Raw genomic sequence first — 144,179 nt, 5'->3', positions numbered from 1 at the left:
CCAGCCTCCAACCACTACCATCCTCCCTCCACTATCATCCTCCCTCCACTACCATCCTCCCTCAACTACAATACTTCCCCCACTACCATCCACCCTCCACTTCCATCCCCTATCCACTACCATCTTCCATCAACTACCATCCTCCATGCACTACCGTTCTCTCTCCACTACCAATCTCCATCCACTACGATCACCCATCCAATACTATACTCCCTCGACTCTTCTCCTCCCTCACCTACCATCCTCCATCCACTACCATCCTCCCTCCACTACTATTCTCCATCCACTACCATCCCCCATCCACTTCCATCCGCCCTCAAGTAACATCCTCCCTCCACTACCATCTCCTGCCACTACCATCCTGCCTCCACTACCATCCTCCATCCACTGCTATCCTCATTCCACTACCATCCTCCAACTACTACAATCCCCCATCTACTACCATTCACACTCCACTACCATCCTCCCTCCACTACCATCCTCCCTCCACTACCATCCTCCATCCACTAACATCCTCCCTCCACTACCATCCTTCCTCCACTACCATCCTCCATCCACTTCCATCCCCATTCACAACCATCCTCCCTCCACTACCAACCTCCCTCCACTACGAGCCTCCAACCACTAACATCCTCCCTTCAATACCATACACCCTCCACTACCATCACCCCTCACCTGCCATCCTCCCTCCACTACCATCACCACTCCACGACCATCCTCCAACCAATACCTTCCCCCATCCAATACCATCACCCATCCACTCCCATTCCCCATCCACTAACATCCTCCTTCCACTACCATCCTCGCTCCACTACCATCCTTCCACCAGTACCATCCTCCCTCCTCTACCATCCCCCATCCACTACAATCCTGCCTCCACTACTATCCTCCCTCCACTACCATCCTCCCTCCACTACCATCCTCAATCCACTACCATCCTCCCTCCACTAACAACCTCCCTCCACTACGAGCCTCCAATGACTAACATCCTCCCTCCACTAGCATCCTCCCTCCACTACCATCACCCCTCACCTACCATCCTCCCTCCACTACCATCACGCCTCCACTACCATCCTCCCACCAATACCTTCCCCCATCCACTACCATCACCCATCCACTACCATTCCCCATCCACTAACATCCTCCTTCCACTACCATCCTCGCTCCACTACCATCCTTCCAGCAGTAATATCCTCCCTCCACTAAAATCCCCGTTCCACTACCATTCCCCCTCCACTATCATCCCCCATCTACTACCATCCTCACTCCACTACCATCACCCATCCACTACAATCCTTCTTCCACTACCCTCCTCCCTCCCCTACCATTCTCTATCCACTAACATCCTCCCTCCACTACCATCCTCCATCCGCTACCATCACCCATCCACTTCCATCCTCCTTCCACTACCCCATCCTCCCTCCACTACCATCCCCCATCCACTACCATTCTCCCTGCATGACCATCCTCCCTCCACTACCTTCCCACATCCACTACCATCCTCCCTCCACTACCATCCTCCCTCCACTACCATCCTCCCTCCACTACCCTCCACCCTCCACTACAATCCCCCATCCACTGCCATTCTCCCTCCACTGCCATCCTCCCTCCACTACCATTCTTCCTCCACTACCATCCTCCATCCCCTACCATCCTCCTTCCACATCCATCGTCCCTCCACTACCATCCTCCCTCCACTACCATCCTCCCTCCACTACCATCCTCCATCCAATACCATCCTCCCTCCACTACCATCCTCCATCCACTACCATCCCCCATCCACTACCATCCTCCCCCTCTACCTTCCTCCCTCCACTACCATCCTCCATCCACTAGCATCCTCCCTCCACTACCATCCTCCCACCACTACCATCCCCCATTCGCTACCATCCTCCCTCCACTTCCATTCTGCATCCACTACCATCCTCCATCCACTACCATCCCCCATCCATTACCATCCTCCTTCCACTACCATCCTCCCTCCACTACTATCCCCCTTCCACTACCATCCTCCCTCCACTGCCTTCCTCTCTCCAACAACCATCCTCCCTCCTCTACCATCCCCCATCCACTATCATACTCCCTCCACTACTATCCTAACTCCACTACCATCTTCCCTCCACTACCATTCTCAATCCACTACCACTCTCCCTCCACTACCATCCTCCATCCACTACCATCCACAGTCCACTACTATACTCCATCCACTTCCTTCCCTCATCCACTACTAACCTCCCTCCACTACCATCCTTCCTCCACTACCATCCTCCATCCTGTACCAGCCTCCCTCCACTACCATCCTCCTTCCACTACCATCCTCCCTCCACTACCATTCCCCGTCCACTAGCATCCTACCTCAAATACCATCCTCCTTCCACTACTAATATCCCTCCACTACGATTCTCCCTCCACTATCATCCCCCATCCAGCGCCATTCTCCCTCCACTATCATCCCCGATCCAATACCATCCATCCTCCACTACCATCACCCATGCACCTCCATCCCCCATCCACTACCATCCTCCCTCCACTACGTTCCCCCATCCACTACCATCCAACTTCCACTACCATCCTCCATCCACTACCATCCTCCATCCACTACCATCCTCCCTCCACTACTATCCTCCCTCCACTACCATCCTCCCTCCACTACCAGCCTCCAACCACTACCATCCTCCCTCCACTATCATCCTCCCTCCACTACCATCCTCCCTCAACTACAATACTTCCCCCACTACCATCCACCCTCCACTTCCATCCCCCATCCACTACCATCTTCCATCAACTACCATCCTCCATGCACTACCGTTCTCTCTCCACTACCAATCTCCAACCACTACGATCACCCATCCAATACTATACTCCCTCGACTCTTCTCCTCCCTCACCTACCATCCTCCATCCACTACCATCCTCCCTCCACTACTATTCTCCATCCACTACCATCCCCCATCCACTTCCATCCGCCCTCAAGTAACATCCTCCCTCCACTACCATCTCCTGCCACTACCATCCTGCCTCCACTACCATCCTCCATCCACTGCTATCCTCATTCCACTACCATCCTCCAACTACTACAATCCCCCATCTACTACCATTCACACTCCACTACCATCCTCCCTCCACTACCATCCTCCCTCCACTACCATCCTCCATCCACTACCATCCTCCCTCCACTACCTTCCTTCCTCCACTACCATCCTCCATCCACTATCATCCCCCATCTACTACCATCCTCACTCCGCTACTTTCACCCATACACTACAATCCTCTTTCCACTACCCTCCTCCCTCACCTACCATTCTCCATCCACTAACATCCTCCCTCAACTACCATCCTCCATACAATACCATCACCCATCCACTTCCATCCTCCTTCCACTACCATCCCCATCCACTACCGTCCTCCCTCCACTACAATCCTCCCTCCTCTACAATCCTCCATCCACTACCATCCCAAATCCACTACCATTCTCCCTCCACGACCATCCTCCCTCCACTACCATCCCACATCCACTACCATCCTCTCTCCACTACCATCCTCCCTCCACTACCCTCCACCCTCCACTACAATCCCCCATCCACTGCCATTCTCCCTCCACTGCCATCCTCCCTCCACTACCATCCTTCCTCCACTACCATCGTCCATCCCCTACCATCCTCCATCTACAACCATCGTCCCTCCACTACCATCCTCCCTCCACTACCATCCCCCATCCATTACCATCCTCCTTCCACTACCATCCTCCCTCCACTACCATCCCCCATCCACTACCATCCTCCCTCCACTGCCATCCTCTCTCCAACAACCATCCTCCCTCCTCTACCATCCCCCATTCACTACCATCCTGCCTCCACTACTATCCTCCCTCCACTACCATCCTCCCTCCACTACCATCCTCAATCCACTACCAACCTCCCTCCACTACCAACCTCCCTCCACTACGAGCCTCCAACCACTAACATCCTCCCTCCACTAGCATCCTCCCTCCACTACCATCACCCCTCACCTACCATCCTCCCTCCACTACCATCACCCCTCCACAACCATACTCCCACCAATACCTTCCCACATCCACTACCATCACCCATCCACTACCATTCCCCATTCACTAACATCCTCCTTCCACTACCATCCTCGCTCCACTACCATCCTTCCACCAGTACCATCCTACCACCACTGCCATCCTCCCTCCACTACTATCCTCCATCCAATAACATCCTCCCTCCACTACCATCCTCCCTCCACTACAATCCTCCATCCACTACCATCCCACATCCACTACAATTCTTCCTCCATGACCATCCTCCCTCCACTACCTTCCCACATCCACTACCATCACCCATCCACTGCAATCCTCCTTCCACTACCCTCCTCCCTCCCCTACCATTCCCCATCCACTAACATCCTCCCTCCACTACCATCCTCCATCCACTACCATCACCCATCCACTTCCATCCTACTTCCACTACCCCATCCTCCCTCCACTAACATCCCCCATCCACTACCATCCTCCCTCCACTACAATCCTCCCTCCACTACTATCCTCCATCCACTACCATCCCCCATCCACTACCATTCTCCCTCCATGACCATCCTCCCTCCACTACCTTCCCACATCCACTACCATCCTCCCTCCACTACCATCCTCCCTCCACTACCCTCCACCCTCCACTACAATCCCCCATCCACTTCCAGTCTCCCTCCACTGCCATCCTCCCTCCACTACCATCGTTCCTCCACTACCATCCTCCATCCCCTAACATCCTCCTTCTACATCCATCGTCCCTTCACTACCATCCTCCCTCCTCTACCATCCTCCCTCCACTACCATCCTCCATCCACTACCATCCTCCCTCCACTACCATCCTCCATCCACTACCATCCCCCATCCACTACCATCCTCCCCCTCTACCATCCTCCCTCCACTACCATCCTCCATCCACTACCATCCCCCATCCACTACCCTCCTCCCCCCTCTACCATCCTCCCTCCACTACCATCACCCTCAACTACCAGCCTCTCTCCACTACCATCCCCCATCCACTACCATCCTCCCTCCACTGCCATCTTCTCTCCAACAACCATCCTCCATCCACTACCATCCCCCATCCACTACCATCCTCCCTCCATTACAATCCTCCCTCCACTACCATCCCCCATCCATTACCATCCTCCCTCCACTACCATCCTCCCTCGACGACCTTCCTTCGCCCACTACCATCCTCCCTCCCATCCCCCATCCACTACCATCCTCCATCAACTACCATCCCCCATGCACTACCGTTCTCTCTCCACTACCAATCTCCATCCACTTCGATCACCCATCCAATACTATCCTCCCTCGACTCTTCTCCTCCCTCACCTACCATCCTCCATCCACTACCATCCTCCCTCCACTACTATTCTCCATCCACAACCATCCCCCATCCACTTCCATTCTCCCTCCAGTAACATCCTCCCTCCACTACCATCTCCAGCCACTACCATACTGCCTCCACTACCATCCTCCATCCACTGCTATCCTCATTCCACTACCATCCTCCAACTACTACCATTGCCCATCTACAACCATTCACACTCCACTACCCTCCTCCCTCCACTACCATCCTTCCTCCACTACTATCCTCCATCCACTACCATCCTCCCTCCACTACCATCCTTCCTCCACTTCCATCCTCCCTCCACTACCACCCCCATCACCATCCTCCATCCACTACTATCCTCACTCCACTACTATCCTCCATCCACTCCCACCCTTCATCCACTACCATCCTCCATCTACTACCATCCCACATCATCTACCATTCTCATTCCACTACCATCCACCCTCCACTACCATCCTCCCTCCACTACCATCCTCCATCCACTACCATCCACCCTCCACTACAATCCTTCCTCCACTACCATCCTCCATCCACTACCATCCCCCATTCACTACCATCCTCCCTCCACTACCATCCTACCTCCACTACCATCCTCCAACCACTACCATCCTCCCTCCACTACGATCCTCCCTCCACTACCATCCTCCCTCAACTACCATCCTCCCTCCACTACCATCACCCCTCCAGAACCATCCTCCCACCAATACGTTTCCCCATCCACTACCATCACCCATCCACTACCATTCCCCATCCACTAACATCCTCCCTCCCCTACAATCCTCGCTCCACTACCATCATTCCACCAGTACCATCCCCCCTCCACTTCCATCCCCCATCCACTACCATCCTCCCTCCACTACCATCCTCCATCCACAAACATCCTCCCTCCATTACCATCCTCCATCCACTATAATCCCCCATCCAATACCATTCTCCCTCAACTACCGTCATCCCTCCCCGACCATCCTCCATCCACTACGATCCAGCATCCACTACCATCCCCCATCCACTACCATATTCGCTCCACTACCCACCTCCCTCCCCTACAATCCTCCATCCACTAGCAGCCTCCCTCCACTACCATCACCTTCTACTAACATCCTCCCTCCACTACCATCCTCCCTCAACTACGATCATCCATCCACTACCATTCCCCATCCACTACCATTCTCCCTCCACTACCATCCGCCCTCCACTACCATCAGCCATCCACTACCATCCTCCATCCACTACCATCCACCCTCCACTAACATCCCTCATCCACTGCCATCTTCCCTCCACTATGATCCTCCCTCCACTACCATCCTCCCTGCACTACCATCCCCCATCCTCTACCATCCTTCCTCCACTACCATCCTCCATCCACCGCCATCCTCTTCCACTACCATTCGCCCTCCACTACCATCCACTCTCCACTACCATACACCATCCACTACCATCCTCCCTTCACTACCATCCTCCCTCTACTACCATCCTCCCTCCACTGCCATCCTCCCTCCACTACCAACCTCCCTCCACTACGAGCCTCCAACCACTAACATCCTCCCTCCACTACCATCCTCCCTCCACTACCATCACCCCTCACCTACCATCCTCCCTCCACTACCATCACCCCTCCACTACCATACTCCCACCAATAACTTCCCCCATCCACTACCATCACCCATCCACTACCATTCCCCATCCACTAACATCCTCCTTCCACTACCATCCTCGCTCCACTACCATCCTTCCACCAGTACCATCCTACCACCACTACCATCCTCCCTCCACTACTATCCTCCATCCAATAACATCCTCTCTCCACTACCATCCTCCCACCACTACAATCCTCCATCCACTACCATCCCACATCCACTACCATTCTCCCTCCATGACCATCCTCCCTCCACTACCTTCCCACATCCACTACCAACACCCATCCACTACAATCCTCCTTCCACTACCCTCCTCCCTCCCCTAACATTCTCCATCCACTAACATCCTCACTCCACTACCATCCTCCATCCACTACCATCACCCATCCACTTCCATCCTCCTTCCAGTACCCCATCCTCCCTCCAATACCATCCCCCATCCACTACCATCCTCCCGCCACTACAATCCTCCCTCCACTACTATCCTCCGTCCAATAACATCCACCCTCCACTACCATCATCCCTCCACTACAATCCTCCATCCACTAACATCTTCCATCCACTACCATTCTCCCTCCATGACCATCCACCCTCCACTACCTTCCCACATCCACGACCATCCTCCCTCCACTACCATTCTCCCTCCACTACCCTACACCCTCCACTACAATCCCCCATCCACTGCCATTCTCCCTCCACTGCCATCCTCCCTCCACTACCATCCTTCCTCCACTACCATCCTCCCTCCACTACCATCCTCCATCCACTACCATCCCCCATCCACTACCATCCTCACCCTGTATCATCCTCCCTCCACTACCATACTCCATCCACTACCATCGCCCATCCACTACCCTCCTCCCCCCTCTACCATCCTCCCTCCACTACCATCCTCCATCCACTAGCATCCTCCCTCCACTACCATCCTCCCTCCACTACCATCCCCCATTCGCTACCATCCTCCCTCCACTTCCATTCTGCATCCACTACCATCCTCCATCCACTACCATCCCCCATCCATTACCATCCTCCATCCACTACCATCCTCCCTCGACTACCATCCTTCACCCACTACCATCCTCCCTCCACTTCCATCCCCCATCCACTACCATCCTCCATCAACTACCATCTCCATGCACTACCGTTCTCTCTCCACTACCAATCTCCATCCACTACGATCACCCATCCAATACTATCCTCCCTCGACTCTTCTCCTCCCTCACCTACCATCCTCCATCCACTACCATCCTCCATCCACTACTATTCTCCATCCACTACCATCCCCCATCCACTTCCATCCGCCCTCCAGTAACATCCTCCCTCCACTACCATCTCCAGCCACTACCATCCTGCCTCCACTACCATCCTCCATCCACTGCTATCCTCATTCCACTACCATCCTCCAACTACTACCATCCCCCATCTACTACCATTCACACTCCACTACCATCCTCCCTCCACTACCATCCTCCCTCCACTACCATCCTCCATCCACTACCATCCTCCCTCCACTACCATCCTTCCTCCACTACCATCCTCCATCCACTACCATCCCCCATTCTCTACCATCCTCCCTCCACTACCAACCTCCCTCCACTACCAGCCTCCAACCACTAACATCCTCCCTCCACTACCATCCTCCCTCCACTACCATCACCCCTCAACTACCATCCTCCCTCCACTACCATCACCCCTCCACTACCATCCCTTCCCGCATCCACTACCATCACCCATCCACTACCATTCCCCATCCACTAACATCCTCCTTCCACTACCATCCTCGCTCCACTACCATCCTTCCACCAGTACCATCCTCTCTCCACTACCATCCCCGTTGCACTATCATTCTCCCTCCACTATCATCCCCCATCTACTACCATCCTCACTCCACTACCATCACCCATCCACTACAATCCTCTTTCCACTACCCTCCTCCCTCCCCTACCATTCTCCATCCACTACCATCCTCCCTCCACTACCATCCTCAATCCACTACCATCCTCCCTCCACTACCAACCTCCCTCCACTACGAGCCTCCAACCACTAACATCCTCCCTCCACTACCATCCTCCCTCCACTACCATCAGCCCTCACCTAACATCCTCCCTCCACTACCATCACCCCTCCACTACCATCCTCCCACCCATACCTTCCCCCATCCACTACCATCACCCATCCACTACCATTCCCCATCCACTAACATCCTCCTTCGTCTACCATACTCGCTCCACTACCATCCTTCCACCAGTACCATCCTACGACCACTACCATCCTCCCTCCACTACTATCCTCCATCCAATAACATCCTCCCTCCACTACCATCCTCCCTCCACTACAATCCTCCATCCACTACCATCTCACATCCACTACCATTCTCCCTCCATGACCATCCTCCCTCCACTACCTTCCCACATCCACTACTATCACCCATCCACTACAATCGTCCTTCCACTACCCTCCTCCCTCCCCTACCATTCTCCATCCACTAACATCCTCACTCCACTACCATCCTCCATCCACTACCATCACCCATCCACTTCCATCCTCCTTCCACTACCCCATCCTCCCTCCACTACCATCCCCCATCCACTACCATCCTCACTCCACTACAATCCTCCCTCCACTACTATCCTCCATCCAATAAGATCCTCCTTCCACTACCATCATCCCTCCACTACAATCCTCCATCCACTACCATCCCCCATCCACTACCATTCTCCCTCCATGACCATCTGCCCTCCACTACCTTCCCACATCCACTACCATCCTTCCTCCACTACCATCCTCCCTCCACTACCCTCCACCCTCCACTACAATCCCCCATCCACTGCCATTCTCCCTCCACTGCCATCCTCCCTCCACTACCATCCTTCCTCCACTACAATCCTCCATTGTCTAACATCCTCCTTCTACATCCATCGTCCCTCCACTACCATCCTCCCTCCACTACCATCCTCCCTCCACTACCATCCTCCATCCACTACCATCCTCCCTCCACTACCATCCTCCATCCACTAACATCCCCCATCCAGTACCATCCTCACACTCTACCATCCTCCCTCCACTACCATACTCCATCCACTACCATCGCCCATCCACTACCCTCCTCCCCTCTCTACCATCCTCCCTCCACTACCATCCTCCCTCCACTACCATCCCCCATTCGCTACCATCCTCCCTCCACTTCCATTCTGCATCCACTACCATCCTCCATCCACTACCATCCCCCATCCATTACCATCCTCCCTCCACTACCATCCTCCATCCACTGCTATCCTCATTCTACTATCATCCTCCAACTACTACCATCCCCCATTTACTACCATTCACACTCCACTACCATCCTCCCTCCACTACCATCCTCCATCAACTACCATCCTCCATGCACTACCGTTCTCTCTCCACTACCAATCTCCATCCACTACGATCACCCATCCAATATTATCCTCCCTCGACTCTTCTCCTCCCTCACCTACCATCCTCCATCCACTACCATCCTCCCTCCACTACTATTCTCTTTCCACTACCATCCCCCATCCACTTCCATCCTCCCTCCAGTAACATCCTCCCTCCACTACCATCTCCAGCCACTGCCATCCTGCCTCCACTACCATCCTCCATCCACTGCTATCCTCATTCTACTATCATCCTCCAACTACTACCATCCCACATTTACTACCATTCACACTCCACTACCATCCTCCCTCCACTACCATCCTCCCTCCACTACCATCCCCCATTCGCTACCATCCTCCCTCCACTTCCATTCTGCATCCACTACCATCCTCCATCCACTACCATCCCCCATCCATTACCATCCTCCCTCCACTACCATCCTCCATCCACTGCTATCCTCATTCTACTATCATCCTCCAACTACTACCATCCCCCATTTACTACCATTCACACTCCACTACCATCCTCCCTCCACTACCATCCTCCATCAACTACCATCCTCCATGCACTACCGTTCTCTCTCCACTACCAATCTCCATCCACTACGATCACCCATCCAATATTATCCTCCCTCGACTCTTCTCCTCCCTCACCTACCATCCTCCAGCCACTACCATCCTCCCTCCACTACTATTCTCTTTCCACTACCATCCCCCATCCACTTCCATCCTCCCTCCAGTAACATCCTCCCTCCACTACCATCTCCAGCCACTGCCATCCTGCCTCCACTACCATCCTCCATCCACTGCTATCCTCATTCTACTATCATCCTCCAACTACTACCATCCCCCATTTACTACCATTCACACTCCACTACCATCCTCCCTCCACTACCATCCTCCCTCCACTACCATCCTCCATCCACTACCATCCTCCCTCCACTACTTTCCTTCCTCCACTACCATCCTCCATCCACTACCATCCCCCATTCACTACCATCCTCCCTCCACTACCATCCTCCCACCACTACCCTCCACCCTCCACTACATTCCCCCATCCACTGCCATTCTCCCTCCACTGCCATCCTCCCTCAACTACCATCCTTCCTCCACACCATCCTCCATCCCCTACCATCCTCCATCTACAACCATCGTCCCTCCACTACCATCCTCCCACCACTACCATCCTCCCTCCACTACCATCCTCCAGCCACTACCATCCTCCCTCCACTACCATCCCTTATCCATTACCATCCTCCTTCCACTACCATCCTCCCTCCACTACCATCCCCCATCCACTACCATCCTCCCTCCACTGCCATCCTCTCTCCAACAACCAAGCTCCCTCCTCTACCATCCCCCATCCACTACCATCCTGCCTCCACTACTATCCTCCCCCCACTACCATCCTCCCTCCACTTCCATCCTCAATCCACTACCACTCTCCCTCCACTACCATCCTCCATCCACTAACATCCAACGTCCACTACCATCCTCCATCCACAACCATTCCCCAGCCACTACCATCATCCATTCACTTCCTTCCCCCATCCACTACTAACCTCCCTCCACTACCATCCTCTCTCCACTACTTTCCTCCATCCTCTACCAGCCTCCCTCCACTACCATCCTCCTTCCACTACTATCCTCCCTCCACTACCATTCCCCTTCCACTAGCATCCTACCTCAACCACCATCCTGCTTCCACTACTAACATCCCTCCACTACGATTCTCCCTCCACTATCAACCCCCATCCAGTGCCATTCTACCTCCACTATCATCCACCATCCACTTTCATCCAACCTCCACTACCATCAGCCATCCACTTCCATCCCACATCCACTACCATCCTCCCTCCACTACCATTCCCCATCCACTACCATCCAGCCTCCACTACCATCCCCCATCCACGACCATCCCCCATCCACTACCATCCCCCATCCATTACCATCGACCCTCCACTACCATCCTCCTTCCACTACCATCCTCCATCCACTACCATCCTCCCTCCACTACTATCCTCACTCCACTACCATCCTCCCCCACTATCAGCCTCCAACCACTACCATCCTCACTCCACTAACATCCTCCCTCCACTACCATCACCCTCAGCTACCATCCTCTCTCCACTACCATCCCCCATCCACTACCATCCTCCCTCCACTGCCATCCTCTCTCCAACAACCATCCTCCATCCACTACCATCCCCCATCCACTACCTTCCTCCCTCCATTACAATCCTCCCTCCACTACCATCCTCCCTCACTACCATCCTCAATCCACTACCACCATCCCTCCACTACCATCCTCCATCCACTACAATCCACCGTCCACTACCATCCTCCATCCACTACAATCCTCCCTCCACAACCATCCTCCATTCAATACGCTCCTCCATCCACAACCATTCCCCATCCTCTACCATCCTCCATCCATTACCATCCCCAATCCACTACTAACCGCCCTCCACTACCATCCTCCCTCCACTACCATCCTCCATCCTGTACCAGCCACCCTCCACTACAATCATCCCTCCACTACCATCCTCCCTCCACTACCATTCCCCAACCACTAGCATCCTCCCTCAACTACCATCCTCCATCCACTACTAACCTCCCTCCACTACGATTCTCCCTCCACTATCATCCTCCATCCAGTGCCATGCACCCTCCACTATCATCCCCCATCCATTACAATCCAAACTCCGCTACCATCCCCCATCCACTTCCATCCCACATCCACTTCCATCCTCCCTCCACCACCATCCCCATCCACTACTATCGTCCATCCACTACCATCCGCAATCCACTACCATCCTCCAACCACTACCATCCTCCTTCCACTACTATCCCCCCTCCACTGCCATCCTCCATCCACGACCAACCCCCATCCTTTACTATCCCCCATCCACTACCATTCTCCCTCCACTATCATCGCCCGTCCAGTACCATCCTCCCTCCACTATCATCCCCCATCCACTACCACCCTCCCTCCACTACCATCACCCATCCACTTCCATCCCGCATCCACTAACATCCTCCCTCCACTACCATCCCCTATCCAATACCATCCTCCCTCCACTACCATCCCCCATCCACTTCCATCCCACATCCACTAACATCCTCTTTCCACTAGCATCCCCAATCCACTACCATCCTCCATCCACTACCATCCCCAACCACTACCATCCTCCCTCCACTACCAACACCCCTCCACTAACATCCTCCCTCCACTACAATCCTCCCTCGGCTACCATCCTTCCTCCACTTCCATCCTCCCTCCACTACCATCCCCCATTCACTACCATCCTCCCTCCACTACCATCCTCCCTCCACTTCCATCCTCCATCCACTACCATCCTCCCTCCACTACCACTCTCCCTCCACTACCATCCTCCATCCACTAACATCCAACGTCCACTACCATCCTCCATCCACAACCATTCCCCAGCCACTACCATCATCCATTCACTTCCTTCCCCCATCCACTACTAACCTCCCTCCACTACCATCCTCTCTCCACTACTTTCCTCCATCCTCTACCAGCCTCCCTCCACTACCATCCTCCTTCCACTACTATCCTCCCTCCACTACCATTCCCCTTCCACTAGCATCCTACCTCAACCACCATCCTGCTTCCACTACTAACATCCCTCCACTACGATTCTCCCTCCACTATCAACCCCATCCAGTGCCATTCTACCTCCACTATCATCCACCATCCACTTTCATCCAACCTCCACTACCATCAGCCATCCACTTCCATCCCACATCCACTACCATCCTCCCTCCACTACCATTCCCCATCCACTACCATCCAGCCTCCACTACCATCCCCCATCCACGACCATCCCCCATCCACTACCATCCCCCATCCATTACCATCGACCCTCCACTACCATCCTCCTTCCACTACCATCCTCCATCCACTACCATCCCCCATCCATTACCATCCTCCCTCCACTACCATCCTCCATCCACTGCTATCCTCATTCTACTATCATCCTCCAACTACTACCATCCCCCATTTACTACCATTCACACTCCACTACCATCCTCCCTCCACTACCATCCTCCATCAACTACCATCCTCCATGCACTACCGTTCTCTCTCCACTACCAATCTCCATCCACTACGATCACCCATCCAATATTATCCTCCCTCGACTCTTCTCCTCCCTCACCTACCATCCTCCATCCACTACCATCCTCCCTCCACTACTATTCTCTTTCCACTACCATCCCCCATCCACTTCCATCCTCCCTCCAGTAACATCCTCCCTCCACTACCATCTCCAGCCACTGCCATCCTGCCTCCACTACCATCCTCCATCCACTGCTATCCTCATTCTACTATCATCCTCCAACTACTACCATCCCACATTTACTACCATTCACACTCCACTACCATCCTCCCTCCACTACCATCCTCCCTCCACTACCATCCCCCATTCGCTACCATCCTCCCTCCACTTCCATTCTGCATCCACTACCATCCTCCATCCACTACCATCCCCCATCCATTACCATCCTCCCTCCACTACCATCCTCCATCCACTGCTATCCTCATTCTACTATCATCCTCCAACTACTACCATCCCCCATTTACTACCATTCACACTCCACTACCATCCTCCCTCCACTACCATCCTCCATCAACTACCATCCTCCATGCACTACCGTTCTCTCTCCACTACCAATCTCCATCCACTACGATCACCCATCCAATATTATCCTCCCTCGACTCTTCTCCTCCCTCACCTACCATCCTCCAGCCACTACCATCCTCCCTCCACTACTATTCTCTTTCCACTACCATCCCCCATCCACTTCCATCCTCCCTCCAGTAACATCCTCCCTCCACTACCATCTCCAGCCACTGCCATCCTGCCTCCACTACCATCCTCCATCCACTGCTATCCTCATTCTACTATCATCCTCCAACTACTACCATCCCCCATTTACTACCATTCACACTCCACTACCATCCTCCCTCCACTACCATCCTCCCTCCACTACCATCCTCCATCCACTACCATCCTCCCTCCACTACTTTCCTTCCTCCACTACCATCCTCCATCCACTACCATCCCCCATTCACTACCATCCTCCCTCCACTACCATCCTCCCACCACTACCCTCCACCCTCCACTACATTCCCCCATCCACTGCCATTCTCCCTCCACTGCCATCCTCCCTCAACTACCATCCTTCCTCCACACCATCCTCCATCCCCTACCATCCTCCATCTACAACCATCGTCCCTCCACTACCATCCTCCCACCACTACCATCCTCCCTCCACTACCATCCTCCAGCCACTACCATCCTCCCTCCACTACCATCCCTTATCCATTACCATCCTCCTTCCACTACCATCCTCCCTCCACTACCATCCCCCATCCACTACCATCCTCCCTCCACTGCCATCCTCTCTCCAACAACCAAGCTCCCTCCTCTACCATCCCCCATCCACTACCATCCTGCCTCCACTACTATCCTCCCCCCACTACCATCCTCCCTCCACTTCCATCCTCAATCCACTACCACTCTCCCTCCACTACCATCCTCCATCCACTAACATCCAACGTCCACTACCATCCTCCATCCACAACCATTCCCCAGCCACTACCATCATCCATTCACTTCCTTCCCCCATCCACTACTAACCTCCCTCCACTACCATCCTCTCTCCACTACTTTCCTCCATCCTCTACCAGCCTCCCTCCACTACCATCCTCCTTCCACTACTATCCTCCCTCCACTACCATACCCCTTCCACTAGCATCCTACCTCAACAACCATCCTGCTTCCACTACTAACATCCCACCACTACGATTCTCCCTCCACTATCAACCCCCATCCAGTGCCATTCTACCTCCACTATCATCCACCATCCACTTTCATCCAACCTCCACTACCAACAGCCATCCACTTCCATCCCACATCCACTACCATCCTCCCTCCACTACCATTCCCCATCCACTACCATCCAGCCTCCACTACCATCCCCCATCCACGACCATCCCCCATCCACTACCATCCCCCATCCATTACCATCGACCCTCCACTACCATCCTCCTTCCACTACCATCCTCCATCCACTACCATCCTCCCTCTACTACTATCCTCACTCCACTACCATCCTCCCCCACTATCAGCCTCCAACCACTACCATCCTCACTCCACTAACATCCTCCCTCCACTACCATCACCCTCAGCTACCATCCTCTCTCCACTACCATCCCCCATCCACTACCATCCTCCCTCCACTGCCATCCTCTCTCCAACAACCATCCTCCATCCACTACCATCCCCCATCCACTACCTTCCTCCCTCCATTACAATCCTCCCTCCACTACCATCCTCCCTCACTACCATCCTCAATCCACTACCACCATCCCTCCACTACCATCCTCCATCCACTACAATCCACCGTCCACTACCATCCTCCATCACTACAATCCTCCCTCCACAACCATCCTCCATTCAATACGCTCCTCCATCCACAACCATTCCCCATCCTCTACCATCCTCCATCCATTACCATCCCCAATCCACTACTAACCGCCCTCCACTACCATCCTCCCTCCACTACCATCCTCCATCCTGTACCAGCCACCCTCCACTACAATCATCCCTCCACTACCATCCTCCCTCCACTACCATTCCCCAACCACTAGCATCCTCCCTCAACTACCATCCTCCATCCACTACTAACCTCCCTCCACTACGATTCTCCCTCCACTATCATCCTCCATCCAGTGCCATGCACCCTCCACTATCATCCCCCATCCATTACAATCCAAACTCCGCTACCATCCCCCATCCACTTCCATCCCACATCCACTTCCATCCTCCCTCCACCACCATCCCCATCCACTACTATCGTCCATCCACTACCATCCGCAATCCACTACCATCCTCCAACCACTACCATCCTCCTTCCACTACTATCCCCCCTCCACTGCCATCCTCCATCCACGACCAACCCCCATCCTTTACTATCCCCCATCCACTACCATTCTCCCTCCACTATCATCGCCCGTCCAGTACCATCCTCCCTCCACTATCATCCCCCATCCACTACCACCCTCCCTCCACTACCATCACCCATCCACTTCCATCCCGCATCCACTAACATCCTCCCTCCACTACCATCCCCTATCCAATACCATCCTCCCTCCACTACCATCCCCCATCCACTTCCATCCCACATCCACTAACATCCTCTTTCCACTAGCATCCCCAATCCACTACCATCCTCCATCCACTACCATCCCCAACCACTACCATCCTCCCTCCACTACCAACACCCCTCCACTAACATCCTCCCTCCACTACAATCCTCCCTCGGCTACCATCCTTCCTCCACTTCCATCCTCCCTCCACTACCATCCCCCATTCACTACCATCCTCCCTCCACTACCATCCTCCCTCCACTTCCATCCTCCATCCACTACCATCCTCCCTCCACTACCACTCTCCCTCCACTACCATCCTCCATCCACTAACATCCAACGTCCACTACCATCCTCCATCCACAACCATTCCCCAGCCACTACCATCATCCATTCACTTCCTTCCCCCATCCACTACTAACCTCCCTCCACTACCATCCTCTCTCCACTACTTTCCTCCATCCTCTACCAGCCTCCCTCCACTACCATCCTCCTTCCACTACTATCCTCCCTCCACTACCATTCCCCTTCCACTAGCATCCTACCTCAACCACCATCCTGCTTCCACTACTAACATCCCTCCACTACGATTCTCCCTCCACTATCAACCCCCATCCAGTGCCATTCTACCTCCACTATCATCCACCATCCACTTTCATCCAACCTCCACTACCATCAGCCATCCACTTCCATCCCACATCCACTACCATCCTCCCTCCACTACCATTCCCCATCCACTACCATCCAGCCTCCACTACCATCCCCCATCCACGACCATCCCCCATCCACTACCATCCCCCATCCATTACCATCGACCCTCCACTACCATCCTCCTTCCACTACCATCCTCCATCCACTACCATCCTCCCTCCACTACTATCCTCACTCCACTACCATCCTCCCCCACTATCAGCCTCCAACCACTACCATCCTCACTCCACTAACATCCTCCCTCCACTACCATCACCCTCAGCTACCATCCTCTCTCCACTACCATCCCCCATCCACTACCATCCTCCCTCCACTGCCATCCTCTCTCCAACAACCATCCTCCATCCACTACCATCCCCCATCCACTACCTTCCTCCCTCCATTACAATCCTCCCTCCACTACCATCCTCCCTCACTACCATCCTCAATCCACTACCACCATCCCTCCACTACCATCCTCCATCCACTACAATCCACCGTCCACTACCATCCTCCATCCACTACAATCCTCCCTCCACAACCATCCTCCATTCAATACGCTCCTCCATCCACAACCATTCCCCATCCTCTACCATCCTCCATCCATTACCATCCCCAATCCACTACTAACCGCCCTCCACTACCATCCTCCCTCCACTACCATCCTCCATCCTGTACCAGCCACCCTCCACTACAATCATCCCTCCACTACCATCCTCCCTCCACTACCATTCCCCAACCACTAGCATCCTCCCTCAACTACCATCCTCCATCCACTACTAACCTCCCTCCACTACGATTCTCCCTCCACTATCATCCTCCATCCAGTGCCATGCACCCTCCACTATCATCCCCCATCCATTACAATCCAAACTCCGCTACCATCCCCCATCCACTTCCATCCCACATCCACTTCCATCCTCCCTCCACCACCATCCCCATCCACTACTATCGTCCATCCACTACCATCCGCAATCCACTACCATCCTCCAACCACTACCATCCTCCTTCCACTACTATCCCCCCTCCACTGCCATCCTCCATCCACGACCAACCCCCATCCTTTACTATCCCCCATCCACTACCATTCTCCCTCCACTATCATCGCCCGTCCAGTACCATCCTCCCTCCACTATCATCCCCCATCCACTACCACCCTCCCTCCACTACCATCACCCATCCACTTCCATCCCGCATCCACTAACATCCTCCCTCCACTACCATCCCCTATCCAATACCATCCTCCCTCCACTACCATCCCCCATCCACTTCCATCCCACATCCACTAACATCCTCTTTCCACTAGCATCCCCAATCCACTACCATCCTCCATCCACTACCATCCCCAACCACTACCATCCTCCCTCCACTACCAACACCCCTCCACTAACATCCTCCCTCCACTACAATCCTCCCTCGGCTACCATCCTTCCTCCACTTCCATCCTCCCTCCACTACCATCCCCCATTCACTACCATCCTCCCTCCACTACCATCCTCCCTCCACTTCCATCCTCCATCCACTACCATCCTCCCTCCACTACCATCATCCATCCACTACCATCACCCATCCACTACCATTCTCCCTCCACTACCATCTGCCATCCACTACCATCCTCCATCCACTACCATCCACCCTCCACTAACATCCCTCATCCACTGCCATCTTCCCTCCACTATGATCCTCCCTCCACTACCATCATCCCTGCACTACCATCCCCCATCCTCTACCATCCTTCCTCAACTACCATCCTCCATCCACTGCCATCCTCTTCCACTACCATCCTCCCTCCACTACCATCCACTCTCCACTACCATACTCCATCCACTACCATCCTCCCTTCACTACCATCCTCCCTCCACTACCATCCTCCATCCACTACCCTCCCCCATCCATACCATCCTCCCTCCACTACCATCCACCCTCTACTACCAGCCTCCAACTACAACCATCCTACCTCCACTAACATCCTCCCTCCACTACCATTCTCCCTCCAATGCCATCCTCCCTCCAGTACCATCCTCCATCCACTACCATCCTCCCTCCAATAGCACCATTCCTCCACTACCAACCTCCATCCACTACCATCCCCCATGCACTACCATCCTCCCTCCACTAACATCCTCCCTCCACTACCATCCTCCCTCCACTACATTCCCCCCTCCACTAACATCATCCCTCCACTACCATCCCCCATCCATTACCATCCCACATCCACTACCATTCTCCCTCCACTATCATCCACCATCCATTACCATTCTCCCTCCACTATCATCCCCCATTCACTACCATCCTCCCTCCACTACCATCCCCCATCCTCTTCCATCCCCCTTCAACTACCAACCTAACTCCACTACCATCCCCATCCACTACGATCCTGCCTCCACTACCATCCCCCATCCAATACCATCCCCCATCAAGTACCATCCCCATCCACTACCATCCTCTCTCCACTACCAACAGCCCTCCACTAACATCCTCCCTCCACTACCATGCTACCTCGACTACCATCCTTCCCCCACTAACATCCTCCCTCCACTTCCATCCCCCATCCACTACCATCCTCCATCAACTACCATCCTCCATGCACTACCCGTTCTCTCTCCACTACCAATCTCCATCCACTACGATCACCCATCCAATACTATCCTCCCTCCACTCTTCTCCTCCCTCACCTACCATCCTCCATCCACTACCATCCTCCCTCCACTACTATTCTCCATCCACTACCATCCCCCATCCACTTCCATCCTCCCTCCAGTAACATCCTCCCTCCACTACCATCTCCAGCGACTACCATCCTCCCTCCACTACCATCCTCCATCCACTGCTATCCTCATTCCACTACCATCCTCCATCCACTCCCACCCTTCATCCACTACCATCCTCCAACTACTACCATCCCCCATCTACTACCATACACACTCCACTAACATCCTCCCTCCACTACCATCCTCCCTCCACTACCATCCTCCATCCACTACCATCCTCCCTCCATTACCATCCTTCCTCCACTACCATCCTCCATCCACTACCATCCCCCATTCACTACCATCCTCCCTCCACTACCAACCTCGCTCCACTGCCAGCCTCCAACCACTAACATCCTCACTCCACTACCATCCTCCCTCCACTACCATCACCCCTCATCTACCATCCTCTATCCACTACCATCACCCCTCCACTACCATCCTCCCACCAATACCTTCCCCCATCCACTACCATCACCCATCCACTACCATTCCCCATCCACTAACATCCTCCTTCCATTACCATCCTCGCTCCACTACCATCCTTCCACCAGTACCATCCTCCCTCCACTACCATCCCCATTCCACTACCATTCTCCCTCCACTATCATCCCCCATCTACTACCATCCTCACTCCACTACCATCACCCATCCACTACAATCCTCTTTCCACTACTCTCCTCCCTCCCCTACCATTCTCCATCCACTAACATCCTCCCTCCACTACCATCCTCCATCCACTACCATCACCCATCCACTTCCATCCTCCTTCCACTACCCCATCCTCCTTCCACTGCCATCCCCCATCCACTACCGTCCTCCCTCCACTACAATCCTCCCCCCTCTACAATCCTCCATCCACTACCATCCCACATCCACTACCATTCTCCCTCCACGACCATCCTCCCTCCACTACCATCCCACATCCACTACCATTCTCCCTCCACTACCGTCCTCCCTCCACTACCCTCCACCCTCCACCACAATCCCCCATCCACTGCCATTCTCCCTCCACTGCCATCCTCCTTCCACTACCTTCCTTCCTCCACTACCATCCTCCATCCCCTACCATCCTCCATCTACAACCATCGTCCCTCCACTACCATCCTCCCTCCACTACCATCCTCCATCCACTACCATCCTCCCTCCACTACCATCCCCCATCCATTACCATCCTCCTTCCACTACCATCCTCCCTCCACTACCATCCCCCATCCACTATCATCCTGCCTCCACTACTATCCTCCCTCCACTACCATCCTCCCTCCACTACCATCCTCAATCCACTAACACTCTCCCTCCACTACCATCCTCCATCCACTACCATCCACCATCCACTACCATCCTCCATCCACAACCATTCCCCATCCACTACCATCCTCCATCCACTTCCTTCCCCCATCCACTACTATCCTCCCTCCACTACCATCCTCCCTCCACTACCATCCTCCATCCTGTACCAGCCTCCCTCCACTACCATCCTCCTTCCACTACCATCCTCCCTCCACTACCATTCCCCATCCACTAGCATCCTACCTCAACTACCATCCTGCTTCCACTACTAACATCCCTCCACTATGATTCTCCCTCCACTATCATCCCCCATCCAGTGCCATTCTCCCTCCACTATCATCCCCCGTCCACTACCATCCATCCTCCACTACAATCACCCATCCACTACCTTCGACCATCCACTACCATCCTCCATCCACTACCATCCTCCAACCACTACCATCGTCCCTCCACTACTATCCTCCCTCCACTACCATCCTCCCTCCACTACCAGCCTCCAACCACTACCATCCTCCCTCCACTAACATCCTCCCTCCACTACCATCACCCTCCACTACCATCCTCTCTCCACTACCATCCCCCATCCACTACCATCCTCCCTCCACTGCCATCCTCTCTCCAACAACCAAACTCCATCCACTACCATCCCCAATCCACTTCCATCCTCCCTCCATTACAATCCTCCCTCCACTACCATCCTCCCTCACTACCATCCTCAATACACTACCACCATCCCTCCACTACCATCCTCCATCCACTACTATCCACCGTCCACTACCATCCTCCATCCACTACCATCCTCCCTCCACAACCATCCTCCATCCAATACGCTCCTCCATCCACAACCATTCCCCATCCTCTACCATCCTCCATCCACTACCATCCCCAATCCACTACTAACCTCCCTCCACTGCCATCCTCCCTCCACTACCATCCTCCATCCTGTACCAGCCACCCTCCACTACCATCCTCCCTCCACTACCTTCCTCCCTCCACTACCATTCCCCAACCACTAGCATCCTCCCTCAACTACCATCCTCCATCCACTACTAACCGCCCTCCACTACGATTTTCCCTCCACTATCATCCCCCATCCAGTGCCATGCACCCTCCACTATCATCCCCCATCCATTACAATCCATCCTCCACTGCCATCCCCCATCCACTTCCATCCCACATCCACTTCCATCCTCCCTCCACTACCATTCCCCATCCACGACAATCCTCCCTCCACTACCATCTGCAAACCACTACCATCCCCCATCCACCACCATCCCCCATCCACTACCATCGTCCCTCCACTACCATCCTCAATCCACTACCATCCTCCAACCACTACCATCCTCCTTCCACTACTATCCTCCCTCCACTACCATCCTCCCTCCACTAACATCCTCCCTCCACTATCATCCCCCCTCCACTGCCATCCTCCCTCCACTACCAACCCCCATCCTTTACCATCCCCCATCCACTACCATCGTCCCTCCACTACCATCCTCAATCCACTACCATCCTCCAACCACTACCATCCTCCTTCCACTACTATCCTCCCTCCACTACCATCCTCCCTCCACTAACAGCCTCCAACCACTACCATCCTCCCTCCACTATCATCCTCCCTGCACTACCATCCCCCATCCACTACCATCCCCCATCCACTACCATTCTCCCTTCACTATCATCCTCCATCCAGTACCATCCTCCCTCTAATATCATCACCCATCCTCTACCATCCTCCCTCCACTACTATCCCCCAACCACTTCCATCACCCATCCACTATCATCCTCCCTCCAAAACCATCCCGCATCCACTACCATCCCCATCCACTATCCGCCTCCCTCCCCTACCATTCTACATCAACTACCATCCTCCCTCCACTGCCATCCTCCATCCACTACCATCCCCCATCAACTTCAATCCTCCCTCCACTACCATTCTCCCTCCACTACCATCCCCCATTCACTACCATCCTCCGTCCACTGCCATCCTCTCGCCACTACCATACTTCCACCACTACCATCCCCCATCCACTACCACCCTTCCTCCACTACTATCCTCCGTCCACTACGATCCCCCATCCACTACCATCCTCCATCCACTACCATCCTCCCTCCACTACCATCCTTCATCAACTAGCATCCAACCTCCACTACCATCCTCCATCCACTACCATCCTCCCTCCACAACCATCCTCCATCCACTACTCTCCTCCATCCACTACCATTCCCCATCCACTGCCATTCTCCATCCACTACCATCCCCCATCCACTACTAACCTCCCTCCACTACCATCCGCCCTCCTCTACCATCCTCCATCCAGTACCAGCCTCCCTCAACTACCATCCTCAATCCACTAACATCCTCCATCCACTTCCATCCTCCATCCACTACCATCCTCCCTCCACTACATTTCCCCATCCACTACCATTCTCCCTCCACTATCATCAACCATCCAGTACCATCCTCCCTCCACTATCATCCCCCATTAACTACCATCCTCCCTCCACTATCATCCCCGATCCACTACCATCCCCCATCCACTTCCATCCCCATCCACTACCATGCTCCCTCCACTACCATCCCTCTTCCACTAACATCCTCCCTCCACGACCATCCTCCATCCACTACCATCCTTCCTCCACTACCATCCTCCCTCCACAACCATCCCCCGTCCACTACCATCCTCCATCCACTACCATCCTCCATCAACTACCATTCTCCCTCCACTACCATCCTCCATCCATTACCATCCCCCATCCAATACCTTGCCCCCTCCACTATCCTCCTCCCACCCCTACCATCCCCCATCCAACACCATCCACCTTCCACTACCATCCTCCATCAACTAGCATCCCCCATCCACTACCATCCTCCCTCCACTACCATCCTCCCTCCACTACCATCCCCCATCCACTACTATCCTCATTCCACCACCATCCTCCATCCACTACCACCCTCCGTCCAATAACATCCTCCATCTACTACCATCCCCCATCTACTACCATCCTCACTCCACTACCATCCTCCCTCCACTACCATCCTCCCTCCACTACCATCCTCCATCCACAAACATCCTCCCTCCACTCCCAACATTCCTCCACTACCATCCACCATCCATTACCATCTCCCATCCACTACCATCCTCCCTCCACTAACATCCTCAATCCACTACCAGCCTCCTACAATTGCCATCCTCCCTCCACCACCATCCTCCCTCCACTACCATCCTCCCTCCACTACCATCCCACCTCCACTACAATCCTCCATCCACTAACATCCTCCCTCCACTACCATCCTCCCTCCACTTCCACCCTCCATCCACTACCATCCCCGTCCACTGCCATCCTCCCTCCACTACCATCCTCCCTCCACTAACATCCTCCCTCCACTACCAACCCCCCATCCACTACCATACCCCAAACACTACCATCCTCCGTCCACTACCATTTTCCATCCACTACCATCCTCCCTCCACTACCATCCTCCATCCACTACAGTCACCCATCCAATACGATCCTCTCTCCACTACCCTCCACCCTCCCCTACCATCCTCCATCCACTACCATCCTCCATCCACAAACATCCTCCCTCCACTCCCAACATTCCTCCACTACCATCCTCCATCCATTACCATCTCCCATCCACTACCATCTTGCCTCCACTACCATCCTCAATCCACTACCAGCCTCCTACCATTGCCATCCTCCCTCCACCACCATCCTCCCTCCACTACCATCCTCCCTCCACTTCCACCCTCCATCCACTACCATCCCCGTCCACTGCCATCCTCCCTCCACTACTATCCTCCCTCCACTAACATCCTCCCTCCACTACCACCCCCCCATCAACTACCATCCCAATAACACTACCATCCTCCATCCACTACCATTTTCCATCCACTACCATCCTTCCTCCACTACCATCCTCCATCCAGTACAGTCACCCATCCAATACCATCCTCTCTCCACTACCCTCCTCCCTCCACTACCATCCTCCATCCACTACCATCCTCCATCCACTACCATCCCCCATCAACTACCATTCTCCCTCCAGTACCATCCTCCCTCCCCTACAATCCTCCATCCACTACCATCCTCCCTCCACTACCATCCTCCCTCCACTCTCATCCTCCCTCCACTAATATCACCCCTCCACTACCATACAACCTCCACCACCACCCCCCATCCACTACCATAACCCATCCACTACAATTCTCCTTCCACTATCATCCCCCATCCACTACCTTCCTCCCTCCAATATCATTCCCCATCCACTACCATCCTCCCTCCACTACCATCCCCCATCCACTACCATCCCCCAAACACTACCATTCTCCCTCCACTACCATCCCCCATCCACTACCATCCCCCATCCACTAAAATTCTCACTCCACTACCATCCGCCCTCCACAAACATCCTCCCTCCACTATCATCCTCCCTCCATTACCATCCTCCATCTACTACCATTCCCCCTGCACTACCATCCTCCCTATGCTACCATCCCCCATCCACTACCAAACCCATCCACTACCATTCTCCCTCCACTATCATCCCCCATACAGTACCATCCTCCCTCCCCTATCATCCCCCATCCACTACCATCCTCCCTCAACTACCATCCCTCATCCACTACCATCACCCATACACTACCTTCCTCCCTCCGCTGCCATCCCCCATCCACTACCATACTCCATCCACTACCATCCTCCTCCACTACCATTCCCCATCCACTAGCATCCCCCATCCACTACCATCCTCCCTCCACTACTAGCCTCCGTCTACTAACAGCCTCCAACCACTACCATCCTCCCTCCACTATCATCCTCCCTCCACTGCCATCCTCCATCTACTACCATTCCCCCTCCACTACCATCCTCCCTCCATTACCATCCCACATCCACTACCATCCCCCATCCACTACCATCCTCACTCCACTACCATCCCCCATCAACTGCCATCCCCCATCCACTACCATCCTCCCTCAACTACCATCCTCCCTCTACTAACAGCCTCCAACCACTACCATCCTCCCTCCACTATCATCCTCCCTCCACTGCCATCCTCCATCTAGGACCATTCCCCCTCCACTACCATGCTCCCTCCACAACCATCCCCCGTCCACTACCATCCTCCATCCACTACCATCCTCCATCAACTACCATTCTCCCTCCACTACCATCCTCCATCCAATACCATCCCCCATCCAATACCATTCCCCCTCCACTATCCTCCTCCCACTCCTACCATCACCCATCCACTACCATCATCCTTCCACTACCATCCTCCATCCACTACCATCCCCATCTACTACCATCCTCCCTCCACTAACATCCTCCCTCCTTTACCCTCCGCCATCCACTACCAACCTCCCTCCAATACCATCCGCCATCCACTACAATCCTCTTTCCACTATAATCCTCCATCCACTACCACCCTCCGTCCAATAACATTTTCCATCTACTACCATCCCCCATCTACTACCATCCTCATTCCACTACCATCCTCCCTCTTCTACCATCCTCCCTCCACTACCATCCTCGATCCACAAACATCCTCCCTCCACTCCCAACATTCCTCCACTACCATCCTCCATCCATTACCATCCCCCATCCACCACAAACCTCCCTCCACTACCATCCTCAATCCACTACCAGCCTCCTACAATTACCATCCTCCCTCCACTACCATCCTCCCTCCACTACCATCCTCCCTCCACTACCATCCCACCTCCACTACAATCCTCCATCCACTAACATCCTCCCTCCACTAACAAACTCCCTCCACTTCCAACCTCCATCCACTACCATACCCCGTCCACTTCCATCCTCCCTCCACTACCATCCTATCTCCACTAACATCCTCCCTCCACTACCACTCCCCATCCACTACCATCCCCCAAACACTACCATCCTCCCTCCACTACCATCCCACCTCCACTACAATCCTCCATCCACTAACATCCTCCCTCCACTAACAAACTCCTTCCACTTCCAACCTCCATCCACTACCATCCCCCGTCCACTTCCATCCTCCCTCCACTACCATCCTCCCTCCACTAACATCCTCCCTCCACTACCACCCCCCATCCACTACCATCCCCCAAACACTACCATCCTCCATCCACTACCATCCTCCATCCACTACCATCCTCACTCCACTAACATCCTCCATCCACTACAGACCCCCATCCAGTACCATCCTCTCTCCACTACCCTCCTCCCTCCCCTACCATCCTCCATCCACTACCATCCTCCATCCACTGCCATCCACCTTCCACTACCAATCTCCCTCCAGTACCATCCTCAATCCACTACCATCCTCCCTCCAATACCAACCTCCCTCCACTACGAGCCTCCAACCACTAACGTCCTCCCTCCACTACCATCCTCCCTCCACTACCATCAGCCCTTACCTACCATCCTCCCTCCACTACCATCACCCCTCCACTACCATCCTGCCACCAATATCTTCCCCCATCCACTACCGTCACCCATCCACTACCATTCCCCATCCACTAACATCCTCCCTCCACTACCATCCCCGTTCCACTACCATTCTCCCTCCACTATCATCCCCCATCTACTACTATCCTCACTCCACTAACATCACCCATCCACTATCATCCTACTTCCACTACCCTCCTCCCTCCCCTACAATTCTCCATTCACTAACATCCTCCCTCCACTACCATCCTCCATCCACTACCATCACCCATCCACTTCCATCCTCCTTCCACTACCCCATCCTCCCTCCAATACCATCCCCCATCCTCTACCATCCTCCCTCCACTACAATCCTCCCTCCACTAATATCCTCCATCCAATAACATCGTCCCTCCACTACCATCCTCCAACCACTACAATCCTCCATCCACTACCATCCCACATCCACTACCATTCTCCCTCCATGACCATCCTCCCTCCACTACCTTCCCACATCCACTACCATCCTCCCTCCACTACCATCCTCCCTCCACTACCCTCCACCCTCCACTACAATCCCCCATCCACTGCCATTCTCCCTCCACTGCCAACCTCCCTCCACTACCATCCTTCTCCACTACCATCCTCCATCCGCTGACATCCTCCTTCTACATCCATCGTCCCACCACTAGCATCCTCCCTCCACTACTATCCTCCCTCCACTACCATCCTCCATCCACTACCATCCTCCCTCCACTAACATCATCCCTCCACTACCATCACCCTCCACTACCATCCTCAGTCCACTACCATCCTCCAACCACTACCATCCCCCATCCAATACCTTCCTCCCTCCATTACAATCCTCCCTCCACTACCATCCTCCCCCCACTTCCCGCCTCCAACCACTACCATCCTCCCTCCACTATCATCCCCCATCCACTACAATTCTCCCTCCCCTATCATCCCCCATCCACTATCATCCTCCCTCCACTAACATCCCCAATCCACTACCATCCCCCATCCAATACCATTCTCCCTTCACTATCATCCCCCATCCAGTACCATCCTCCCTCCACTATCATCACCCATCCTCTACCATCCTCCCTCCACTACTATCCCCCATCCACTACCATCACCCATCCACTACCATCCTCCCTCCACTACCATCCCCCATCCAGTACCATCCTCCAGCCACTACCATCCTCCATCCATTACCATCCCCCATCCACTACCATCCTCCCTCCACTACCATCCTCCATCCACTACCATCCCCCATCCACTACCATCCTCCCCCCTCTACCATCCTCCCTCCACTACCATCCTCCATCCACTAGCATCCTCCCTCCACTACCATCCTCCCTCCACTACCATCCCCCATTCGCTACCATCCTCCATCCACTACCATCCACCATCCATTACCATCCTCCCTCCACTACCATTCTCCCTCGACTACCATCCTTCCCCCACTACCATCCTCCCTCCACTTCCATCCCCCATCCACGACCATCCTCCATCAACTACCATCCTCCAAGCACTTCCATCCTCCCTCCACTACTATTCTCCATGCACTACCATCCCCCATCCACTTCCATCCTCCCTCAAGTAACATCCTCCCTCCACTACCATCTCCAGCCACTACCATCCTGCCTCCACTACTATCCTCCATCCACTGCTATCCTCATTACACTACCATCCTCCAACTACTTCCATCCCCCATCTACTACCATTCACACTCCACTAACATCCTCCCTCCACTACCATCCTCCCTCCACTACCAACCTCCATCCACTACCATCCTCCCTCCACTACCATCCTTCCTCCACTACCATCCCCATCCACTACCATCCCCCATTCACTACCATCCTCCCTCCACTACTAACCTCCCTCCACTATCAGCCCCCATCCAGTGCCATTCTCCCTCCACTATCATCCCCCATCCACTACCATCCACCCTCCACTACCATCACCCATCCACTTCCATCCCACATCCACTACCATCCTCCCTCCACTACCATCCCCCATCCACTACCATCCACCCTCCACTACCATCCCCCATCCATGACCATCCCCCATCCACTACCATCCCCAATCCACTACCATCGACCCTCCACTACCATCCTCCCTCCACTACTATCCTCCCTCCACTACCATCCTCCCTCCACTACCAGCCTCCAACCAAAACCATCCTCCCTCCACTAACATCATCCCTCCACTACCATCACCCTCCACTACCATCCTCAGTCCACTACCATCCTCCAACCACTACCATCCCCCATCCAATACCATCCTCCCTCCATTACAATCCTCCCTCCACGACCATCCTCCCCCCACTTCCCGCCTCCAACCACTACCATCCTCCCTCCACTATCATCCCCCATCCACTACAATTCTCCCTCCCCTATCATCCCCCATCCACTATCATCCTCCCTCCACTAACATCCCCAATCCACTACCATCCCCCATCCAATACCATTCTCCCTTCACTATCATCCCCCATCCAGTACCATCCTCCCTCCACTATCATCACCCATCCTCTACCATCCTCCCTCCACTACTATCCCCCATCCACTACCATCACCCATCCACTACCATCCTCCCTCCACTACCATCCCCCATCCAGTACCATCCTCCAGCCACTACCATCCTCCATCCATTACCATCCCCCATCCACTACCATCCCCCATCCACTACCATCCCCATCCACTATCCTCCTCCCTCCCCTACCATTCTCCATCAAATACCATCCTCCCTCCACTACCATCCTCCATCCACTACCATCCCCCATCAACTTCCATCCTCCCTCCACAACCATTCTCCCTCCACTACCATCCTCCCTCCACTAACGTCCTCCCTCCACCACCACCCCCCCATCCACTACCATCCCCCAAACACTACCATCCTCCATCCACTACCATCCTCCATCCTCTACCATCCTCCCTCCACTACCATCCTCCATCCAATACAGTCCCCCAGCCAATACCATCCTCTCTCCACTACCCCCCTCCCTCCCATACCATCCTCCATCCACTACCATCCTCCATCCACTACCATCCTCCTTCCACTACCATTCTCCCTCTGGTACCATCCTCCCTCCCCTACAATCCTCCATCAACTACCATCCTCCCTCCACTACCATCCTCCCTCCACTCTCATCCTCCCTCCACTAACATCACTTCTCCACTACCATCCACCCTCCACCTCCATCCCCCATCCACTACCATCAGCCATCCACTACAATTCTCCTTCCACTATCATCCCCCATCCACTACCTACCTCCCTGCAATATCATTCCCCATCCACTACCATCCTCCCTCCAGTACCATCCCCCATCCACTAACATCCCCCAAACACTACCATTCTCCCTCCACTACCATCCCCCATCCACTACCATCCCCCATCCACTACCATTCTCCCTCCACTACCATCCTCCCTCCGCTACCATCCCCCATCCACTACCATCCCCCAAACACTACCATTCTCCCTCCACTACCATCCCCCATCCACTACCATCCCCCATCCACTAAAATTCTCACTCCACTACCATCCGCCCTCCACAAACATCCTCCCTCCACTATCATCCTCCCTCCATTACCATCCTCCATCTACTACCATTCCCCCTGCACTACCATCCTCCCTATGCTACCATCCCCCATCCACTACCAAACCCATCCACTACCATTCTCCCTCCACTATCATCCCCCATACAGTACCATCCTCCCTCCCCTATCATCCCCCATCCACTACCATCCTCCCTCAACTACCATCCCTCATCCACTACCATCACCCATACACTACCTTCCTCCCTCCGCTGCCATCCCCCATCCACTACCATACTCCATCCACTACCATCCTCCTCCACTACCATTCCCCATCCACTAGCATCCCCCATCCACTACCATCCTCCCTCCACTACTAGCCTCCGTCTACTAACAGCCTCCAACCACTACCATCCTCCCTCCACTATCATCCTCCCTCCACTGCCATCCTCCATCTACTACCATTCCCCCTCCACTACCATCCTCCCTCCATTACCATCCCACATCCACTACCATCCCCCATCCACTACCATCCTCACTCCACTACCATCCCCCATCAACTGCCATCCCCCATCCACTACCATCCTCCCTCAACTACCATCCTCCCTCTACTAACAGCCTCCAACCACTACCATCCTCCCTCCACTATCATCCTCCCTCCACTGCCATCCTCCATCTAGGACCATTCCCCCTCCACTACCATGCTCCCTCCACAACCATCCCCCGTCCACTACCATCCTCCATCCACTACCATCCTCCATCAACTACCATTCTCCCTCCACTACCATCCTCCATCCAATACCATCCCCCATCCAATACCATTCCCCCTCCACTATCCTCCTCCCACTCCTACCATCACCCATCCACTACCATCATCCTTCCACTACCATCCTCCATCCACTACCATCCCCATCTACTACCATCCTCCCTCCACTAACATCCTCCCTCCTTTACCCTCCGCCATCCACTACCAACCTCCCTCCAATACCATCCGCCATCCACTACAATCCTCTTTCCACTATAATCCTCCATCCACTACCACCCTCCGTCCAATAACATTTTCCATCTACTACCATCCCCCATCTACTACCATCCTCATTCCACTACCATCCTCCCTCTTCTACCATCCTCCCTCCACTACCATCCTCGATCCACAAACATCCTCCCTCCACTCCCAACATTCCTCCACTACCATCCTCCATCCATTACCATCCCCCATCCACCACAAACCTCCCTCCACTACCATCCTCAATCCACTACCAGCCTCCTACAATTACCATCCTCCCTCCACTACCATCCTCCCTCCACTACCATCCTCCCTCCACTACCATCCCACCTCCACTACAATCCTCCATCCACTAACATCCTCCCTCCACTAACAAACTCCCTCCACTTCCAACCTCCATCCACTACCATACCCCGTCCACTTCCATCCTCCCTCCACTACCATCCTATCTCCACTAACATCCTCCCTCCACTACCACTCCCCATCCACTACCATCCCCCAAACACTACCATCCTCCCTCCACTACCATCCCACCTCCACTACAATCCTCCATCCACTAACATCCTCCCTCCACTAACAAACTCCTTCCACTTCCAACCTCCATCCACTACCATCCCCCGTCCACTTCCATCCTCCCTCCACTACCATCCTCCCTCCACTAACATCCTCCCTCCACTACCACCCCCCATCCACTACCATCCCCCAAACACTACCATCCTCCATCCACTACCATCCTCCATCCACTACCATCCTCACTCCACTAACATCCTCCATCCACTACAGACCCCCATCCAGTACCATCCTCTCTCCACTACCCTCCTCCCTCCCCTACCATCCTCCATCCACTACCATCCTCCATCCACTGCCATCCACCTTCCACTACCAATCTCCCTCCAGTACCATCCTCAATCCACTACCATCCTCCCTCCAATACCAACCTCCCTCCACTACGAGCCTCCAACCACTAACGTCCTCCCTCCACTACCATCCTCCCTCCACTACCATCAGCCCTTACCTACCATCCTCCCTCCACTACCATCACCCCTCCACTACCATCCTGCCACCAATATCTTCCCCCATCCACTACCGTCACCCATCCACTACCATTCCCCATCCACTAACATCCTCCCTCCACTACCATCCCCGTTCCACTACCATTCTCCCTCCACTATCATCCCCCATCTACTACTATCCTCACTCCACTAACATCACCCATCCACTATCATCCTACTTCCACTACCCTCCTCCCTCCCCTACAATTCTCCATTCACTAACATCCTCCCTCCACTACCATCCTCCATCCACTACCATCACCCATCCACTTCCATCCTCCTTCCACTACCCCATCCTCCCTCCAATACCATCCCCCATCCTCTACCATCCTCCCTCCACTACAATCCTCCCTCCACTAATATCCTCCATCCAATAACATCGTCCCTCCACTACCATCCTCCAACCACTACAATCCTCCATCCACTACCATCCCACATCCACTACCATTCTCCCTCCATGACCATCCTCCCTCCACTACCTTCCCACATCCACTACCATCCTCCCTCCACTACCATCCTCCCTCCACTACCCTCCACCCTCCACTACAATCCCCCATCCACTGCCATTCTCCCTCCACTGCCAACCTCCCTCCACTACCATCCTTCTCCACTACCATCCTCCATCCGCTGACATCCTCCTTCTACATCCATCGTCCCACCACTAGCATCCTCCCTCCACTACTATCCTCCCTCCACTACCATCCTCCATCCACTACCATCCTCCCTCCACTAACATCATCCCTCCACTACCATCACCCTCCACTACCATCCTCAGTCCACTACCATCCTCCAACCACTACCATCCCCCATCCAATACCTTCCTCCCTCCATTACAATCCTCCCTCCACTACCATCCTCCCCCCACTTCCCGCCTCCAACCACTACCATCCTCCCTCCACTATCATCCCCCATCCACTACAATTCTCCCTCCCCTATCATCCCCCATCCACTATCATCCTCCCTCCACTAACATCCCCAATCCACTACCATCCCCCATCCAATACCATTCTCCCTTCACTATCATCCCCCATCCAGTACCATCCTCCCTCCACTATCATCACCCATCCTCTACCATCCTCCCTCCACTACTATCCCCCATCCACTACCATCACCCATCCACTACCATCCTCCCTCCACTACCATCCCCCATCCAGTACCATCCTCCAGCCACTACCATCCTCCATCCATTACCATCCCCCATCCACTACCATCCTCCCTCCACTACCATCCTCCATCCACTACCATCCCCCATCCACTACCATCCTCCCCCCTCTACCATCCTCCCTCCACTACCATCCTCCATCCACTAGCATCCTCCCTCCACTACCATCCTCCCTCCACTACCATCCCCCATTCGCTACCATCCTCCATCCACTACCATCCACCATCCATTACCATCCTCCCTCCACTACCATTCTCCCTCGACTACCATCCTTCCCCCACTACCATCCTCCCTCCACTTCCATCCCCCATCCACGACCATCCTCCATCAACTACCATCCTCCAAGCACTTCCATCCTCCCTCCACTACTATTCTCCATGCACTACCATCCCCCATCCACTTCCATCCTCCCTCAAGTAACATCCTCCCTCCACTACCATCTCCAGCCACTACCATCCTGCCTCCACTACTATCCTCCATCCACTGCTATCCTCATTACACTACCATCCTCCAACTACTTCCATCCCCCATCTACTACCATTCACACTCCACTAACATCCTCCCTCCACTACCATCCTCCCTCCACTACCAACCTCCATCCACTACCATCCTCCCTCCACTACCATCCTTCCTCCACTACCATCCCCATCCACTACCATCCCCCATTCACTACCATCCTCCCTCCACTACTAACCTCCCTCCACTATCAGCCCCCATCCAGTGCCATTCTCCCTCCACTATCATCCCCCATCCACTACCATCCACCCTCCACTACCATCACCCATCCACTTCCATCCCACATCCACTACCATCCTCCCTCCACTACCATCCCCCATCCACTACCATCCACCCTCCACTACCATCCCCCATCCATGACCATCCCCCATCCACTACCATCCCCAATCCACTACCATCGACCCTCCACTACCATCCTCCCTCCACTACTATCCTCCCTCCACTACCATCCTCCCTCCACTACCAGCCTCCAACCAAAACCATCCTCCCTCCACTAACATCATCCCTCCACTACCATCACCCTCCACTACCATCCTCAGTCCACTACCATCCTCCAACCACTACCATCCCCCATCCAATACCATCCTCCCTCCATTACAATCCTCCCTCCACGACCATCCTCCCCCCACTTCCCGCCTCCAACCACTACCATCCTCCCTCCACTATCATCCCCCATCCACTACAATTCTCCCTCCCCTATCATCCCCCATCCACTATCATCCTCCCTCCACTAACATCCCCAATCCACTACCATCCCCCATCCAATACCATTCTCCCTTCACTATCATCCCCCATCCAGTACCATCCTCCCTCCACTATCATCACCCATCCTCTACCATCCTCCCTCCACTACTATCCCCCATCCACTACCATCACCCATCCACTACCATCCTCCCTCCACTACCATCCCCCATCCAGTACCATCCTCCAGCCACTACCATCCTCCATCCATTACCATCCCCCATCCACTACCATCCCCCATCCACTACCATCCCCATCCACTATCCTCCTCCCTCCCCTACCATTCTCCATCAAATACCATCCTCCCTCCACTACCATCCTCCATCCACTACCATCCCCCATCAACTTCCATCCTCCCTCCACAACCATTCTCCCTCCACTACCATCCTCCCTCCACTAACGTCCTCCCTCCACCACCACCCCCCCATCCACTACCATCCCCCAAACACTACCATCCTCCATCCACTACCATCCTCCATCCTCTACCATCCTCCCTCCACTACCATCCTCCATCCAATACAGTCCCCCAGCCAATACCATCCTCTCTCCACTACCCCCCTCCCTCCCATACCATCCTCCATCCACTACCATCCTCCATCCACTACCATCCTCCTTCCACTACCATTCTCCCTCTGGTACCATCCTCCCTCCCCTACAATCCTCCATCAACTACCATCCTCCCTCCACTACCATCCTCCCTCCACTCACATCCTCCCTCCACTAACATCACATCTCCACTACCATCCACCCTCCACCTCCATCCCCCATCCACTACCATCAGCCATCCACTACAATTCTCCTTCCACTATCATCCCCCATCCACTACCTACCTCCCTGCAATATCATTCCCCATCCACTACCATCCTCCCTCCAGTACCATCCCCCATCCACTAACATCCCCCAAACACTACCATTCTCCCTCCACTACCATCCCCCATCCACTACCATCCCCCATCCACTACCATTCTCCCTCCACTACCATCCTCCCTCCGCTACCATCCTCCCTCCACTACCATCCACCCTCCACTACCATCTCCCATGCACTGCCATCCTCCCTCCACTACCATCCTCCCTCCACTAACATCCTTCCTGCAATACCATCCCCCATCCAATCCCATCCTTCCTCCACTACCATTGTCCATCCACTACCATCCCCCATCAACTCCCATCCTCTTCCAATACCAACCACCATCCACTACCATCCTCCCTCCACTACCATCCTCCCTCAACTATCATCCCCCCTCCACTACCATCCTCCCTATACTACCATCCCCCATCCACTACCATCCCCCATCCACTACCTTTATCCCTCCACTATCATCCCCCATACAGTACCATCCTCCCTCCCCTATCATCCCACATCCACTACCATCCTCCCTCCACTTCCATCCCTCATCCACTACCATCACCCATACACTACCTTCCTCCCTCCACTGCTATCGCCCATCCACTACCATTCTCTATCCACTACCATCCTCTCTCCACTACCATTCCCCATCCACTACCATCCACCATCCACTACCATCCTCCCTCCACTACCATCCTCCCTCTCCTAACAGCCTCCAACCACTACCATCCTCCCTCCACTATCATCCTCCCTCCACTGCCATCCTCCATCTAATACCATTCCCCCTCCACTACCTTCGTCCCTCCACTACCATCCCCCATCCACTACCATCCCCCATCCACTACCATTCTACCTCCATTGTCGTCCCCCATCCAGTACCATCCTCCCTCCACTATCATCCCCCATCCACTGCAATCTTCCTTCCACTACCCTCCTCCCTCCCCTACCATTCTCCATCCACTAACATCCCCATCCACTATCCTCCTCCCTCCCCTACCATTCTCCATCAAATACCATCCTCCCTCCACTACCATCCTCCATCCACTACCATCCCCCATCAACTTCCATCCTCCCTCCACAACCATTCTCCCTCCACTACCATCCTCCCTCCACTAACATCCTCCCTCCACCACCACCCCCCCATCCACTACCATCCCCCAAACACTACCATCCTCCATCCACTACCATCCTCCATCCTCTACCATCCTCCCTCCACTACCATCCTCCATCCAATACAGTCCCCCAGCCAATACCATCCTCTCTCCACTACCCCCCTCCCTCCCATACCATCCTCCATCCACTACCATCCTCCATCCACTACCATCCTCCTTCCACTACCATTCTCCCTCTAGTACCATCCTCCCTCCCCTACAATCCTCCATCAACTACCATCCTCCCTCCACTACCATCCTCCCTCCACTCTCATCCTCCCTCCACTAACATCACTTCTCCACTACCATCCACCCTCCACCTCCATCCCCCATCCACTACCATCAGCCATCCACTACAATTCTCCTTCCACTATCATCCCCCATCCACTACCTACCTCCCTGCAATATCATTCCCCATCCACTACCATCCTCCCTCCAGTACCATCCCCCATCCACTAACATCCCCCAAACACTACCATTCTCCCTCCACTAACATCCCCCATCCACTACCATCCCCCATCCACTACCATTCTCCCTCCACTACCATCCGCCCTCCACAACCATCCTCCCTCCGCTACCATCCTCCCTCCACTACCATCCACCCTCCACTACCATCTCCCATGCACTGCCATCCTCCCTCCACTACCATCCTCCCTCCACTAACATTCTTCCTGCAATACCATCCCCCATCCAATCCCATCCTTCCTCCACTACCATCGTCCATCCACTACAATCCCCCATCCACTCCCATCCTCTTCCAATACCAACCACCATCCACTACCATCCTCCCTCCACTACCATCCTCCCTCAACTATCATCCCCCCTCCACTACCATCCTCCCTATACTACCATCCCCCATCCACTACCATCCCCCATCCACTACCTTTATCCCTCCACTATCATCCCCCATACAGTACCATCCTCCCTCCCCTATCATCCCACATCCACTACCATCCTCCCTCCACTTCCATCCCTCATCCACTACCATCACCCATACACTACCTTCCTCCCTCCATTGCTATCGCCCATCCACTACCATACTCCATCCACTACCATCCTCTCTCCACTACCATCCCCCATCCACTACCATCCACCATCCACTACCATCCTCCCTCCACTACCATCCTCCCTCTACTAACAGCCTCCAACCACTACCATCCTCCCTCCACTATCATCCTCGCTCCACTGCCATCCTCCATCTAATACCATTCCCCCTCCACTACCATCGTCCCTCCACTACCATCCCCCATCCACTACCATCCCCCATCCACTACCATTCTACCTCCACTGTCATCCCCCATCCAGTACCATCATCCCTCCACTATCATCCCCCATCCACTACAATCCTACTTCCACTACCCTCCTCCCTACCCTACCATTCTCCATCCACTAACATCCGTACTCCACTACAATCCTCCATCCACTACCATCACCCATCCACTTCCATCCTCCTTCCACTACCCCATCCTCCCTCCACTACCATCCCCCATCCACTACCATCCTCCCTCCACTACAATCCTCCCTCCACTACTATCCTCCATCCAATAACATCCTCCCTCCACTACCATCCTCCAACCACTACAATCCTCCATCCACTACCATCCCACATCCACTACCATTCTCCCTCCATGACCATCCTCCCTCCACTACCTTCCCACATCCACTACCATCCTCCCTCCACTACCATCCTCCCTCCACTACCCTCCACCCTCCACTACAATCCCCCATCCACTGCCATTCTCCCTCCACTGCCATCCTCCCTCCACTACCATCCTTCCTCCACTACCATCCTCCATCCCCTAACATCCTCCTTCTACATCCATCGTCCCTCCACTACCATCCTCCCTCCACTACCATCCTCCCTCCAATACCATCCTCCATCCACTACCATCCTCCCTCCACTACCATCCTCCATCCACTACCATCCCCCATCCACTACCATCCTCCCCCCTCTACCATCCTCCCTCCACTACCATCCTCCATCCACTAGCATCCTCCCTCCACTACCATCCTCCCTCCACTACCATCCCCCATTCGCTACCATCCTCCATCCCTTACCATCCCCCATCCATTACCATCCTCCCTCCACTACCATTCTCCCTCGACTAGCATCCTTCCCCCACTACCATCCTCCCTCCACTTCCATCCCCCATCCACTACCATCCTCCATCAGCTACCATCCTCCATGCACTACCGTTCTCTCTCCACTAACAATCTCCATCCACTACGATCACCCATCCAATACTATCTTCCCTCGACTCTTCTCCTTCCTCACCTACCATCCTCCATCCACTTCCATCCTCCCTCCACTACTATTCTCCATCCACTAACATCCCCCATCCACTTCCATCCTCCCTCAAGTAACATCCTCCTTCCACTACCATCTCCAGCCACTACCATCCTGCCTCCACTACCATCCTCAATCCACTACTATCCTTATTACACAACCATCCTCCAACTACTTCCATTCCCCATCTACTACCATTCACACTCCACTAACATCCTCCCTCCACTACCATCCTCCCTCCACTACCATCCTCCATCCACTACCATCCTCCCTCCACTACCATCCTCCATCCTGTACCAGCCTCCCACCATTACCATCTTCCTTCCACTACCATCCTCCCTCCACTACCATTTCCCATCCACTAGCATCCTACCTCAACTACCATCCTGCTTCCATTACTAACATCCCTCCACTACGATTCTCCCTACACTATCATCCCCCATCCAGTGCCATTGTCCCTCCACTGTCATCCCCCATCCACTACCATCCATCCTCCTCTACCATCACCCATCCTCTTCCATCCCACATCCACTACAATCCTCCCTCCACTACCATCCTCCATCCACTACCATCCCCCATCCACTACCTTTATCCCTCCACTATCATCCCCCATACAGTACCATCCTCCCTCCCCTATCATCCCACATCCACTACCATCCTCCCTCCACTTCCATCCCTCATCCACTACCATCACCCATGCACTACCTTCCTCCCTCCACTGCAATCGCCCATCCACTACCTTACTCCATCCACTACCATCCTCCCTCCACTACCATCCCCCATCCCCTACCATCCACCATCCACTACCATCCTCCCTCCACTACCATCCACCCTCTACTAACAGCCTCCAACCACTACCATCCTCCCTCCACTATCATCCTCCCTCCACTGCCATCATCCATCTACTACCATACCCCCTCCACTACCATCCTCCCTCCACTACCATCCCCCATCCACTACCATCCCCCATCCACTACCATTCTACCTCCACTGTCATCCCCCATCCAGTACCATCCTCCCTCCACTATCATCCCCCATCCACTACAATTCTTCCTCCCCTATCATCCCCCATCCACTATCATCCTCCCTCTACTAACATCCCCAATCCACTACCATCCCCCATCCACTACCATTCTCCCTTCACTATCATCCCCCATCCAGTACCATCCTCCCTCCACTATCATCACCCATCCTCTACCATCCTCCCTCCACTACTATCCCCCATCCACTACCATCACCCATCCACTACCATCCTCCATCCACTACCATCCCCCATCCAGTACCATCCTCCAGCCAAAACCATCCTCCATCCATTACCATCCCCCATCCACTACCATCCCCCATCCACTACAATCCTCATCCACTATCCTCCTCCCTCCACTACCATCCTCCATCCACTACCATCCTCCATCAACTTCCATCCTCCCTCCACTACCATTCTCCCTCCACTAACATCCCCCATCCACTCCCATCCTCCATCCACTGCCATCCTCTCTCCACTACCATACTCCCACCACTGCCATCCCCATCCACTACCACCCTTCCTCCACTACCATCCTCCGTCCACTACCATCACCCATCCACTTCCATTCTCCCTCCACTATGATCCTCCCTCTACTAAAAGCCTCCAACCACTACCATCCTCCCTCCACTATCATCCTCCCTTCACTAACATCCTCCATCTACTACCATCCCCCATGCACTACCACCCTTCCTCCACTACCATCCTCCGTCCACTACCATCCCCCATCAACTACCATCCCACATCCACTACCTTCCTCCCTCCACTATCATTCCCGATCCACTATCATCCTCCCTCCACTACCATCCCCCATCCACTACCATCCCCCCTCCAGTACCATCCTCCCTCCACTACCATCCTCCATCCACTACCATCCTCCCTCCACTACCATCCTTCATCAACTAGCATCCAACCTCCACTACCATCCTCCATCCACTACCATCCTCCGTCCACTACCTTTCCCCATCCACTAGCATCCTACCTCAACTACCATCCTCCTTCCACTACTAACATCCCTCCACTACAATTCTCCCTCCACTATCATCCCCCATCCAGTGCCATTCTCCCTCCACTATCATCCCCCATCCACTACCATCCATCCTCCACTACCATCACCCATCCACTTCCATCCCACATCCACTACCATCCTCCCTCCACTACCATCCCACATCCACTACCATTCTCCCTCCATGACCATCCTCCCTCCACTACCTTCCCACATCCACTACCATCCTCCCTCCACTACCATCCTCCCTCCACTACCCTCCACCCTCCACTACAATCCCCCATCCACTGCCATTCTCCCTCCACTGCCATCCTCCCTCCACTACCATCCTTCCTCCACTACCATCCTCCATCCCCTAACATCCTCCTTCTACATCCATCGTCCCTCCACTACCATCCTCCCTCCACTACCATCCTCCCTCCAATACCATCCTCCATCCACTACCATCCTCCCTCCACTACCATCCTCCATCCACTACCATCCCCCATCCACTACCATCCTCCCCCCTCTACCATCCTCCCTCCACTACCATCCTCCATCCACTAGCATCCTCCCTCCACTACCATCCTCTCTCCACTACCATCCCCCATTCGCTACCATCCTCCATCCCTTACCATCCCCCATCCATTACCATCCTCCCTCCACTACCATTCTCCCTCGACTAGCATCCTTCCCCCACTACCATCCTCCCTCCACTTCCATCCCCCATCCACTACCATCCTCCATCAGCTACCATCCTCCATGCACTACCGTTCTCTCTCCACTAACAATCTCCATCCACTACGATCACCCATCCAATACTATCTTCCCTCGACTCTTCTCCTTCCTCACCCACCATCCTCCATCCACTTCCATCCTCCCTCCACTACTATTCTCCATCCACTAACATCCCCCATCCACTTCCATCTTCCCTCAAGTAACATCCTCCTTCCACTACCATCTCCAGCCACTACCATCCTGCCTCCACTACCATCCTCAATCCACTACTATCCTTATTACACAACCATCCTCCAACTACTTCCATTCCCCATCTACTACCATTCACACTCCACTAACATCCTCCCTCCACTACCATCCTCCCTCCACTACCATCCTCCATCCACTACCATCCTCCCTCCACTACCATCCTCCATCCTGTACCAGCCTCCCACCATTACCATCTTCCTTCCACTACCATCCTCCCTCCACTACCATTTCCCATCCACTAGCATCCTACCTCAACTACCATCCTGCTTCCATTACTAACATCCCTCCACTACGATTCTCCCTCCACTATCATCCCCCATCCAGTGCCATTCTCCCTCCACTGTCATCCCCCATCCACTACCATCCATCCTCCTCTACCATCACCCATCCTCTTCCATCCCACATCCACTACAATCCTCCCTCCACTACCATCCTCCATCCACTACCATCCCCCATCCACTACCTTTATCCCTCCACTATCATCCCCCATACAGTACCATCCTCCCTCCCCTATCATCCCACATCCACTACCATCCTCCCTCCACTTCCATCCCTCATCCACTACCATCACCCATGCACTACCTTCCTCCCTCCACTGCAATCGCCCATCCACTACCTTACTCCATCCACTACCATCCTCCCTCCACTACCATCCCCCATCCCCTACCATCCACCATCCACTACCATCCTCCCTCCACTACCATCCACCCTCTACTAACAGCCTCCAACCACTACCATCCTCCCTCCACTATCATCCTCCCTCCACTGCCATCATCCATCTACTACCATACCCCCTCCACTACCATCCTCCCTCCACTACCATCCCCCATCCACTACCATCCCCATCCACTACCATTCTACCTCCACTGTCATCCCCCATCCAGTACCATCCTCCCTCCACTATCATCCCCCATCCACTACAATTCTTCCTCCCCTATCATCCCCCATCCACTATCATCCTCCCTCTACTAACATCCCCAATCCACTACCATCCCCCATCCACTACCATTCTCCCTTCACTATCATCCCCCATCCAGTACCATCCTCCCTCCACTATCATCACCCATCCTCTACCATCCTCCCTCCACTACTATCCCCCATCCACTACCATCACCCATCCACTACCATCCTCCATCCACTACCATCCCCCATCCAGTACCATCCTCCAGCCAAAACCATCCTCCATCCATTACCATCCCCCATCCACTACCATCCCCCATCCACTACAATCCTCATCCACTATCCTCCTCCCTCCACTACCATCCTCCATCCACTACCATCCTCCATCAACTTCCATCCTCCCTCCACTACCATTCTCCCTCCACTAACATCCCCCATCCACTCCCATCCTCCATCCACTGCCATCCTCTCTCCACTACCATACTCCCACCACTGCCATCCCCATCCACTACCACCCTTCCTCCACTACCATCCTCCGTCCACTACCATCACCCATCCACTTCCATTCTCCCTCCACTATGATCCTCCCTCTACTAAAAGCCTCCAACCACTACCATCCTCCCTCCACTATCATCCTCCCTTCACTAACATCCTCCATCTACTACCATCCCCCATGCACTACCACCCTTCCTCCACTACCATCCTCTGTCCACTACCATCCCCCATCAACTACCATCCCACATCCACTACCTTCCTCCCTCCACTATCATTCCCGATCCACTATCATCCTCCCTCCACTACCATCCCCCATCCACTACCATCCCCCCTCCAGTACCATCCTCCCTCCACTACCATCCTCCATCCACTACCATCCTCCCTCCACTACCATCCTTCATCAACTAGCATCCAACCTCCACTACCATCCTCCATCCACTACCATCCTCCCTCCACTACCTTTCCCCATCCACTAGCATCCTACCTCAACTACCATCCTCCTTCCACTACTAACATCCCTCCACTACAATTCTCCCTCCACTATCATCCCCCATCCAGTGCCATTCTCCCTCCACTATCATCCCCCATCCACTACCATCCATCCTCCACTACCATCACCCATCCACTTCCATCCCACATCCACTACCATCCTCCCTCCACTACCATCCCCCATCCACTACCATTCTCCCTCCATGACCATCCTCCCTACACTACCATCCCGCATCCACTACCATCCTCCCTCCACTACCATCCTCCCTCCACTACCCTCCACCCTCCACTACAATCCCCCATCCACTGCCATTCTCCCTCCACTGCCATCCTCCCTCCACTAACATCCTTCCTCCACTACCATCCTCCATCCCCTATCATCCTCCATCTACAACCATCGTCCCTCCACTACCATCCCACATCCATTACCATCCTCCTTCCACTACCATCCTCCCTCCACTACCAACCCCCATCCACTACCATCTTCCCTCCACTGCCATCCTCTCTCCATCAACCATCCTCCCTCCTCTACCATCCCCAATCCACTACCATCCTGCCTCCACTACTATCCTCCCTCCACTACCATCTTCCCTCCACTACCATCCTCAATCCACTACCATCCTCCCTCCAATACCAACCTCCCTCCACTACGAGCCTCCAACCACTAACGTCCTCCCTCCACTACCATCCTCCCTCCACTACCATCAGCCCTTACCTACCATCCTCGCTCCACTACCATCACCCCTCCACTACCATCCTCCCACCAATACCTTCCCCCATCCACTACCATCACCCATCCACTACCATTCCCCATCCACTAACATCCTCCTTCCACTACCATCCTCGCTCCACTACCATCCTTCCACCAGTACCATCCTCCCTCCACTACCATCAGCCCTTACCTACCATCCTCCCTCCACTACCATCACCCCTCCACTACCATCCTCCCACCAATACCTTCCCCCATCCACTACCATCACCCATCCACTACCATTCCCCATCCACTAACATCCTCCTTCCACTACCATCCCCGTTCCACTACCATTCTCCCTCCACTATCATCCCGCATCTACTACTATCATCACTCCACTAACATCACCCATCCAGTATCATCCTACTTCCACTACCCTCCTCCCTCCCCTACCATTCTCCATCCACTAACATCCTCCCTCCACTACCATCCTCCATCCACTACCATCACCCATCCACTTCCATCCTCCTTCCACTACCCCATCCTCCCTCCACTACCATCCCCCATCCACTACCATCCTCCCTCCACTACAATCCTCCCTCCACTAATATCCTCCATCCAATAACATCCTCCCTCCACTACCATCCTCCAACCACTACAATCCTCCATCCACTACCATCCCACATCCACTACCATTCTCCCTCCATGACCATCCTCCCTCCACTACCTTCCCACATCCACTACCATCCTCCCTCCACTACCATCCTCCCTCCACTACCCTCCACCCTCCACTACAATCCCCCATCCACTGCCATTCTCCCTCCACTGCCATCTTCCCTCCACTACCATCCTTCCTCCACTACCATCCTCCATCCCCTGACATCCTCCTTCTACATCCATCGTCCCTCCACTACCATCCTCCCTCCACTACTATCCTCCATCCACAACCATCCTCCATCCACTACCATCCTCCCTCCACTACCATCCTCCATCCACTACCATCCCCCATCCACTACCATCATCCCCCCTCTACCATCCTCCCTCCACTACCATCCTCCATCCACTAGCATCCTCCCTCCACTACCATCCTCCCTCCACTACCATCCCCCATTCGCTACCATCCTCCATCCACTACCATCCACCATCCATTACCATCCTCCCTCCACTACCATTCTCCCTCGACTAGCATCCTTCCCCCACTACCATCCTCCCTCCACTTCCATCCCCCATCCACTACCATCCTCCATCAACTACCATCCTCCATGCACTACCGTTCTCTCTCCACTACCAATCTCCATCCACTACGATCACCCATCCAATACTATCCTCCCTCGACTCTTCTCCTCCCTCACCTACCACCCTCCATCCACTTCCATCCTCCCTCCACTACTATTCTCCATGCACTACCATCCCCCATCCACTTCCATCCTCCCTCAAGTAACATCCTCCCTCCACTACCATCTCCAGCCACTACCATCCTGCCTCCACTACTATCCTCCATCCACTGCCTTCCTCATTACACTACCATCCTCCAACTACTTCCATCCCCCAACTACTACCATTCACACTCCACTACCAACCTCCATCCACTACCATCCTCCCTCCACTACCATCCTTCCTCCACTACCATCCACATCCACTACCATCCCCCATTCACTACCATCCTCCCTCCACTACTAACCTCCCTCCACTATCAGCCCCCATCCAGTGCCATTCTCCCTCCACTATCATCCCCCATCCACTACCATCCATCCTCCACTACCATCACCCATCCACTTCCATCCCACATCCACTACCATCCTCCCTCCACTACCATCCCCCATCCACTACCATCCACCCTCCACTATCATCCCCATCCATGACCATCCCCCATCCACTACCATCCCCAATCCACTACCATCGACCCTCCACTACCATCCTCCCTCCACTACTATCCTCCCTCCACTACCAGCCTCCAACCACTACCATCCTCCCTCCACTAACATCATCCCTCCACTACCATCACCCTCCACTACCATCCTCAGTCCACTACCATCCTCCAACCACTACCATCCCCCATCCAATACCTTCCTCCCTCCATTACAATCCTCCCTCCACTACCATCCTCCCCCCACTTCCCGCCTCCAACCACTACCATCCTCCCTCCACTATCATCCCCCATCCACTACAATTCTCCCTCCCCTATCATCCCCCATCCACTATCATCCTCCCTCCACTAACATCCCCAATCCACTACCATCCCCCATCCAATACCATTCTCCCTTCACTATCATCCCCCATCCAGTACCATCCTCCCTCCACTATCATCACCCATCCTCTACCATCCTCCCTCCACTACTATCCCCCATCCACTACCATCACCCATCCACTACCATCCTCCCTCCACTACCATCCCCCATCCAGTACCATCCTCCAGCCACTACCATCCTCCATCCATTACCATCCCCCATCCACTACCATCCCCCATCCACTACCATCCCCATCCACTATCCTCCTCCCTCCCCTACCATTCTCCATCAAATACCATCCTCCCTCCACAACCATTCTCCCTCCACTACCATCCTCCCTCCACTAACATCCTCCCTCCACCACCACCCCCCATCCACTACCATCCCCCAAACACTACCATCCTCCATCCACTACCATCCTCCATCCTCTACCATCCTCCCACCACTACCATCCTCCATCCAATACAGTCCTCCATCCAATACCATCCTCTCTCCACTACCCCCCTCCCTCCCATACCATCCTCCATCCACTACCATCCTCCATCCACTACCATCCTCCTTCCACTACCATTCTCCCTCTGGTACCATCCTCCCTCTCCTACAATCCTCCATCAACTACCATCCTCCCTCCACTACCATCCTCCCTCCACTCTCATCCTCCCTCCACTAACATCACTTCTCCACTACCATCCACCCTCCACCTCCATCCCCCATCCACTACCATCAGCCATCCACTACAATTCTCCTTCCACTATCATCCCCCATCCACTACCTACCTCCCTGCAATATCATTCCCCATCCACTACCATCCTCCCTCCAGTACCATCCCCCATCCACTAACATCCCCCTAACACTACCATTCTCCCTCCACTACCATCCCCCATCCACTACCATCCCCCATCCACTACCATTCTCCCTCCACTACCATCCGCCCTCCACAACCATCCTCCCTCCGCTACCATCCTCCCTCCACTACCATCCACCCTCCACTACCATCTCCCATGCACTGCCATCCTCCCTCCACTACCATCCTCCCTCCACTAACATCCTTCCTGCAATACCATCCCCCATCCAATCCCATCCTTCCTCCACTACCATCGTCCATCCACTACCATCCCCCATCCACTCCCATCCTCTTCCAATACCATCCCCCATCCACTACCATCCACCATCCACTACCATCCTCCCTCCACTACCATCCTCCCTCTACTAACAGCCTCCAACCACTACCATCCTCCCTCCACTATCATCCTCCCTCCACTGCCATCCTCCATCTAATACCATTCCCCCACCACTACCATCGTCCCTCCACTACCATCCCCCATCCACTACCATCCCCCATCCACTACCATTCTACCTCCACTGTCATCCCCCATCCAGTACCATCCTCCCTCCACTATCATCCCCCATCCACTACAATCCTCCTTCCACTACCCTCCTCCCTCCCCTACCATTCTCCATCCACTAACATCCTCACTCCACTACAATCCTCCATCCACTACCATCACCCATCCACTTCCATCCTCCTTCCACTACCCCATGCTCCCTCCACTACCATCCCCCATCCACTACCATCCTCCCTCCACTACAATCCTCCCTCCACTACTATCCTCCATCCAATAACATCCTCCCTCCACTACCATCCTCCAACCACTACAATCCTCCATCCACTACCATCCCACATCCACTACCATTCTCCCTCCATGACCATCCTCCCTCCACTACCTTCCCACATCCACTACCATCCTCCCTCCACTACCATCCTCCCTCCACTACCCTCCACCCTCCACTACAATCCCCCATCCACTGCCATTCTCCCTCCACTGCCATCCTCCCTCCACTACCATCCTTCCTCCACTACCATCCTCCATCCCCTAACATCCTCCTTCTACATCCATCGTCCCTCCACTACCATCCTCCCTCCACTACCATCCTCCCTCCAATACCATCCTCCATCCACTACCATCCTCCCTCCACTACCATCCTCCATCCACTACCATCCCCCATCCACTACCATCCTCCCCCCTCTACCATCCTCCCTCCACTACCATCCTCCATCCACTAGCATCCTCCCTCCACTACCATCCTCCCTCCACTACCATCCCCCATTCGCTACCATCCTCCATCCACTACCATCCCCCATCCAATACCATCCTCCCTCCACTACCATTCTCCCTCGACTAGCATCCTTCCCCCACTACCATCCTCCCTCCACTTCCATCCCCCATCCACTACCATCCTCCATCAGCTACCATCCTCCATGCAGTACCGTTCTCTCTCCACTAACAATCTCCATCCACTACGATCACCCATCCAATACTATCTTCCCTCGACTCTTCTCCTTCCTCACCTACCATCCTCCATCCACTTCCATCCTCCCTCCACTACTAGTCTCCATCCACTAACATCCCCCATCCACTTCCATCCTCCCTCAAGTAACATCCTCCCTCCACTACCATCTCCAGCCACTACCATCCTGCCTCCACTACCATCCTCAATCCACTATTATCCTCATTACACTACCATCCTCCAACTACTTCCATCCCCCATCTACTACCATTCACACTCCACTAACATCCTCCCTCCGCTACCATCCTCCCTCCACTACCATCCTCCATCCACTACCATCCTCCCTCCACTACCATCCTCCATCCTGTACCAGCCTCCCACCATTACCATCTTCCTTCCACTACCATCCTCCCTCCACCACCATTTCCCATCCACTAGCATCCTACCTCAACTACCATCCTGCTTCCACTACTAACATCCCTCCACTACGATTCTCCCTCCACTATCATCCCCCATCCAGTGCCATTCTCCCTCCACTATCATCCCCCATCCACTACCATCCATCCTCCTCTACCATCACCCATCCTCTTCCATCCCACATCCACTACAATCCTCCCTCCACTACCATCCCCCATCCACTACCATCCCCCATCCACTACCTTTATCCCTCCTCTATCATCCCCCATACAGTACCATCCTCCCTCCCCTATCATCCCACATTCACTACCATCCTCCCTCCACTTCCATCCCTCATCCACTACCATCACCCATACACTACCTTCCTCCCTCCACTGCAATCGCCCATCCACTACCTTACTCCATCCACTACCATCCTCACTCCACTACCATCCCCCATCCCCTACCATCCACCATCCACTACCATCCTCCCTCCACTACCATCCACCCTCTACTAACAGCCTCCAACCACTACCATCCTCCCTCCACTATCATCCTCCCTCCACTGCCATCATCCATCTACTACCATACCCCCTCCACTACCATCCTCCCTCCACTACCATCCCCCATCCACTACCATCCCCCATCCACTACCATTCTACCTCCACTGTCATCCCCCATCCAGTACCATCCTCCCTCCACTATCATCCCCCATCCACTACAATTCTTCCTCCCCTATCATCCCCCATCCACTATCCTCCTCCCTCCACTACCATCCTCCATCCACTACCATCCTCCATCAACTTCCATCCTCCCTCCACTACCATTCTCCCTCCACTAACATCCCCCATCCACTCCCATCCTCCATCCACTGCCATCCTCTCTCCACTACCATACTCCCACCACTGCCATCCCCATCCACTACCACCCTTCCTCCACTACCATCCTCTGTCCACTACCATCACCCATCCACTTCCATTCTCCCTCCACTATGATCCTCCCTCTACTAAAAGCCTCCAACCACTACCATCCTCCCTCCACTATCATCCTCCCTTCACTAACATCCTCCATCTACTACCATCCCCCATGCACTACCACCCTTCCTCCACTACCATCCTCCGTCCACTACCATCCCCCATCAACTACCATCCCACATCCACTACCTTCCTCCCTCCACTATCATTCCCGATCCACTATCATCCTCCCTCCACTACCATCCCCCATCCACTACCATCCCCCCTCCAGTACCATCCTCCCTCCACTACCATCCTCCATCCACTATCATCCCCCATCCACTACCATCCATCCTCCACTACCATCACCCATCCACTTCCATCCCACATCCACTACCATCCTCCCTCCACTACCATCCCCCATCCACTACCATTCTCCCTCCATGACCATCCTCCCTCCACTACTATCCTCCCTCCACTACCATCCCCCATCCACTACCATCCTCCCCCCTCTACCATCCTCCCTCCACTACCATCCTCCATCCACTAGCATCCTCCCTCCACTACCATCCTCCCTCCACTACCATCCACCATCCATTACCATCCTCCCTCCACTACCATTCTCCCTCGACTACCATCCTTCCCCCACTACCATCCTCCCTCCACTTCCATCCCCCATCCACTACCATCCTCCATCAACTACCATCCTCCATGCACTACCGTTCTCTCTCCACTACCAATCTCCATCCACTACGATCACCCATCCAATACTATCCTCCCTCGACTCTTCTCCTCCCTCACCTACCATCCTCCATCCACTTCCATCCTCCCTCCACTACTATTCTCCATGCACTACCATCCCCCATCCACTCCATCCTCCCTCAAGTAACATCCTCCCTCCACTACCATCTCCAGCCACTACCATCCTGCCTCCACTACTATCCTCCATCCACTGCTATCCTCATTACACTACCATCCTCCAACTACTTCCATCCCCCATCTACTACCATTCACACTCCACTAACATCCTCCCTCCACTACCATCCTCCCTCCACTACCAACCTCCATCCACTACCATCCTCCCTCCACTACCATCCTTCCTCCACTACCATCCCCATCCACTACCATCCCCCATTCACTACCATCCTCCCTCCACTACTAACCTCCCTCCACTATCAGCCCCCATCCAGTGCCATTCTCCCTCCACTATCATCCCCCATCCACTACCATCCATTCTCCACTACCATCACCCATCCACTTCCATCCCACATCCACTACCATCCTCCCTCCACTACCATCCCCCATCCACTACCATCCACCCTCCACTACCATCCCCCATCCATGACCATCCCCCATCCACTACCATCCCCAATCCACTACCATCGACCCTCCACTACCATCCTCCCTCCACTACTATCCTCCCTCCACTACCATCCTCCCTCCACTACCAGCCTCCAACCACTACCATCCTCCCTCCACTAACATCATCCCTCCACTACCATCACCCTCCACTACCATCCTCAGTCCACTACCATCCTCCAACCACTACCATCCCCCATCCAATACCATCCTCCCTCCATTACAATCCTCCCTCCACTACCATCCTCCCACCACTTCCCGCCTCCAACCACTACCATCCTCCCTCCAGTTTCATCCTCCCTCCACTACCTTCCCCCCTCCACTGCCATCCACCCTCCAATACCAACCCCCATCCTTTAACATCCCCCATCCTCTACCATCTCCCATCCACTACCATCCCCAGCCACTACCATCCACCCTCCACTACCCTCCACCCTCCACTACCAGACTCCATCCAATAACATCCTCCCTCCACTACCATCATCGCTCCACTACCATTCTACCACCACTACCATCCTCCCTCCACTACCATCCTCCATCCACTACCATCCGCACTCCACTGCCATCCTCGATCAAATACAATCCCCCATCGAATACCATGCTGCCTCCACTACCCTCCTCCCTCCCCTTCCATCCTCCATTCACTACCATTCTCCATCCACTACCATCCCCCATCCACTACCATCCTCCCTCCACTACCCTCCTCCCTCCCCTACAATCCTCCATCCACTACCATCCTCCCTCCTCTACCATCCCCCATGCACTACCATCCTCTCTCCACTACCATCCTCCCTCCACTACCATCCTCCATCCACTACCATCCCCCATCCACTAAGATTCTCCCTCCACCACAATCCGCCCTCCACTACCATCCTCCCTCCACTATCATCACCCTCCACTTCCATCCACCCTCCACTACCATCCCCCATCCACTACCATCCTCCCTCCTCTACCATCCACCCTCCACTACCATCCTTCCTGGACTACCATCCCCCATCCACTGCCATCCATCCTCCACAACCTTCCTCCATCCACTACCATCACCCATCCACTGCCATCCTCTTCCACCACCATCCTTCCTGGACTACCATCCCCCATCCACTGCCATCCATCCTCCACAACCTTCCTCTATCCACTACCATCACCCATCCACTGCCATCCTCTTCCACTACCATCCTCCCGCCACTACCAGCCACCCTCCACTACCATCCTCCATCCACTACCATCCTCCCACCACTACCATCTTCCCTCCACTACCATCCTCCCTCCACTACCATCCTCCATCCACTACCATCCCCCATCAACTTCCATCCTCCCTCCACTACCATTCTCCATCCACTAACATCCCCCATCCACTACCATCCTCCATCCACTGCCATCCTCTCTCCACTACCATACTCCCACCACAACCATCCCCCATCCACTACCACCCTTCCTCCACTACCATCCTCCGTCCATTACCATCCCCCATCCACTACCATCCTCCCTCCACTACAATCCTCCCACTACTAACAGCCTCCAACCACTACCATCCTCCCTCCACTACCATCCTCCCTTCACTACCATCCACCATCCACTACCATTCCCCCTCCACTACAATCCTCCCTCCACTACCATCCCCCATCCACTACCTTGCTCCCTCCAATATCATTCCCCATCCACTACCATCCCCCGTCCACTACCATCCCCCAAACACTAGCATTCTCCCTCCACTATCATCCCCCATCTACTACCATACCCGGTCCACTACCATTCTCCCTCCACTACCATCCGCCCTCCACAACCATCCTCCCTCCACTACCATCCTCCCTCCACTAAAATCCACCCTCCACTACCATCTCCTATCCACTGCCATTATCCCTCCACTACCATCCTCCATCCACTACCATTCCCCATCCACTCCCATCCTCTTCCTATACCAACCACCATCCACTACCATCCTCCCTCCACTACCATCCTCGCTCCACTATCATCCTCCCTCCATTACCATCCTCCATCTACTACCATTCCCCCTGCACTACCATCCTCCCTATACTACCATCCCCATCCACTACCATCCCCCAATCCACTACCATTCTCCCTCCACTATCATCCCCCATACAGTACCATCCTCCCTCACCTATCATCCCCCATCCACTACCATCCTCCCTCCACTACCATCCCTCATCCACTAACATCACCCATACACCATCTTCCTCCCTCCACTGCCATCCCCCATCCACTACCATAATCCATCCACTAACATCCTCCCTCCACTACCATCCCCCATCCACTACCATCGTCCGTTCACTAACATCCTCCATCCATTACCATTACCCAACCAATACCATCCCCCATCCAATACCATCCTCCCTCCACTACAATCCTCCCTCTACTAACAGCCTCCAACCACTACCATCCTCCCTCCACTATCATCCTCCCTTCACTACCATCCTCCATCCACTACCATTCCCCCTCCACTACAATCCTCCCTCCACTACCATCCCCCATCCACTACCTTCCTCCCTCCACTATCATTCCCCATCCACTATCATCCTCGTTCCACTACCATCATCCCTCCACTACCATCCTCCCTCCACTACCATCCTCCATCCACTACCATCCCCCATCAACTTCCATCCTCCCTCCACTACCATTCTCCCTCCACTAACATCCCCCATCCACTACCATCCTCCATCCACTGCCATCCTCTCTCCACTACCATACTCCCACCACTACCATCCCCCATCCACTACCACCCTTCCTCCACTACCATCCTCCGTACATTACCATCCCCCATCCACTACCATCCTCCCTCCACTACAATACTCCCTCTACTAACAGCCTCCAACCACTACCATCCTCCCTCCACTATCATCCTCCCTTCACTACCATCCTCCATCCACTACCATTCCCCCTCCACTACAATCCTCCCTCCACTACCATCCCCCATCCACTACCTTCCTCCCTCCACTATCATTCCCCATACACTATCATCCTCCCTCCACTACCATCACCCATCCACTACCATCCTCCCTCCACTACCATCCTCCCTCCACTACCATCCTCTATCCAATAACATCCTCCCTCCAGTATCATCCTTCTTCAAGTAGCATCCAACCTCCACTACCATCCTCCATCCACTACCATCCTCCCTCCACAACCATCCTCCATCCACTACCCTCATCCATCCAGTACCATTCCCCATCCATTACCATGCTCCATCCACTACCATCCCCCATCCACTACTAACCTCCCTCCACTACCATCCTCCCTCCACTACCATCCTCCATCCAGTACCAGCCTCCCTCCACTACCATCCTCCCTCCACTACCATCCTTCATCCACTTCCATCCTCCATCCACTACCATCCTCCCTCCACTACAAACCCCCATTCACTACCATTCTCCCTTCACTATCATCCCCCATCCAGTACCATACTCCCTCCACTATCATCCCCAATCCACTACCATCCTCCCTCCACTATCATCCCCCATCCACTACCATCCCCCATCCATTACCATCCCCATGCACTACCATCCTCCCTCCACTACCATCCCCCTTCCACTAACATCCTCCCTCCACGACCATCCTCCCTCCATACCATACTTCCTCCACTACCATCCTCCCTCCACAACCATCCACCATCAACTACCATCCTCCATCCATTACCATTCTCCATCCACTACCATTCTCACTCCACTACCATCCTCCATCCATTACCATCCCCCATCCAATACCATGCCCCCTCCACTATCCTCCTCCCACCTCTACCATGCTGCATCCACTGCCATCCTCCCTCCACTACCATCCTCCATCTTCTACCATCCCCCATCAACTACCATCCTCCCTCCACTACCATCCTCCCTCCACTAGCATCCCCCATCCACTACCAACCTCCCTAAAATACCATCCTCCATCCACTACTATCCTCATTCCACTACCATCCTCCCTCCACTACCATCCTCCATCCACAAACATCCTCCCTCCACTCCCAACCCTCCTCCAATACCATCCTCCATCCATTACCATCCCCCATCCACTACAATCCTCCCTCCACTACCATCCTCAATCCACTACCAGCCTCCTACCATTACCATCCTCCCTCCACTACCATCCTCCCTCCACTACCATCCCACCTCCACTGTAATCCTCCATCCACTAACATTCTCCCTCCACTACCATCATCCCTCCACTTCCACCCTCCATCCACTACCATTCCCCATCCACTTCAATCCTCCCTCCACTACCATCCTCCCTCCACTACCATCCTCCCTCCACTACCATCATCCATCCACAAACATCCTCCCTCCACTCCCAACCTTCCTCCACTAACATCCTCCATCCACTACCATCCCCCATCCACTACCATCCTCCCTCCACTACCATCCACAATCCACTACCAACTCCTACCATTACCATCCTTCCTCCACTACCATCCTCCCTCCACTACCACCCTCCCTCCACTACCATCCCACCTCCACTACAATCCTCCATCCACTAACATCCTCCCTGCACTACCATTCTCCCTCCACTTACACCCTCCATCCACTACCATCCCCCGTCCAATTCCATCGTCCCTCAGCTTCCGTCCACCCTGCATAACCCTCCCCCATCCACTCCCATCCTTCCTCCACTACCATCCTCCATCCACTACCAACCCCCATCCAAACCCATCCTCTTCCACTACCATCCACCCTCCACTACTATCCTCCCTCCACTCCCATCCTCCATCCACTACCACTCTCTATCCACTACCATCCCCCATCCACTACCATCCGCCCTCCACTACCATCCTCCCTCTACTACCAGCCTCCAACAACTACCATCATCCCTCCACTATCATCCTCCCTCCACTACCATCCTCCATCTACTACCATTCGCAATCCACTTCCATCCCCCATTCACTACCATTCTCCCTCCACTATCAACCCCCATCTAGTACCATCCTCCCTCCACTATCATCCCCCATCCACTACTGTCCTCCATCCAATTCCATCCCCCATCCGCTACCTTCCCCCATCCACTACCATCCTCCCTCCACCACCATCCCCCATCCACTATCATCGTCCATCCACTACCATTCTCCATCCACTACCATCCCCCATCCACTACCACTCTCCCTCCACTACCATCCTCCCTCTACTAACAGCCTCCAACCACTACCATCCTCCCTCCACTATCATCCTCCCTTCACTACCATCCTCAATCTACTACCATTCCCCCTCCACTACCATCCTCCCTCCACTACCATCCCCCATCCACTACCTTCCTCCCTCCACTAACATTCGGCATCCACTATCATCCTCCCTCCACTACCATCCCCCATCCACTACTATCCCCCATCCACTACCATTCTCCCATCACTGTCATCCCCCACCCAGTACCATCCTCCCTCCACTATCATCATCCATCCTCTACCATCCTCCCTCTACTACTATCCCCCATCCACTACCATCACCCATCCACTACCATCCTCCCTCCACTACCATCCCCCATCCACTACCATCCTCCAACCACTACCATCCTCCCTCCATTACCATCTCCCATCCACTACCATCCCGCATCCACTACCATCCCCATCCACTATCCTCATCCCTCCCCTGCCATTCTCCATCAACTACCATCCTCCCTCCAATATCATCCTCCATCCACTACCATCCCCCATCAACTTCCATCCTCCCTCCACTACCTTTATCCCTCCACTACCATCCCCCTTCCACTACCATCCTCGCTCCACTACCGTCCTCCATCCACTACTACCTCCCTCCACTACCATCCTCCATCCGCTAACACCCTCCATCCAATACCTTCCTCCATCTACTACCATCCCCCATCTACTACCATCCTCACTCCACTAACATCCTCCCTCCACTACCATCCTCCCTCCACTTCCACCCTCCATCCACTACCATCCCCCGTCCACTTCCATCCTCCCTCCACAACCATCCTCCCTCCACTAACATCCTCCATCCACTACCACCCCCCCATCCACTACCATCCCCCAAACACTACCATTCTCCATCCACTACCATCCTCCATCCACTATCATCCTCCCTTCACTACCATCCTCAATCTACTACCATTCCCCCTCCACTACCATCCTCCCTCCACTACCATCCCCCATCCACTACCTTCCTCCCTCCACTAACATTCGGCATCCACTATCATCCTCCATCCACTACCATCCTCCATCCACTACCATCCTCCCTCCAGTACCATCCTCCATCCACTACAGTCCCCCATCTAATACCATCCTCTCTCCACTACCCTCCTCCCTCCCCTACCATCCTCCATCCACTACCATCCTCCATCCACTACCATCCCCCATCCACTACCATTCTCCCTCCAGTACCATCCTCCCTCCCCTACAATCCTCCATCCACTACCATCCTCCCTCCACTACCATCCTCCCTCCACTCTCATCCTCCCTCCACTAACATCACCCCTCCACTACCATCCACCCTCCACCACCATCCCCATTCCACTACCATCAGCCATCCACTACAATTCTCCTTCCACTATCATCCCCCATCCACTACCTTGCTCCCTCCAATATCATTCCCCATCCACTACCATCCCCCGTCCACTACCATCCCCCAAACACTACCATTCTCCCTCCACTATCATCCCCCATCTACTACCATACCCGGTCCACTACCATTCTCCCTCCACTACCATCCGCCCTCCACAACCATCCTCCCTCCACTACCATCCTCCCTCCACTAAAATCCACCCTCCACTACCATCTCCTATCCACTGCCATTATCCCTCCACTACCATCCTCCATCCACTACCATTCCCCATCCACTCCCATCCTCTTCCTATACCAACCACCATCCACTACCATCCTCCCTCCACTACCATCCTCGCTCCACTATCATCCTCCCTCCATTACCATCCTCCATCTACTACCATTCCCCCTCCACTACCATCCTCCCTATACTACCATCCCCATCCACTACCATCCCCCAATCCACTACCATTCTCCCTCCACTATCATCCCCCATACAGTACCATCCTCCCTCACCTATCATCCCCCATCCACTACCATCCTCCCTCCACTACCATCCCTCATCCACTAACATCACCCATACACCATCTTCCTCCCTCCACTGCCATCCCCCATCCACTACCATAATCCATCCACTAACATCCTCCCTCCACTACCATCCCCCATCCACTACCATCGTCCGTTCACTACCATCCTCCATCCATTACCATTACCCAACCAATACCATCCCCCATCCAATACCATCCTCCCTCCACTACAATCCTCCCTCTACTAACAGCCTCCAACCACTACCATCCTCCCTCCACTATCATCCTCCCTTCACTACCATCCTCCCTCCACTACCATCCCCCATCCACTACCTTCCTCCCTCCACTATCATTCCCCATCCACTATCATCCTCGTTCCACTACCATCATCCCTCCACTACCACCCTCCCTCCACTACCATCCTCCATCCACTACCATCCCCCATCAACTTCCATCCTCCCTCCACTACCATTCTCCCTCCACTACCATCCCACCTCCACTGTAATCCTCCATCCACTAACATTCTCCCTCCACTACCATCATCCCTCCACTTCCACCCTCCATCCACTACCATTCCCATCCACTTCAATCCTCCCTCCACTACCATCCTCCCTCCACTACCATCCTCCCTCCACTACCATCCTCCATCCACAAACATCCTCCCTCCATTCCCAACCTTCCTCCACTAACATCCTCCATCCACTACCATCCCCCATCCACTACCATCCTCCCTCCACTACCATCCACAATCCACTACCAACTCCTACCATTACCATCCTCCCTCCACTACCATCCTCCCTCCACTACCACCCTCCCTCCACTACCATCCCACCTCCACTACAATCCTCCATCCACTAACATCCTCCCTGCACTACCATTCTCCCTCCACTTACACCCTCCATCCACTACCATCCCCCGTCCAATTCCATCGTCCCTCAGCTTCCATCCTCCCTGCATAACCCTCCCCCATCTACTCCCATCCTTCCACCACTACCATCCTCCATCCACTACCAACCCCCATCCAAACCCATCCTCTTCCACTACCATCCACCCTCCACTACTATCCTCCCTCCACTCCCATCCTCCATCCACTACCACTCTCTATCCACTACCATCCCCCATCCACTACCATCCGCCCTCCACTACCATCCTCCCTCTACTACCAGCCTCCAACAACTACCATCATCCCTCCACTATCATCCTCCCTCCACTACCATCCTCCATCTACTACCATTCGCAATCCACTTCCATCCCCCATTCACTACCATTCTCCCTCCACTATCAACCCCCATCTAGTACCATCCTCCCTCCACTATCATCCCCCATCCACTACTGTCCTCCATCCAATTCCATCCCCCATCCGCTACCTTCCCCCATCCACTACCATCCTCCCTCCACCACCATCCCCCATCCACTATCATCGTCCATCCACTACCATTCTCCATCCACTACCATCCCCCATCCACTACCACTCTCCCTCCACTACCATCCTCCCTCTACTAACAGCCTCCAACCACTACCATCCTCCCTCCACTATCATCCTCCCTTCACTACCATCCTCCATCCACTACCATTCCCCCTCCACTACAATCCTCCCTCCACTACCATCCCCCAACCACTACCTTCCTCCCTCCACTATCATTCCCCATCCACTATCATCCTCCCTCCACTACCATCACCCATCCACTACCATCCTCCCTCCACTACCATCCTCCCTCCACTACCATCCTCTATCCAATAACATCCTCCCTCCAGTATCATCCTTCTTCAAGTAGCATCCAACCTCCACTACCATCCTCCATCCACTACCATCCTCCCTCCACAACCATCCTCCATCCACTACCCTCATCCATCCAGTACCATTCCCCATCCATTACCATGCTCCATCCACTACCATCCCCCATCCACTACTAACCTCCCTCCACTACCATCCTCCCTCCACTACCATCCTCCATCCAGTACCAGCCTCCCTCCACTACCATCCTCCCTCCACTACCATCCTTCATCCACTTCCATCCTCCATCCACTACCATCCTCCCTCCACTACAAACCCCCATTCACTACCATTCTCCCTTCACTATCATCCCCCATCCAGTACCATACTCCCTCCACTATCATCCCCAATCCACTACCATCCTCCCTCCACTATCATCCCCCATCCACTACCATCCCCCATCCATTACCATCCCCATGCACTACCATCCTCCCTCCACTACCATCCCCCTTCCACTAACATCCTCCCTCCACGACCATCCTCCCTCCATACCATACTTCCTCCACTACCATCCTCCCTCCACAACCATCCACCATCAACTACCATCCTCCATCCATTACCATTCTCCATCCACTACCATTCTCACTCCACTACCATCCTCCATCCATTACCATCCCCCATCCAATACCATGCCCCCTCCACTATCCTCCTCCCACCTCTACCATGCTGCATCCACTGCCATCCTCCCTCCACTACCATCCTCCATCTTCTACCATCCCCCATCAACTACCATCCTCCCTCCACTACCATCCTCCCTCCACTAGCATCCCCCATCCACTACCAACCTCCCTAAAATACCATCCTCCATCCACTACTATCCTCATTCCACTACCATCCTCCCTCCACTACCATCCTCCATCCACAAACATCCTCCCTCCACTCCCAAGCCTCCTCCAATACCATCCTCCATCCATTACCATCCCCCATCCACTACAATCCTCCCTCCACTACCATCCTCAATCCACTACCAGCCTCCTACCATTACCATCCTCCCTCCACTACCATCCTCCCTCCACTACCATCCCACCTCCACTGTAATCCTCCATCCACTAACATTCTCCCTCCACTACCATCATCCCTCCACTTCCACCCTCCATCCACTACCATTCCCCATCCACTTCAATCCTCCCTCCACTACCATCCTCCCTCCACTACCATCCTCCCTCCACTACCATCATCCATCCACAAACATCCTCCCTCCACTCCCAACCTTCCTCCACTAACATCCTCCATCCACTACCATCCCCCATCCACTACCATCCTCCCTCCACTACCATCCACAATCCACTACCAACTCCTACCATTACCATCCTTCCTCCACTACCATCCTCCCTCCACTACCACCCTCCCTCCACTACCATCCCACCTCCACTACAATCCTCCATCCACTAACATCCTCCCTGCACTACCATTCTCCCTCCACTTACACCCTCCATCCACTACCATCCCCCGTCCAATTCCATCGTCCCTCAGCTTCCGTCCACCCTGCATAACCCTCCCCCATCCACTCCCATCCTTCCTCCACTACCATCCTCCATCCACTACCAACCCCCATCCAAACCCATCCTCTTCCACTACCATCCACCCTCCACTACTATCCTCCCTCCACTCCCATCCTCCATCCACTACCACTCTCTATCCACTACCATCCCCCATCCACTACCATCCGCCCTCCACTACCATCCTCCCTCTACTACCAGCCTCCAACAACTACCATCATCCCTCCACTATCATCCTCCCTCCACTACCATCCTCCATCTACTACCATTCGCAATCCACTTCCATCCCCCATTCACTACCATTCTCCCTCCACTATCAACCCCCATCTAGTACCATCCTCCCTCCACTATCATCCCCCATCCACTACTGTCCTCCATCCAATTCCATCCCCCATCCGCTACCTTCCCCCATCCACTACCATCCTCCCTCCACCACCATCCCCCATCCACTATCATCGTCCATCCACTACCATTCTCCATCCACTACCATCCCCCATCCACTACCACTCTCCCTCCACTACCATCCTCCCTCTACTAACAGCCTCCAACCACTACCATCCTCCCTCCACTATCATCCTCCCTTCACTACCATCCTCAATCTACTACCATTCCCCCTCCACTACCATCCTCCCTCCACTACCATCCCCCATCCACTACCTTCCTCCCTCCACTAACATTCGGCATCCACTATCATCCTCCCTCCACTACCATCCCCCATCCACTACTATCCCCCATCCACTACCATTCTCCCATCACTGTCATCCCCCACCCAGTACCATCCTCCCTCCACTATCATCATCCATCCTCTACCATCCTCCCTCTACTACTATCCCCCATCCACTACCATCACCCATCCACTACCATCCTCCCTCCACTACCATCCCCCATCCACTACCATCCTCCAACCACTACCATCCTCCCTCCATTACCATCTCCCATCCACTACCATCCCGCATCCACTACCATCCCCATCCACTATCCTCATCCCTCCCCTGCCATTCTCCATCAACTACCATCCTCCCTCCAATATCATCCTCCATCCACTACCATCCCCCATCAACTTCCATCCTCCCTCCACTACCTTTATCCCTCCACTACCATCCCCCTTCCACTACCATCCTCGCTCCACTACCGTCCTCCATCCACTACTACCTCCCTCCACTACCATCCTCCATCCGCTAACACCCTCCATCCAATACCTTCCTCCATCTACTACCATCCCCCATCTACTACCATCCTCACTCCACTAACATCCTCCCTCCACTACCATCCTCCCTCCACTTCCACCCTCCATCCACTACCATCCCCCGTCCACTTCCATCCTCCCTCCACAACCATCCTCCCTCCACTAACATCCTCCCTCCACTACCACCCCCCCATCCACTACCATCCCCCAAACACTACCATTCTCCATCCACTACCATCCTCCATCCACTATCATCCTCCCTTCACTACCATCCTCAATCTACTACCATTCCCCCTCCACTACCATCCTCCCTCCACTACCATCCCCCATCCACTACCTTCCTCCCTCCACTAACATTCGGCATCCACTATCATCCTCCATCCACTACCATCCTCCATCCACTACCATCCTCCCTCCAGTACCATCCTCCATCCACTACAGTCCCCCATCTAATACCATCCTCTCTCCACTACCCTCCTCCCTCCCCTACCATCCTCCATCCACTACCATCCTCCATCCACTACCATCCCCCATCCACTACCATTCTCCCTCCAGTACCATCCTCCCTCCCCTACAATCCTCCATCCACTACCATCCTCCCTCCACTACCATCCTCCCTCCACTCTCATCCTCCCTCCACTAACATCACCCCTCCACTACCATCCACCCTCCACCACCATCCCCATTCCACTACCATCAGCCATCCACTACAATTCTCCTTCCACTATCATCCCCCATCCACTACCTTGCTCCCTCCAATATCATTCCCCATCCACTACCATCCCCCGTCCACTACCATCCCCCAAACACTACCATTCTCACTCCACTATCATCCCCCATCTACTACCATACCCGGTCCACTACCATTCTCCCTCCACTACCATCCGCCCTCCACAACCATCCTCCCTCCACTACCATCCTCCCTCCACTAAAATCCACCCTCCACTACCATCTCCTATCCACTGCCATTATCCCTCCACTACCATCCTCCATCCACTACCATTCCCCATCCACTCCCATCCTCTTCCTATACCAACCACCATCCACTACCATCCTCCCTCCACTACCATCCTCGCTCCACTATCATCCTCCCTCCATTACCATCCTCCATCTACTACCATTCCCCCTCCACTACCATCCTCCCTATACTACCATCCCCATCCACTACCATCCCCCAATCCACTACCATTCTCCCTCCACTATCATCCCCCATACAGTACCATCCTCCCTCACCTATCATCCCCCATCCACTACCATCCTCCCTCCACTACCATCCCTCATCCACTAACATCACCCATACACCATCTTCCTCCCTCCACTGCCATCCCCCATCCACTACCATAATCCATCCACTAACATCCTCCCTCCACTACCATCCCCCATCCACTACCATCGTCCGTACACTACCATCCTCCATCCATTACCATTACCCAACCAATACCATCCCCCATCCAATACCATCCTCCCTCCACTACAATCCTCCCTCTACTAACAGCCTCCAACCACTACCATCCTCCCTCCACTATCATCCTCCCTTCACTACCATCCTCCCTCCACTACCATCCCCCATCCACTACCTTCCTCCCTCCACTATCATTCCCCATCCACTATCATCCTCGTTCCACTACCATCATCCCTCCACTACCATCCTCCCTCCACTACCATCCTCCATCCACTACCATCCCCCATCAACTTCCATCCTCCCTCCACTACCATTCTCCCTCCACTACCATCCCACCTCCACTGTAATCCTCCATCCACTAACATTCTCCCTCCACTACCATCATCCCTCCACTTCCACCCTCCATCCACTACCATTCCCATCCACTTCAATCCTCCCTCCACTACCATCCTCCCTCCACTACCATCCTCCCTCCACTACCATCCTCCATCCACAAACATCCTCCCTCCATTCCCAACCTTCCTCCACTAACATCCTCCATCCACTACCATCCCCCATCCACTACCATCCTCCCTCCACTACCATCCACAATCCACTACCAACTCCTACCATTACCATCCTCCCTCCACTACCATCCTCCCTCCACTACCACCCTCCCTCCACTACCATCCCACCTCCACTACAATCCTCCATCCACTAACATCCTCCCTGCACTACCATTCTCCCTCCACTTACACCCTCCATCCACTACCATCCCCCGTCCAATTCCATCGTCCCTCAGCTTCCATCCTCCCTGCATAACCCTCCCCCATCTACTCCCATCCTTCCACCACTACCATCCTCCATCCACTACCAACCCCCATCCAAACCCATCCTCTTCCACTACCATCCACCCTCCACTACTATCCTCCCTCCACTCCCATCCTCCATCCACTACCACTCTCTATCCACTACCATCCCCCATCCACTACCATCCGCCCTCCACTACCATCCTCCCTCTAGTACCAGCCTCCAACAACTACCATCATCCCTCCACTATCATCCTCCCTCCACTACCATCCTCCATCTACTACCATTCGCAATCCACTTCCATCCCCCATTCACTACCATTCTCCCTCCACTATCAACCCCCATCTAGTACCATCCTCCCTCCACTATCATCCCCCATCCACTACTGTCCTCCATCCAATTCCATCCCCCATCCGCTACCTTCCCCCATCCACTACCATCCTCCCTCCACCACCATCCCCCATCCACTATCATCGTCCATCCACTACCATTCTCCATCCACTACCATCCCCCATCCACTACCACTCTCCCTCCACTACCATCCTCCCTCTACTAACAGCCTCCAACCACTACCATCCTCCCTCCACTATCATCCTCCCTTCACTACCATCCTCAATCTACTACCATTCCCCCTCCACTACCATCCTCCCTCCACTACCATCCCCCATCCACTACCTTCCTCCCTCCACTAATATTCGGCATCCACTATCATCCTCCCTCCACTACCATCCCCCATCCACTACTATCCCCCATCCACTACCATTCTCCCATCACTATCATCCCCCACCCAGTACCATCGTCCCTCCACTATCATCACCCATCCTCTACCATCCTCCCTCTACTACTATCCCCCATCCACTACCATCACCCATCCACTACCATCCTCCCTCCACTACCATCCCCCATCCACTACCATCCTCCAACCACTACCATCCTCCCTCCATTACCATCTCCCATCCACTACCATCCCGCATCCACTACCATCCCCATCCACTATCCTCATCCCTCCCCTGCCATTCTCCATCAACTACCATCCTCCCTCCAATATCATCCTCCATCCACTACCATCCCCCATCAACTTCCATCCTCCCTCCACTACCTTTATCCCTCCACTACCATCCCCCTTCCACTACCATCCTCGCTCCACTACCGTCCTCCATCCACTACTACCTCCCTCCACTACCATCCTCCATCCGCTAACACCCTCCATCCAATACCTCCCTCCATCTACTACCATCCCCCATCTACTACCATCCTCACTCCACTAACATCCTCCCTCCACTACCATCCTCCCTCCACTTCCACCCTCCATCCACTACCATCCCCCGTCCACTTCCATCCTCCCTCCACAACCATCCTCCCTCCACTAACATCCTCCCTCCACTACCACCCCCCCATCCACTACCATCCCCCAAACACTACCATCCTCCATCCACTACCATCCTCCATCCACTATCATCCTCCCTTCACTACCATCCTCAATCTACTACCATTCCCCGTCCACTACCATCCTCCCTCCACTACCATCCCCCATCCACTACCTTCCTCCCTCCACTAACATTCGGCATCCACTATCATCCTCCATCCACTACCATCCTCCATCCAATAACATCCTCCCTCCAGTACCATCCTCCATCCACTACAGTCCCCCATCTAATACCATCCTCTCTCCACTACCCTCCTCCCTCCCCTACCATCCTCCATCCACTACCATCCTCCATCCACTACCATCCCCCATCCACTACCATTCTCCCTCCAGTACCATCCTCCCTCCCCTACAATCCTCCATCCACTACCATCCTCCCTCCACTACCATCCTCCCTCCACTCTCATCCTCCCTCCACTAACATCACCCCTCCACTACCATCCACCCTCCACCACCATCCCCATTCCACTACCATCAGCCATCCACTACAATTCTCCTTCCACTATCATCCCCCATCCACTACCTTGCTCCCTCCAATATCATTCCCCATCCACTACCATCCCCCGTCCACTACCATCCCCCAAACACTACCATTCTCCCTCCACTATCATCCCCCATCTACTACCATACCCGGTCCACTACCATTCTCCCTCCACTACCATCCGCCCTCCACAACCATCCTCCCTCCACTACCATCCTTCCTCCACTAAAATCCACCCTCCACTACCATCTCCTATCCACTGCCATTATCCTTCCACTACCATCCTCCATCCACTACCATTCCCCATCCACTCCCATCCTCTTCCTATACCAACCACCATCCACTACCATCCTCCCTCCACTACCATCCTCGCTCCACTATCATCCTCCCTCCATTACCATCCTCCATCTACTACCATTCCCCCTCCACTACCATCCTCCCTATACTACCATCCCCATCCACTACCATCCCCCAATCCACTACCATTCTCCCTCCACTATCATCCCCCATACAGTACCATCCTCCCTCACCTATCATCCCCCATCCACTACCATCCTCCCTCCACTACCATCCCTCATCCACTAACATCACCCATACACCATCTTCCTCCCTCCACTGCCATCCCCCATCCACTACCATAATCCATCCACTAACATCCTCCCTCCACTACCATCCCCCATCCACTACCATCGTCCGTTCACTACCATCCTCCATCCATTACCATTACCCAACCAATACCATCCCCCATCCAATACCATCCTCCCTCCACTACAATCCTCCCTCTACTAACAGCCTCCAACCACTACCATCCTCCCTCCACTATCATCCTCCCTTCACTACCATCCTCCCTCCACTACCATCCCCCATCCACTACCTTCCTCCCTCCACTATCATTCCCCATCCACTATCATCCTCGTTCCACTACCATCATCCCTCCACTACCATCCTCCCTCCACTACCATCCTCCATCCACTACCATCCCCCATCAACTTCCATCCTCCCTCCACTACCATTCTCCCTCCACTAACATCCCCCATCCACTACCATCCTCCATCCACTGCCATCCTCTCTCCACTACCATACTCCCACCACTACCATCCCCCATCCACTACCACCCTTCCTCCACTACCATCCTCCGTACATTACCATCCCCCATCCACTACCATCCTCCCTCCACTACAATACTCCCTCTACTAACAGCCTCCAACCACTATCATCCTCCCTCCACTATCATCCTCCCTTCACTACCATCCTCCATCCACTACCATTCCCCCTCCACTACAATCCTCCCTCCACTACCATCCCCCATCCACTACCTTCCTCCCTCCACTATCATTCCCCATCCACTATCATCCTCCCTCCACTACCATCACCCATCCACTACCATCCTCCCTCCACTACCATCCTCCCTCCACTACCATCCTCTATCCAATAACATCCTCCCTCCAGTATCATCCTTCTTCAAGTAGCATCCAACCTCCACTACCATCCTCCATCCACTACCATCCTCCCTCCACAACCATCCTCCATCCACTACCCTCATCCATCCAGTACCATTCCCCATCCATTACCATGCTCCATCCACTACCATCCCCCATCCACTACTAACCTCCCTCCACTACCATCCTCCCTCCACTACCATCCTCCATCCAGTACCAGCCTCCCTCCACTACCATCCTCCCTCCACTACCATCCTTCATCCACTTCCATCCTCCATCCACTACCATCCTCCCTCCACTACAAACCCCCATTCACTACCATTCTCCCTTCACTATCATCCCCCATCCAGTACCATACTCCCTCCACTATCATCCCCAATCCACTACCATCCTCCCTCCACTATCATCCCCCATCCACTACCATCCCCCATCCATTACCATCCCCATGCACTACCATCCTCCCTCCACTACCATCCCCCTTCCACTAACATCCTCCCTCCACGACCATCCTCCCTCCATACCATACTTCCTCCACTACCATCCTCCCTCCACAACCATCCACCATCAACTACCATCCTCCATCCATTACCATTCTCCATCCACTACCATTCTCACTCCACTACCATCCTCCATCCATTACCATCCCCCATCCAATACCATGCCCCCTCCACTATCCTCCTCCCACCTCTACCATCCTGCATCCACTGCCATCCTCCCTCCACTACCATCCTCCCTCCACTAGCATCCCTCATCCACTACCAACCTCCCTAAAATACCATACTCCATCCACTACTATCCTCATTCCACTACCATCCTCCCTCCACTACCATCCTCCATCCACAAACATCCTCCCTCCACTCCCAAGCCTCCTCCAATACCATCCTCCATCCATTACCATCCCCCATCCACTACAATCCTCCCTCCACTACCATCCTCAATCCACTACCAGCCTCCTACCATTACCATCCTCCCTCCACTACCATCCTCCCTCCACTACCATCCCACCTCCACTGTAATCCTCCATCCACTAACATTCTCCCTCCACTACCATCATCCCTCCACTTCCACCCTCCATCCACTACCATTCCCCATCCACTTCAATCCTCCCTCCACTACCATCCTCCCTCCACTACCATCCTCCCTCCACTACCATCCTCCATCCACAAACATCCTCCCTCCACTCCCAACCTTCCTCCACTAACATCCTCCATCCACTAGCATCCCCCATCCACTACCATCCTCCCTCCACTACCATCCACAATCCACTACCAACTCCTACCATTACCATCCTCCCTCCACTACCATCCTCCCTCCACTACCACCCTCCCTCCACTACCATCCCACCTCCACTACAATCCTCCATCCACTAACATCCTCCCTGCACTACCATTCTCCCTCCACTTACACCCTCCATCCACTACCATCCCCCGTCCAATTCCATCGTCCCTCAGCATCCATCCTCCCTGCATAACCCTCCCCCATCCACTCCCATCCGTCCTCCACTACCATCCTCCATCCACTACCAACCCCCATCCAAACCCATCCTCTTCCACTACCATCCACCCTCCACTACTATCCTCCCTCCACTCCCATCCTCCATCCACTACCACTCTCTATCCACTACCATCCCCCATCCACTACCATCCGCCCTCCACTACCATCCTCCCTCTACTACCAGCCTCCAACAACTACAATCCTCCCTCCACTACCATCCTCCATCTACTACCATTCCCAATCCACTTCCATCCCCCATTCACTACCATTCTCCCTCCACTATCAACCCCCATCTAGTACCATCCTCCCTCCACTATCATCCCCCATCCACTACTGTCCTCCATCCAATTCCATCCCCCATCCGCTACCTTCCCCCATCCACTACCATCCTCCCTCCACCACCATCCCCCATCCACTATCATCGTCCATCCACTACCATTCTCCATCCACTACCATCCCCCATCCACTACCACTCTCCCTCCACTACCATCCTCCCTCTACTAACAGCCTCCAACCACTACCATCCTCCCTCCACTATCATCCTCCCTTCACTACCATCCTCAATCTACTACCATTCCCCCTCCACTACCATCCTCCCTCCACTACCATCCCCCATCCACTACCTTCCTCCCTCCACTAACATTCGGCATCCACTATCATCCTCCCTCCACTACCATCCCCCATCCACTACTATCCCCCATCCACTACCATTCTCCCATCACTATCATCCCCCATCCAGTACCATCCTCCCTCCACTATCATCACCCATCCTCTACCATCCTCCCTCTACTACTATCCCCCATCCACTACCATCACCCATCCACTACCATCCTCCCTCCACTACCATCCCCCATCCACTACCATCCTCCAACCACTACCATCCTCCCTCCATTACCATCTCCCATCCACTACCATCCCGCATCCACTACCATCCCCATCCACTATCCTCATCCCTCCCCTGCCATTCTCCATCAACTACCATCCTCCCTCCAATATCATCCTCCATCCACTACCATCCCCCATCAACTTCCATCCTCCCTCCACTACCTTTATCCCTCCACTACCATCCCCCTTCCACTACCATCCTCGCTCCACTACCGTCCTCCATCCACTACTACCTCCCTCCACTACCATCCTCCATCCGCTAACACCCTCCATCCAATACCTTCCTCCATCTAATACCATCCCCCATCTACTACCATCCTCACTCCACTAACATCCTCCCTCCACTACCATCCTCCCTCCACTTCCACCCTCCATCCACTACCATCCCCCGTCCACTTCCATCCTCCCTCCACAACCATCCTCCCTCCACTAACATCCTCCCTCCACTACCACCCCCCCATCCACTACCATCCCCCAAACACTACCATCCTCCATCCACTACCATCCTCCATCCACTATCATCCTCCCTTCACTACCATCCTCAATCTACTACCATTCCCCCTCCACTACCATCCTCCCTCCACTACCATCCCCCATCCACTACCTTCCTCCCTCCACTAACATTCGGCATCCACTATCATCCTCCATCCACTACCATCCTCCATCCACTACCATCCTCCCTCCAGTACCATCCTCCATCCACTACAGTCCCCCATCTAATACCATCCTCTCTCCACTACCCTCCTCCCTCCCCTACCATCCTCCATCCACTACCATCCTCCATCCACTACCATCCCCCATCCACTACCATTCTCCCTCCAGTACCATCCTCCCTCCCCTACAATCCTCCATCCACTACCATCCTCCCTCCACTACCATCCTCCCTCCACTCTCATCCTCCCTCCACTAACATCACCCCTCCACTACCATCCACCCTCCACCACCATCCCCATTCCACTACCATCAGCAATCCACTACAATTCTCCTTCCACTATCATCCCCCATCCACTACCTTGCTCCCTCCAATATCATTCCCCATCCACTACCATCCCCCGTCCACTACCATCCCCCAAACACTACCATTCTCCCTCCACTATCATCCCCCATCTACAACCATACCCGGTCCACTACCATTCTCCCTCCACTACCATCCGCCCTCCACAACCATCCTCCCTCCACTACCATCCTCCCTCCACTAAAATCCACCCTCCACTACCATCTCCTATCCACTGCCATTATCCCTCCACTACCATCCTCCATCCACTACCATTCCCCATCCACTCCCATCCTCTTCCTATACCAAACACCATCCACTACCATCCTCCCTCCACTACCATCCTCGCTCCACTATCATCCTCCCTCCATTACCATCCTCCATCTACTACCATTCCCCCTCCACTACCATCCTCCCTATACTACCATCCCCATCCACTACCATCCCCCATCCACTACCATTCTCCCTCCACTATCATCCCCCATACAGTACCATTCTCCCTCACCTATCATCCCCCATCCACTACCATCCTCCCTCCACTACCATCCCTCATCCACTAACATCACCCATACACCATCTTCCTCCCTAAACTGCCATCCCCCATCCACTACCATAATCCATCCACTAACATCCTCCCTCCACTACCATCCCCATCCACTACCATCCCCCATTCACTACCATCCTCCCTCCACTACTAACCTCCCTCCACTATCAGCCCCCATCCAGTGCCATTCTCCCTCCACTATCATCCCCCATCCACTACCATCCATTCTCCACTACCATCACCCATCCACTTCCATCCCACATCCACTACCATCCTCCCTCCACTACCATCCCCCATCCACTACCATCCACCCTCCACTACCATCCCCCATCCATGACCATCCCCCATCCACTACCATCCCCAATCCACTACCATCGACCCTCCACTACCATCCTCCCTCCACTACTATCCTCCCTCCACTACCATCCTCCCTCCACTACCAGCCTCCAACCACTACCATCCTCCCTCCACTAACATCATCCCTCCACTACCATCACCCTCCACTACCATCCTCAGTCCACTACCATCCTCCAACCACTACCATCCCCCATCCAATACCATCCTCCCTCCATTACAATCCTCCCTCCACTACCATCCGCCCCCCACTTCCCGCCTCCAACCACTACCATCCTCCCTCCAGTTTCATCCTCCCTCCACTACCTTCCCCCCTCCACTGCCATCCACCCTCCAATACCAACCCCCATCCTTTAACATCCCCCATCCACTACCATTCTCGCCCCACTATCATCGCCCGTCCAGTACCATCCTCCCTCCACTATCATCCCCCAGCCACTACCATCCTCCTTCCACTAACATCCCCCATCCACTTCCATCCCGCATCCACTAACATCCTCCCTCCACTACCATCCCCCATCCACTACCATCCTCCCTCCACTACCATCCCACGTCCAATAACATCCCCCATCCACTACCCCCATCCACTACCATCCTCCCTCGAATACCAGCCGCCCTCCACTACCATCCTTCCTCCACTACCATCCCCCATCCACTACCACCCTCCCTCTACTACCATCCCTCATCCAGTACCATCCCCCATCCACTACCAGCCCCATCCACTACCATCCTCCTTCCACTACCATCCTCCCTCCACTACCATTCTTCCTCCACTACCATCCTCCTACCACTACCATCCCCCATCCTCCATCCACTACCATCCTCCATCCACTACCCTTCTCCATCCACTACCAATCTCCTTCCACTAACATCACCCATTAAATACCATCCACCTTCCAGTCTCCTCCACCGTCCCCTACCATCCTCCATCCACTACCATTCTCCCTCCACTACCATCCTCTTTCCACTACCAACCCCCATCCACTTCCATCCTCCCACCACTACCATCCTTCCTCCACTACCATCCTGCATCCACTACCATCCTCCCTCCACTACCATCCTCCATCCACTACTATCCTCCCTCCACTACCATCCTCCATCCACTACAACCCTCCATCCACTACCATCCTCCATCTACTACCATCTCCCATCTACTACCATCCTCGTTCCACTACCATCATCCCTCCACTACCATCGTCCCTCCACTACCATCCTCCATCCACTACCATCCTCCCTCCTCTACCATCCTTCCTCCACTACCATCCTCCATCCACTACCATCATCTCCCACTAGCATCCTCCCTCCACTACCATTCTCCCTCCACTACCAGCCTCCAACCACTACCATCCTCCCTCCTCTACAATCCTCCCTCCACTACCATCCTCCGTCCACTACATTCACCGCTCCGCTACCATCTTCCCTCCACTACCATTTCCAATCCACTACCATTATCCCTCCACTATCATCCCCCATCCAATACCGTCATCCCTCCACTATCATCCCCCATCCACTACCATCCTCCCTCCACTACCATCCCCCATCCACTACCAGCCCCTAAACACTACCATCCTCCCTCCACTACCATCCCCCATCCTCTACCATCTCCCATCCACTACCATCCCCATCCACTACCATCCACCCTCCACTACCCCCCACCCTCCACTACCAGACTCCATCCAATAACATCCTCCCTCCACTACCATCATCGCTCCACTACCATTCTACCACCACTACCATCCTCCCTCCACTACCATCCTCCATCCACTACCATCCGCACTCCACTGCCATCCTCGATCAAATACAATCCCCCATCGAATACCATGCTGCCTCCACTACCCTCCTCCCTCCCCTTCCATCCTCCATTCACTACCATTCTCCATCCACTACCATCCCCCATCCACTACCATCCTCCCTCCACTACCCTCCTCCCTCCCCTACAATCCTCCATCCACTACCATCCTCCCTCCTCTACCATCCCCCATGCACTACCATCCTCTCTCCACTACCATCCTCCCTCCACTACCATCCTCCATCCACTACCATCCCCCATCCACTAAAATTCTCCCTCCACCACAATCCGCCCTCCACTACCATCCTCCCTCCACTATCATCTCCCTCCACTTCCATCCACCCTCCACTACCATCCTCCATCCACTACCATCCTCCATCCACTATCATCCTCCCTTCACTACCATCCTCAATCTACTACCATTCCCCCTCCACTACCATCCTCCCTCCACTACCATCCCCCATCCACTACCTTCCTCCCTCCACTAACATTCGGCATCCACTATCATCCTCCATCCACTACCATCCTCCATCCACTACCATCCTCCCTCCAGTACCATCCTCCATCCACTACAGTCCCCCATCTAATACCATCCTCTCTCCACTACCCTCCTCCCTCCCCTACCATCCTCCATCCACTACCATCCTCCATCCACTACCATCCCCCATCCACTACCATTCTCCCTCCAGTACCATCCTCCCTCCCCTACAATCCTCCATCCACTACCATCCTCCCTCCACTACCATCCTCCCTCCACTCTCATCCTCCCTCCACTAACATCACCCCTCCACTACCATCCACCCTCCACCACCATCCCCATTCCACTACCATCAGCCATCCACTACAATTCTCCTTCCACTATCATCCCCCATCCACTACCTTGCTCCCTCCAATATCATTCCCCATCCACTACCATCCCCCGTCCACTACCATCCCCCAAACACTACCATTCTCCCTCCACTATCATCCCCCATCTACTACCATACCCGGTCCACTACCATTCTCCCTCCACTACCATCCGCCCTCCACAACCATCCTCCCTCCACTACCATCCTCCCTCCACTAAAATCCACCCTCCACTACCATCTCCTATCCACTGCCATTATCCCTCCACTACCATCCTCCATCCACTACCATTCCCCATCCACTCCCATCCTCTTCCTATACCAACCACCATCCACTACCATCCTCCCTCCACTACCATCCTCGCTCCACTAACATCCTCCCTCCATTACCATCCTCCATCTACTACCATTCCCCCTCCACTACCATCCTCCCTATACTACCATCCCCATCCACTACCATCCCCCATCCACTATCATTCTCCCTCCACTATCATCCCCCATACAGTACCATTCTCCCTCACCTATCATCCCCCATCCACTACCATCCTCCCTCCACTACCATCCCTCATCCACTAACATCACCCATACACCATCTTCCTCCCTAAACTGCCATCCCCCATCCACTACCATAATCCATCCACTAACATCCTCCCTCCACTACCATCCCCATCCACTACCATCCCCCATTCACTACCATCCTCCCTCCACTACTAACCTCCCTCCACTATCAGCCCCCATCCAGTGCCATTCTCCCTCCACTATCATCCCCCATCCACTACCATCCATTCTCCACTACCATCACCCATCCACTTCCATCCCACATCCACTACCATCCTCCCTCCACTACCATCCCCCATCCACTACCATCCACCCTCCACTACCATCCCCCATCCATGACCATCCCCCATCCACTACCATCCCCAATCCACTACCATCGACCCTCCACTACCATCCTCCCTCCACTACTATCCTCCCTCCACTACCATCCTCCCTCCACTACCAGCCTCCAACCACTACCATCCTCCCTCCACTAACATCATCCCTCCACTACCTTCACCCTCCACTACCATCCTCAGTCCACTACCATCCTCCAACCACTACCATCCCCCATCCAATACCATCCTCCCTCCATTACAATCCTCCCTCCACTACCATCCTCCCCCCACTTCCCGCCTCCAACCACTACCATCCTCCCTCCAGTTTCATCCTCCCTCCACTACCTTCCCCCCTCCACTGCCATCCACCCTCCAATACCAACCCCCATCCTTTAACATCCCCCATCCACTACCATTCTCGCCCCACTATCATCGCCCGTCCAGTACCATCCTCCCTCCACTATCATCACCCAGCCACTACCATCCTCCTTCCACTAACATCCCCCATCCACTTCCATCCCGCATCCACTAACATCCTCCCTCCACTACCACCCCCCATCCACTACCATCCTCCCTCCACTACCATCCCACGTCCAATAACATCCCCCATCCACTACCCCCATCCACTACCATCCTCCCTCGAATACCAGCCGCCCTCCACTACCATCCTTCCTCCACTACCATCCCCCATCCACTACCACCCTCCCTCTACTACCATCCCTCATCCAGTACCATCCCCCATCCACTACCAGCCCCATCCACTACCATCCTCCTTCCACTACCATCCTCCCTCCACTACCATTCTTCCTCCACTACCATCCTCCTACCACTACCATCCCCCATCCTCCATCCACTACCATCCTCCATCCACTACCCTTCTCCATCCACTACCAATCTCCTTCCACTAACATCACCCATTAAATACCATCCACCTTCCAGTCTCCTCCACCGTCCCCTACCATCCTCCGTCCACTACCATTCTCCCTCCACTACCATCCTCTTTCCACTACCAACCCCCATCCACTTCCATCCTCCCACCACTACCATCCTACCTCCACTACCATCCTCCATCCACTACTATCCTCCCTCCACTACCATCCTCCATCCACTACCACCCTCCATCCACTACCATCCTCCATCTACTACCATCTCCCATCTACTACCATCCTCGTTCCACTACCATCATCCCTCCACTACCATCGTCCCTCCACTACCATCCTCCATCCACTACCATCCTCCCTCCTCTACCATCCTTCCTCCACTACCATCCTCCATCCACTACCATCATCTCCCACTAGCATCCTCCCTCCACTACCATTCTCCCTCCACTACCAGCCTCCAACCACTACCATCCTCCCTCCTCTACAATCCTCCCTCCACTACCATCCTCCGTCCACTACATTCACCGCTCCGCTACCATCTTCCCTCCACTACCATTTCCAATCCACTACCATTATCCCTCCACTATCATCCCCCATCCAATACCGTCATCCCTCCACTATCATCCCCCATCCACTACCATCCTCCCTCCACTACCATCCCCCATCCACTACCAGCCCCTAAACACTACCATCCTCCCTCCACTACCATCCCCCATCCTCTACCATCTCCCATCCACTACCATCCCCATCCACTACCATCCACCCTCCACTACCCTCCACCCTCCACTACCAGACTCCATCCAATAACATCCTCCCTCCACTACCATCATCGCTCCACTACCATTCTACCACCACTACCATCCTCCCTCCACTACCATCCTCCATCCACTACCATCCGCACTCCACTGCCATCCTCGATCAAATACAATCCCCCATCGAATACCATGCTGCCTCCACTACCCTCCTCCCTCCCCTTCCATCCTCCATTCACTACCATTCTCCATCCACTACCATCCCCCATCCACTACCATCCTCCCTCCACTACCCTCCTCCCTCCCCTACAATCCTCCATCCACTACCATCCTCCCTCCTCTACCATCCCCCATTCACTACCATCCTCTCTCCACTACCATCCTCCCTCCACTACCATCCTCCATCCACTACCATCCCCCATCCACTAAAATTCTCCCTCCACCACAATCCGCCCTCCACTACCATCCTCCCTCCACTATCATCTCCCTCCACTTCCATCCACCCTCCACTACCATCCCCCATCCACAACCATCCTCCCTCCTCTACCATCCACCCTCCACTACCATTCTTCCTGGACTACCATCCCCCATCCACTGCCATCCATCCTCCACAACCTTCCTCCATCCACTACCATCACCCATCCACTGCCATCCTCTTCCACTACCATCCTCCCGCCACTACCAGCCACCCTCCACTACCATCCTCCATCCACTACCATCCTCCCACCACTACCATCTTCCCTCCACTACCATCCTCCCTCCACTACCATCCTCCATCCACTACCATCCCCCATCAACTTCCATCCTCCCTCCACTACCATTCTCCCTCCACTAACATCCCCCATCCACTACCATCCTCCATCCACTGCCATCCTCTCTCCACTACCATACTCCCACCACTACCATCCCCCATCCACTACCACCTTCCTCCACTACCATCCTCCGTACATTACCATCCCCCATCCACTACCATCCTCCCTCCACTACAATACTCCCTCTACTAACAGCCTCCAACCACTACCATCCTCCCTCCACTATCATCCTCCCTTCACTACCATCCTCCATCCACTACCATTCCCCCTCCACTACAATCCTCCCTCCACTACCATCCCCCATCCACTACCTTCCTCCCTCCACTATCATTCCCCATCCACTATCATCCTCCCTCCACTACCATCACCCATCCACTACCATCCTCCCTCCACTACCATCCTCCCTCCACTACCATCCTCTATCCAATAACATCCTCCCTCCAGTATCATCCTTCTTCAAGCAGCATCCAACCTCCACTACCATCCTCCATCCACTACCATCCTCCCTCCACAACCATCCTCCATCCACTACCCTCATCCATCCAGTACCATTCCCCATCCATTACCATGCTCCATCCACTATCATTCCCCATCCACTACTAACCTCCCTCCACTACCATCCTCCCTCCACTACCATCCTCCATCCACTACCATTCCCCCTCCACTACAATCCTCCCTCCACTACCATCCCCCATCCACTACCTTCCTCCCTCCACTATCATTCCCCATCCACTATCATCCTCCCTCCACTACCATCACCCATCCACTACCATCCTCCCTCCACTACCATCCTCCCTCCACTACCATCCTCTATCCAAAAACATCCTCCCTCCAGTATCATCCTTCTTCAAGTAGCATCCAACCTCCACTACCATCCTCCATCAACTACCATCCTCCCTCCACAACCATCCTCCATCCACTACCCTCATCCATCCAGTACCATTCCCCATCCATTACCATGCTCCATCCACTACCATCCCCCATCCACTACTAACCTCCCTCCACTACCATCCTCCCTCCACTACCATCCTCCATCCAGTACCAGCCTCCCTCCACTACCATCTTCCCTCCACTACCACCCTCCATCCACTACCACCCTTCCTCCACTACCATCCTCCGTCCATTACCATCCCCCATCCACTACCATCCTCCCTCCACTACAATCCTCCCTCTACTAACAGTCTCCAACCACTACCATCCTCCCTCCACTATCATCCTCCCTTCACTACCCTCCTCCATCCACTACCATTCCCCCTCCACTACAATCCTCCCTCCACTACCATCCCCCATCCACTACCTTCCTCCCTCCACTATCATTCCCCATCCACTATCATCCTCCCTCCACTACCATCACCCATCCACTACCATCCTCCCTCCACTACCATCCTCCCTCCACTACCATCCTCTATCCAATAACATCCTCCCTCCAGTATCATCCTTCTTCAAGTAGCATCCAACCTCCACTACCATCCTCCATCCACTACCATCCTCCCTCCACAACCATCCTACATCCACGACCCTCATCCATCCAGTCCCATTCCCCATCCATTACCATGCTCCATCCACTACCATCCCCCATCCACTACTAACCTCCCTCCACTACCATCCTCCATCCACTACCATCCTCCCTCCACTACAAACCCCCATTCACTACCATTCTCCCTTCACTATCATCCCCCATCCAGTACCATCCTCCCTCCACTATCATCCCCAATCCACTACCATCCTCCCTCCACTATCATCCCCCATCCACTACCATCCCCCATCCATTACCATCCCCATGCACTACCATCCTCCCTCCACTACCATCCCCCTTCCACTAACATCCTCCCTCCACGACCATCCTCCCTCCATACCATACTTCCTCCACTACCATCCTCCCTCCACAACCATCCACCGTCAACTACCATCCTCCATCCACTACCATTCTCCATCCACTACCATTCTCACTCCGCTACCATCCTCCATCCATTACCATCCCCCATTCAATACCATGCCCCCTCCACTATACCTCCTCCCACCTCTACCATCCTGCATCCACTGCCATCCTCCCTCCACTACCATCCTCCATCTTCTACCATCCCCCATCAACTACCATCCTCCCTCCACTACCATCCTCCATCCACTAGCATCCCCCATCCACTACCAACCTCCCTAAAATACCATCCTCCATCCACTACTATCCTCATTCCACTACCATCCTCCCTCCACTACCATCCTCCATCCACAAACATCCTCCCTCCACTCCCAACCCTCCTCCAATACCATCCTCCATCCATTACCATCCCCCATCCACTACAATCCTCCCTCCACTACCATCCTCAATCCACTACCAGCCTCCTACCATTACCATCCTCCCTCCACTACCATCCTCCCTCCACTACCATCCCACCTCCACTGTAATCCTCCATCCACTAACATTCTCCCTCCACTACCATCATCCCTCCACTTCCACCCTCCATCCACTACCATTCCCCATCCACTTCAATCCTCCCTCCACTACCATCCTCCCTCCACTACCATCCTCCCTCCACTACCATCCTCCATCCACAAACATCCTCCCTCCACTCCCAACCTTCCTCCACTAACATCCTCCATCCACTACCATCCCCCATCCACTACCATCCTCCCTCCACTACCATCCACAATCCACTACCAACTCCTACCATTACCATCCTCCCTCCACTACCATCCTCCCTCCACTACCACCTTCCCTCCACTACCATCCCACCTCCACTACAATCCTCCATCCACTAACATCCTCCCTGCACTACCATTCTCCCTCCACTTACACCCTCCATCCACTACCATCCCCCGTCCAATTCCATCATCCCTCAGCTTCCATCCTCCCAGCATAACCCTCCCCCATCCACTCCCATCCTTCCTCCACTACCATCCTCCATCCACTACCAACCCCCATCCAAACCCATCCTCTTCCACTACCATCCACCCTCCACTACTATCCTCCCTCCACTCCCATCCTCCATCCACTACCACTCTCTATCCACTACCATCCCCCATCCACTACCATCCGCCCTCCACTACCATCCTCCCTCTACTACCAGCCTCCAACAACTACCATCATCCCTCCACTATCATCCTCCCTCGACTACCATCCTCCATCTACTACCATTCGCAATCCACTTCCATCCCCCATTCACTACCATTCTCCCTCCACTATCAACCCCCATCTAGTACCATCCTCCCTCCACTATCATCCCCCATCCACTACTGTCCTCCATCCAATTCCATCCCCCATCCGCTACCTTCCCCCATCCACTACCATCCTCCCTCCACCACCATCCCCCATCCACTATCATCGTCCATCCACTACCATTCTCCATCCACTACCATCCCCCATCCACTACCACTCTCCCTCCACTACCATCCTCCCTCTACTAACAGCCTCCAACCACTACCATCCTCCCTCCACTATCATCCTCCCTACACTACCATCCTCAATCTACTACCATTCCCCCTCCACTACCATCCTCCCTCCACTACCATCCCCCATCCACTACCTTCCTCCCTCCACTAACATTCGGCATCCACTATCATCCTAGCTCCACTACCATCCCCCATCCACTACTATCCCCCATCCACTACCATTCTCCCATCACTATCATCCCCCATCCAGTACCATCCTCCCTCCACTATCATCACCCATCCTCTACCATCCTCCCTCTACTACTATCCCCCATCCTCTACCATCACCCATCCACTACCATCCTCCCTCCACTACCATCCCCCATCCACTACCATCCTCCAACCACTACCATCCTCCCTCCATTACCATCTCCCATCCACTACCATCCCGCATCCACTACCATCCCCATCCACTATCCTCATCCCTCCCCTGCCATTCTCCATCAACTACCATCCTCCCTCCAATATCATCCTCCATCCACTACCATCCCCCATCAACTTCCATCCTCCCTCCACTACCTTTATCCCTCCACTACCATCCCCCTTCCACTACCATCCTCGCTCCTCTACCGTCCTCCATCCACTACTACCTCCCTCCACTACCATCCTCCATCCGCTAACACCCTCCATCCAATATCTTCCTCCATCTACTACCATCCCCCATCTACTACCATCCTCACTCCACTAACATCCTCCCTCCACTACCATCCTCCCTCCACTTCCACCCTCCATCCACTACCATCCCCCGTCCACTTCCATCCTCCCTCCACAACCATCCTCCCTCCACTAACATCCTCCCTCCACTACCACCCCCCCATCCACTACCATCCCCCAAACACTACCATCCTCCATCCACTACCATCCTCCATCCACTATCATCCTCCCTTCACTACCATCCTCAATCTACTACCATTCCCCCTCCACTACCATCCTCCCTCCACTACCATCCCCCATCCACTACCTTCCTCCCTCCACTAACATTCGGCATCCACTATCATCCTCCATCCACTACCATCCTCCATCCACTACCATCCTCCCTCCAGTACCATCCTCCATCCACTACAGTCCCCCATCTAATACCATCCTCTCTCCACTACCCTCCTCCCTCCCCTACCATCCTCCATCCACTACCATCCTCCATCCACTACCATCCCCCATCCACTACCATTCTCCCTCCAGTACCATCCTCCCTCCCCTACAATCCTCCATCCACTACCATCCTCCCTCCACTACCATCCTCCCTCCACTCTCATCCTCCCTCCACTAACATCACCCCTCCACTACCATCCACCCTCCACCACCATCCCCATTCCACTACCATCAGCCATCCACTACCATTCTCCATCCACTACCATCCCCCATCCACTACCACTCTCCCTCCACTACCATCCTCCCTCTACTAACCGCCTCCAACCACTACCATCCTCCCTCCACTATCATCCTCCCTTCACTACCATCCTCAATCTACTACCATTCCCCCTCCACTACCATCCTCCCTCCACTACCATCCCCCATCCACTACCATTCTCCCTCCAGTACCATCCTCCCTCCCCTACAATCCTCCATCCACTACCATCCTCCCTCCACTACCATCCTCCCTCCACTCTCATCCTCCCTCCACTAACATCACCCCTCCACTACCATCCACCCTCCACCACCATCCCCATTCCACTACCATCAGCCATCCACTACAATTCTCCTTCCACTATCATCCCCCATCCACTACCTTGCTCCCTCCAATATCATTCCCCATCCACTACCATTCCCCGTCCATTACCATCCCCCAAACACTACCATTCTCCCTCCACTATCATCCCCCATCTACTACCATACCCGGTCCACTACCATTCTCCCTCCACTACCATCCGCCCTCCACAACCATCCTCCCTCCACTACCATCCTCCCTCCACTAAAATCCACCCTCCACTACCATCTCCTATCCACTGCCATTATCCCTCCACTACCATCCTCCATCCACTACCATTCCCCATCCACTCCCATCCTCTTCCTATACCAACCACCATCCACTACCATCCTCCCTCCACTACCATCCTCGCTCCACTATCATCCTCCCTCCATTACCATCCTCCATCTACTACCATTCCCCCTCCACTACCATCCTCCCTATACTACCATCCCCATCCACTATCATCCCCGATCCACTACCATTCTCCCTCCACTATCATCCCCCATACAGTACCATCCTCCCTCACCTATCATCCCCCATCCACTACCATCCTCCCTCCACTACCATCCCTCATCCACTAACATCACCCATGCACCATCTTCCTCCCTCCACTGCCATCCCCCATCCACTACCATAATCCATCCACTAACATCCTCCCTCCACTACCATCCCCATCCACTACCATCCCCCATTCACTACCATCCTCCCTCCACTACTAACCTCCCTCCACTATCATCCCCAATCCACTACCATCCTCCCTCCACTATCATCCCCCATCCACTACCATCCCCCATCCATTACCATCCCCATGCACTACCATCCTCCCTCCACTACCATCCCCCTTCCACTAACATCCTCCCTCCACGACCATCCTCCCTCCATACCATACTTCCTCCACTACCATCCTCCCTCCACAACCATCCACCGTCAACTACCATCCTCCATCCACTACCATTCTCCATCCACTACCATTCTCACTCCGCTACCATCCTCCATCCATTACCATCCCCCATTCAATACCATGCCCCCTCCACTATACTCCTCCCACCTCTACCATCCTGCATCCACTGCCATCCTCCCTCCACTACCATCCTCCATCTTCTACCATCCCCCATCAACTACCATCCTCCCTCCACTACCATCCTCCATCCACTAGCATCACCCATCCACTACCAACCTCCCTAAAATACCATCCTCCATCCACTACTATCCTCATTCCACTACCATCCTCCCTCCACTACCATCCTCCATCCACAAACATCCTCCCTCCACTCCCAACCCTCCTCCAATACCATCCTCCATCCATTACCATCCCCCATCCACTACAATCCTCCCTCCACTACCATCCTCAATCCACTACCAGCCTCCTACCATTACCATCCTCCCTCCACTACCATCCTCCCTCCACTACCATCCCACCTCCACTGTAATCCTCCATCCACTAACATTCTCCCTCCACTACCATCATCCCTCCACTTCCACCCTCCATCCACTACCATTCCCCATCCACTTCAATCCTCCCTCCACTACCATCCTCCCTCCACTACCATCCTCCCTCCACTACCATCCTCCATCCACAAACATCCTCCCTCCACTCCCAACCTTCCTCCACTAACATCCTCCATCCACTACCATCCCCCATCCACTACCATCCTCCCTCCACTACCATCCACAATCCACTACCAACTCCTACCATTACCATCCTCCCTCCACTACCATCCTCCCTCCACTACCACCTTCCCTCCACTACCATCCCACCTCCACTACAATCCTCCATCCACTAACATCCTCCCTGCACTACCATTCTCCCTCCACTTACACCCTCCATCCACTACCATCCCCCGTCCAATTCCATCATCCCTCAGCTTCCATCCTCCCAGCATAACCCTCCCCCATCCACTCCCATCCTTCCTCCACTACCATCCTCCATCCACTACCAACCCCCATCCAAACCCATCCTCTTCCACTACCATCCACCCTCCACTACTATCCTCCCTCCACTCCCATCCTCCATCCACTACCACTCTCTATCCACTACCATCCCCCATCCACTACCATCCGCCCTCCACTACCATCCTCCCTCTACTACCAGCCTCCAACAACTACCATCATCCCTCCACTATCATCCTCCCTCCACTACCATCCTCCATCTACTACCATTCGCAATCCACTTCCATCCCCCATTCACTACCATTCTCCCTCCACTATCAACCCCCATCTAGTACCATCCTCCCTCCACTATCATCCCCCATCCACTACTGTCCTCCATCCAATTCCATCCCCCATCCGCTACCTTCCCCCATCCACTACCATCCTCCCTCCACCACCATCCCCCATCCACTATCATCGTCCATCCACTACCATTCTCCATCCACTACCATCCCCCATCCACTACCACTCTCCCTCCACTACCATCCTCCCTCTACTAACAGCCTCCAACCACTACCATCCTCCCTCCACTATCATCCTCCCTTCACTACCATCCTCAATCTACTACCATTCCCCCTCCACTACCATCCTCCCTCCACTACCATCCCCCATCCACTACCTTCCTCCCTCCACTAACATTCGGCATCCACTATCATCCTAGCTCCACTACCATCCCCCATCCACTACTATCCCCCATCCACTACCATTCTCCCATCACTATCATCCCCCATCCAGTACCATCCTCCCTCCACTATCATCACCCATCCTCTACCATCCTCCCTCTACTACTATCCCCCATCCACTACCATCACCCATCCACTACCATCCTCCCTCCACTACCATCCCCCATCCACTACTATCCTCCAACCACTACCATCCTCCCTCCATTACCATCTCCCATCCACTACCATCCCCATCCACTATCCTCATCCCTCCCCTGCCATTCTCCATCAACTACCATCCTCCCTCCAATATCATCCTCCATCCACTACCATCCCCCATCAACTTCCATCCTCCCTCCACTACCTTTATCCCTCCACTACCATCCCCCTTCCACTACCATCCTCGCTCCTCTACCGTCCTCCATCCACTACTACCTCCCTCCACTACCATCCTCCATCCGCTAACACCCTCCATCCAATATCTTCCTCCATCTACTACCATCCCCCATCTACTACCATCCTCACTCCACTAACATCCTCCCTCCACTACCATCCTCCCTCCACTTCCACCCTCCATCCACTACCATCCCCCGTCCACTTCCATCCTCCCTCCACAACCATCCTCCCTCCACTAACATCCTCCCTCCACTACCACCCCCCCCATCCACTACCATCCCCCAAACACTACCATCCTCCATCCACTACCATCCTCCATCCACTATCATCCTCCCTTCACTACCATCCTCAATCTACTACCATTCCCCCTCCACTACCATCCTCCCTCCACTACCATCCCCCATCCACTACCTTCCTCCCTCCACTAACATTCGGCATCCACTATCATCCTCCATCCACTACCATCCTCCATCCACTACCATCCTCCCTCCAGTACCATCCTCCATCCACTACAGTCCCCCATCTAATACCATCCTCTCTCCACTACCCTCCTCCCTCCCCTACCATCCTCCATCCACTACCATCCTCCATCCACTACCATCCCCCATCCACTACCATTCTCCCTCCAGTACCATCCTCCCTCCCCTACAATCCTCCATCCACTACCATCCTCCCTCCACTACCATCCTCCCTCCACTCTCATCCTCCCTCCACTAACATCACCCCTCCACTACCATCCACCCTCCACCACCATCCCCATTCCACTACCATCAGCCATCCACTACCATTCTCCATCCACTACCATCCCCCATCCACTACCACTCTCCCTCCACTACCATCCTCCCTCTACTAACCGCCTCCAACCACTACCATCCTCCCTCCACTATCATCCTCCCTTCACTACCATCCTCAATCTACTACCATTCCCCCTCCACTACCATCCTCCCTCCACTACCATCCCCCATCCACTACCATTCTCCCTCCAGTACCATCCTCCCTCCCCTACAATCCTCCATCCACTACCATCCTCCCTCCACTACCATCCTCCCTCCACTCTCATCCTCCCTCCACTAACATCACCCCTCCACTACCATCCACCCTCCACCACCATACCATTCCACTACCATCAGCCGTCCACTACAATTCTCCTTCCACTATCATCCCCCATCCACTACCTTGCTCCCTCCAATATCATTCCCCATCCACTACCATCCCCCGTCCATTACCATCCCCCAAACACTACCATTCTCCCTCCACTATCATCCCCCATCTACTACCATACCCGGTCCACTACCATTCTCCCTCCACTACCATCCGCCCTCCACAACCATCCTCCCTCCACTACCATCCTCCCTCCACTAAAATCCACCCTCCACTACCATCTCCTATCCACTGCCATTATCCCTCCACTACCATCCTCCATCCACTACCATTCCCCATCCACTCCCATCCTCTTCCTATACCAACCACCATCCACTACCATCCTCCCTCCACTACCATCCTCGCTCCACTATCATCCTCCCTCCATTACCATCCTCCATCTACTACCATTCCCCCTCCACTACCATCCTCCCTATACTACCATCCCCATCCACTATCATCCCCCATCCACTACCATTCTCTCTCCACTATCATCCCCCATACAGTACCATCCTCCCTCACCTATCATCCCCCATCCACTACCATCCTCCCTCCACTACCATCCCTCATCCACTAACATCACCCATGCACCATCTTCCTCCCTCCACTGCCATCCCCCATCCACTACCATAATCCATCCACTAACATCCTCCCTCCACTACCATCCCCATCCACTACCATCCCCCATTCACTACCATCCTCCCTCCACTACTAACCTCCCTCCACTATCAGCCCCCATCCAGTGCCATTCTCCCTCCACTATCATCCCCCATCCACTACCATCCATTCTCCACTACCATCACCCATCCACTTCCATCCCACATCCACTACCATCCTCCCTCCACTACCATCCCCCATTCACTACCATCCACCCTCCACTACCATCCCCCATCCATGACCATCCCCCATCCACTACCATCCCCAATCCACTACCATCGACCCTCCACTACCATCCTCCCTCCACTACTATCCTCCCTCCACTACCATCCTCCCTCCACTACCAGCCTCCAACCACTACCATCCTCCCTCCACTAACATCATCCCTCCACTACCATCACCCTCCACTACCATCCTCAGTCCACTACCATCCTCCAACCACTACCATCCCCCATCCAATACCATCCTCCCTCCATTACAATCCTCCCTCCACTACCATCCTCCCCCCACTTCCCGCCTCCAACCACTACCATCCTCCCTCCAGTTTCATCCTCCCTCCACTACCTTCCCCCCTCCACTGCCATCCACCCTCCAATACCAACCCCCATCCTTTAACATCCCCCATCCACTACCATTCTCGCCCCACTATCATCGCCCGTCCAGCACCATCCTCCCTCCACTATCATCCCCCAGCCACTACCATCCTCCTTCCACTAACATCCCCCATCCACTTCCATCCCGCATCCACTAACATCCTCCCTCCACTACCATCCCCCATCCACTACCATCCTCCCTCCACTACCATCCCACGTCCAATAACATCCCCCATCCACTACCCCCATCCACTACCATCCTCCCTCGAATACCAGCCGCCCTCCACTACCATCCTTCCTCCACTACCATCCCCCATTCACTACCACCCTCCCTCTACTACCATCCCTCATCCAGTACCATCCCCCATCCACTAACAGCCCCATCCACTACGATCCTCCTTCCACTACCATCCTCCCTCCACTACCATCCTTCCTCCACTACCATCCTCCTACCACTACCATCCCCCATCCTCCATCCACTACCATCCTCCATCCACTACCATCCTCCATCCACTACCCTTCTCCATCCACTACCAATCTCCTTCCACTAACATCACCCATTAAATACCATCCACCTTCCAGTCTCCTCCACCGTCCCCTACCATCCTCCATCCACTACCATTCTCCCTCCACTACCATCCTCTTTCCACTACCAACCCCCATCCACTTCCATCCTCCCACCACTACCATCCTTCCTCCACTACCATCCTTCCTCCACTACCATCCTGCATCCACTACCATCCTCCCTCCACTACCATCCTCCAACCACTACTATCCTCCCTCCACTACCATCCTCCATCCACTACCACCCTCCATCCACTACCATCCTCCATCTACTACCATCTCCCATCTACTACCATCCTCGTTCCACTACCATCATCCCTCCACTACCATCCTCCCTCCACTACCATCCTCCATCCACTACCATCCTCCCTCCTCTACCATCCTTCCTCCACTACCATCCTCCATCCACTACCATCATCTCCCACTAGCATCCTCCCTCCACTACCATTCTCCCTCCACTACCAGCCTCCAACCACTACCATCCTCCCTCCTCTACAATCCTCCCTCCACTACCATCCTCCGTCCAAAACAATCACCGCTCCGCTACCATCTTCCCTCCACTACCATTTCCAATCCACTACCATTATCCCTCCACTATCATCCCGCATCCAATACCGTCATCCCTCCACTATTATCCCCCAGCCACTACCATCCTCCCTCCACTACCATCCCCCATCCACTACCAGCCCCTAAACGCAACCATCCTCCCTCCACTACCATCCCCCATCCTCTACCATCTCCCATCCACTACCATCCCCATCCACTACCATCCACCCTCCACTACACTCCACCCTCCACTACCAGACTCCATCCAATAACATCCTCCCTCCACTACCCTCCTCCCTCCCCTACAATCCTCCATCCACTGCAATCCTCCCTCCTCTACCATCCCCCATGCACTACCATCCTCTCTCCACTACCATCCTCCCTCCACTACCATCCCCCATCCACTACCACCCTTCCTCCAATACCATCCTCCGTCCATTACCATCCCCCATCCACTACCATCCTCCCTCCACTACAATCCTCCCTCTACTAACAGCCTCCAACCACTACCATCCTCCCTCCACTATCATCCTCCCTTCACTACCATCCTCCATCCACTACCATTCCCCCTCCACTACAATCCTCCCTCCACTACCATCCCCCATCCACTACCTTCCTCCCTCCACTATCATTCCCCATCCACTATCATCCTCCCTCGACTACCATCACCCATCCACTACCATCCTCCCTCCAATACCATCCTCCCTCCACTACCATCCTCTATCCAATAACATCCTCCCTCCAGTATCATCCTTCTTCAAGTAGCATCCAACCTCCACTACCATCCTCCATCCACTACCATCCTCCCTCCACAACCATCCTCCATCCACTACCCTCATCCATCCAGTACCATTCCCCATCCATTACCATGCTCCATCCACTACCATCCCCCATCCACTACTAACCTCCCTCCACTACCATCCTCCCTCCACTACCATCCTCCATCCAGTACCAGCCTCCCTCCACTACCATCCTCCCTCCACTACCATCCTCCATCCACTTCCATCCTCCATCCACTACCATCCTCCCTCCACTACAAACCCCCATTCACTACCATTCTCCCTTCACTATCATCCCCCATCCAGTACCATCCTCCCTCCACTATCATCCCCAATCCACTACCATCCTCCCTCCACTATCATCCCCCATCCACTACCATCCCCCATCCATTACCATCCCCATGCACTACCATCCTCCCTCCACTACCATCCCCCTTCCACTAACATCCTCCCTCCATGACCATCCTCCCTCCATACCATCCTTCCTCCACTACCATCCTCCCTCCACAACCATCCACCGTCAACTACCATCCTCCATCCACTACCATTCTCACTCCACTACCATTCTCACTCCACTACCATCCTCCATCCATTATCATCCCCCATCCAATACCATGCCCCCTCCACTATCCTCCTCCCACCTCTACCATCCTGCATCCACTGCCATCCTCCCTCCACTACCATCCTCCATCTTCTACCATCCCCCATCAACTACCATCCTCCCTCCACTACCATCCTTCCTCCACTAGCATCCCCCATCCACTACCAACCTCCCTAAAATACCATCCTCCATCCACTACTATCCTCATTCCACTACCATCCTCCCTCCACTACCATCCTCCATCCACAAACATCCTCCCTCCACTCCCAACCCTCCTCCAATACCATCCTCCATCCATTACCATCCCCCATCCACTACAATCCTCCCTCCACTACCATCCTCAATCCACTACCAGCCTCCTACCATTACCATCCTCCCTCCACTACCACCCTCCCTCCACTACCATCCCACCTCCACTACAATCCTCCATCCACTAACATCCTCCCTGCACTACCATTCTCCCTCCACTTACACCCTCCATCCACTACCATCCCCCGTCCAATTCCATCATCCCTCAGCTTCCATCCTCCCAGCATAACCCTCCCCCATCCACTCCCATCCTTCCTCCACTACCATCCTCCATCCACTACCAACCCCCATCCAAACCCATCCTCTTCCACTACCATCCACCCTCCACTACTATCCTCCCTCCACTCCCATCCACCATCCACTACCACTCTCTATCCACTACCATCCCCCATCCACTACCATCCGCCCTCCACTACCATCCTCCCTCTACTACCAGCCTCCAACAACTACCATCATCCCTCCACTATCATCCTCCCTCCACTACCATCCTCCATCTACTACCATTCGCAATCCACTTCCATCCCCCATTCACTACCATTCTCCCTCCACTATCAACCCCCATCTAGTACCATCCTCCCTCCACTATCATCCCCCATCCACTACTGTCCTCCATCCAATTCCATCCCCCATCCGCTACCTTCCCCCATCCACTACCATCCTCCCTCCACCACCATCCCCCATCCACTATCATCGTCCATCCACTACCATTCTCCATCCACTACCATCCCCCATCCACTACCACTCTCCCTCCACTACCATCCTCCCTCTACTAACAGCCTCCAACCACTACCATCCTCCCTCCACTATCATCCTCCCTTCACTACCATCCTCAATCTACTACCATTCCCCCTCCACTACCATCCTCCCTCCACTACCATCCCCCATCCACTACCTTCCTCCCTCCACTAACATTCGGCATCCACTATCATCCTCCCTCCACTACCATCCCCCATCCACTACTATCCCCCATCCACTACCATTCTCCCATCACTATCATCCCCCATCCAGTACCATCCTCCCTCCACTATCATCACCCATCCTCTACCATCCTCCCTCTACTACTATCCCCCATCCACTACCATCACCCATCCACTACCATCCTCCCTCCACTACCATCCCCCATCCACTACCATCCTCCAACCACTACCATCCTCCCTCCATTACCATCTCCCATCCACTACCATCCCGCATCCACTACCATCCCCATCCACTATCCTCATCCCTCCCCTGCCATTCTCCATCAACTACCATCCTCCCTCCAATATCATCCTCCATCCACTACCATCCCCCATCAACTTCCATCCTCCCTCCACTACCTTTATCCCTCCACTACCATCCCCCTTCCACTACCATCCTCGCTCCACTACCGTCCTCCATCCACTACTACCTCCCTCCACTACCATCCTCCATCCGCTAACACCCTCCATCAAATACCTTCCTCCATCTAATACCATCCCCCATCTACTACCATCCTCACTCCACTAACATCCTCCCTCCACTACCATCCTCCCTCCACTTCCACCCTCCATCCACTACCATCCCCCGTCCACTTCCATCCTCCCTCCACAACCATCCTCCCTCCACTAACATCCTCCCTCCACTACCACCCCCCCATCCACTACCATCCCCCAAACACTACCATCCTCCATCCACTACCATCCTCCATCCACTATCATCCTCCCTTCACTACCATCCTCAATCTACTACCATTCCCCCTCCACTACCATCCCCCATCCACTACCTTCCTCCCTCCACTAACATTCGGCATCCACTATCATCCTCCATCCACTACCATCCTCCATCCACTACCATCCTCCCTCCAGTACCGTCCTCCATCCACTACAGTCCCCCATCTAATACCATCCTCTCTCCACTACCCTCCTCCCTCCCCTACCATCCTCCATCCACTACCATCCTCCATCCACTACCATCCCCCATCCACTACCATTCTCCCTCCAGTACCATCCTCCCTCCCCTACAATCCTCCATCCACTACCATCCTCCCTCCACTACCATCCTCCCTCCACTCTCATCCTCCCTCCACTAACATCACCCCTCCACTACCATCCACCCTCCACCACCATCCCCATTCCACTACCATCAGCCATCCACTACAATTCTCCTTCCACTATCATCCCCCATCCACTACCTTGCTCCCTCCAATATCATTCCCCATCCACTACCATCCCCCGTCCACTACCATCCCCCAAACACTACCATTCTCCCTCCACTAACATCCCCCATCTACTACCATACCCGGTCCACTACCATTCTCCCTCCACTACCATCCGCCCTCCACAACCATCCTCCCTCCACTACCATCCTCCTTCCACTAAAATCCAACCTCCACTACCATCTCCTATCCACTGCCATTATCCCTCCACTACCATCCTCCATCCACTACCATTCCCCATCCACTCCCATCCTCTTCCTATACCAACCACCATCCACTACCATCCTCCCTCCACTACCATCCTCGCTCCACTATCATCCTCCCTCCATTACCATCCTCCATCTACTACCATTCCCCCTCCACTACCATCCTCCCTATACTACCATCCCCATCCACTACCATCCCCCATCCACTACCATTCTCCCTCCACTATCATCCCCCATACAGTACCATCCTCCCTCACCTATCATCCCCCATCCACTACCATCCTCCCTCCACTACCATCCCTCATCCACTAACATCACCCATACACCATCTTCCTCCCTCCACTGCCATCCCCCATCCACTACCATAATCCATCCACTAACATCCTCCCTCCACTACCATCCCCCATCCACTACCATGGTCTGTTCACTACCATCCTCCATCCATTACCATTACCCAACCAATACCATCCCCCATCCAATACCATCCACCCTCCACTACCATCCTCCCTCTACTAAGAGCCTCCAACCACTACCATCCTCCCTCCACTATCATCCTCCCTTCACTACCATCCTCAATCTACTACCATTCCCCCTCCACTACCATCCTCCCTCCACTACCATCCCCCATCCACTACCTTCCTCCCTCCACTAACATTCGGCATCCACTATCATCCTCCCTCCACTACCAGCCCCCATGCACTACCATCCCCCATCCACTACCATTCTCCCATCACTATCATCCCCCATCCAGTACCATCCTCCCTCCACTATCATCACCCATCCTCTACCATCCTCCCTCCACTACTATCCCCCATCCACTACCATCACCCATCCACTACCATCCTCCCTCCACTACCATCCCCCATCCACTACCATCCTCCAACCACTACCATCCTCCCTCCATTACCATCTCCCATCCACTACCATCCCGGAATCCACTACCATCCCCATCCACTATCCTCATCCCTCCCCTGCCATTCTCCATCAACTACCATCCTCCCTCCAATATCATCCTCCATCCACTACCATCCCCCATCAACTTCCATCCTCCCTCCACTACCTTTATCCCTCCACTACCATCCCCCATCCACTACCATCCTCGCTCCACTACCGTCCTCCATCCACTACTACCTCCCTCTACTACCATCCTCCATCCGCTAACACCCTCCATCCAATACCTTCCTCCATCTACTACCATCCCCCATCTACTACCATCCTCACTCCACTAACATCCTCCCTCCACTACCATCCTCCCTCCACTTCAGCCCTCCATCCACTACCATCCCCCGTCCACATCCATCCTCCCTCCACTACCATCCTCCCTCCACTAACATCCTCCCTCCACTACCACCCCCCCATCCACTACCATCCCCCAAACACTACCATCCTCCATCCACTACCATCCTCCATCCACTATCATCCTCCCTTCACTACCATCCACAATCTACTACCATTCCCCCTCCACTACCATCCTCCCTCCACTACCATCCCCCATCCACTACCTTCCTCCCTCCACTAACATTCGGCATCCACTATCATCCTCCATCCACTACCATCCTCCATCCACTACCATCCTCCCTCCAGTACCATCCTCCATCCACTACAGTCCCCCATCTAATACCATCCTCTCTCCACTACTCTCCTCCCTCCCCTACCATCCTCCATCCACTACCATCCTCCATCCACTACCATCCCCCATCCACTACCATTCTCCCTCCAGTACCATCCTCCCTCCACTACAATCCTCCATCCATTACCATCCTCCCTCCACTACCATTCTCCCTCCACTCTCATCCTCCCTCCACTAACATCACCCCTCCACTACCATCCACCCTCCACCACCATCCCCATTCCACTACCATCAGCCATCCACTACAATTCTCCTTCCACTATCATCCCCTATCCACTACCTTGCTCCCTCCAATAACATTCCCCATCCACTACCATCCTCGTCCACTACCATCCCCCATCCACTACCATCCCCCAAACACTACCATTCTCCCTCCACTATCATCCCCCATCTACTACCATACCCGGTCCACTACCATTCTCCCTCCACTACCATCCGCCCTCCACAACCATCCTCCCTCCACTACCATCTTCCCTCCACTACCATCCACCCTCCACTACCATCTCCTATCCACTGCCATTATCCCTCCACTACCACCCTCCATCCACTACCTTTCCCCATCCACTCCCATCCTCTTCCTATACCAACCACCATCCACTACCATCCTCCCTCCACTACCATCTCCCAACCACTGCCATCCTCCCTCCACTACCATCCTCCATCCACTAACATCCTCCCTGCACTACCATCCCCCATCCACTCCCATCCTTCCTCCACTACCATTTCCATCCACTACCATACCCCATCCACTCCCATCCTCTTCCAATACCAACCAACATCCACTACCATCCTCCCTCCACAACCATCCTCCCTCCACTACCATCCTCGCTCCACTACCAGCCTCCAACCACTACCATCCTCCCTCCACTATCATCCTCCCTCCATTACCATCCTCCATCTACTACCATTCCCCCTCCACTACCATCCTCCCTATACTACCATCCCCATCCACTACCATCCCCCATCCACTACCATTCTCCCTCCACTATCATCCCCCATACAGTACCATCCTCCCTCACCTATCATCCCCCATCCACTACCATCCTCCCTCCACTACCATCCCTCATCCACTAACATCACCCATACACTACCTTCCTCCCTTCACTGCCATCCCCCATCCACTACCATAATCCATCCACTAACATCCTCCCTCCACTACCATCCCCCATCCACTACCATCGTCCGTTCACTACCATCCTCCATCCATTATCATTACCCAACCAATACCATCCCCCATCCACTACCATCCTCCCTCCACTACCATCCTCCCTCTACTAACAGCCTCCAACCACTACCATCCTCCCTCCACTACAATCCTCCCTCCACTGCCATCCTCCATCTACTACCATTCCCCCTCCACTACCATCCTCCCTCCACAACCATCCCCCGTCCACTACCATCCTCCATCCACTACCATCCTCCATCAACTACCATTCTCCCTCCACTACCATCCTCCATCCACTACCATTCCCCATCCACTCCCAACCTCTTCCTGTTCCAACCACCATCCACTACCATCCTCCCTCCACTACCATCCTCGCTCCACTATCATCCTCCCTCCATTACCATCCTCCATCTACTACCATTCCCCCTCCACAACCATCCTCCCTATACTGCCATCCCCATCCACTACCATCCCCCATCCACTACCATTCTCCCTCCACTATCATCCCCCATAAAGTACCATCCTCCCTCACCTATCATCCCCCATCCACAACCATCCTCCCTCCACTACCATCCCTCATCCACTGCCATCACCCATACACTACCTTCCTCCCTCCACTGCCATCCCCCATCCACTACCATACTCCATCCACTACCATCCTCCCTCCACTACCATCCGCCATCCACTACCATCCCCCATACACTACCATCATCCCTCCACTACCATCCTCCCTCTACTAACAGCCTCCAACCACTACCATCCTCCCTCCACTATCATCCTCCATCCACTGCCATCCTCCATCTACTACCATTCACCCTCCACTACCATCCTCCCTCCACTACCATCCCCCATCCAATACCATCCCCCATCCACTACCATTCTACCTCCACTTTCATCCCCCATCCAGTACCATCCTCCCTCCACTATCATCCCCCATCCACTACAATTTTCCCTCCCCTATCATCCCCCATCCACTACCTTCCTCCCTCCACTATCATTCACCATTCACTATCATCCTCCCTCCACTACCATCCCGAATCCACTACCATCCCCCATCCACTACCATTCTCCCTTCACTATCATCCCCCATCCAGTACCATCCTCCCTCCCCTATCATCCCCCATCCACTACCTTCCTCCCTCCACTATTATCCCCCATACACTACCATCAACCATCCACTACCATCGTCCCTTCACTACCATCCCCCATCCAATACCATACTCCATCCACTACCATCCTCCATCCATTACCATTACCCAACCAATACCATCCCCCATCCACTACCATCCTCCCTCCACTACCATCCTCCCTCTACTAACAGCCTCCAACCACTACCATCCTCCCTTCACTACCATCCTCCCTCCACTGCCATCCTCCATCTACTACCATTCCCCCTCCACTACCATCCTCCCTCCACAACCATCCCCCGTCCACTACCATCCTCCATCCACTACCATCCTCCATCAACTACCATTCTCCCTCCACTACCATCCTCCATCCATTACCATCCCCCATCCAATACCATGCCCCCTCCACTATCCTCCTCCCACCCCTACCATCCCCCATTCACTTCCATCCTCCTTCCACTACCATCCTCCATCCACTACCATCCCCCATCAACTACCATCCTCCCTCCACTACCATCCTCCGTCCACTACCATCCGACATCCACTACCAACCTCCCTCCAATACCATCCTCCATCCACTACTATCCTCATTCCACTACCATCCTCCATCCACTACCACCCTCCGTCCAATAACATCCTCCATCTACTACCATCCCCCATCTACTACCATCCTCACGCCACTACCATCCTACCTCCACTACCATACTCCCTCCACTACCATCCTCCCTCCACTCCCAACATTCCTCCACCACCATCCTCCATCCATTACCATCCCCCATCCACTAGCATCCTCCCTCCACTACCATCCTTAATCCACTACCAGCCTCCTACAATTACCATCCTCCCTCCACTACCATCCTCCCTCCACTACCATCCTCCCTCCACTTCCACCCTCCATCCACTACCATCCCCCGTCCACTTCCATCCTCCCTCCACTACCATCCTCCCTCCACTAACATCCTCCCTCCACTACCACCCCCCATCCACTACCATCCCCCAAAGACTACCATCCTCCCTCCAGTACCATCCTCCATCCAATACCATCACCCATACACTACCTTCCTCCCTCCACTGCCATCCCCCATCCACTACCATACTCCATCCACTACCATCCTCCCTCCACTACCATCCCCCATACACTACCATCCCACATCCACTACCATCCTCCCTCCACTACCATCCTCCCTCTTCTAACAGCCTCCAACCACTACCATCCTCCCTCCACTATCATCCTGCCTCCTCTGCCATCCTCCATCTACTACCATTCCCCCTCCACTACCATCCTCCCTCCACTATCATCTCCCATCCACTACATTTCTCCCTCCCTTTCATCCCCCATCCACTACCTTCCTCCCTCCACTATCATTCCCCATCCACTATCATCCTCCCTCAACTACCATCCCCCATCCACTACCATCCCCCATCCACTACCATTCTCCCTTCACTATCATCCCCCATCCAGTACCATCCTCCCTCCACTATCATCACCCATCCTCTACCATCCTCTCTCCACTACTATCCCCCATCCACTACCACCACCCATCCACTACGATCCTCCATCCACTACCATGCTCCAACCAAAATGATCCCCCATCCATTACCATCCCCCATCCACTACCATCCCCATCCACTATCCTCCTCCCTCCCCTACCATTCTCCATCAAAAACCATCCTCCCTCCACTACCATCCCCCATCCACTACCATCCCCCATCAACTTCCTTCCTCCCTCCACTACCATTCTCCCTCCACTAATATCCCCCATCCATTACCACCCTTCCTCCACTACCATCCTCCGTCCACTACCATCCCCCATCCATTACTTTCCTCCCTCCACTACCAAACTCCCTCTACTAACGGCCTCCAACCACTACCATCCTTCCTCCGCTATCATCCTCCCTTCACTACCATCCTCCAACTACTATCATTCCCCCTCCACTACCATTCTCCCTCCACTACCATCCCCCATCCACTAACGTCCTCACTCCACTATCATTCCCCATCCACTATCATCCTCCCTCCACTACCATCCCCCATCCATTACCATCCTCGCTCCACTACCATCCTCCCTCCACTACAATCCTCCATCCAATAACATCCTCCCCCCACTACCATCCTTCATCAACTAGCATCCAACCTCCACTACCATCCTCCATCCACTACCCTCATCCATCCACTACCATTCCCCATCCAGTACCATCCTCCATCCACTACCTTCCCCCATCCACTACTAACCTCCCTCCACTACCATCTTCCCTCCACTACCATCCTCCCTCCTCTACCATCCTCACTCTACTAACAGCCTCCAACCACTACCATCCTCCCTCCAACTATCATCCCCCATACAGTACCATCCTCCCTCCACTATCATCCACCATCCACTACCATCCTCCCTCCACTATCACCCCCTTCCACTACCATCCCCCATCCATTACAATCCCCAGCCACTACCATCCTCCCTCCACTACCATCCCCCTTCCACTAACATCCTCCCTCCACGACCATCCTCCCTCCACTACCATCCTTCCTCCACTACCATCCACCGTCAACTACCATCCTCCATCCACTACCATTCTCCATCCACTACCATTCTCCCTCCACTACCATCCTCCATCCATTACCATCCCCCATCCAATACCATGCCCCCTCCACTATCCTCCTCCCACCTCTACCATCCTGCATCCACTACCATCCTCCTTCCACTACCATCCTCCATCTTCTACCATCCCCCATCAACTACCATCCTCCCGCCACTACCATCCTCCCTCCACTAGCATCCCCCATCCACTACCAACCTCCCTAAAATACCATCCTCCATCCACAAACATCCTCCCTCCACTCCCAACCTTCCTCCACTACCATCCTCCATCCACTACCGTCCCCCATCCACTACCATCCTCCCTCCACTACCATCCACAATCCACTACCAACTCCTACCATTACCATCCTCCCTCCACTACCATCCTCCCTCCACTACCACCCTCCCTCCACTACCATCCCACCTCCACTACAATCCTCCATCCACTAACATCCTCCCTCCACTACCATCCTCCCTCCACTTCCACCTCCATCCACTACCATCCACCGTCCACTTCCATCGTCCCTCAGCTACCATCCACCCTGCATAACCCTCCCCCATCCACTCCCATCCTTCCTCCACTACCATCCTCCATCCACTACCAACCCCCATTCAATCCCATCCTCTTCCACTACCATCCACCCTCCACTACTATCCTCCCTCCACTCCCATCCTCCATCCACTACCATTCTCTATCCACTACCATCCCCCAACCACTACCATCCTCCCTCCACTACCATCCTCCCTCTACTACCAGCCTCCAACAACTACCATCGTCCCTCCACTATCATCCTCCCTCCACTACCATCCTCCATCTACTACCATTCCCCATCCACTTCCATCCCCCATTAACTGCCATTCTCCCTCCACTATCAACCCCCATCTAGTACCATCCTCCCTCCACTATCATCCCCCATCCACGACTGTCCTCCATCCAATTCCATCCCCCATCCGCTACCTTCCCCCATCCAATAACATCCTCCCTCCACCACCATCCCCCATCCACTATCATCGTCCATCCACTACCATTCTCAATCCACTACCATCCCCCATCAACTACCATCCTCCCTCCACTACCATCCTCCCTCTACTAACAGCCTCCAACCAATACCATCCTCCCTCCAATATCATTCTCCCTTCACTACCATCCTCAATCTACTACCATTCCCCCTCCACTACCATCCTCCCTCCACTACAAACCCCCATCCACTACCATTCTCCATCCACTATCATCCCCCATCCAGTACCATCCTCCCTCCACTATCATCCCCCATCCACTACCATCCTCCCTCCAATATCATCCCCAATCCAGTACCATCCCCCAGCCATTACCATCCCCATCCACTACCATCCTCCCTCCACTACCATCCCCCTTCCACTAACATCCTCCCTCCACGACCATCCTCCCTCCACTACCATCCTTCCTCCATTACCATCCTCCCTCCACAACCATCCACCGTCAACTACCATCCTCCATCCACTACCATTCTCCATCCACTACCATTCTCCCTCCACTACCATCCTCCATCCATTACCATCCCCCATCCAATTCCATGCCCCCTTCACTATCCTCCTCCCACCTCTACCATCCTGCATCCACTACCATCCTCCCTCCACTACCATCCTCCATCTTCTACCATCCCCCATCAACTACCATCCTCCCTCCACTACCATCCTCCCTCCACTAGCATCCCCCATCCACTACCAACCTCCCTAAAATACCATCCTCCATCCACTACTATACTCATTCCACTACCATCCTCCATCCACAAACATCCTCCCTCCCCCCAACCTTCCTCCACTACCATCCTCCATCCATTACCATCCCCATCCACTCCCATCCTCCCTCCACTTCCATGCTCAATCCAATACCAACCTCTTACCATTACCATCCTCCCTCCACTACCTTCCTCCCTCTACTACCATCCCACCTCCACTGTAATCCTCCATCCACTAACATTCTCCCTCCACTACCATCATCCCTCCACTTCCACCCTCCATCCACTACCATTCCCCATCCACTTCAATCCTCCCTCCACTACCATCCTTCCTCCACTACCATCCTCCCTCCACTACCATCCCCCATCCACTACCATCCTCCCTCCACTACCATCCACAATCCACTACCAACTCCTACCATTACCATCCTCCCTCCACTACCATCCTCCCTCCACTACCACCCTCCCTCCACTACCATCCCACCTCCACTACAATCCTCCATCCACTAACATCCTTCCTCCACTACCATCCTCCCTCCACTTACACCCTCCATCCACTACCATCCCCCGTCCACTTCCATCATCCCTCAGCTACCATCCTCCCTGCATAACCCTCCCCCATCCACTCCCATCCTTCCTCCACTACCATCCTCCATCCACTACCAACCCCCATCCACTCCCATTCTCCATCCACTACCATTCCCTATCCACTACCATCCCCCATCCACTACCATCCACCCTCCACTACCATCCTCCCTCTACTACCAGCCTCCAACAACTACCATCATCCCTCCACTATCAACCTCCCTCCACTACCATCCTCCATCTACTACCATTCCCCATCCACTTCCATCCCCCATCCACTACCATTCTCCCTCCACTATCAACCCCCATCTAGTACCATCCTCCCTCCACCACCACCCCCCATCCACTATCATCGTCCATCCACTACCATTCTCCATCCACTACCATCCCCCATCCACTACCACTCTCCCTCCACTACCATCCTCCCTCCACTACAAACCCCCATCCACTACCATTCTCCATCCACTATCATCCCCCATCCAGTACCATCCTCCCTCCACTATCATCCCCCATCCACTACCATCCTCCCTCCAATATCATCCCCAATCCAGTACCATCCCCCAGCCATTACCATCCCCATCCACTACCATCCTCCCTCCACTACCATCCCCCTTCCACTAACATCCTCCCTCCACGACCATCCTCCCTCCACTACCATCCTTCCTCCATTACCATCCTCCCTCCACAACCATCCACCGTCAACTACCATCCTCCATCCACTACCATTCTCCATCCACTACCATTCTCCCTCCACTACCATCCTCCATCCATTACCATCCCCCATCCAATTCCATGCCCCCTTCACTATCCTCCTCCCACCTCTACCATCCTGCATCCACTACCATCCTCCCTCCACTACCATCCTCCATCTTCTACCATCCCCCATCAACTACCATCCTCCCTCCACTACCATCCTCCCTCCACTAGCATCCCCCATCCACTACCAACCTCCCTAAAATACCATCCTCCATCCACTACTATACTCATTCCACTACCATCCTCCATCCACAAACATCCTCCCTCCCCCCAACCTTCCTCCACTACCATCCTCCATCCATTACCATCCCCATCCACTCCCATCCTCCCTCCACTTCCATGCTCAATCCAATACCAGCCTCTTACCATTACCATCCTCCCTCCACTACCTTCCTCCCTCTACTACCATCCCACCTCCACTGTAATCCTCCATCCACTAACATTCTCCCTCCACTACCATCATCCCTCCACTTCCACCCTCCATCCACTACCATTCCCCATCCACTTCAATCCTCCCTCCACTACCATCCTTCCTCCACTACCATCCTCTCTCCACTACCATCCTCCATCCACAAACATCCTCCCACCACTCCCAACATTCCTCCACTACCAACCTCCATCCACTACCATCCCCCATCCACTACCATCCTCCCTCCACTACCATCCACAATCCACTACCAACTCCTACCATTACCATCCTCCCTCCACTACCATCCTCCCTCCACTACCACCCTCCCTCCACTACCATCCCACCTCCACTACAATCCTCCATCCACTAACATCCTTCCTCCACTACCATCCTCCCTCCACTTACACCCTCCATCCACTACCATCCCCCGTCCACTTCCATCATCCCTCAGCTACCATCCTCCCTGCATAACCCTCCCCCATCCACTCCCATCCTTCCTCCACTACCATCCTCCATCCACTACCAACCCCCATCCACTCCCATTCTCCATCCACTACCATTCCCTATCCACTACCATCCCCCATCCACTACCATCCACCCTCCACTACCATCCTCCCTCTACTACCAGCCTCCAACAACTACCATCATCCCTCCACTATCAACCTCCCTCCACTACCATCCTCCATCTACTACCATTCCCCATCCACTTCCATCCCCCATCCACTACCATTCTCCCTCCACTATCAACCCCCATCTAGTACCATCCTCCCTCCACCACCACCCCCCATCCACTATCATCGTCCATCCACTACCATTCTCCATCCACTACCATCCCCCATCCACTACCATCCTCCCTCCACTACCATCCTCCCTCTACTAACATCCTCCAAACACTACCATCCTCCTCCACTATCATCCTCCCTTCACTAAAATCCTCAATCTACTACCATCCCCCTTCCACTAACATCCTCCCTCCACGACCATCCTCCCTCCACTACCATCCTTCCTCCACTACCATCCTCCCTCCACAACCATCCACCGTCAACTACCATCCTCCATCTACTACCATTCTCCATCCACTACCATTCTCCATCCACTACCATCCTCCATCCATTACCAACCCCCATCCAATACCATGCCCCCTCCACTATCCTCCTCCCACCTCTACCATCCTGCATCCACTACCATCCTCCTTCCACTACCATCCTCCATCTTCTACCATCCCCCATCAACTACCATCCTCCCTCCACTACCATCCTCCCTCCACTAGCATCCCCCATCCACTACCAACCTCCCTAAAATACCATCCTCCATCCACTACTATCCTCATTCCACTACCATCCTCCCTCCACTAACATCCTCCCTCCACAAACATCTTCCTCCACTCCAACCCTCCATCCATTACCATCCTACATCCATTACCATCCCCCTCCACTTCCATCCTCCCTCCACTTCCAGCCTCATTCACTACCAGCCTCCTCCACTACCTTCCTCCCTCCACTACCATCCCACAGCCACTGTAATCCTCCATCCACTAACATTCTCCCTCCACTACCATCACCCCTCCACTTCCACCCTCCATCCACTACCATTCCCCATCCACTTCAATCCTCCCTCCACTACCATCCTCCCTCCACTACCATCCTCCATCCACAAACATCCTACCTCCACTCCCAACCTTCCTCCAAAACCATCCTCCATCCACTACCATCCCCCATCCACTACCATCCTCCCTCCACTACCTTCCACAATCCACTACCAATTCCTACCATTACCATCCTCCCTCCACTACCATCCTCCATCCACTACCACCCTCCCTCCACTACCATCCCACCTCCACTACAATCCTCCATCCACTAACATCCTCCCTCCACTACCATTCTCCCTCCAATTACACCCTCCATCCACTACCATCCCCCGTCCACTTCCATCGTCCCTCAGCTACCATCCTCCCTGCATAACCTCCCCATCCACTCATACCCCCCCATCCACTATCATCGTCCATCCACTACCATTCTCCATCCACTACCATCCCCCATCCACTACCATCCTCCCTCCACTACCATCCTCCCTCTACTAACATCCTCCAAACACTACCATCCTCCTCCACTATCATCCTCCCTTCACTAAAATCCTCTATCTACTACCATCCCCCTTCCACTAACATCCTCCCTCCACGACCATCCTCCCTCCACTACCATCCTTCCTCCACTACCATCCTCCCTCCACAACCATCCACCGTCAACTACCATCCTCCATCTACTACCATTCTCCATCCACTACCATTCTCCATCCACTACCATCCTTCCTCCACTACCATCCTCCATCCACTATCAACCCCCATCCAATCCAATCCTCTTCCAATACCATCCACCCTCCACTACTATCCTCCCTCCACTCCCATCCTCCATCCACTCCCATTCTCAATCCAATACCAACCCCCATCCACTACCATCCTCCCTCCACTACAATCCTCCCTCTACTACCAGCCTCCAACAACTACCATCATCCCTCCACTATCATCCTCCCTCCACTACCATCCTCCATCTACTACCATTCCCCATCCACTTCCATCCCCCATCCCCTACCATTCTCCCTCATCTATCAACCCCCATCTAGTACCATCCTCCCTCCACTATCATCCCCCATCCACTACTGTCCTCCATTCAATACCATCCCCCATCCGCTACCTTCCCCCATCCACTACCTTCCTCCCTCCACCACCATCCCCCATCCACTATCATCGTCCATCCACTACCATTCTCCATCCACTACCATCCCCCATCCACTACCATCCACCCTCCACTACCATCCTCCCTCTACTAACAGCCTCCAACCACTACAATCCTCCCTCCACTATCATCCTCCCTTCACTACCATCCTCAATCTACTACCATTCCCCCTCCACTACCATCCTCCCTCCACTACCATCCCCCATCCACTACCTTCCTCCCTCCAGTAACATTCGGCATCCACTATCATCCTCCCTCCACTACCATCCCCCATCCACTACTATCCCCCATCCACTACCATTCTCCCTTCACTATCATCCCCCATCCAGTACCATCCTCCCTCCACTATCATCATCCATCCTCTAACATCCTCCCTCCACTACTATCCCCCATCCACTACCATCACCCATCCACTACCATCCTCCCTCCATTACCATCACCCATCCACTACCATTCCCCATCCACTACCATCCCCATCCACTATCCTCCTCCCTCCCCTACCATCCCCCATCAACTATGATCGTCCATCCACTACCATTCTCCATCCACTACCATCACCCATCCAGTACCATCCTCCCTCCACTACCATCCTCCCTCTACTAACAGCCTCCAACCACTACCATCCTCCCTCCACTATCATCCTCCATTCACTACCATCCTCAATCTACTACCAATCCCCATCCACTACCATCCTCCCTCCACTACCATCCCCCATCCACTACCTTCCTCCCTCCACTAACATTCGGCATCCACTATCATCCTCCCTCCACTACCAGCCCCCATCCACTACCATCCCCCATCCACTACAATTCTCCCTTCACTATCATCCCCCGTCCAGTACCATCCTCCCTCCACTATCATCACCCATCCTCTACCATCCTCCGTCCACTACTATCCCCCATCCACTACCATCACCCATCCACTACCATCCTCCCTCCACTACCATCCCCCATCCACTACCATCCTCCAACCACTACCATCCTCCCTCCATTACCATCACCCATCCACTACCATCCCCCATCCACTACCATCCCCATCCACTATCCTCATCCCTCCCCTGCCATTCTCCATCAACTACCATCCTCCCTCCAATATCATCCTCCATCCACTACCATCCCCCATCAACATCCATCCTCCCTGCACTACCTTTATCCCTCCACTACCATCCCCCATCCACTACCATCCTTGCTCCACTACCGTCCTCCATCCACTACTACCTCCCTCCACTACCATCCTCCATCCGCTAACACCCTCCATCCAATACCTTCCTCCATCTTCTACCATCCCCCATCTATTACCATCCTCACTCCACTGCCATCCTCCCTCCACTACCATCCTACCTCCACTTCCACCCTCCATCCACTACAATCCCCCATCCACTACCATTCTCCCTTCACTATCATCCCCCATCCAGTACCATCCTCCCTGCACTATCATCACCCATCATCTACCATCCTCCCTCCACTACAATCCCCCATCCAATACCATCACCCATCCACTACCATCCTCCCTCCACTACCATCCCCCATCCACTACCATCCCCCATCCACTACAATACTCCCTCCATTACCATCCCCCATCCACTACCATCCCCAATCCACTACCATCCCCATCCACTATCCTCCTCCCCCCCCTACCATTCTCCATCAACTCCCATCCTCCCTCCACTACCATCCCCCATCAACTCCCATCCTCCCTCCACTACCGTCCTTCATCCACTACTACCTCCCTCCACTACCGTCCTTCATCCACTACTACCTCCCTCCACTACCATCCTCCATCCGCTAACACCCTCCATCCAATACCTTCCTCCATCTACTACCATCCCCCATCTACTACCATCCTCACTCCACTGCCATCCTCCCTCCACTACCATCCTACCTCCACTTCCATCCTCCCTCCACTACCATCCTCCATCCAAAACCATCCCCCATCAACTTCTTTCCTCCCTCCAATACCATTCTCCCTCCACTAACATCCCCCATCCAATACCATCCTCCATCCATTGCCATCCTCTCTCCACTATCATACTCCCACCACTACCATCCCACATCCACTACCACCCTTCCTCCACTACCATCTTCCGTCCACTACCATCCCCCATCCACTACCATCCTCCCTCCACTACCATCTTCCCTCCACTACCATCCTCCATCCACTACCATCCTCCCTCCACTACCATCCTTCATCAAGTAGCATCAAACCTCCACTACCATCCTCCATCCACTACCATCCTCCCTCCACTACCATCCCCCATCCACTACCATCCTCCAACCACTACCATCCTCCCTCCATTACCATCACCCATCCACTACCATCCCCCATCCACTACCATCCCCATCCACTATCCTCATCCCTCCCCTGCCATTCTCCATCAACTACCATCCTCCCTCCAATATCATCCTCCATCCACTACCATCCCCCATCAACATCCATCCTCCCTGCACTACCTTTATCCCTCCACTACCATCCCCCATCCACTACCATCCTTGCTCCACTACCGTCCTCCATCCACTACTACCTCCCTCCACTACCATCCTCCATCCGCTAACACCCTCCATCCAATACCTTCCTCCATCTTCTACCATCCCCCATCTATTACCATCCTCACTCCACTGCCATCCTCCCTCCACTACCATCCTACCTCCACTTCCACCCTCCATCCACTACAATCCCCCATCCACTACCATTCTCCCTTCACTATCATCCCCCATCCAGTACCATCCTCCCTGCACTATCATCACCCATCATCTACCATCCTCCCTCCACTACAATCCCCCATCCAATACCATCACCCATCCACTACCATCCTCCCTCCACTACCATCCCCCATCCACTACCATCCCCCATCCACTACAATACTCCCTCCATTACCATCCCCCATCCACTACCATCCCCAATCCACTACCATCCCCATCCACTATCCTCCTCCCCCCCCTACCATTCTCCATCAACTCCCATCCTCCCTCCACTACCATCCCCCATCAACTCCCATCCTCCCTCCACTACCGTCCTTCATCCACTACTACCTCCCTCCACTACCGTCCTTCATCCACTACTACCTCCCTCCACTACCATCCTCCATCCGCTAACACCCTCCATCCAATACCTTCCTCCATCTACTACCATCCCCCATCTACTACCATCCTCACTCCACTGCCATCCTCCCTCCACTACCATCCTACCTCCACTTCCATCCTCCCTCCACTACCATCCTCCATCCAAAACCATCCCCCATCAACTTCTTTCCTCCCTCCACTACCATTCTCCCTCCACTAACATCCCCCATCCAATACCATCCTCCATCCATTGCCATCCTCTCTCCACTATCATACTCCCACCACTACCATCCCACATCCACTACCACCCTTCCTCCACTACCATCCTCCGTCCACTACCATCCCCCATCCACTACCATCCTCCCTCCACTACCATCTTCCCTCCACTACCATCCTCCATCCACTACCATCCTCCCTCCACTACCATCCTTCATCAAGTAGCATCAAACCTCCACTACCATCCTCCATCCACTACCATCCTCCCTCCACTACCATCCCCCATCCACTACCATCCTCCAACCACTACCATCCTCCCTCCATTACCATCACCCATCCACTACCATCCCCCATCCACTACCATCCCCATCCACTATCCTCATCCCTCCCCTGCCATTCTCCATCAACTACCATCCTCCCTCCAATATCATCCTCCATCCACTACCATCCCCCATCAACATCCATCCTCCCTGCACTACCTTTATCCCTCCACTACCATCCCCCATCCACTACCATCCTTGCTCCACTACCGTCCTCCATCCACTACTACCTCCCTCCACTACCATCCTCCATCCGCTAACACCCTCCATCCAATACCTTCCTCCATCTTCTACCATCCCCCATCTATTACCATCCTCACTCCACTGCCATCCTCCCTCCACTACCATCCTACCTCCACTTCCACCCTCCATCCACTACAATCCCCCATCCACTACCATTCTCCCTTCACTATCATCCCCCATCCAGTACCATCCTCCCTGCACTATCATCACCCATCATCTACCATCCTCCCTCCACTACAATCCCCCATCCAATACCATCACCCATCCACTACCATCCTCCCTCCACTACCATCCCCCATCCACTACCATCCCCCATCCACTACAATACTCCCTCCATTACCATCCCCCATCCACTACCATCCCCAATCCACTACCATCCCCATCCACTATCCTCCTCCCTCCCCTACCATTCTCCATCAACTCCCATCCTCCCTCCACTACCATCCCCCATCAACTCCCATCCTCCCTCCACTACCGTCCTTCATCCACTACTACCTCCCTCCACTACCATCCTTCATCCACTACTACCTCCCTCCACTACCATCCTCCATCCGCTAACACCCTCCATCCAATAGCTTCCTCCATCTACTACCATCCCCCATCTACTACCATCCTCACTCCACTGCCATCCTCCCTCCACTACCATCCTACCTCCACTTCCATCCTCCCTCCACTACCATCCTCCATCCAAAACCATCCCCCATCAACTTCTTTCCTCCCTCCACTACCATTCTCCCTCCACTAACATCCCCCATCCAATACCATCCTCCATCCATTGCCATCCTCTCTCCACTATCATACTCCCACCACTACCATCCCACATCCACTACCACCCTTCCTCCACTACCATCCTCCGTCCACTACCATCCCCCATCCACTACCATCCTCCCTCCACTACCATCTTCCCTCCACTACCATCCTCCATCCACTACCATCCTCCCTCCACTACCATCCTTCATCAAGTAGCATCAAACCTCCACTACCATCCTCCATCCACTACCATCCTCCCTCCACTACCATCCTCCATCCTCTACCCTCATCCATCCACTACCATTCCCCATCCCCAACCATTCCCCATCCAATACCATCCTCCCTCCAATACCATCCTCCATCCAGTACCAGCCTCCATCCACTACCATCCTCCCTCCACTACTATCCTCCATCCACTTCCATCCTCCATCCACTACCATCCTCCCTCCACTACAAACCCCCATCCACTACCATTCTCCCTCCACTATCATCCCCCATACAGTACCAGCCTCCCTCCTCTATCATCCCCCATCCACTACCATCCTCCCTCCACTATCATCCCCCATCCACTACCATCCCGCATCCACTACCATTCCCATCCACTACCATCCTCCCTCCTCTACCATCCCCCTTCCACTAACATCCTCCCTCCACGACCATCCTCCGTCCACTACCATCCTTCCTCTACTACCATCCTCCCTCCACAACCATCCAACGTCAACTACCATCCTCCATCAACTACCATCCTCCATCCACTGCCATTCTGCCTCCACTACCATCCTCCATCCATTACCATCCCCCATCCAATACCATGCCCCCTCCACTATCCTCCTCCCACCTCTACCATGCTCCATCCACTACCATCCTCCTTCCACTACCATCCTCCATCCACTACCATTCCCCATCCACTACCATCCTCCCTCCACTACCATCCTCCCTCCACTACCATCCCCCATCCACTACCAACCTCCCTCCAATACCATCCTCCATCCACTACTATCATCATTCCACTACCATCCTCCCTTCACTACCATCCTCCCTCCACTACCATCCCCCATCCACCACCAATCTCCCTCCACTACCATCCTCCATCCACTACCATCCTCCCTCCACTACCATCCTCCATCCTCTACCCTCATCCATCCACTACCATTCCCCATCCACTACCATTCCCCATCCAATACCAACCTCCCTCCAATACCAACCTCCATCCAGTACCAGCCTCCATCCACTACCATCCTCCCTCCACTACCATCCTCCATCCACTTCCATCCTCCATCCACTACCATCCTCCCTCCACTACAAACCCCCATCCACTACCATTCTCCCTCCACTATCATCCCCCATCCAGTACCAGCCTCCCTCCTCTATCATCCCCCATCCACTACCATCCTCCCTCCACTATCATCCCCCATCCACTAACATCCCCCATCCACTACCATCCCCATCCACTACCATCCTCTCTCCTCTACCATCCCCCTTCCACTAACATCCTCCCTCCACGACCATCCTCCGCCCACTACCATCCTTCATCCACTACCATCCTCCCTCCACAACCATCCACCGTCAACTACCATCCTCCATCCACTACCATCCTCCATCCACTGCCATTCTCCCTCCACTACCATCCTCCATCCATTACCATCCCCCATCCAATACCATGCCCCCTCCACTATCCTCCTCCCACCTCTACCATCCTCCATCCACTACCATCCTCCTTCCACTACCATCCTCCATCCACTACCATCCCCCATCCACTACCATCCTCCCTCCACTACCATCCTCCCTCCACTACCGTCCCCCATCCACTACCAACCTCCCTCCAATACCATCCTCCATCCACTACTATCCTCATTCCACTACCATCCTCCTTCCACTACCACCCTCCGTCCAATAACATCCTCCATCTACTACCATCCCCCAACTACGACCATCCTCACTCCACTACCATTCTCCCTCCACTACCATGCTCCCTCCACTACCATCCTCCATCCACAAACATTCTCCCTCCACTCCCAACCTTCCTCCACTACCATCCTCCATCCATTACCATCCCCCATCCACTACCATCCTTCCTCCACTACCATCCTCAATCCACTACCAGCCTCCTACCATTACCATCCAACCTCCACTACAATCCTCCATCCACTAACATCCTCCCTCCACTTCCATCCTCCCTCCACTGCCATCCTCCATCCACAAACATCCTCCCTCCACTCCCAACCTTCCTCCACTACCATCCTCCATCCACTACCATCCCCCATCCACTACCATCCTCCCTCTACTACCATCCACAATCCACTACCAACTCCTACCATTACCATCCTCCCTCCACTACCATCCTCCCTCCACTAATATCCTCCCTCCACTACCATCCCACCTCCACTACAATCCTCCATCCACTAATATCCTCCCTCCACTACCATCCTCCCTCCACTTCCACCTTCCATCCACTACCATCCCCCGTCCACTTCCATCGTCCCTCCGCTACCATCCTCCCTGCATAACCATCCCCCATCCACTCCCATCCTTCCTCCACTACCATCCTCCATCCACTACCAACCACGATCCAATCCCATCCTATTCCACTACCATCCACCCTCCACTACTATCCTCCCTCCACTCCCATCCTCCATCCACTACCATTCTCTATCCACTACCAACCCCATCCACTACCATCCTCCCTCCACTACCATCCTCCCTCTGCTACCAGCCTCCAACAACTACCATCCTCCCTCCACTATCATCCTTCCTCCACTACCATCCTCCTTCGACTACCATTGCCCATCCACTTCCATCCCCCATCCACGACCATTCTCCCTCCACTATCAACCCCCATCTAGTACCATCCTCCCTCCACTATCATCCCCCATCCACTACAGTCCTCCATCCACTACCATCCCCCATCCGCTACCTTCCCCCATCCGCTACCATCCTCCCTCCACCACCATCCCCCATCCACTATCATCCTCCATCCACTACCATTCTCCATCCACGACCATCCCCCATCCACTACCATCCTCCATCCACTACCATACTCCCTCTACTAACAGCCTCCAACCACTACCATCCTCCCTCCACTATCATCCTCCCTTCACTACCATCCTCCATGTACTACCATTCCCCCTCCACTTCCATCCTCCCTCCACTACCATCCCCCATCCACTACCTTCCTCCATCCACTATCATTCCCCATCCACTATCATCCTCCCTCCACTACCATCCCCCATCCACTACCATCCCCCATTCACTACCATTCTCCCATCACTATCATCCCCCATCCAGTACCATTTTCCCTCCACTATCATCACCCATCCTCTACCATCCTCCCTCCACTACTATACCCCATCCGCTACCATCACCCATCCACTACCATCCTCCCTCCACTACCATCCCCCATCCACTACCATCGTCCATCCACTACCATCCTCCCTCCATTACCATCCCCTATCCACTACCATCCCACATCCACTACCATCCCCATCCACTATCCTGCTCCCTCCCCTACCATTCTCCATCAACTACCATCCTCCCTCCACTACCATCCTCCATCCACTACCATCCCCATCAACATCCATCCTCCCTCCACTACCATTATCCCTCCACTACCCTCCCCCATCCCTACCATCCTCCCTCCACTACCGTCCTCCATCGACTACTACCTCCCTCCACTACCATCCTCCATTCACTAACACCCTCCATCCAATACCTTCCTCCATCTGCTACCATCCCCCATCTACTACCATCCTCACTCCACTACCATCCTACGTCCACTACCATCCAACCTCCACTACCATCCTCCATCCACTACCATCCTCCATCAACTACAATCCTCCCTCCATTACCATCCTCCCTCCACTACCAGTCTCCAAACACTACCATCCTCCCTCCACTACCATCCTTCCTCCACTACCATCCTCCCTCCACTACCATCACCCCTCCACTACCATCCTCCCTCCACTACCATCTCCCATCCACTAACATCCCCCATCCAGTACAATTCTCCCTCCACTATCATCCCCCATCCACTACCTTCCTCTTCCAATATCATTCCATAAACACTATCATCCTCCCTCCACTACCATCCCCCATCCACTACCATCCCCAATCCACTAACATCCCCCATCCACTACCATCCCCATCCAATATCCTCCACCCTCCCCTACAATTCTCCATCAACTACCATCCACCACCCACTACCAACCTCCATCCACTACCATCCCCAATCAACTTCCATCCTCCCTCCACTTCCATTCTCCCTCCAATTCCATCACCCATCCACTACCATCCTCCCACAACTACCATCCTCCATCCACTACCACTCTCCATCCAATACCATCTTCCATCTATTACCATCACCCATCTACTACCATCCTCACTTCACTAACATCCTGCCTCCACTACCATCCTCCCTCCACTACCATCCTCCAACCAATACCATCCTCCCTGCACTACCACCCTCCATCCACTACCATCCCAGATCCACTAACATCCTCCGTCCACTACCATTCTCCCTCCACTACCAGCCTCCTACCATTGTCATCCTCCCTCCACTACCATTATCCCTCCACTACCATCCCCCTCCACTACCATCCTCCATCCAATACCATCCTCAATCCACTACCGGCCTCATACCATTACCATCCTCCCTCCACTACCATCCTCCCTCCACTACCATCCTCCCTCCACTACCATCCCACCTCCACTACAATCCTCCATCCACTAACATCCTCCCTCCACTATCATCCTCCCTCCACTTCCATCCTCCATCCACTACCATCCCCTGTCCACTTCCATCCTCCCTCCACTACCATCCTCCCTGCACAACCATCCCCCATCAAAACCCATCCTTCCTCTACTACCATCCTCCATACACTACCAACCCCCATCCACTCCCATCCTCTTCCACTACCATCCACCCCCCACTACCATCCTCCCTCCACTCCCATCCTCCAACCACTACCATTCTCTATCCACTACCATCCCCCATCCACTACCATCCTCCCTCCACTACCTTCCTCCCTCTACTAACATCCTCCAACCAATACCATCCTCCCTCCACTATCATCCTCCCTCTACTACAATCCTCCATCTACTACCATTCCCCCACCACTACCATCCTCCCTCCACTACCATCCCCCATCCACTACCATCCCCCATGCACTACCATTCTAAATCCACTATCATCCCCCATCCAATACCATCCTCCATCCACTATCATCCCCCATCAACTACAATTCTCCCTCCACTGTCATCCCCCATCCACTACCTTCCTCCCTCCACTATCATTCCCCATCCACTATCATCCTCCCTGCACTACCAACCCCCTTCCACTACCATCCCCCATCCACTACCATTCTCCCTTCACTAACATCCCCAATCCAGTACCATCCTCCCTCCACTATCAGCACCCATCCTCTACCATCCTCCATCCACTACTATCCCCCATCCACTACCATCACCCACCCACTACCATCCTCCCTCCACTACCATCCCCCATCCACTACCATCCTCCATTCACTACGATCCTCCCTCCATGACCATCCCCCATCCACTACCATCCCCATCCACTATCCTCCTCCCTCCCCTACCATTCTCCATCAACTACCATCCTCCCTCCTCTACCATCCTCCATCCACTACCATCCCCCATCAACTTCCATCCTTCCTCCACTACCATTCTCCCGCCAATACCATCCCCCATCCACTACCATCCTCCCTCCACTACCATCCTCCATCCAATACTACCTCCCTCCACTACTATCCTCCATCCACTAACACACTCCATCAAATACCTTCCTCCATCCACTACCATCACCCATCTACTAAGATCCTCACTCCACTACCATCCGCCCTCCACTACCATCCTACGTCCACTACCATCCTCCATGCACTACTATCCTCCATCCACTACCATCCTCCCTCCATTACCATCCACCCTCCACTACCAGTCTCCAAACACTACCATCCTCCCTCCACTACCATAAGTGCTCCACTACCATCCTCCCTCCACTACCATCCCCCATCCACTACCATCCCCATCCACTACAATTCTCCCTCCACCACCATCCCCCATCCTCCAAAATCCTCCATCCACTGCCATTCTCCATCCACTACCATCCCCCATCCAGTACAATCCTCTGTCCACTATAATCACCCTTCCTCTACCATCCTCCCTCCACTACTATCCCCATCCACTACCACTCTCCATCCAATACCATCCTCCATCTACTACCATCCCCCATCTACAAGCATCCTCACTTCACTACCATCCTGCCTCCACTACAATCCTCCCTCCGCTACCATCCTCCAACCACTACCATCCTCCCTCCACTATCACCCTCCATCCACTACCATCCCTCATCCACTACCAACCTCCCTCCACTACAATTCTACCTCCACCACCAGCCTCCTACCATTGCCATCCTCCCTCCACTACCATCCTCCCTCCACTACCATCTCCCCTCCACTACCATCCTCCATCCACTACCATCCTCAATCCACTACCAGCATCCTACCATTACCATCCTCCCTCCACTTCCATCCGCCCTCCACTACCATCCTCCCTCCACTATCATCCCACCTCCACTACAATCCTCCATCCACTACCATCCACCCTCCACTACCATCCTCCCTCCACTTCCACCCTCCATCCACTACCATCCCCTGTCCACTTCCATCCTCCCTCCACTACCATCCTCCCTGCACAACCATCCCCCATCCACTCCCATCCTTCCTCTACTACCATCCTCCATCCACTACCAACCCCCATCCACTCCCATCCTCTTCCACCACCATCCACCCTCCACAACCATCCTCCCTCCACTCCCATCCTCCATCCACTACCATTCTCTATCCACTACCATCCCCCATCCAATACCATCCTCCCTCCACTACCATCCTCCCTCTACTTACATCCTCCAACCACTACCATCCTCCCTCCACTATCATCCTCCCTCCACTACCATCCTTCATCTACTACCATTCCCCCTCCACTACCATCCTCCATCCACTACCATCCCCCATCCACTACCATTCCCCAAAAACTACCATTCTACCTCAACTGTCATCCCCCATCCAGTACCATCCTCCATCCATTATCATCCCCCATCCACTACAATTCTCCCTCCACTATCATCCCCCATCCACTACCTTCCTCCCTCCACTATCATTCCCCATCCACTATCATCCTCCCTCCATTACCATCCCCCATCCACTATCATCACCCATCCACTACCATTCTTCCTTCACTATCATCCCCCATCCAGTACCATCCTCCCTCCACTAGCAGCACCCATCCTCTACCATCCACCCTCCACTACTATCCCCCATCCACTACGATCACCCACCCACTACCATCCTCCCTCCACTACCATCCCCCATCCACTACCATCCTCCATTCACTACCATCCTCACTCCATTACCATCCCCCATCCAGTACCATCCCATATCCGCTACCATCCCCATCCACTATCTTCCTCCCTCCACTACCATTCTCCATCAACTACCAATTTCCCACCACTACCATCCTCCATCCACTACCATCCCCCATCAACTTCCAACCTCCCTCCACTACCATTCTCCCTCTACTACCATCCCCCCTCCACTACCATCCTCCATCCAATACTACCTCCCTCCACTACCATCCTCCACCCGCTAACACCCTCCATCCAATACCTTCCTCCATCTACTCCCATCACCCATCTACTAAGATCCTCACTCCACTACCTTCCACCCTCCACTACCATCCTACCTCCACTAACATCCCCCATCCAATACCATCCTCCCTCCATTACCATCCTCCCTCCACGTCCAGTCTCCAAACAATACCATCCTCCCTCCACTAACATCCTTCCTCCACTACCTTCCTCCCTCCACTACCATCACGCCTCCACTACCATCCTCCCTCCACTACCATCCCCCATCCACTACCAACCCCATTCACTACAATTCTCCCTCCACTATCATCCACATCCACTACCTTCCTCCCTCCAATATTATTCCCCATCCACTACCATCGTCCCTCCACTACCATCCCCCATCCACTACCATCCCCCATCCACTACCATTCTCCAAACACTATCATTCTCCCCCCACTACCATCCCCCATCCACTACCATCCCCCATCCACTACCATTCTCCCTCCACTACCATGCGCCCTCCACAACCATCCTCCCTCCACTACCATCCTCCCTCCACTACCATCCACCCTCCACTACCATCTCCCAACCACTGCCATCCTCCCTCCACTAACATCCTCCATCCACTAACATCCTCCCTGCACTACCATCCCCCATCCACTCCCATCCTTCCTCCACTACCATCCTCCATCCACTACCATAACCCATCCACTCCCATCCTCTTCCAATACCAACCAACATCCACTACCATCCTCCCTCCACAACCATCCTCCCTCCACTACCATCCTCGCTCCACTACCAGCCTCCAACCACTACCATTCTCCCTCCACTATCATCCTCCCTCCATTACCATCCTCCATCTACTACCATTCCCCCTCCACTACCATCCTCCCTATACTACCATTCCCCTTCCACTTCCATCCCCCATCCACTACCATACTCCATCCACTACAATCCTCCCTCCACTACCATCCCCCATCAACTACCATCCACCATCCACTACCATCCCCATCCAATATCCTCCACCCTCCCCTACAATTCTCCATCAACTACCATCCACCATCCATTACTATCCTCCATCCACTACCATCCCCCATCAACTTCCATCCTCCCTCCACTACCATTCACCCTCCACTACCATCACCCATCCAATACCATCCTCCCTCCACTACCATCCTCCATCCAGTTCCACTCTCCATGCAAGTACCATCCTCCATCTACTACCATCACCCATCTACCACCATCCTCACTTCACTACCATCCTGCCTCCACTACTATCCTCCATCCGCTACCATCCTCCAACCACTACCATCCTCCCTCCACTACCACCCTCCATCCACTACCATCCCTCATCCGCTACCATCCTCCCTCCACTACCATTCTCCCTCCACTACCAGCCTCCTACCATTGCCATCCTCCCTCCACTACCATCCTCCCTCCACTTCCATCCCCGCTCCACTACCATCCTCCATCCACTACCATCCTCAATCCACTACCAGCCTCCTACCATTACCAGCCTCCCTACACTACCATCCTCCCTCCACTACCATCCCAATATCCACTACAATCCTCCATCCACTAACATCCTCCCTCCACTACCATCCTCCCTCCACTTCCACCCTCCATACACTACCATCCCGCGTCCACTACCATCCTCCCTCCACTACCATCCTCCCTGCACATCCATCCCCCATCCACTCCCATCCTTCCTCTACTACCATCCTCCATCCACTACCAACCCCGATCCACTCCCATCCTTTTCCACTACCATCCACCCTCCACTACCATCCTCCCTCCACTCCCATCCTCCATCCACTACCATTCTCTATCCACTACCATCCCCCATCCACTACGATCCTCCCTCCACTACCATCCTCCCTCTACTATGACTCCAACAACTACCATCCTCCCTCCACTATCATCCTCCCTCCACTACCATCCTCCATCTACTACCATTCCCCATCCACCTCTATCCCAAATCCACTACCATTCTCCCTCCACTGTCAACCCACATCCAGTACGATCCTCCCTCCACTATCATCCCCCATCCACTACCGTCCTCCATCCACTACCATTCCCCATCCACTACCTTCCCCCATCCACTACCATCCTCCCTCCACCACCATCCCCCAACCTCTAACATTTTACCTCCACTGTCATCCCCAATCCAGTACCATCTTCCCTCCACTATCATACCCCATCCACTACAATTCTCCCTCCACTATCATCCCCCATCCACTACCTTCCTCCCTCCACTATCATTCCCAATCCACTACCATCCTCCCTCCACTACCATCCCCCATCCACTACCATCCCCCAAACACTACCATCCTCCCTTCACTACCATCCCCAATCCACTACCATTCTCCATTCTCTACCATCCTCCCTCCACTACCATCCTCCCTGCACAACCATCCCCCATCCACTCCCATCCTTCCTCTACTACCATCCTCCATCCACTACCAACCGCGATCCACTCCCATCCTCTTCCACTACCATCCACCCTCCACTACCATCCTCCCTCCACTCCCATCCTCCATCCACTACCATTCGCTATCCACTACCATCCCCCATCCACTACGATCCTCCCTCCACTACATTCCTCCCTCGACTACCAGCCTCCAACAACTACCATCCTCCCTCCACTATCATCCTCCCTCCACTACCATCCTCCATCTACTACCATTCCCCATCCACTTCTATCCCAAATCCACTACCATTCTCCCTCCACTATCAACCCACATCCAGTACGATTCTCCCTCCACTATCATCCCCCATCCACTACCGTCCTCCATCCTCTACCATTCCCCATCCACTACCTTGCCCCATCCACTACCATCCTCCCTCCACCACCATCCCCCAACCTCTAACATTTTACCTCCACTGTCATCCCCAATCCAGTACCATCTTCCCTCCACTATCATACCCCATCCACTACAATTCCCCCTCCACTAGCATCCCCATCCTCTACCTTCCTCCCTCCACTATCATTCCCCATCCACTACCATCCTCCATCCACTACCATCCCCCATCCACTACCATCCCCCAAACACTACCATCCTCCCTTCATTACCATCCCCAATCCACTACCATTCTCCATTCTCTATCATCCTCCCTCCACTACCATCCCCCATCCACTACCATCCGCCATCAACTTCTATTCTCCATCCACTACCATCCTCCCTCCACTACCAACCCCCATTCACTACCATCATCCCTCCACAACCATTCTGCATCCGCTACCATCCTCCAACCACTACCACCCCCAATCCATTACCAAACTCGTTCCACTACCATCCTCCCTCCACTAGCATCCTCCATCCAATACCATCCTCCTCCACTAACATCCCCCATCCACTACCATCGTCCCTCCACTGCCATCCTCTCTTCACTACCATCCTCCCTCCACTACCATCCCCATCCACTTCCATCCTCCCACCACTAAATTCCTCCGTCCACTACCATCCCCCATCCACTACCATCCTCCCTCCACTACCATCCTCCCTCATCTACCATCCTCCATCCACAACCATCCTCCCTCCACTACCATCATTCATCCACTAGCATCCACAAACCACTTGCATCCTCCATCCACTACCATCCTCCCTCCACAAACATTCTCCATCCACTACCCTCTTCCAACCACTACCATCCCCCATCCACTACGATCCTCCCTCCACTACCATCCTCCCTCTACTATCAGACTCCAACAACTACCATCCTCCCTCCACTATCATCCTCCCTCCACTACCATCCTCCATCTACTACCATTCCCCATCCACCTCTATCCCAAATCCACTACCATTTTCCCTCCACTGTCAACCCACATCCAGTACGATCCTCCCTCCACTATCATCCCCCATCCACTACCGTCCTCCATCCACTACCATTCCCCATCCACTACCTTCCCCCATCCACTACCATCCTCCCTCCACCACCATCCCCCAACCTCTAACATTTTACCTCCACTGTCATCCCCAATCCAGTACCATCTTCCCTCCACTATCATACCCCATCCACTACAATTCTCCCTCCATTATCATCCCCCATCCACTAACTTCCTCCCTCCACTATCATTCCCAATCCACTACCATCCTCCCTCCACTACCATCCCCCATCCACTACCATCCCCCAAACACTACCATCCTCCCTTCACTGCCATCCCCAATCCACTACCATTCTCCATTCTCTACCATCCTCCCTCCACTACCATCCTCCCTGCAAAACCATCCCCCATCCACTCCCATCCTTCCTCTACTACCATCCTCCATCCACTACCAACCGCGATCCACTCCCATCCTCTTCCACTACCATCCACCCTCCACTACCATCCTCCCTCCACTCCCATCCTCCATCCACTACCATTCGCTATCCGCTACCATCCCCCATCCACTACGATCTTCCCTCCACTACCATCCTCCCTCGACTACCAGCCTCCAACAGCTACCATCCTCCCTCCACTATCATCCTCCCTCCACTACCATCCTCCATCTACTACCATTCCCCATCCACTTCTATCCCAAATCCACTACCATTCTCCCTCCACTATCAACCCACATCCAGTACGATCCTCCCTCCACTATCATCCCCCATCCACTACCGTCCTCCATCCTCTACCATTCCCCATCCACTACCTTGCCCCATCCACTACCATCCTCCCTCCACCACCATCCCCCAACCTCTAACATTTTACCTCCGCTGTCATCCCCAATCCAGTACCATCTTCCCTCCACTATCATACCCCATCCACTACAATTCTCCCTCCACGAGCATCCCCATCCACTACCTTCCTCCCTCCACTATCATTCCCCATCCACTACCATCCTCCATCCACTACCATCCCCCATCCACTACCATCCCCCAAACACTACCATCCTCCCTTCATTACCATCCCCAATCCACTACCATTCTCCATTCTCTATCATCCTCCCTCCACTACCATCCCCCATCCACTACCATCCGCCATCAACTTCTATTCTCCATCCACTACCATCCTCCCTCCACTACCAACCCCCATTCACTACCATCATCCCTCCACAACCATTCTGCATCCGCTACCATCCTCCAACCACTACCACCCCCAATCCATTACCAAACTCGTTCCACTACCATCCTCCCTCCACTAGCATCCTCCATCCAATACCGTCCTCCTCCACTAACATCCCCCATCCACTACCATCGTCCCTCCACTGCCATCCTCTCTTCACTACCATCCTCCCTCCACTACCATCCCCATCCACTTCCATCCTTCCACCACTAAATTCCTCCGTCCACTACCATCCCCCATCCACTACCATCCTCCCTCCACTACCATCCTCCCTCTTCTACCATCCTCCATCCACAACCATCCTCCCTCCACTACCATCATTCATCCACTAGCATCCACAAACCACTTGCATCCTCCATCCACTACCATCCTCCCTCCACAAACATTCTCCATCCACTACCCTCTTCCAACCACTACCATCCCCCATCCACTACGATCCTCCCTCCACTACCATCCTCCCTCTACTATCAGACTCCAACAACTACCATCCTCCCTCCACTATCATCCTCCCTCCACTACCATCCTCCATCTACTACCATTCCCCATCCACCTCTATCCCAAATCCACTACCATTCTCCCTCCACTGTCAACCCACATCCAGTACGGTCCTCCCTCCACTATCATCCCCCATCCACTACCGTCCTCCATCCACTACCATTCCCCATCCACTACCTTCCCCCATCCACTACCATCCTCCCTCCACCACCATCCCCCAACCTCTAACATTTTACCTCCACTGTCATCCCCAATCCAGTACCATCTTCCCTCCACTATCATACCCCATCCACTACAATTCTCCCTCCATTATCATCCCCCATCCACTACCTTCCTCCCTCCACTATCATTCCCAATCCACTACCATCCTCCCTCCACTACCATCCCCCATCCACTACCATCCCCCAAACACTACCATCCTCCCTTCACTGCCATCCCCAATCCACTACCATTCTCCATTCTCTACCATCCTCCCTCCACTACCATCCTCCCTGCAAAACCATCCCCCATCCACTCCCATCCTTCCTCTACTACCATCCTCCATCCACTACCAACCGCGATCCACTCCCATCCTCTTCCACTACCATCCACCCTCCACTACCATCCTCCCTCCACTCCCATCCTCCATCCACTACCATTCGCTATCCGCTACCATCCCCCATCCACTACGATCTTCCCTCCACTACCATCCTCCCTCGACTACCAGCCTCCAACAGCTACCATCCTCCCTCCACTATCATCCTCCCTCCACTACCATCCTCCATCTACTACCATTCCCCATCCACTTCTATCCCAAATCCACTACCATTCTCCCTCCACTATCAACCCACATCCAGTACGATCCTCCCTCCACTATCATCCCCCATCCACTACCGTCCTCCATCCTCTACCATTCCCCATCCACTACCTTGCCCCATCCACTACCATCCTCCCTCCACCACCATCCCCCAACCTCTAACATTTTACCTCCGCTGTCATCCCCAATCCAGTACCATCTTCCCTCCACTATCATACCCCATCCACTACAATTCTCTCTCCACGAGCATCCCCATCCACTACCTTCCTCCCTCCACTATCATTCCCCATCCACTACCATCCTCCATCCACTACCATCCCCCATCCACTACCATCCCCCAAACACTACCATCCTCCCTTCATTACCATCCCCAATCCACTACCATTCTCCATTCTCTATCATCCTCCCTCCACTACCATCCCCCATCCACTACCATCCGCCATCAACTTCTATTCTCCATCCACTACCATCCTCCCTCCACTACCAACCCCCATTCACTACCATCATCCCTCCACAACCATTCTGCATCCGCTACCATCCTCCAACCACTACCACCCCCAATCCATTACCAAACTCGTTCCACTACCATCCTCCCTCCACTAGCATCCTCCATCCAATACCGTCCTCCTCCACTAACATCCCCCATCCACTACCATCGTCCCTCCACTGCCATCCTCTCTTCACTACCATCCTCCCTCCACTACCATCCCCATCCACTTCCATCCTCCCACCACTAAATTCCTCCGTCCACTACCATCCCCCATCCACTACCATCCTCCCTCCACTACCATCCTCCCTCTTCTACCATCCTCCATCCACAACCATCCTCCCTCCACTACCATCATTCATCCACTAGCATCCACAACCCACTTGCATCCTCCATCCACTACCATCCTCCCTCCACAAACATTCTCCATCCACTACCCTCTTCCATCCACTACCATTCCCCATCCACTACTAACCTCCCTCCACTATCATCCTCCCTCCACTACCATCCTCCATCCAGTACCAGCCTCCCTCCACTACCATCCTCCCTCCACTACCATCCCCCATCCACTCCCATCCTCTTCCAATACCAACCACCATCCACTACGATCCGCCCTCCACAACCATCCTCCCTCCACTACCATCCTCCCTCCACTACCATCCACCCTCCACTACCATCTCCCATCCACTGCCATCCTCCATCCACAAACATCCTCCCTCCTCTCCCAACCTTCCTCCACTACCATCCTACATCCATTACCATCCCCCATCCACTACTATCCTCCCTCCACTACCATCCTCAATCCACTACCAGCCTCCTACCATTAACATCCTCCCTCCACTACCATCCTACCTCCACTACCATCCTCCCTCCACTAGCATCCCAACTCCACTACAATCCTCCATCCACTAACATCCTCCCTCTACTACCATCCTCCCTCCACTTCCACCCTCCATCCACTACCATCCCCGTCCACTTCCATCCTCCATCCACTACCATCCCACCTCCACTACAATCCTCCATCCACTAACATCCTCCTTCCACAAACATCCTCCCTCCACTCCCAACCTCCCACCACTACCATCCTCCCTCCACTACCATCCTCCCTCCACTACCATCCCACCTCCACTACAATCCTCCATCCACTAACATCCTCCCTCCACTACCATCCTCCCTCCACTTCCACCCTCCATCCACTACCATCCCCGTCCACTTCCATCGTCCCTCCACTACCATCCTCCATCCACTACCAACCCCCATCCAATCCCAACCTCTTCCACTACCATCCACCCTCCACTACCATCCTCCCTCCACTTCCACCCTCCATCCACTACCATCCCCGTCCACTTCCATCGTCCCTCCACTACCATCCTCCATCAACTACCAACCCCCATCCAATCCCAACCTCTTCCACTACCATCCACCCTCCACTACCATCCTCCCTCCACTCCCATCCTCTCTCTACTACCATTCTCTATCCACTACCATCCCCCATCCACTACCATCCTCCCTCCACTACCATCCTCCCTCTACTACCAGCCTCCAACAACTACCATCCTCCCTCAACTATCATCCACCCTCCACTACCATCCTCCATCTACTACCAATCCGCATCCACTTCCATCCCCCTTCCAGTACCATTCTCCCTCCAATATCAACCCCCATCCAGTACCATCCTCCCTCCACTATCATCCCCCATCCACTACTGTCCTCCATCCACTACCATCCCCATCCGCTACCTTCCCCCATCCACTACCATCCTCCCTCCACCACCATCCCCCATCCTCCAAAATCCTCCATCCACTGCCATTCTCCATCCACTACCATCCCCCATCCAGTACAATCCTCTGTCCACTATAATCACCCTTCCTCTACCATCCTCCCTCCACTACTATCCCCCATCCACTACCACTCTCCATCCAATACCATCCTCCATCTACTACCATCCCCCATCTACAAGCATCCTCACTTCACTACCATCCTGCCTCCACTATCATCCTCCCTCCGCTACCATCCTCCAACCACTACCATCCTCCCTCCACTATCACACCCCATCCACTACCATCCCTCATCCACTACCATCCTCCCTCCACTACCATCCTCCCTCAACTACCATCCCCCCTCCACTACCATCCTCCATCCACTACCATCCTCAATCCACTACCAGCCTCCTACCATTACCATCCTCCCTCCACTACCATCCTCCCTCCACTACCATCCTCCCTCCACTATCATCACACCTCCACTACAATCCTCCATCCACTAACATCCTCCCTCCACTACCATCCTCCCTCCACTTCCACCCTCCATCCACTACCATCCCCTGTCCACTTCCATCCGCCCTCCACTACCATCCTCCCTGCACAACCATCCCCCATCCACTCCCATCCTTCCTCTACTACCATCCTCCATCCACTACCAACCCCAATCCACTCCCATCCTCTTCCACCACCATCCACCCTCCACAACCATCCTCCCTCCACTCCCATCCTCCATCCACTACCATTCTCTATCCACTACCATCCCCCATCCACTACTATCCTCCCTCCACTACCATCCTCCCTCTACTTACATCCTCCAACCACTACCATCCTCCCTCCACTATCATCCTCCCTCCACTACCATCCTTCATCTACTACCATTCCCAAACCACTACCATCCTCCATCCACTACCATCCCCCGTCCACTACCATTCCCCAAAAACTACCATTCAACCTCCACTGTCATCCCCCATCCAGTACCATCCTCCATCCATTATCATCCCCCATCCACTACAATTCTCCCTCCACTATCATTCCCCATCCACTACCTTCCTCCCTCCACTATCATTCCCCATCCACTATCATCCTGACTCCATTACCATACCCCATCCACTACCATCTCCCATCCACTACCATTCTCCCTTCACTATCATCCCCCATCCAGTACCATCCTCCCTCCACTAGCAGCACACATCCTCTACCATCCACCCTCCACTACTATCCCCCATCCACTACGATCACCCACCCAATACCATCCTCCCTCCACTACCATCCTCCATCCACTACCAACTCCCATCCACTCCCATCCTCTTCCACCACAATCCACCCTCCACAACCATCCTCCCTCCACTCCCATCCTTTTTCCACTACCGTTTTCTATCCACTACCATCCCCCATCCACTTCCATCCTCCCTCCATTACCATCCTCCCTCTACTTACATCCTCCAACCACTACCATCTTCCCTCCACTACCATCCTTCATCTACTACCATTCCCCCTACACTACCATCCTCCATCCACTACCACCCCCCATCCACTACCATTCCCCAAAAACTAACATTCTACCTCCACTGTCAGCCCACATCCAATACAATCCTCCATCCATTATCATCCCCCATCCACTACAATTCTCCCTCCACTATCATCCCCCATCCACTACCTTCCTCCCTCCACTATCATTCCCCATCCACTATCATCCTCCCTCCATTACCATCCCCCATCCACTACCATCCCCCATCCACTACCATTCTCCCTTCACTATCATCCCCCATCCAGTACCATCCTCCCTCCACTAGCAGCACCCATCCTCTACCATCCACCCTCCACTACTATCCCCCATCCACTACGATCACCCACCCACTACCATCCTCCCTCCACTACCATCCCCCATCCACTACCATCCTCCATTCACTACCATCCTCACTCCATTACCATCCCCCATCCAGTACCATCCCATATCCGCTACCATCCCCATCCACTATCTTCCTCCCTCCACTACCATTCTCCATCAACTACCATCCTCCCACCACTACCATCCTCCAGCCACTACCATCCCCCATCAACTTCCAACCTCCCTCCAATTCCATTCTCCCTCTACTACCATCCCCCATCCACTACCATCCTCCCTCCACTACCATCCTCCATCCAATACTACCTCCCTCCACTACCATCCTCCATCCGCTAACACCCTCCATCCAATACCTTCCTCCATCTACTCCCATCACCCATCTACTAAGATCCTCACTCCTCTACCTTCCGCCCTCCACTACCATCCTACCTCCACTAACATCGCACATCCAATACCATCCTCCCTCCATTACCATCCTCCCTCCACGTCCAGTCTCCAAACAATACCATCCTCCCTCCACTAACATCCTTCCTCCACTACCTTCCTCCCTCCACTACCATCACGCCTCCACTACCATCCTCCCTCCACTACCATCCCCATCCGCTACCAACCCCATTCACTACAATTCTCCCTCCACTATCATCCCCATCCACTACCTTCCTCCCTCCAATATTATTCCCCATCCACTACCATCCTCCCTCCACTACCATCCCCCATCCACTACCATCCCCCATCCACTACCTTTCTCCAAACACTATCATTCTCCCCCCACTACCATCCCCCATCCACTACCATCCCCCATCCACTATCATTCTCCCTCCACTACCATGCGCCCTCCGCAACCATCCTCCCTCCACTACCATCCTCCCTCCACTACCATCCACCCTCCACTACCATCTCCCAACCACTGCCATCCTCCCTCCACTAACATCCTCCATCCACTAACATCCTCCCTGCACTACCATCCCCCATCCACTCCCATCCTTCCTCCACTACCATTTCCATCCACTACCATACCCCATCCACTCCCATCCTCTTCCAATACCAACCAACATCCACTACCATCCTCCCTCCACAACCATCCTCCCTCCACTACCATCCTCGCTCCACTACCAGCCTCCAACCACTACCATCCTCCCTCCACTATCATCCTCCCTCCATTACCATCCTCCATCTACTACCATTCCCCCTCCACTACCATCCTCCCTATACTACCATTCCACATCCACTTCCATCCCCCATCCACTACCATACTCCATCCACTACAATCCTCCCTCCACTACCATCCCCCATCAACTACCATCCCCCATCCACTACCATCCCCATCCAATATCCTCCACCCTCCCCTACAATTCTCCATCAATTATCATCCACCATCCATTACTATCCTCCATCCACTACCATCCACCATCAACTTCCATCCTCCCTCCACTACCATTCTCCCTCCACTACCATCACCCATCCAATACCATCCTCCCTCCACTACCATCCTCCATCCACTTCCACTCTCCATGCAATACCATCCTCCATCCGCTACCATCCTCCAACCACTATCATCCTCCCTCCACTACCACCCTCCATCCACTACCATCCCTCATCCGCTACCATCCTACCTCCACTACCATTCTCCCTCCACTACCAGCCTCTTACCATTGCCATCCTCCCTCCACTACCATCCTCCCTCCACTTCCATCCCCGCTCCACTACCATCCTCCATCCACTACCATCCTCAATCCACTACCAGCCTCCTACCATTACCATCCTCCCTCCACTACCATCCTCCCTCCACTACCATCCTCCCTCCACTACATCCCAATATCCACTACAATCCTCCATCCATTAACATCCTCCCTCCGCTACAATCCTCCCTCCACTTCCACCCTCCATCCACTACCATCCCCCGTCCACTACCATCCTCCCTCCACTACCATCCTCCCTGCACAACCATCCACCATCCACTCCCATCCTTCCACTACTACCATCCTCCATCCACTACCAACCCCCATCCACTCCCAAACTCTTCCCCTACCATCCACCCTCCACTACCATCCTCCCTCCACTCCCATCCTCCATCCACTACCATTCTCTATCCACTACCATCCCCCATCCACTACGATCCTCCCTCCGCTACCATCCTCCCTCTACTATCAGCCTCCAACAACTACCATCCTCCCTCCACTATCATCCTCCCTCCACTACCATCCTCCATCTACTACCATTCCCCATCCACTTCTATCCCAAATCCACTACGATTCTCCCTCCACTATCAACCCTCATCCAGTACGATCCTCCCTCCACTATCATGCCCCATCCCCTACCATCCTCCATCCACTACCATTCCCCATCCACTACCTTCCCCCATCCACTACCATCCTCCCTCCACCACCATCCCCCAACCTCTAACATTTTACCTCCACTGTCATCCCCAATCCAGTACCATCCTCCCCCCACTATCATCCCCCATCCACTACAATTCTCCCTCCACTATCATCCCCCATCCACTAACTTCCTCCCTCCACTATCATTCCCAATCCACTACCATCCTCCCTCCACTACCATCCCCCATCCACTACCATCCGCCAAACACTACCATCCTCCCTTCACTACCATCCCCAATCCACTACCATTCTCCATTCTCTACCAACCTCCCTCCACTACCATCCTCCCTGCACAACCATCCCCCATCCACTCCCATCCTTCCTCTACTACCATCCTCCATCCACTACCAACCCCGATCCACTCCCATCCTCTTCCACTACCATCCACCCTCCACTACCATCCTCCCTCCACTCCCATCCTCCCTCCACTACCATCCCCCATCCACTACCATCCGCCATCCACTTCTATTCTCCATCCACTACCATCCTCCCTCCACTACCAACCCCCAATCACTACCATCATCCCTCCACAACCATTCTGCATCCGCTACCATCCTCCAACCACTACCAGCCCCAATCCATTACCAAACTCGTTCCACTACCATCCTCCCTCCACTAGCATCCTCCATCCAATACCATCCTCCTCCACTATCATCCCCAATCCACTACCATCCTCCCCCCACTACCATCCCCCATCCACTACCATTCTCCCACCACTAAATTCCTCCATCCACTACCATCCCCCATCCACTACCATCCTCCCTCCACTACCATCCTCCCTCTACTTACATCCTCCAACCACTACCATCCTCCCTCCACTATCATCCTCCCTCCACTACCATCCTTCATCTACTACCATTCCCAAACCACTACCATCCTCCATCCACTACCATCCCCCGTCCACTACCATTTCCCAAAAACTTCCATTCAACCTCCACTGTCATCCCCCATCCAGTACCATCCTCCATCCATTATCATCCCCCATCCACTACAATTCTCCCTCCACTATCATCCCCCATCCACTACCTTCCTCCCTCCACTATCATTCCCCATCCACTATCATCCTGATTCCATTACCATACCCCATCCACTACCATCTCCCATCCACTACCATTCTCCCTTCACTATCATCCCCCATCCAGTACCATCCTCCCTCCACTAGCAGCACACATCGTCTACCATCCACCCTCCACTACTATCCCCCATCCACTACGATCACCCACCCAATACCATCCTCCCTCCACTACCATCCTCCATCCACTACCAACCCCCATCCACTCCCATTCTCTTCCACCACCATCCACCCTCCACAACCATCCTCCCTCCACTCCCATCCTTTTTCCACTACCATTCTCTATCCACTACCATCCCCCATCCACTACCATCCTCCCTCCACTACCATCCTCCCTCTACTTACATCCTCCAACCACTACCATCCTCCCTCCACTACCATCCTTCATCTACTACCATTCCCCCTCCACTACCATCCTCCATCCACTACCACCCCCCATCCACTACCATTCCCCAAAAACTAACATTCTACCTCCACTGTCAGCCCCCATCCAGTACAATCCTCCATCCATTATCATCCCCCATCCACTACAATTCTCCCTCCACTATCATCCCCCATCCACTACCTTCCTCCCTCCACTATCATTCCCCATCCACTATCATCCTCCCTCCATTACCATCCCCCATCCACTACCATCCCCCATCCACTACCATTCTCCCTTCACTATCATCCCCCATCCAGTACCATCCTCCCTCCACTAGCAGCACCCATCCTCTACCATCCACCCTCCACTACTATCCCCCATCCACTACGATCACCCACCCACTACCATCCTCCCTCCCCTACCATCCCCCATCCACTACCATCCTCCATTCACTACCATCCTCACTCCATTACCATCCCCCATCCAGTACCATTCCATATCCGCTACCATCGCCATCCACTATCTTCCTCCCTCCACTACCATTCTCCATCAACTACCATCCTCCCACCACTACCATCCTCCAGCCACTACCATCCCCCATCAACTTCCAACCTCCCTCCAATACCATTCTCCCTCTACTACCATCCCCCATCCACCACCATCCTCCCTCCACTACCATCCTCCATCCAATACTACCTCCCTCCACTACCATCCTCCATCCGCTAACACCCTCCATCCAATACCTTCCTCCATCTACTCCCATCACCCATCTACTAAGATCCTCACTCCTCTACCTTCCGCCCTCCACTACCATCCTACCTCCACTAACATCCCCCATCCAATACCATCCTCCCTCCATTACCATCCTCCCTCCACGTCCAGTCTCCAAACAATACCATCCTCCCTCCACTAACATCCTTCCTCCACTACCTTCCTCCCTCCACTACCATCACGCCTCCACTACCATCCTCCCTCCACTACCATCCCCCATCCACTACCAACCCCATTCACTACAATTCTCCCTCCACTATCATCCCCATCCACTACCTTCCTCCCTCCAATATTATTCCCCATCCACTACCATCCTCCCTCCACTACCATCCCCCATCCACTACCATCCCCCATCCACTACCTTTCTCCAAACACTATCATTCTCCCCCCACTACCATCCCCCATCCACTACCATCCCCCATCCACTACCATTCTCCCTCCACTACCATGCGCCCTCCACAACCATCCTCCATCCACTACCATCCTCCCTCCACTACCATCCACCCTCCACTACAATCTCCCAACCACTGCCATCCTCCCTCCACTACCATCCTCCCTCCACTAACATCCTCCCTGCACTACCATCCCCCATCCACTCCCATCCTTCCTCCACTACCATCCTCCATCCACTACCATACCCTATCCACTCCCATCCTCTTCCAATACCAACCAACATCCACTACCATCCTCCCTCCACAACCATCCTCCCTCCACTACCATCCTCGCTCCACTACCAGCCTCCAACCACTACCATCCTCCCTCCACTATCATCCTCCCTCCATTACCATCCTCCATCTACTACCATTCCCCCTCCACTACCATCCTCCCTATACTACCATTCCACATCCACTTCCATCCCCCATCCACTACCATACTCCATCCACTACAATCCTCCCTCCACTACCATCCCCCATCAACTACCATCCCCCATCCACTACCATCCCCATCCAATATCCTCCACCCTCCCCTACAATTCTCCATCAACTACCATCCACCATCCATTACTATCCTCCATCCACTACCATCCCCCATCAACTTCCATCCTCCCTCCACTACCATTCTCCCTCCATTACCATCACCCATCCAATACCATCCTCCCTCCACTACCATCCTCCATCCACTTCCACTCTCCATGCAATACCATCCTCCATCCACTACCATCACCCATCTACTACCATCCTCACTTCACTACCATCCTGCCTCCACTACTATCCTCCATCTGCTACCATCCTCCAACCACTACCATCCTCCCTCCACTACCACCCTCCATCCACTACCATCCCTCATCCGCTACCATCCTACCTCCACTACCATTCTCCCTCCACTACCAGCCTCTTACCATTGCCATCCTCCCTCCACTACCATCCTCCCTCCACTTCCATCCCCGCTCCACTACCATCCTCCAACCACTACCATCCTCAATCCACTACCAGCCTCCTACCATTACCATCCTCCCTCCACTACCATCCTCCCTCCACTACCATCCTAATATCCACTACAATCCTCCATCCATTAACATCCTCCCTCCGCTACCATCCTCCCTCCACTTCCACCCTCCATCCACTACCATCCCCCGTCCACTACCATTCTCCCTCCACTACCATCCTCCCTGCACAACCATCCACCATCCACTCCCATCCTTCCTCTACTACCATCCTCCATCCACTACCAACCCCCATCCACTCCCATCCTCTTCCCCTACCATCCACCCTCAACTACCATCCTCCCTCCACTCCCATCCTCCATCCACTACCATTCTCTATCCACTACCATCCCCCATCCACTACGATCCTCCCTCCGCTACCATCCTCCCTCGACTACCAGCCTCCAACAACTACCATCCTCCCTCCACTATCATCCTCCCTCCACTACCATCCTCCATCTACTACCATTCCCCATCCACTTCTATCCCAAATCCACTACCATTCTCCCTCCACTATCAACCCACATCCAGTACGATCCTCCCTCCACTATCATCCCCCATCCACTACCGTCCTCCATCCTCTACCATTCCCCATCCACTACCTTGCCCCATCCACTACCATCCTCCCTCCACCACCATCCCCCAACCTCTAACATTTTACCTCCGCTGTCATCCCCAATCCAGTACCATCTTCCCTCCACTATCATACCCCATCCACTACAATTCTGCCTCCACTAGCATCCCCATCCACTACCTTCCTCCCTCCACTATCATTCCCCATCCACTACCATCCTCCATCCACTACCATCCCCCATCCACTACCATCCCCCAAACACTACCATCCTCCCTTCATTACCATCCCCAATTGACTACCATTCTCCATTCTCTATCATCCTCCCTCCACTACCATCCCCCATCCACTACCATCCGCCATCAACTTCTATTCTCCATCCACTACCATCCTCCCTCCACTACCAACCCCCATTCACTACCATCATCCCTCCACAACCATTCTGCATCCGCTACCATCCTCCAACCAATACCACCCCCAATCCATTACCAAACTCGTTCCACTACCATCCTCCCTCCAGTAGCATCCTCCATCCAATACCGTCCTCCTCCACTAACATCCCCCATCCACTACCATCGTCCCTCCACTGCCATCCTCTTTTCACTACCATCCTCCCTCCACTACCATCCCCATCCACTTCCATCCTCCCACCACTAAATTCCTCCGTCCACTACCATCCCCCATCCACTACCATCCTCCCTCCACTACCATCCTCCCTCTTCTACCATCCTCCATCCACCACCATCCTCCCTCCACTACCATCATTCATCCACTAGCATCCACAACCCACTTGCATCCTCCATCCACTACCATCCTCCCTCCACTACCATCCCCCATCCACTCCCATCCTCTTCCAATACCAACCACCATCCACTACGATCCGCCCTCCACAACCATCCTCCCTCCACTACCATCCTCCCTCCACTACCATCCACCCTCCACTACCATCTCCCATCCACTGCCATCCTCCATCCACAAACATCCTCCCTCCTCTCCCAACCTTCCTCCACTACCATCCTACATCCATTACCATCCCCCATCCACTACTATCCTCCCTCCACTACCATCCTCAATCCAATACCAGCCTCCTACCATTAACCTCCTCCCTCCACTACCATCCTACCTCCACTACCATCCTCCCTCCACTAGCATCCCAACTCCACTACAATCCTCCATCCACTAACATCCTCCCTCTACTACCATCCTCCCTCCACTTCCACCCTCCATCCACTACCATCCCCGTCCACTTCCATCCTCCATCCACTACCATCCCACCTCCACTACAATCCTCCATCCACTAACATCCTCCTTCCACAAACATCCTCCCTCCACTCCCAACCTCCCTCCACTACCATCCTCCCTCCACTACCATCCTCCCTCCACTACCATCCCACCTCCACTACAATCCTCCATCCACTAACATCCTCCCTCCACTACCATCCTCCCTCCACTTCCACCCTCCATCCACTACCATCCCCGTCCACTTCCATCGTCCCTCCACTACCATCCTCCATCCACTACCAACCCCCATCCAATCCCAACCTCTTCCACTACCATCCACCCTCCACTACCATCCTCCCTCCACTTCCACCCTCCATCCACTACCATCCCCGTCCACTTCCATCGTCCCTCCACTACCATCCTCCATCAACTACCAACCCCCATCCAATCCCAACCTCTTCCACTACCATCCACCCTCCACTACCATCCTCCCTCCACTCCCATCCTCTCTCTACTACCATTCTCTATCCACTACCATCCCCCATCCACTACCATCCTCCCTCCACTACCATCCTCCCTCTACTACCAGCCTCCAACAACTACCATCCTCCCTCAACTATCATCCACCCTCCACTACCATCCTCCATCTACTACCAATCCGCATCCACTTCCATCCCCCTTCCAGTACCATTCTCCCTCCAATATCAACCCCCATCCACTACCATCCTCCCTCCACCACCATCCCCCATCCACTACCATCCTCCCTCCACAAACATTCTCCATCCACTACCCTCTTCCATCCACTACCATTCCCCATCCACTACTAACCTCCCCCCACTACCATCCTCCCTCCACTACCATCCTCCATCCAGTACCAGCCTCCCTCCACTACCATCCTCCCTCCACTACCATCCCCCATCCACTCCCATCCTCTTCCAATACCAACCAACATCCACTACGATCCGCCCTCCACAACCATCCTCCCTCCACTACCATCCTCCCTCCACTACCATCCACCCTCCACTACCATCCCCCATCCACTACCATCCTCCATTCACTACCATCCTCACTCCATTACCATGCCCCATCCAGTACCATCCCATATCCGCTACCATCCCCATCCACTATCTTCCTCCCTCCACTACCATTCTCCATCAACTACCATCCTCCCACCACTACCATCCTCCAGCCACTACCATCCCCCATCAACTTCCAACCTCCCTCCAATTCCATTCTCCCTCTACTACCATCCCCCATCCACTACCATCCTCCCTCCACTACCATCCTCCATCCAATACTACCTCCCTCCACTACCATCCTCCATCCGCTAACACCCTCCATCCAATACCTTCCTCCATCTACTCCCATCACCCATCTACTAAGATCCTCACTCCTCTACCTTCCGCCCTCCACTACCATCCTACCTCCACTAACATCGCACATCCAATACCATCCTCCCTCCATTACCATCCTCCCTCCACGTCCAGTCTCCAAACAATACCATCCTCCCTCCACTAACATCCTTCCTCCACTACCTTCCTCCCTCCACTACCATCACGCCTCCACTACCATCCTCCCTCCACTACCATCCCCATCCGCTACCAACCCCATTCACTACAATTCTCCCTCCACTATCATCCCCATCCACTACCTTCCTCCCTCCAATATTATTCCCCATCCACTACCATCCTCCCTCCACTACCATCCCCCATCCACTACCATCCCCCATCCACTACCTTTCTCCAAACACTATCATTCTCCCCCCACTACCATCCCCCATCCACTACCATCCCCCATCCACTACCATTCTCCCTCCACTACCATGCGCCCTCCGCAACCATCCTCCCTCCACTACCATCCTCCCTCCACTACCATCCACCCTCCACTACCATCTCCCAACCACTGCCATCCTCCCTCCACTACCATCCTCCATCCACTAACATCCTCCCTGCACTACCATCCCCCATCCACTCCCATCCTTCCTCCACTACCATTTCCATCCACTACCATACCCCATCCACTCCCATCCTCTTCCAATACCAACCAACATCCACTACCATCCTCCCTCCACAACCATCCTCCCTCCACTACCATCCTCGCTCCACTACCAGCCTCCAACCACTACCATCCTCCCTCCACTATCATCCTCCCTCCATTACCATCCTCCATCTACTACCATTCCCCCTCCACTACCATCCTCCCTATACTACCATTCCACATCCACTTCCATCCCCCATCCACTACCATACTCCATCCACTACAATCCTCCCTCCACTACCATCCCCCATCAACTACCATCCCCCATCCACTACCATCCCCATCCAATATCCTCCACCCTCCCCTACAATTCTCCATCAATTACCATCCACCATCCATTACTATCCTCCATCCACTACCATCCACCATCAACTTCCATCCTCCCTCCACTACCATTCTCCCTCCACTACCATCACCCATCCAATACCATCCTCCCTCCACTACCATCCTCCATCCACTTCCACTCTCCATGCAATACCATCCTCCATCCGCTACCATCCTCCAACCACTATCATCCTCCCTCCACTACCACCCTCCATCCACTACCATCCCTCATCCGCTACCATCCTACCTCCACTACCATTCTCCCTCCACTACCAGCCTCTTACCATTGCCATCCTCCCTCCACTACCATCCTCCCTCCACTTCCATCCCCGCTCCACTACCATCCTCCATCCACTACCATCCTCAATCCACTACCAGCCTCCTACCATTACCATCCTCCCTCCACTACCATCCTCCCTCCACTACCATCCTCCCTCCACTACCATCCCAATATCCACTACAATCCTCCATCCATTAACATCCTCCCTCCGCTACAATCCTCCCTCCACTTCCACCCTCCATCCACTACCATCCCCCGTCCACTACCATCCTCCCTCCACTACCATCCTCCCTGCACAACCATCCACCATCCACTCCCATCCTTCCACTACTACCATCCTCCATCCACTACCAACCCCCATCCACTCCCAAACTCTTCCCCTACCATCCACCCTCCACTACCATCCTCCCTCCACTCCCATCCTCCATCCACTACCATTCTCTATCCACTACCATCCCCCATCCACTACGATCCTCCCTCCGCTACCATCCTCCCTCTACTATCAGCCTCCAACAACTACCATCCTCCCTCCACTATCATCCTCCCTCCACTACCATCCTCCATCTACTACCATTCCCCATCCACTTCTATCCCAAATCCACTACGATTCTCCCTCCACTATCAACCCTCATCCAGTACGATCCTCCCTCCACTATCATGCCCCATCCCCTACCATCCTCCATCCACTACCATTCCCCATCCACTACCTTCCCCCATCCACTACCATCCTCCCTCCACCACCATCCCCCAACCTCTAACATTTTACCTCCACTGTCATCCCCAATCCAGTACCATCCTCCCCCCACTATCATCCCCCATCCACTACAATTCTCCCTCCACTATCATCCCCCATCCACTAACTTCCTCCCTCCACTATCATTCCCAATCCACTACCATCCTCCCTCCACTACCATCCCCCATCCACTACCATCCGCCAAACACTACCATCCTCCCTTCACTACCATCCCCAATCCACTACCATTCTCCATTCTCTACCAACCTCCCACCACAACCATCCTCCCTGCACAACCATCCCCCATCCACTCCCATCCTTCCTCTACTACCATCCTCCATCCACTACCAACCCCGATCCACTCCCATCCTCTTCCACTACCATCCACCCTCCACTACCATCCTCCCTCCACTCCCATCCTCCCTCCACTACCATCCCCCATCCACTACCATCCGCCATCCACTTCTATTCTCCATCCACTACCATCCTCCCTCCACTACCAACCCCCATTCACTACCATCATCCCTCCACAACCATTCTGCATCCGCTACCATCCTCCAACCACTACCAGCCCCAATCCATTACCAAACTCGTTCCACTACCATCCTCCCTCCACTAGCATCCTCCATCCAATACCATCCTCCTCCACTATCATCCCCCATCCACTACCATCCTCCCCCCACTACCATCCCCCATCCACTACCATTCTCCCACCACTAAATTCCTCCATCCACTACCATCCCCCATCCACTACCATCCTCCCTCCACTACCATCCTCCCTCTACTTACATCCTCCAACCACTACCATCCTCCCTCCACTATCATCCTCCCTCCACTACCATCCTTCATCTACTACCATTCCCAAACCACTACCATCCTCCATCCACTA

The sequence above is a fragment of the Carcharodon carcharias genome, chromosome 2 (genome assembly GCF_017639515.1).
Source record: "Carcharodon carcharias isolate sCarCar2 chromosome 2, sCarCar2.pri, whole genome shotgun sequence".
Classification (NCBI taxonomy): Eukaryota; Metazoa; Chordata; class Chondrichthyes; order Lamniformes; family Lamnidae; genus Carcharodon; species Carcharodon carcharias.
The sequence above is the reverse complement of the archived record's forward strand: the minus strand, read 5'-3'. Positions refer to the sequence as shown.